General features: G+C 42.7%; 4 protein-coding genes across 4 annotated transcripts; all 4 read right to left on the bottom strand.

Moving 5' to 3' along the window:
* Window positions 1-1,328: 1,328 nt before the first annotated feature.
* Window positions 1,329-2,274, bottom strand: LOC306963281 (C-X-C motif chemokine 2-like). The gene is made up of 4 exons (XM_079556803.1): window positions 2,126-2,274; window positions 1,921-2,041; window positions 1,726-1,806; window positions 1,329-1,627 (listed from the first exon to the last, which is right to left on the bottom strand). Exons 1-4 carry the CDS (start codon window positions 2,193-2,195, stop codon window positions 1,615-1,617), a joined length of 285 nt encoding a protein of 94 aa, XP_079412929.1. The 5' UTR covers window positions 2,196-2,274; the 3' UTR covers window positions 1,329-1,614.
* Window positions 2,275-4,858: 2,584 nt separating this feature from the next.
* Window positions 4,859-5,762, bottom strand: LOC306963486 (alveolar macrophage chemotactic factor-like; the record flags this gene model as incomplete). The annotated part of the gene is made up of 3 exons (XM_079557057.1): window positions 5,449-5,762; window positions 5,244-5,364; window positions 4,859-4,943 (listed from the first exon to the last, which is right to left on the bottom strand). Exons 1-3 carry the CDS (start codon window positions 5,516-5,518, stop codon window positions 4,859-4,861), a joined length of 276 nt encoding a protein of 91 aa, XP_079413183.1. The 5' UTR covers window positions 5,519-5,762.
* Window positions 5,763-13,737: 7,975 nt separating this feature from the next.
* LOC306963624 (uncharacterized protein) lies at window positions 13,738-15,965 on the bottom strand. The gene is made up of 2 exons (XM_079557203.1): window positions 15,806-15,965; window positions 13,738-14,915 (listed from the first exon to the last, which is right to left on the bottom strand). The coding sequence occupies exon 2, from the start codon at window positions 14,911-14,913 to the stop codon at window positions 14,320-14,322; it is 594 nt and encodes a 197-aa protein (XP_079413329.1). The 5' UTR covers window positions 14,914-14,915; window positions 15,806-15,965; the 3' UTR covers window positions 13,738-14,319.
* Window positions 15,966-24,874: 8,909 nt separating this feature from the next.
* On the bottom strand, window positions 24,875-143,196 carry LOC306963051 (A disintegrin and metalloproteinase with thrombospondin motifs 2-like). Its single transcript, XM_079556490.1, has 23 exons — window positions 142,842-143,196; window positions 141,236-141,657; window positions 90,098-90,269; window positions 50,733-50,938; window positions 42,019-42,102; window positions 39,321-39,477; window positions 38,437-38,542; window positions 38,027-38,170; window positions 37,511-37,643; window positions 36,913-36,942; window positions 35,982-36,095; window positions 34,870-35,015; window positions 34,349-34,524; window positions 32,918-33,051; window positions 32,413-32,536; window positions 31,971-32,051; window positions 31,739-31,902; window positions 31,153-31,309; window positions 30,936-31,071; window positions 30,655-30,862; window positions 30,428-30,557; window positions 30,254-30,337; window positions 24,875-27,182 (listed from the first exon to the last, which is right to left on the bottom strand). The coding sequence occupies exons 1-23, from the start codon at window positions 142,927-142,929 to the stop codon at window positions 25,156-25,158; spliced, it is 5,223 nt and encodes a 1,740-aa protein (XP_079412616.1). The 5' UTR covers window positions 142,930-143,196; the 3' UTR covers window positions 24,875-25,155.
* Window positions 143,197-144,179: the final 983 nt, after the last annotated feature.

Raw genomic sequence — 144,179 nt, 5'->3', positions numbered from 1 at the left:
GTCTTAGTCTTTTGATGACAATGTAATCGATATTTTAATTATAGTATCATTATAATCATATTTAATCAAGGTCTTCTGCTTCATGGAGCTTCTTCCACATGAACAAAGCACAGACCTGCTCCTTTGGCAGAGGATTTAAATGATATGAGGCTCTCAGACTGTCAGTGGAAGTTTGGATGATTTTAGTCTCTTCTTTTCATTTTCATTTAGTCTTATTTTTGTCGACAAAAATAATATCTAAACATTTTAGTCATAGTCTTAGTCTAATGAAAACGTTTAGTCTAATTTTAGTCCTTGTTTCCTGTCGCGGCCCCTGTGACACCTCCACTGTGCTGCATGTGTGGAGGTCTCTCGGTGTCTCTTCAGTGTTTCTGAAGAAGAAATTTGCAGGTAAATGTCTTTAGCTCATAAGCTGGCGTTTTTTTTACTTTTAAAAAGCTGCTTTCTTTAGGACATTTAATGGCCTCTTAGCAGTTAAAAAAAAAATCCCAAACCCCACCAAAAACATGGCAAAGATGTAAAAAAGCATCCAGCAAAACAATGTGGATCACAGCAACCACTAATGCAGAAAAAGGCAAATAAGGCAGCTGTACCAAGAGAGAGGGAGGTTGCTGCTTGTTTACATGTCGCCATGATGTCAATAAATAAGAAAATTGGAGTTTATTGATCTCACAATGGAGAAATTCACTCGCTACAGTTCTCACGAACACTCATAAAATCACTGTAATATATGACGTACTGTATCAAAGAAATAAAGAAAACCTGTTTTCAGTCTGACTGTGGCTTTGGCCCGAAGAGGAAATCCCTTTACCTGCCATCACTTTGAGGAAAATGTATTTTAAAGCAAATCACACAGTTTTCAGTTATTGAGTCATTTAATTAAAGCTGAGGATTTTAGTGAAAAACACTATTTCCCCACCGAACAGATCGCAGACAAACTCCAAGGCCTGTGTTTGTGCACAGCCGTATTATAATAAAAACACAACAATATGTCTCTCCTCAAAGTGAGTCTTCCTCAGGGTGTACACAGAGTCACAGATGTCTCACTTTGCTATTAGGTTATTAGTGTATATTTTCAACACTGTGACAGTAGTGTGAGGACTGCAGTGTAGGAGTCTGAAGCATTAGTATTGTCTACTGTGCAGGGGCCGTGGTTAACACCTCGATCTCATGCACAGCACGGAAAGAGCCTAATGTTATATGTTTCCAGAGCTGGTAATGGTACAGTGTGGGATATTGATGAAAAGGGTTTTAGATACTTGATTGTTTCCTCAAGAGAATGTTCTTTCATATTCATACTAATGTCAAAACAGACAAAATACTGTATACATTTAGAGAATTTTATTACAAAATTATATGTATAAAATAACAAAACTGTACAACAGTGGACCCATGAACGGAAATAACAGCAAATAAAACAAAACAAACATTAAAAACATTAAATTAAGACTACACAAAGGACCTAAAAAATGTTGGACATATTTTTGGCAGCATCAGCGTCTCTTTCTTCATTTACACTTTACATTCCTTGTAACTCCAGGTGAAGACACATGAGCTGGAGGTAGCCGATTGGCATCACAGCATCTCAACTGTTGGATTTGAGGATTTATGTTTTTACTTTCTGGCTCTGGTTGGAAAGAAAAAACAGAAGAAAGTTCCATTTATAGCGTACAGTATATCACTTTGGTCCATTTATAGCATAAGGTAAAGTGATGTGGGACTTACTGGATGATTCTAGCCAGAAATTTCTTGGCAACTGGCAGGTTTGGGTTCAGGCAATAGCGGCCACCGAATTTGTTGGTGATTCTGTAATGGGTAAAGATATTTGTTAAGAAAATGCCCATGTTCAAAAACTGTTTAGTTGCTTCATTGTGGCCAGCTTATGTTAATAATCATACTAAAGCAACTACAGCAACTTACACAATCTCAACTTGGCTGCAGAAATCAGTTTGAGGGTAGATCTGAATGTCTGAAATGTTTCTCTTTGCATCCACCACAGATCTAAAGGAGGCACACAAGCACTGCTCTCCAGACTGGGTACCTAGAACATAAACAATACATGATAAGACACCTCGTATTGAAAAATGAAAATCTAATTGATTGAAATGTTTCTTTAAAAGCTCACGTTGTGCATTGCAGATGAAAGCCAAAGCGGTGAGGACCAGCAGGACTTGGATGATGTTGCGGTGGATCATGTTGACAGAGGCGACTGGTCGGGTCAGGAGGAGCTGGAGAGGCTGAGGTCTGAGGCAGGTGGGTCTGTGAGGATCTGAAGTCTGGACTCTGTCTTTTATACAAGCTTAGAGGCATTGCATCATGGCTCAGAGAGGGGAAATTTATTTTAACTGGAAAGTGAAACTGTTAGAAGCCGCAAAGTGAAAGCCCCACACTCACCCCTCACCTTCTATTGTTTGGTCAAACAAGTGATACATTGAATAGTGGTTGTTTAAATGATTGAAGTGTAGATCAGATAAGTGAGTAAGTAAGCAAGTTAGTAAGTAAGTAAGTAACTAAGTAAGTAACTAAGTAAGTGCTTTATTTGTCATTGTACAACCTTACAACGAAATTGTGTTCAGGTGTTTGCCCTGAGCCGCTACAACTGAGCCACGTCAGATCAGGTCAACCGGACCAGCATGTTTTTGGAGATAGGGGTAACCGTAGCTTCCGGAAAAAAACCTGGCTGGCTGCCTTCAGTCTCCTCTGATCCTCTGAAACGGTGCAACGTCTCCTTCAGTGTTGATTTTGACAACATATTTGAATTAACTTTTAGTCTTAGGCTTTTTAGTCAAATGTAATTTAATTTTAGTCGAGATTTAGTGAAAAATGTTTTCTTACATTTTACTCTAGTTTTAGTCGGCTAAAATTGCATGTAAATTTAGTTGACCAAATGTAGGACAAATTGTGTCGACTTATCGTTAATGATATTTATTTTAATCATATTTAATCAAGGTCTTCTGCTTCATGGAGCTTCTCCCACATGAACAAAGCACAGACCTGTTCCTTTGGCAGAGGATTTAAATGATATGAGGCTCTCAGACTGTCAGTGGAAGTTTGGATGATTTTAGTCTCTTCTTTTCATTTTCATTTAGTCGACAAAAATATCTGAAGATTTTAGTCATAGTTTTAGTCTCATGAAAAACTTTCAATGGGTCGGCAAAAATATCACTTTGACTAAATTTGTGGCTAAATATTTTAGTTGATGAAATAAACACTGCTGGGTTTGTCCCTGTTTCAGAGCGTGGTGTCCTGCACTGGTCAACTCCACCTCCTCCTTCCTCTTCCTCCTGTGCAGCTCCCTCCGCTCCACAACAGTCTTTCATCGTCTTCTGGGAAGAGCTTACTTACCATTAGTCAGAACAATAGTAGGGCCAGATGGCATGTGTGGCTTAGCTGCGAGTCTTGTCTGGATACCTCCTCGTTTGTCTCTTCCTTGTTTCCTGGCGGGCCTCCTGTCGCGCCTCCTGTGACACCTCCACTGTGCTGCAGGTGTGGAGGTCTCTTCGTGTCTCTTCAGTGTTTCTGAAGAAGAAATTTGTAGGTAAAGGTCTTTAGCTCATAAGCTAGCTGTTTGTTTACTTTTAAAAAGCTTCCATCTTCAGGACATATTTTGGCCTCATAGTAAAAATATCCGACAAATCCCACAAAAACATGGCAAAGACGTACAAAAGCATCCAGCAAAACAATGTGGAACACAGAAACCACAAATGCTGTTGCAGAAAAAGGCAAAAAAGGCAGCTGTACCAAGAGAGAGGGAGGTTGCTGCTTGTTTACACATCGCCATGACGTCAATAAATAAGAAAATTGGAGTTTATTGATCTCACAATGGAGAAATTCACTCGCTACAGTTCTCACGAACACTCATAAAATCACTGTATTATATGACGTACTGTATCAAAGAAATAAAGAAAACCTGTTTTCAGTCTGACTGTGGCTTTGGCCCGAAAAGGAAATCTCTTTACCTGCCATCACTTTGAGGAAAATGTATTTGAAAGTAAATTACACAGTTTTCCTGTATTGAGTCATTTAATTAAAGCTGAGGATTTTAGTGAAAAACACATTTTCCCCAGTGGACATATCGCAGACAAACTCCAAGGCACTCTTGACGGTTAGGTTAAAAGGCCTGTAATTGTACACAGCCATATTCTAAAAAACAAAGTGAGCCTTCCTCAGGGTGCACACAGAGGTTGTTAGTGTATATTTTCAACACTGTGACAGTACTGTTAGGACTGTAGTGTAGGAGTCTGAAGCATGATCTCATGCACAGCACGGAAAGAGCCTAATGTTATATGTTTCCAGAGCTGGTAATTGTACAGTGTGGGATATTGATAAAAAGGGTTTTAGATACTTGATTGTTTCCTCAAGAGAATGTTCTTTCATATTCATACTAATATCAACCAAGTGTTGACTTAATAATGAATGAAACAGACAAAATACTGTATACATTTAGAGAATTTTATTACAAAATTATATGTAGAAATAACAAAATTGTACAACAGTCGACCCATGAACGGAAATAATCGTAAACAAAAACAAAATACAAAAAACAAAAACAAAACATTGAAACATGAATTAAATTAAGACAACACAAAGGACCTGCAGTGTGTTAGATGCAACTATCTTTGCCTCAGCATCTCTTTCTTCATTTACACTTTACACTCCTTGTAACTCCAGGTGAAGGCACATGAGCTGCAGGTAGCCGATTTGCATCACAGCATCTGAACAGTTGGTTTTGAGGATTTAAATGTTGCCTAGTTTCTGGCTCTGGATGGAGAAAGTAAAAAATAGAAAAATGTTCAATTTATAGCATACTGTATATCACTTTGGTTCATTTACAGCATACAGTAAAGTGATGTGGGACTTACTGGATGAATTTAGCCAGAAGTTTCTTGGCAACTGGCAGGTTTGGGTTCAGGCAGTAGCGGCCACCGTTCTTGTTTCTGATTCTGTAGGGGATAAAGATATTTAGGTAAGTGAATGATTATGCCCTAATAATATCAGGTGGAGAACAGGGCAGAAGTTAGCTTTATGGGAGAGATACAGTTATTGAAATAAAGCAGAAAATATCCAAATGTTTCATTATTTTGGGAAGTATTGGGCCAACAAACCTAATCTTATGGCACCACGCAAATGTTTTTGAATATTTTCATCAATTCCGAAGATCATTGTGAGAAAATGCCATGTCCATTGCTCCATTGTGGCAATATTATGTTAATAATCATGCTACAGCAATTACAGCAACTTACACAATCTCAACTTGGTTGCAGAAATCAGTTTGAGGGTAGATCTGAATGTCTAAGATGTTTTCCTTTTTATCCACAATGGATGTGAAAGAGGCACAGTAACACTGCTGTCCGGACTGGTTACCTGAAACATAAACAATACATGATAAGACACCTTGTATTGGAAAATGAAAATCTATTTGATTGAAATCTTTCTTAAAAAGCTCACGTTGTGCATTGCAGATGAAAGCCAAAGCGGTGACGACCAGCAGGACTTGGATGATGTTGCGGTGGATCATGTTGACAGAGGCAACAGCGACAGGAGGAGCTGGAGAGGCTGGAGGAGCTGGAGAGGCTGAGGTGTGAGGCAGGTGGGTCTGTGGAGATCTGGATTCTGGATTCTGTCTTTTATACTATTTTAGAGGCACTGCATCATGGCTTAGAGAAGGGAAACTTCTCTGAAACTGGAAAGTGAAACTGTAAGACGCTGCAAAGTGAAAGCTGCACACTCACCCCTCTCCTTCTATTGTTTGGTCAAATAAGTGATACATTGAATAGTGGTTGTTTAAATATTTGAAGTATATATAACATAAGATAAGATTGGACTTTATTGATCTCACAATGGAGAAATTCACTTGTCATAGCTCTCAAGAACACTCAGCAAAATCCCTATATTACACAGGGGCGACAGTGGTACAGTAGTAGAGTGGGTTGTCTTGTAATCACTGTATGAATGAGAATGTGAATGTGATGTTCAGCACTTTGCGTGCCTAAAGCAGGTAGAAAGGCACTATATAAATGTGACCATTTGATATGACGTATCAGAGAAATAAAGAAAACCTGTTCTTAGTCTGACTATCATTGCCTTGTTTTGTTATGGGTTGTCTGTTCCCTGCCGGGGACTGCAGATGTAAATCAGCCTCAGGCTGACTCTGGTACAATGCATCAAATGGCAACATTTGATGCATTGTACTTTTAAATAAATAAACACTTTTAAATAAATAAACCAAAAAACAACTAAACTATGGCTTTGGCCCGAATAGGAACGACCTGCCATCACTATGAGGAAAAGTTCTTTGAAAGCAAATTACACAGTTTTCAATTATTGAGTCATTTGATTAAAGCTGAGAATTTTTGTGAAAGCACTTCCCCGCAGTGATCAGATCGCCGACAAACTCCAAGGCAAACTCTTGACGGTTAGATCAAAGGCCTGTATTTGTGCACAGCCGTATTATGATAAAAACACACCAGTATGTTTCTCCTCAAAGTGTTCCTTCCTCAGGGTGTACACAGAGGCACTGATGTCTCACTTTGCTATTAGGTTATTAGTGTATATTTTCAACACTGTGACAGTAGTGTGAGGACTGTAGTGTAGGAGTCTGAAGCATTAGTATTGTCTACTGTGCAGGGGCCGTGGTTAACACCTCGATCTCATGCACAGCACGGAAAAGCCTATTGTCTGTTTCCAGAGCTGGTAATGGTACAGTGTGGGATATTAATAAAAAGGGTTTTAGATACTTTGTTGTTTCCCCAGGAAGGTGTTCTTTCATATTCATACTAATATCAACCAACGTAGGCTAATTAAGTTATTTTTTTCTGATTGTTTCTCAGACAAATTTCACAAAAAATACCAATAAGCAGAAGCAGCAATATTCACATCCGTTTCCTTATTTGTTTAATTTAGAATAAGAAGGTTCCACTTCCCTTAACAAGTAAACCAGGTTCAATTTCAGTGATCAGTATCCAACATATTGTGTATTTATTGCAGCTTCTTAGAGACCTCATCGACCTGCCACATACTGTGACTCTGAGATTGGGTCTTCAGTACAAAATAACGGGTAAGAAATGAAATATAAAAAACTAGGGTCCGTTTTTTCCCCCCCCAATAAAATATGAAAAAAAACTGGGTCAGTTTTTTAGAGGAACTACAAACTATTCAAAGGTCATGAGTATTGAACTCTAAATAATATGGAATCCTACATTTAACGTTTGGTATTGTGACACCTCAATATTGTGAACCCAAAAACCTGTGAACTTTAAAGAGCAGAGGAAACTTTGAGACACGGGTGGCTTTTGCACATTGTGACAGTTTTCATACACTTGTGGTGATGTGGTCAGAAACAGGATGAAAAGAAGTGCTTGATTTTTGAATAGTATTTTAACACCCTGCTATAGCACAGTGGTTTGTTGACTTGCAGAGCTTTCTCCACTACGCTCCGTTTTGACATTGGCAGAGTGCACTTAGCTTGAATATTTTATACTTCCTTCTCTTTGAATCTTAATGGAGTTCTAAATGTACCCATATAAGAACTATATAGGATGTACGTAGGTTGTGGTCCCAGGGTGGTGTGGGTGAAGGGTCGCAGATTGCAGTGGAAAGTTACATTAGGCTATTTATCTGTGTGGGGGCTAATACAGGCTTTAGAGGGGAATGTCCCTCCGCTTCTGAGTATTTCTCTTAAACCAAAGGAAACAGTGAAAAGTGCATGGACTGATGTCACACTTCCTTTTGTGTCGTTTCAGTCACACTTCTTGTTTCTTGGGGGCTTTCAGTGGAAATTGAAGTTGTCCGATTGCACAATGAGTGATTTGGAAATGGTATTATGTTTTACTGTTATTGTAAATTTATGGAGAAAGAGTAGATGCTGCAAACTAAAGCCGATGCACTTTTTTAATATCGCTGTGTGTAGCATCTTCAATTATGTTTGTGGCACACAAAAATAAACAATACACGAGAGCTTCTCAAACTTTTCACACCAAGTCCCCAGGCCAAAATCAGTCAAATCAGGATGAGTCAAAAAAAGTCTCACTAATACAAGCCTAAACACGGGACAAGCCAAGTCTATGTAAGAAAAATGGCCTTACTTACTGTAAATGCATTACTCCAGCATAAATGAAAATATCTCTAAATGAATAAAGTCAAAAAGTATAGCTGACGCTGAGTACGGACTTAGTACCACCACAGTTTGAGAGTCACTGATCTACACTGTGCTACTTTCATAATTAATAAATAATCTCATTTTCATAGACGGGAACAGGAGGACTATTACTGTCCCAATAGTAACATTGGTTACATTTAAATATATTTTGATACAATGATACGGCTAATAGTTATACATGCGTATCCAATGACATCACACATAGTTCTGGCCGCCATTTTGAATACCGAAGTAGAATTATGCAGTACTAACATGTAACAATAACTCTACTCAGGATGAAAATGAAAGACAACTGATTGACAGTGGCATTTTATTTACTCGTAATCATTGCTCAAGATAACGGTTAAAACACAGAGACGCACCTTTATGTGATATAAACGACAAATGTGGCACAGACGTAGCAGCTCTGAGTGTCGAGCTACAGCAGGATTTATTAAAGATCTGTTTCACTCCTCAGACTAAATTAACACATCAAAGAGGAAACAGAACCTTTCTCTGTGATTTTTACAGTTTGTCAACAGTCTCAGTTTGAGTCAGAGTTTAAGCTGCTCAAGATGTTAGCATGCTACTGGTTAGCAACTGTTCATAGGATAAACACGTGTGGCTCACATCTATGAACACTGAGGAAATACTAATACTACAGTAAAAGCTCAGCTCTGACCTCTGTCACATGTTGTATCCAAGGCTAGATGTTTGGAGTGGGGTTCAGGGCTTTATCTTGGAGAGGTCAGAGCTGAGCTGTTGAAGCTAAATGCTAACTGGTAGCATGCTAGCATCATGAGCAGCTTATACACTGACTCACTGGTTTCTTCACATAAACGTGTGTCTCTGGGGCCGTGTTTTTACTGTTTTCTTCTTGAGCAATGATTACAAGTAAATAAAAATGCCACTGTCAATCAGTTGTCTTTCATTTATACCCTGAGTAGAGATATTGTTACATGTTAGTACTGCATAATTCTCCTTCGGTATGCAAAATGGCTGCCATAACAACAAAAGTCACATATTGTTTATATTGTTTATTAATGGAAAGCCCCTTGAGTTGTAGCATCTCATTTTCGAGGGAGTCCACAAAACAGTCAGACAGAACACAGAAATGGCACTAACAGCAGTGTGCACCGTTTACAAGCAACAAAACAAACAAAACAATCATAGGAGAAACAACAACAAAACAGTTACTCAACACAATTCCAACTAACATGACACAGAGAAGACAAGACAAACAGAAATGCTCCATCAACCACCCTCCTCCCTCCAATCCAGATAATAACATTATAGCAGGTAGTCCTTACTAACAAGGACCATTTGCTAGGGCTTGCGTACGGTATAAATATTATAAAATAAAATGAAGATAACAATTACAAGAAGATTAAGATAAAATAACAGCAACAAAAAACAATAATAATAAAAAAAATAAAATAACAAAAATAAAAAATAAAAAGAAGCTATTTAAAACAGAGACAAGGAGTCTTAAGATAGATAAATAAAGATGCTCTAAGCCTAGTGAAAGATGTTATGGATCTTATCGAGACGGGTAGCCTATTCCACGCTCTATTCCAATCTCTTTGTAGATTAAGGGCACAACAAATGAAATGCACTGAGTTCTTCTCAAAGAGTATGAAAATGTTGCAGGAGTTAGCAGTTGTTTTAAATACAGGGGGGAATCAAAATAAATGCATTTAATTATAAGTAAAATCCAATGATATTGACGTCTATTGCATGGTTTCAACCAATTAAGTTTTCCAAATAATTCACAATGATGTGTTCGATATGGACATTTAAGTATAAATCTGCAAAGAGAGTTGAACGGCGTGTTTAATGACTGAAACGCAGTTAGATGCCCTGTTCCCCCGGTGCAGTATCACGAGCATGCACACTGGCTGTTAGTTTTTAGTTCTCGTATGGTTTGATAAGATATCTTAATTTGATAAATTTATAAAGGGGAATTTGTCTTAGGCTACAGTGCCGTTGGTCGTCTGCACACACAGCACACAGGTCACATCCACAGTTCTCCATAAGACAGGACAGAGATGCATTAAAACAGTGTACAACATTCTACTTCAAAATGACATACAGGTGAGAAGTGCCACAAACGGTGGCAGTACGGCGTGACTTTATATTCTCCACTGTGGTTGTAGTATATGTGCTATAGAAATAAACTTGACCCTGACCTTTACAGAGAGCACTCAGAACCAGACAGCAATGCCAAGTCTTAGACGGCTCTCAAAGAGGGCACTGTAGAACATCGTCATTATCCTAGTACTGACTCCAAACAACCACAGGCCTTTAAGAGTGTAGCCTTTGACTATTTTTCCACACAAAAAGTCTACGGGTTACTCCATTTGAAGTTACTGATGACAAAACAGCTGTGGACAAAAACACCGTACTTTTTAGACAGACGTTCGCTAAGTGATTATCCCAATAAAACTTCATGTTCGGTGCATTGATTTCTAGATGCTGGACTCTCTCAACAGGCTAAAACAAGAAACCGGAAACATGATTGCGCTTCAACAAAAACGCGGAAGCATGCTGACTCATGAAAAGGGCTTATTGTTCATTTTACTTGAAAATCAGAGGTCTTACAGTAATATCTCAAACATCAGACTTATTTTCACTTTCATATACAATCATCTTCTTGGCCTTCCCTTTGCTTCATCATTTCCTGACCAATTCCCTTTATCATCCAATGCACATTTAGACTTTTTTCTTTCCAGTTTCACTTCTGTCTTCCTTTGGCCCTTTTCTGTAAATACTAAATGTAACGAAACACAGTCCATGGTTTACTTTTTACAATAACATGTCAAAAATCGTGTGTTACACAGTGGCAACTTCTTTTTAGGATATTTATTTTTCAGGGGTAATACAACAAACAAAAACATGACTAAATTGTATCTTAATGCTTTGCCAAATTTTATCCTACACATTGAAAAAAGAGTGCATTCTTAGGAAACACAAGCGTCGGCTGAAGATGTAATCCACAACCAAGCTTTGTGCTTTTCTCTACACAGGTCACAAACAGTTTGTTTAACCGGGAATCTTGATACTTTCTGTAGTATATTCAACTATGACCAACCGCTTTATCAAACCCCTATATTAATTTGAAAGTGACATGTTGGCTATAATGTCATGGTCGGAACTATCCCGTATTTAACACGTGATTAACCTCTTAACCCCCACCTTAACCGACCACATTTTCCCCAGTTTGGTTTTATCCAGATCTAAAAGCTTCTTGAAAAAAGCGTCAGACCCAGTGACAAGAAGGAGAGGGAAAATGACAAAATGATGAATGAAAAATTTGACAAAAAAGCAATGAAAAGGTGAAAAAAGAGCAACAAAAATGTGATGTAAATGCAACAAAAGAGCGTCAAAAAGTGGCAAAAAGTGATGATGAAAAAGTAAATAAAAGTGACGTCAACAATGCGAGGAAAAATAACAATTTAGATCAATGTAGATGTAGCTTTCAAATGAGGTGCTACTCTGGCCTATAGGCTGCAACCTTTTTTTGAAGCTGAAGTGGAGAAAATGCGCTTGGTTAAGGCCGGGGTAAAGAGGTTAAACCAATATAGTCAGACCTGATGTCGTAGATATGGTTGACCTATACACAAAAATACTGTATACAGTATTTCTTGTTGTGCCTGTGATGACAGATGTCAAAATCTGTGACGAAGAACTCTCAATCACAACATCCCTTTAAAACACAAATCCCCTTTAGAGGATCTTTGATGTTATAAAAGAGGCGATGAGGTGGTTGGTTATGTAAATTTCTGGGATAGAATGAGGTGATAATGAAACCTTGTTGTAAAGCGGGCTCCATCTTGTGGCCACATATGAAACTGCAATCTAGTGTGTCAACACTTGGCCATTTTTGACACATGACACTTATTTATTTATCCATCTTCTTGTTTTCAGATTAAATGCTGTAATGTTTTCGGATGAGAGTAGAAGCTATTTCCCCCCGTAGGTCCTATATTTGTTTGTTATGTTGGATTTCCTTGTGAATTATCAATAAGTTAAAAGACAAAACAGATCCTTAGTGAATAAGTCTTGTCACCAAGAACATCTGCACATCAGCAGTTTACACAGTAATTTGTTCAGGCCCAAATTAATTGAGATTATTGTATTGTCACCCGAAAACCAGCAGATTATGACAAGACTATGACTACTTTTAACTCCGGCCTTAACCGAGTGCATTTGCTCCACTTCAGCTTTACCCAAATCTAAAAGGCTAACGCCTCATTTGAAAGCTAAGACCTGCAAAACTAATACAAACAAATCTTTTTCCCTGCGTTTTTGCCGTGTTGTCTTCACTTCTTTTTTGCGTTTACGTCACACATTTTTGTCACTTTTGTGTCACATTTTTGCCACTTTTTATTCCTTTTTTGTCTCTTTTATGTTGCTCTTTTGTAGCTTTTTTGCTGTGTTCCTGTCACCATTTTTTGTCACTTTTTCCCCATATTATTTACGCTCTTCTACCACTTTTCTTTTGCTTTTCTGTTGTGTTTTGTGTCACGTTTTTGTCACTTTTTAATCCCTTTTTTTGTCGCTCTTTTGTTGCATTTTCATTCTTGTTTTCATTCAATTTTTGTTTCTATTATGACCCTTTTTTCCAGAGGCTTTTAGGTTTGAGTAAAGCCAAACTGGAGAAAACCTGCTCAGTTCAGGTAGGGGTAAAGAGATTAAAACCTTTGTTCAGAAGTGGAAAAAGCAGAAGTGGGTGATTTTATGACAGATTATGAGGCTTTGGCACTGACAGACGGGTTTCTCCTGGTTTGTTTTGAAGCGAGTCATCGCCGTTTGCCTCCGCACATTTGCCGAGTAGGATCCCACGAGTTACCATAGAAACCGCATCACATATGGGGCCAGCACAGCGGAGCTGAGCTTCGATGGGCGAAATCTAGCATGAAGACAGACCAGTAAAGTATCAAACGCGTTTATTCATTAATTCACAAAACACTTGAAGATATAAAAGAGCTTCGTCACATCAAGTGTATAGGCGTCAACACGGACACAGAGATCGCAATATTTGTACATAATCATCTGCATTTTAACACATGTACAAGGAGTGTGCTTTACATTGAGACACACAGGGTCGCTCTGGAGTCTGAGAATGTGTTTTTGGAACATTTATATTAACTGGATGGTTTCAACATCAAGATCTGAGAAGTATGTCTATCAGGCAGCCTCTCGTTTCACAATCTGTTCAGTGTTTATGTTAAAGCCACTCTGAGGAACATTTAAATGTAGAAATGAAATGCAAGTGTTTCTTTTGGGGGTTTTAATTGAACCAAAAAAGAAACATGTGTCTTTGTCTGGATGGGCTCACCTCACCTGAGATCTTATTGTGGTGCGTTCCAGGCAACCGGTAACTGGTAAATTTCCCAGCTCCCACTTGGAAAAATGCCTTGGAATGCTGCTCGAATTGGTAATTACAACTTGGAAACTTGGAAACCTCAAGACTGCTGAGATGAAGACCGTAATGGCGGGCCTCAGTGGAGGTGCGCCGGATCAGTGATATGAAAGTTACTTTTGGTCGCAGCTTTCGACATAACATTAAGTTAACGTTAATGTTTTTAATGAGATTGGTGGTTTGGAGAAACTTTCATTCAACGTTAGCATCTTATGAGCTAACTGTTGTCGCATTAGCCGTTTTTTTTACATGCGAGTTTATTCACCTGGAACGCTCTGAGGTCGTAAGTCCTAATTTTCAAGTGGGAAAGATACCAGTTACCTGTTGCCTGGAACGCAGCATTACTCTTTACTTTTCAGGGAGCGCGACATCACCAGCTCGTCTCCATGGAGATGTTTAACTTTACATACATTAGGCTATTTTCATTGTGAGGAGCGCGTTTGGGGAGAAGGTTTGTTTTTGTCTTGAGTTTCACAGCAGTTCAGTTCTTCTTGTGACATGGCAACATACAGTAGAGCCTGGAATGTTCCGCAATGTGGCTTTAACGCTACAAAAATGTACCGACGAGTCAACAACACAATGAAAAGCCAGCGAAACCTTTGTAAATTCGATAGCGTGTAGGCTGTTATAGGTACTGAATGCGACAGATTTTTGTTTTGCGATAATTGACAATGCTGATATTCAGTTTCTTTTCTCAATGTTATTAAAACCCTGTGCTGCTCTGCCATATTTTGGAGTCTCTTGTTTTGACAATGCTCTATATTTCAGCGATGGCGGGCAGCATACAGGCTCGTGCGCGCGCCTCCCTCCACGCCGACCTACAATCCGAGATCCACTGGGAAATGAGCGACGGCTTCATGCTTCCTGGACCCTGCCTCTCCTCCTCCCCCATCACCACCGCAATGTCCGTCTGTGGTGCGCACCCATTCGGAGGCACGCCGCTGTGCAACTCGGGACAGCTGCTTTTGCGCTGCGGGGTCAGGTCTGGATTGGAAGCGTTGGGGATGCTGTGCGCCCTCTTCCTCTCGTTGGATCTGGCGTACTTTGTCCCATATTTGAGACTGCCGCCGGGGTGCCCGTAAAGATGCTCCAAGGGGTCAGAGTGTCCGTAGCAACCGAGCTTGCCGTCCTGTGCGTGGTTGCCGTGAGATGCGCTGTCCCGGGTTGGGAATGTGGGGTGGGCCAAGTGGCAGATGGACAGGAAGTAGTCGTCGGAGGAGCTGACGGGACGGTGGAGGCTGCTGTAGAGGGTGTTGGCGTCGTTCATCTCTCTCACTGTCTCCTCTGAGCCCTCTCTGATGGTGGGCAGGAGGGGGGTCCGCTTCGAGGGCAGTCGGGGCCGCGGCCGCATGTCTAAAAGGGGTAGATGAACGGTTAAGTAGGGATTTGCTGGGCAGAACATTCCTTAGTTACTCTCTCATATTGAAGAATCAGGGTTTAGTCCTGGTTGAGACCCTGGTTTAGCCCAAGTTTAAGCCTTGGTGTAATTGATGGCATTTTTTGTGATGCCCTTACATGTCAACCCCTCCATTAATCTTGACATTTAATTAGATTACAGTATGTGTTTGCTTATTAATTTACTTATTAATCCATTTTCTATCCACACTTGGAAAGAGCACATACAGTGTGACGTTTTGTGGCTGGATCTGTTTACATTGTGATTCCAGGTCTTTTTCATTAGCGACACTGGTAATATACAGTAGGTTCGCAGTTATGCAATCTCATGTGTTTTCGAATTTTACGTAACAGTTCTTCGGGCATGCGAGACATGCTAGATTAGGATTTCAGACATTTATTAAAATCATCTTGCCTCGACTGCATTCATCACACCTTGTTACTGTGTGCAGCTTGATATTAGTTCAACTCATACACACCATCCTTATTTACTTTGGACTGGCAAGTGTAAACAAGCCCCAAAATACAACCTTCCCCGATCTGTTTTTGGCCAAGACGCAGCAGAAATAGAAAGGCACGAGTGCTCAGCCCAGACGTGTAAAAGCCACAGAATGTCCCCAGCCTATGTTTTGCTCCGTGCCGCGTATTGTTCTAGCCCTGAGCGTATATTTTGGTATGGCGTCCTTGGTGCCAAAAATAGTGCATACCCAAAACCCCAAAATACCAGCCTCACCCAGTTTCAGTGTACGCACATATTGCTATATTTAGCTCCCACCTTGAGTGTACAAAAAAACGGCTCAGCATCACTACACAAGTCTATTCAATCATTACCAGTCATCAAGGCTCACCTGCTGGCAGACGCGTATTGTCCAGGGAGGTCTGTGTTGTTTTGTGATCAGTCCAGAGGTGGAGATGCTTTCCTGTTGTCTGCGTTGCGTCTCTGGCCAGAGGCAGCGAGCGAAGGCAGATTTATCTTCTACACTCATCCCTCCCTCCCTCTCTCCGTAGCTTACTTTTTGCTCTGCCCTCCTTCCCTGCTTCTAAAAATAGCTGCACCATCCATTTCCTCAGCTCTGGCGCTTCACTGATGGAGACCACGTCGGGGAAAAGGACAGAGATGTGCAGCATAAAGGCGTGCATGTGTGCTATTGAGAAGGAGTTGAATAAAAGTGATTTTGTACGTATTGATTGTCATAAATGTCAATCCCTAATGAGCTCGGACAGTAGTGGGCTTTGTTTGTGGGGCAGCAAAGACGTTGGACCTTAATTGTGTAAAGCAATAATGTGCATGTGACAGCGGTGCACGTGCAGAGCGGAGCAGGTGGATCCCAGGCGCACAGAGAGCTTTAACCTCGGGCTCCTCGTGTGACTCACATGAGCAACAGTGAGCCTTTGTGCAGAGGGACTTCCATTTGCCTTCCAGTTTGCAATCAATACTAATCTACCCATGAGTCGAATTATTCTTTTTTATGTGTTTTAGATTTTAATCAATTAAATACTGCACACCTTTCAGGGACCAAGTGGAACCTCCTGGCATAATAACCCATGGCAGTTTTTGGCCATATTGCAAGTTTTATTTTGCTAAACACTGCTGCATTGTTAGGTATCGTTAGCTCTGCTTGTAATTAGATAACAAATCTTTAAGGGTTCATATTCTTCTGAACTGGCATTTTGAGCTTTCACTTTATGATATTGCTGTTCCCCTCATCCAAAACATACCTGAAGCTGTTTTGTTTCATTCATGAATGTTAATCCTGCATATCTCTGTCTAAATCACACAAACACTCCCACGTGCTGATATCAGGAGGTGGTGCTCGACTGTGTTTCTTTGTGTGTGTCACTCCCGGCTTAGGTCATTTACCGTCAAAATCCGATCCATGCATGTTCAGATGTCCACTCGCTCACTCTCTATGACTGTGCTGCATTACTACAGCAAACAAATCAACTTAAAAAAAAAACTGTGCAAACAGACCAGAACATAGTAAACACGACTGATTGATGATTTATTGAATTACTCTTATATTTGAGTGGTGGTTAAAGCAGGTGCAATATTTTACATTCTTTACTCTAAAAATAAACTCTGTGAAAGCTTTATTAGCCTTAAATGGATAACAAACCAAGGCTACAGTCACTTGTAGTTGTATATTAACATAAGCCTTCAGGGAAGCACTTGACTGGACTTTGGACTGCAGGTTTTGGTACAATACGGTGATGTCACTCCCCGAACAGGCAGGGCCCAGTTTGTTGTGTTCATTAGAAATAGCCAATAGAAGAATGTACAAACATTGAACCTGATCAGCAGTGTGAGCACAAACACACCAGTATGTTCTAATCTTAAGTGGTTTCATGCTTGAGTTGAGCTGGTGGATTACCTTTAATTCACAAAAAGTATGTCATCAGTCAATCAATCAATCAAACTTTATTTATGCACTTTTCATACATTCACCATGCAGCGCAAAGTGCTTCACAACAAAACGATTTGAAACAAAACAACACTGGAAGAAAGCTATAGCTATAGAATCACAATAATCAATACGGTTGGTGGTAAACGCATGTATCAAAATCTCTGCACTGGGTAGAGAGAGAAATGGTCTGACTCTGGCAATGTTTTTTAGGTGATAAAAATCTGTTTTTGTGACCGACTTGATGTGTGGCTCAAAACTAAGCTCATTATCAAACAAAGCACAAACACTTTGTACTTTTTCAGAAGAATTTAGCGAATAACTTTGGAGCCAAGCCGTGAGCCTCTCTCTCTGAGCTTCAGAACCAATAGTTAAATTAATTAACTGCCATCCAGGACTTAATTTCTGAAATGCAGTTAAAAAGAATGTCGAGTGGACTTATGTCATCAGGAGACACGGCAATACACAGCTGGGTATCATCAGCATAACTGTGAAAGTTAACACCGCTCCTGATGAAAAGGGTGGGACCTAAAATAGACCCTTGGGGAACACCACAATCCATTTTATATCTCATAGATGAGTGTTCCCCTATACTATTTTTTTTAAACCAGTTAAAAACAGATCCAGAGAGACCAACTGTATGTTGCAATCTATCTAAAAGAATACAGTGGTCTATATGTGTTTTGTGTACGGAATGAATACTCAAGATTCATTGAAATAACTCTGCAGTTATCGGCCTTCAATCAAAAACAATTAATTTACTGAAGACACCAATTCACCTTTACAACTACTATTGATTTACAAGCATCCATGAAATTATGTCACTCTCTTAGCCAATTGAGGTCACTGTGAAGCTTCTTGCGCAGACATAATTATTCACGCTCAAATGAGCTGAGCTGTGCTGTGTTTTAAACTCCAGACAGGTTTATGTTTATGTTCCATATCACAAAGGGCTTCTTGTTGTTGTTTCATGGTCCATGTGCGCCGTGTGGCTCGTGTGCAGAGAGATACATCTATTCCCGGATGAGACAGCAGCGCAGCGACCACTTTGCGTTCAGCCTATAAAAAGATCTGCGCTTCTTATGGCTCACTAATGTTGGAGTCACGAGGAACTAAATTTACTTCAGCCGCATAGACAGCACAGTATGGACAACCACATACCACATAATAATGATGCTATTCATCAGTTTGAAAAGAAATGTGCTTTTTGACTTCCTTTAGTGTCACAGAGACTTACCCCTTTCTGGCTGCTACTTATTTACCCATGTTTTTTAGAGGAACATATATTTTACAGAGTAGCTAAAATATGTGCTTAAGTATGAGTATAATGACTTTGATTCGATGTCAACTGTAACATAACATTTACTCATCCTTTTCACTGTTAATAATCCTAATCTTTATTTCTATGGCATTTTTTTCTGACAAACAATTGCTTCACAGTGCAAATAAGAATAAAGAAAATACAAGCCCACAAAAAAGAGCAGCACATCAATAAACAATACAAGGCAATAAGATAAAGTCAAATTCAATCAATTAAAATAAAATTAAGCTGCAGTAAAAAATTGACCCTTATACCATCCATCCATCCATTTTCTTCCGCTTTATCCGGGGCCGGGTCGCGGGGGCAGCAGTCTCAGCAGAGATGCCCAAACTTCCCGATCCTCACACACCTCCTCCAGCTGTTCTGGGGGGACCCCGAGGCGACACCAGGCCAGCTCGGAGACATAGTCCCACCACCGTGTCCTGGGTCTTCCACGAGGCCTTGTCCCACTAGGACATGCCTGGAACACCTCCCGCGGGAGGCGACCAGGAGGCATCCGAAACAGATGCCCGAGCCACCTCAGCTGGCTCCTTTCGACGTGAAGGAGCAGCGACTCTACTCCGAGCTCCTCCCGGGTAACTGAGCTCCTCACCCGATCTCGGAGGGTGCGCCCAGCCACCCTGCGAAGGAAACTCATTTCGGCCGCTTGTATTCGCGATCTTGTCCTTTCGGTCATTACCCAAATCTCATGACCATAGGTGAGGGTGGGAACGTAGATCGATCGGTAAATCGAGAGCTTTGCCCTCCGACTCAGCTCCCTCTTCACCACGACAGACCGATACAGCGACCGCATCACTGCTGACGCCGCACCGATCCGTCTATCGATCTCACGCTCCATCCGCCCCTCACTCGTGAACAAGACCCCGAGATACTTGAACTCCTCCACTTGAGGCAAGGACTCCCCACCGACCCGAAGAGGGGAAACCACCCTTATAATGATGATAAAATGGTTAATGGGACAGACGTTTCAAAACAACCAATTAACTCCAAACACATTACAGTTTATTCCTCCATGAGTTGTTGGCTGTGGACTTGTCGATTAAAAGACAAATAAAAAATGTTGTTCTTAGTCTAAAACCACACTGTGTAATATTTCACTTAGTTAAGGAAATCAGAAGCATTCTATTTATTACTGGTGTTTTTATTGGTGGGAATTACCTAAAAAAAAAAAACATGCATCTTTACTCTGGGCTCAGACCTCTCCAGATTCCTGAGTCCAAAAAGAACCTGTGACAATAAGTTATAAGTAACTGACTCTGTACATAACTTCAAATCATAGCAACGCCGCCCAAGAAGTGACTTCCTGTTTCGATCCAGCGCACCAAAATAAAAGCACCATCTTATTCATTAGTTCAGCCTTTTAATTGGTTCAACTTTCTTTCTGCCTAACTATTAACAGACAAAACACTTAAATTTAGTGTATTTAGTTATATTCCTGTTATGTTGCAAGTACCTGCTGAACTAATCAATGAGATGAGCTGTGTCCTTTTGTCCTTTCATTTTGGCGTGCTGGATCGAAACAGGAAGTCACTTTTTGGGCGGCGCTGTTATTATTTGATTTGATGCACAGAGACAATTACTTATAACATGTTAAAACCTTTACTCAGGATGTAAACACTTCACTGGAGGAGACTTCTGTGTTTAAAACCGTGTTTTCGCCTTAAAGCTAAAGGCTAATGTTAATAACCAATGGTAAAATAGCACCACCGCTATCTGAACACATTTTCTTCAGTTTATGAAATATTTTTTAATTTTCAATTTACATTAAAATGGGGACAGGAAGAAGTCTTTACCCTGCACCGGCCATCAGGAAGTTAGCCAAAAACAGAGCTCAGGTGCATGGCTCCGAGTGAGACGCTAATCAGATCACTGCGGGGTCATGACGTCGGCTCATTGGCTCCTCAAACAACACAAATTGCAGTTACAGTTTAACCATCATGAGTGACAAAACACACATGCTTTTGAACTGATTAGACCAGAAAAGTGCAAATTAATCAAGTTTACGCTAAAATGTCAAAAGACTGGACTGGGAACTGGAGAAAATACTCTATAACACAGGTTATCAGCAGATGGCTGCTTTAGTGTTTAGTTCCACTTTAACTCTGCTGGGAACGGGACATCGCCGGTTCGTGTGTCCATGGAGATGTTGCTAGGTTCCCATCAGGCCCTTTTTCCAATGCTTTATTTTGATTATTCACTTTGTCTGGCTGATCATTAAGAGCAAATTTGTTTATTGGTGTTGCTGTGACATAGTATTAATCAATATGTGCCTCAGGCCACACTTTTTGTAGAAAGACATTTCATGGTTCTGATTATTCATCATTGATATTTGTTGTTGATATTGTAGTCGTTTACTTATTCCTTATACCATTGTATTTAAAATAGTTTGCAGTCAGAATGACTAATCATTTGCCAGGATTTGATAAATACAAAAATCTACATCATGAGCCTGGAAAGCAACACACACACAGTTTTATTTTGCATTTATTTGGCAAAGTAGACTGATGAGGAGAAACATGATCATCTCTATTGATTTTATGGTCAGGCTTCCCGCAGTGAGAGGGTTCTTGGAAATGCCTGGATGGAAAGTGCCCTGTTTCAGAAACACTGCATTGCACATTGATTTCCAAGAACACTTTGTTTCATGTTGAGGGAAACAGCCCAAGCAGAAACTGAATAATGTAGCCTTCTAGACCATTTTCAATGTCAGCACCACATGAGCTACATTACCTTTTTGATCTCATTTTTCTTGCATCAGAATCATCAGTAACTTAGGTGGAGCTGAACCGGAGATGGGAGCAGTACTCAGAATCTGAGATATTTATTTATTGAACATGGGACATTGATCCTGTCTGAATCAATGGTCCACAGCCCCAAACCTTTCAGGGCATAACCCCCAGATAACCATGAGAACAACCGGGGACTCTCACCCCTGACAGGCCATATTACCTTTGCTCTGCCCGTACCAGAGCACAGAAGCTAAGCAGGGTATGACCTGGTTGGCACTTGGATGGGAGACCGTTTGGGAACCCCTGGAAGCCTGGGTGAATGCAGTGTTGAGTGAGTGGTTGGTGGTGGTCGGAGGGGCCGATGGTGCCGATTGGCAGCCTTGTTTCCGTCAATCTAACCCCAGGGTATCTGTGGCTACAACAGTAGCTTACCACTACAGAGTACGGAGTGAATGAATAATGCAATGTGAGTGTCCAGAATAGCGTCATACAAAACCACATTATTATTATTATTATTATTATTATTATTATTATTATTATTATTATTATTATTATTATTATTATTATTATTATTATTAAAAAACATATAGTGGCTGTGTGTGGTTACTTACCGCACCAAGAGTGTTGTGGCTAACTTTAAATTTAGTTACTACAGTTTTATGGTTAAAAAAATAAAAATAAAAACCTGTATTGGCCTAAAAGGCGGTACAGCACACAGTATGGGAAGAGTTCTTTAATGGAGCAGGCCATCGTTTTTCCATACTGTGACATGTTCTTACCTGAGCTTAGACGAGTTGATGTGTATCTGTCTGGTCTTTGTGTCCATGGAAGAGCGTGGTCCCTTCTAACTTCACCCTGTTTGGAGCTATAGGAATATACTGGGAGAGGCCAATATCACGCACAAAGGTCAGACAGGTACATATCAACTTTCTTTAAGGGCCATTAAATAAGATAAGATAAGATGATACTTTATTGATCTCACAGATGGAGAAATTGCATTCGATGAGAGAGCATCCGGCAGCAGCACCCATTCAGTGCGCACCACTCTTTTTCCACTCTTTTTTTCTTTGGTGAAAGATCGTTGTGTCGCGGCCGCCATCTTCACTGTTTTGGTCACAGGAGGAGCACTGGTTGATGGGAAATCCGTAGACGATGACGACGGCGGTGGAGCTCTTGCGCTTGGCCACGATGTTCTTGGCCACACAGGTGTAGTTGGCCGTGTTGGACAGACGCGCCTGCTTGATGATCAGGTTGTGTCCACGGTGATGTAGAAGTTCCTGTCCTCGGCCGGGTCCATGATCTCGTTGTCCTTCAGCCACTCCACCCGCATGACCTTGGAGGATGGAGAAACTATAGCTGCCCTCTGTCTCCTCTGATCATCTGAAACGGTGCACCGCCTCCTGGGCTTGTCCCCGTCTCAGAGCGTGGTGTCCTGCACTGGTCAGCTCCACCTCGTCCTTCCTCTTCCTCCTGCACAGCTCCCTCCACAGTCTATCACCATCTCCTCGTTGGTCCCTTTTGTTGTTTCCTGTAGCTCCTCTTGTGACGCCTCCTCCGTGCTGCAGGTGTGGGGGCTCTTGGTGCCTCTTCACTGTTCAGTGTCTCAGAAGAAGATGTTTGTAGAAATATAATAATAATAATAATAATAATAATAATAATAATAATAATATAGTATGTTATTTTCTCTTTGCGTAGAAGGGTCTTTAATGACCAAAGCTAGTTTAGCCATAAAAATATGGTCACTTGTTCTTAATCAAATCCGCACAGCTTTAGTTTCACAGGCGTTATCTGTAGTGCAGTGATTCTCAACTGGTGGGTCGGGACCCAAAAGTGGGTCACGGAACATTTTCAGTGGGTCGCGACTCGCAAGCCTATTCCAGGAAACATGTTTTTCAGTATTTTCCATCTTAAACTGCATGGAGACACTACCGGAGACTAATGTTATTGGGTTATTAGTCTTAAAGGCATATCTGCAGCATGTTCAATAGAAAAACAATATTTTATAATATAACAAATTACATTTTTATTTGTGTCGCTTGTCGTCCTATAGGGTAATGGTGGGTCCCAAAGCCGTACCACTTGAAAACAGAAACAAAAATCCCAAATGTTTTTAAAATTAAGTTTTTGCAAATGAACTCTTCATTTGTAAACATGAGCGGCACTGTGGCGCAGCGTTTAGCGCTCGTGCCTCACAGCCAGAAAGGTCTCGGTTTGATCCTCACCTGGCGGGGCCTTTCTGTGCGGAGTTTGTATGTTCTCCCTGTGTCTGCGGTTTCCCCCGGGCACTCCGGTTTCCCCACCACTAAAAATATGTACAATAGGTTCCCCCCTGGGGCCAGGACTCCCCCTGGAAAAGAGATTCCTAATCTCAGTGGGACTTTCCTGGTTAAATAAAGGTCAAATGAAAATCAAATAAACAAATATTTTGTGTTATGCCTCCTTTCCACGGAATAATTATCCACTTTTAAGGCCCTCAGTTCCAAGAGTCACATCATTCAACCCTCATTGTTCATAAACACAGTATCACAGTGTCATTGGACTCTGTTCCAGACAGAATTGTGGCTGTAATCTAATATTGTGGTGCAGTGACGCAGCTAAAATATTGAAAAACAGAGCAAAAGTTAATGTCCACATCAGGAGCATAATGTACTGTTAGATTGGAGTCATATGAAATCACGTAAACAAATTGGGCAAACTTCTTTTTACATTAAGTATTAAAGTTGAATGTTCTTTTTGGTGTAACTTTGTTTACAAACAGAATATCCTGCAACTCTGCAAGATTTGAATAAGCAAAGTCTGGAGTTCTTACAAATTGTATTGTGTGGTGATGTCGCCCCCTGTCTGTTATACACTGTACTGCACACACTCAATATAAACTATTCAACATAAGATGATGAAACAGTAACTACACCACATTTGCAAAATACCACAGTTGCTTGAACTTTAATAAATACTCAACATTAAATTCTTTTTATGTACAGATATACAAAAGATCAGATTTTGCTGCATAAAAGTATAAAAAAATACAACTTATTATGGATTCCTCCTTTTTGTAATTATACACAATGATAAGCCTGTTTAAGCGCAGCAAAATATATAAAAAAAACACGATGCTTGACTGGCCAAAACAAAATATTTAACATCTTTTTTCCAGGCTCGTTGAAAGTGAGCTGTGATTTCCTGAGACGTTCAAACAGTGAGACGGACACATCACAACTGTAACAAATTATCTCTTCTGCAGAACCAAGTTTAAAGCTCTACTTTGTTCAGGGTTTACAGGGAGTTGTGTGCACTTCATTCAGCTGTGTGAGAATAAAGCCGTAGAGTTATCCATAACTGCTCAAGGGGACATTGTACATCTTCACTGATCCTGGATCAGACTGAGCTCCGCAAGACTTAGCTTTAAAGTGCTAGAAAATCTACACTGTATACTTTTCATTGCCTCTTTTATTTTTATTTTTTTTACTTTATATGAGTTGCACATTTATAACATGCTGTTTTTATGGATTATAAGCTTATTTAAACTGACATTTTGTGACTTAATATTTTTGAAACATATGGTTTTGGTCATGTTACTCAGCCCCTTCTTTACCCTTTTTGCAAAGCCAGATGCATTGAATTGCTGCAGCAGCATAAAGAAGCTTTAGTGGAAGGTCCCACAGCCCCACAGTCCAACAGAGCTGTAGCTCACATCTGTTGACATATATGATCTTGTTAACAGTCCATCTATTGAAAAATAGCACCATCTATCGTTTTGCATGTCCTCGTTTCATGCGCAGCAGAAAGTTCCTCTTTTCCTCCAGCAGCTCCTGGATGCGTTTGTTTTTGGTCCGCTCCCGCAGGTTCACTCTGTGTTTGGAGATGAGGTTGTCTTGGGAAATGTCATTGTCCCCCATGATGGCCCGATTGTCAGACAAGTCTATCATGTTATTTTCGCTTTCAGTATAGGCTGAAGTCATGACTATTGTGTCTGTATCTACCTCTGGAAAACTGGTCAATGGGGCTGCGGTGGAAGAGGAGGTCGTCATGAGAACATCTAGTGGGATGTTTTCGGACAAATCCTGCCACGGCGGAGATACAAACTCACTCATCTCCTCACGAGTGACTGTTGGTATTACCATCGTCAGCTCATCATCTAATACTGCTGTGTCAGTAGCCACACCCCCATTGATGTAATCTCCGCTCATAATTGTCCCACTGGTCACTGCCATGTCACCACTGCTGACCAGGGTCCCATCAATGTAGGGCAAAGTACCACTTGGCATCGTCGTATCCTCAAAATACGAATTTGGGCTTGAAGTAGTATATGCAGTATCATCATAGTACCACAACAGTGTGTCTTGTGTTGTCATCATGACATTGCTTATGTTATACGTTACATTGACAGTAAATTCAGGGAAGCTACTTGTTGTTGGATGTATGCTTGTGGTAGTAAAATACTCATTTGGACTTGTATATGGGATTGAAGTAATAATAGTAGAAGTAGTAGCCGTGTAATAGGATGGGGTTGTCTTAGAAAGCTTCTTTGGAAGATGGGTTTTTAAAACTGCAAATTTGTTGACTTTTGGCTTTGGGTTGGATTTTGTCCCTGGGTATTTTGTTTTTACCACTGTAAACTTACTCTTCTGTGAGTTTGAGGGTTTTTTTGGTCCCGGGCTTGTCTTTGGATCCTTTGAAACTTTAACTTTCAGTGCCTGCTTCTTTTTGTCACTTGATGGAACTTGTTTAGACTTTTTAGGAGTCTTTGTTGTTGCAATCATCTTTAGACTGCTGGATGTGGTGGGAGTGGTCGTGGCCGTGCTTGATAAAATGGTCTTTTTCACGGTGCTTGGAGACTTTTTGGGCGATGTTGGGGTGTTTTTCTTCGGGCTTGATTTCCAAGATGTTTTCTTCGGTGGAGACGTTTTGGAAGTTGGCTTTTCGGGCTTTTTCTTGGCAATTTTAGGTTTCAGTGCTACCTCTTTTTTTGGTAACTTTTTGGCTGGTGGCGTCTTCTTTTTCACAGTTTTAGATGGAACGATTTTCTTCTTTGGTGGCAGTGGCTTTTTTGGCTTGGGTTTTACTTTCGCCTTTGTAACCTTTACTATTGTCAACAGTGGAGTGGTCATTTGTGGTCGCGTGGTTGTACTAACCATTGACAAAGTTGTCTGGCCTTCTGCATGTGTGTCTAATTCAGTGGTAGGTGGAGACTGGGGATGAGTTGTACATTCGGGTGCAGATGTAGTGAATACTATCGGTGTTGAAAAAGTTGTAGGTATAATCGTGGCTGTTGGCAGTTGCTGAGTGGACTGAGTGACAATAGTAGAGGATGAGGCGGTGGTTGTAATGGCTGATGTAGTGAATCTAGATGTTGATAAGGTGGTCCAAAGGGAGGGCTTTGGAGATGTCACTCCAGGAGTTGAAAGCTTAGGAGATGCAGGTCTTGAAGTGGAGTATTTAGCAGTTGAGGACTGAGGAAACAAGGTTGTAGGAGTTGAGAGCTTAGGAGATGCAGGTCTTGAAGTGGAGTATTTAGCAGTTGAGGACTGAGGAAACAAGGTTGTAGGAGTTGAGAATATCGGAGACGAGGTCCTAGTAGAGGAAGACGAAAATGGGGATCTTGCAGTCGTAGATGTTGGCGTGGACCTGGTTGTGGTGGTAGTAATGCTGAACTTTGTGTTGCTCTCATTGCTACATGTCTTGCAGCAAAGGCGCCAGAAGTCCGGCAGGGCGCAGTGTCGTTTCAGGGCCTCCATATGACAGAACACAGACCGGTCTCCATGACAACGCTGGCCTGTGAGGAAGAGAGAAAGAGAGAGTGAGCGAGTGATGAGGCTGGGCGTAACCCGCGGATACAGTCTCCATGTGAGAAAAAAGCAACGTGTGTCACCTTGAAATGTTATATCAAGTGCTGTGAATGCAGAACGTTGCATGCTGTTAAGGTGGGATCAGAAATTTAGAGGTAAAAAGCCAAACTGTTAGTAGAGGATGCAAAAATAAATAAGTAGGAAAGATTGGTTCAGATTTGGGCTGCACAATATGAGGAAAAACTGACTTGAATATTGCAATAACAATAATAAATGAGATATTTCAACTTAGCTTAAACAAATCTCAATTGGATTTGATGAAAATCGCATCAAAACAAGAAAAGACGAACAAAAGAAAGACCAAACGAGGCAAACGTTTAAACAACCAAAGTTGAAATCTCAGTCATTGGACTTCAGTGATTTATTGTGCGTCACCTAATGTTACAATAACAATACTATATTGTGCAGCCCAAGTTCAGTACATTGAAATAGGAGAAAATAACGTGCCAGTCTTGTGTTGCATTTGTTGCTCAATTTTGGATTTGAAAATGCAGTATATTAACCAGCATTCTATGATTTGACATTAGCAATTTCCCTTTTGCAAAGATGTTGACTTAGATTGAGCACATAATTATATAAACAGCCAGGACCAACCCGTAGGGGCAAAAATACACTTTTTAAAACATTTTATTGATACAACTTTGCTGTTGAGAATGACAGTAACTCAAACAATGAGATGTATGCCCCTTGCTCAATATATAGATATATTCTTTTCTTAAGAAAAATAATTCAACTGTATCGAAAGTTACAAGTTCACAGTCACTTTGGTAAAACACTTCATTACTTGGAAATCAATCAGTCAATCAGTTTATCGATAAAAAAAAGAAAGAGTACAGAAATTATATTTGCTGTGGAAATCAAATACAGAATCTCCATGATGATGTAAAAACTGGAATGGCACATTAAGTGTCATATGAAACATTTACAAAACATTAATAAAATTTCCCTGATAAATCAAAGTGCATATAGACGCAGTGCACATAGTCCATCTGAATGTTTCTTCAACGTTAGCCGAACGTTAGCCAGCCCCACACAGCAGGCCAGTGAAGCCACAAAACAGTTACCCATAGTATATAATATTATACAAGAAGATAACAGTCATGAACATTATTAAATACAGTCAACACCAATGTTATATACAGTATCGCACTGCTAGGTCTGGCTTGGTCTCAGACAGTCCAACTCCAGCAGAGGGAAACCTTGGATAGCTCGCTACATAGTCACAACAGAAATATGTGATCACGATACAATGACAAGTCTGAAGTGTTTTTTTCAGTGTTTCTACCCTTGGCCCTTGTAAAACCCTTCTCAGCAGTCGGACCATGGCCCAACATCACCTTGGTAGGTTCGATGGTTGGCGGGTGTGAGTTTTGTAAAGTTGAAGCTGCCTCTAATCCGAGCAAAACTTTGTATGAGTAAAGCCATCTCTTTCACAGATAAAATGCCATTACATTCAATCCAAGATAAGGCATTGTTCATGTGGTTAATGTTCATCAAAGTAAAACAACACAGCTGGACGCTCTCAAAGAAAGGTTTATGAGGTATTTCTGTGTCTGATCGCGAATGGGTAAGATGAAGAAAAACGCACACGTCGCACACAGTCAGAGACACCCATTCCACTTGGCTTGCACCCGTGTAGAGAAACACAAATCTCACCCACTGCACACGCACTGAGGTGATGGAGGCAAATGTGCATGACAAGAACGTGATACAAACTCAAGATAAATAACAAAAATCATATTAACCCAGTAATAAAAACAAGAAGCGACAGTAAACCACTGATCCATCTGAGAGAATGGAGAGGCAACTAACTGACCAAGTCCTGCATAATATTTTCTTTCCCCCTTTACCCCGGAAACACTTTAAACCTTTATTAAATATTCATCTGTAGTCATGTAAAATCAATAAAAAAATACACATAACAGTCAAGGATCTAAGCGATCAATAGCAGTCCAAAGGTTTTTAGGCAAATAAGCTACAGCTTATTCATGGTAAAACATTATTATATTATTGTTACTCATATAGATTTATAGGTATATATTTATATATTTATATATATATATTTATATAAATACAAATATATTTATAGATGTATTTGTTTAAAGTCTGCAAGCACAAATAAGCTGCATTTATTGAACTTTAGTATAACAGTCAAAGAGAGAATGGCTGATGATGAGGTGAAATGGGTCAGACTACCCTGTGTTTTTATCTTTTCAAGTCCTCACCTCACACTTCTCCCCAAACTCCGGTTTACTGATGTCACTTCCCTCTGGTTTACTGATGTCACTTCCTGTCCCTGTGTGCCCATCAACTGAGAATGGAATGTAGCATGAGCCATTCTCGACCCAATGGAACCAGGATGTCAGATGAGCACTTTAGCAGAGGTGTCCTCATTGTGACAAGATCACATTCACAATAAAGCTTTCATATTTTTAAAACTTTTTATATAGATATTTATATACCTTTATCTGGTTATTTTCACATCTGTTTTCTCCCCACAATTACAGTGCGCTACAAAAAGAAAGAAGCACACTGCATCTCAGGAGTGGTAACCCAGAACAATACGCAGTTAACTTGCGCAAAATATGGCCACCAAATGCAGAGGAGGCCCCACAGACTGAACAGCTCTGTGACACACACAGTGTCGAGAAAACCTGTTTGCCCTTCCACTGAAATATTTGTTAGACGTCAAATATTTAGTTGATCTTTTGAGTGTTCGACTGGCCAGCGGTTACAACACAATGCTCCACAGAGGAGAGAGAAAGATAGAGAGAGACAGAGCACATACAGGAGACCTCCCCCAGTTAGAGCCGTCTCACACAGAGAGAGAGACTACATCTCCTCCACCAAAAGAGAAGCCAGGGGCCACAGGCACCAGCGCAGAAGGGTCAGGGGGCCAGTCGGGGGCCCGGGAGAGACAGGAGGACAGAGAGCACACAGATGCAGCTCAGGCTGCTGCCGCGGAGGCCAGGCTGGCTACTATAGAGGGAGGTTTTACGTGAGGAAATCTTTGGGTAAGGGTTGGGCCTGGACAGAAACTGGATCAGCATGTTGCCGTTCTTGTTGAGGTCAGAGGTGCCCTCTGCAGAATGGCAGAATGAAAGAAAACAATATTAATGGTACTTTGAAATGAGTTGTTTTTGAAGCTTGATTATGATAAGAAAACACTCACTAGGACATGGGTCCATGCGACATATTCTGATGGTGTCTGGTTTGCTGTCCAGACAGAGGCCGATGGTGTTGTCCCGAGTGTGGCAAAGAGCCTGCCTCTGCTGTGTCCCATTTCCACATGTCACCGAGCACTAAAATCACAGAAAGAACGCTTCATTATCGGTAGTTTGACAGCTTTGTAGTTTCAGCTATGTTGAATAGCTTGCATTTTTATTGCTTTGTTCTGACCTGGGTCCAGGGCCCGACTCTCCACTGGGTGGGGCAGGGCTGCCTGTTGCAGGGCTGACGGGACTCGGGCCGGTTGTCATTACAGTACTTGTTATGGATGGAGCGTGTGGTGTTGTCTTCTGTAGGCTGCATGCAGCTTACAGAGCGCACCTGCAAACCAGTCTTCCCACATGGCTTACTGCAGTTCTGCCACTCTCCTGTCACCCAGCTACACAGTACCAGGAAAACTCAGTATTTATAAGAGACAAACATAAAGCGAATGCAATCTTTATAGAGCCTACATTGGTGGAGGGCAAGGCTTGGGGTTGCAATCTCGGATATCTCCAATAGGTTTCCTATTGGACTTGTTGCAGAAGCTCTTGTGGACCATTTTACTGTCAACTTTCCGTCTGCAACCGTAACGTAGATACTGTTTCCCTGAAACAGAGGACAGTGCGTAATAAAGAGCACACTTATACTAGTGTGTTTTACTCATGCGTGTTTAGTATGTTCCTATACCTCCACCACAGGGCTTGGAGCAGTGCGACCATTTCTTTGGGGCCCATTCATAAGCACTGTCCTCCACCAGCATGTTGTTCTGAATGGCACTGTTGCTGTCCAAGTTCATCATGTACTTGTAAGACAGGTTCACATCCTCGTCCCCCTGCAGCCTCACCTGAAATAAAAGGGTGACAATTTCGAGTGCTGGGACAATATTCTTTTGTCACAATACAATACATATTATGATACATGCAGGCTAATATGATTGCAGTCCCAAAAAAATAAATATTACCACTAGAAAACAAGTGAAAACGCTGAAGCAGATTAAAAGTATGGCTATAGTTGTTGTACAGCCTTACTTTTCTTTCACTTTTTATCAGTCAACATTTAAGCTGGTATTAACAAACAATATACAAGTCTCAGCCCTTAAAAACATTAACATTTTAAGCATTTTGTTTGGATCAGTCTCAAAACACAACATGACTTCACAGTAACCTTTGCACTATGACAGGGTATTAAACAATACGATATGCAAAGGTGTGCCAAAACCTATGACAAAACAATATATTGTAACACAAACAGTATGAAGCATGTTTCTGAGTACCATGATGAGGACTCCGTGTCGGAGGGGACCAGTTGATTGGAGGGTCTCTTTGCCATTGTCATTTTCATACTCCCACTCAACTCCCTTCTCAATTATTGAGCGTGTTTCAGGGTTATCATTCTCCCCATTTAAAAAGAACAGTCCTGACGCCACATTTTTCACAGCTGTTGAAAATAAAGTTGAATTAGTATGAGACAGGATCATATCAGATTTCATCTAACAGCCTACACACCTAAAGTGTGGGGAGCTGCCTTGAGCTCCTGAATCAACAAGTGCCTTGCTCCTCGTGGGACCTCAAGGACTTTAAGGAAACCTAAAATGAAAAACAGATTGGTTTCATGACATCATTAAAGCTCGACTTGCAGTTTCCTGACTAACTGCCACAGCTTTTCCAGGAAAACCGTCTTACTCACGATTACAAAATAATAATGCTTCAGTACTGAAATCCCATTGGCATTAGCTTTCTTCACGGCAAACAGTGATTTTGGTATTAAAAATGTCTGTATTTTCCAACCTCAACCTTGATGTAATCTTTTGGCAATGCACAGCATGTATTAAAAAGCTGTTGGGAAGTTTGGACACTTCCTAAACTCCTCCAAAGAGGGCGACATTGAGCTAAAGATGGCGGTTGACTCAGCTGTAGAAAGGCATAACATGTTATTGAAAGGACCTACCCTGTTTCTTGGTTGTGCGGGTGATGGTGTCTTTGAATGTTTTGCAGCTGGAGTTGTCTCCTCCACACACTCCACACTTGTCGTCCTGCTTCGAGGAGCCCACCACACCATCACAGCCCACTCTCTGTTGATCACACACATGAGCTCATGAGTGACAACTACATGACTTTTAACAGTAGTTATACCACTGCATTCACTAATATTCTGAAGTAACAATACAGAAGAGTTGTGAATAACCTTTTATTACATCCAACAACAAAGGCCAAATATAATAAAGTGTGTGTAGATAAACAAAAAGAAATCTATGTAATTCATCACTTGTGCTTGCTTGTTTCTTATAAATACCAAACGTTACTTTTTCACCATATACAATACAACAATTATGACTCCTCATTGAGTACTTTAAGTATTTGAGGACTTTTTGGGGCTTCTCCACCTTCCTGCATCGACACTGATGAAACGGCAGTGGAAGAATGAAAGGTTTTAGCGCAGAGGCCTCACTGACCTCACACTCCCCTCTCACACACACACTGTGCGGATCCTTGTAGGAGCAGCGTGTCCCATCCAGCGCCATTCTCTGCATGAAGACCACGTCCTGGGTCTCCTTCGATTGGCAATGTAAGTGGCAGCGTTTGTTAGCTAAAACACACAGAGTTAAACTGTTATTGACTCATGGTGGCACACATTTGCCTGGTGATGTCACTTTATAGCCAGTGATTATGCGGAGAATGGGTTTTCCATGACTCAAAACTCTCAGTGACTTTACACCAGAGGATTAGGCTCCAGGGTCTCATAAAGACCATAAATTGTGTGAAGCCACAACGAGGAGTCACAGTTAATATCATTGTGTATTGTTATCTGTCTCCAATGTATGTGTTACGTTTTTCATTAGCTGAATGTTTCCCCCCAAACTTTCCCCCTTTCACACTGTGCCGGTGTCTGCCGTTTTGGTCAAGGAAACACCCATTGTAACATATTTTTAAATAAATGGGTAATAATCTTTTTCCCATAATGATCATTATCTTCATCACTGGTGTTATATCGTCATACATCAATTGAGGAGGGGGGACTTCAACCAGATTGTTTATGAAGTGGAATTTTTTAATGTTCATTTTGTTAATTAGTTCAAAATAAAGACTTAATTCAGTCAATCAATCAACATCCATTCCACGTTAAATACGTACAGACTGGCAGTTCTAAGCTCTCGTCTAATATGTTAAACACACAGGCAAAGTTGTAATGTGGCAGAACCACTAACGAGGCCTTCACTGAGCCGCAGACCGAGAAGACTGTTTCTGTGTTGACACAGTGAAGCCTAAATAGAGACAAAATGGTGTCACCCCTCTCTAAACAAATTGTACAATTTCATACTCGGAGAGGAGCTGTCTGGTGCGCACACACATTGCCCCCTGCACCACACACACTGCAGCAGCAGAAAGAAACATTTAAGACAAAGCAGATCTGGAGAAATACAGCGTGTTGATATGATAAGAGCAAACAATTTAGCACGCTCTTTGTGAAGTGCGTTAGCGTGACATGCAATTAGATAAGGGGACGGTAGCACTTTTCTCTTGGGCTGCCCTTTATATGGATAATAATTTCATTCGCTATGAGAAAATGACACTTGATTCTCTCACAGAGCACAGGTCAAACAAACATTCAGTAATATCAGAGAGCTGAGAAGGGAAACGCCACGTTCAAAGACTTTTCATTATGCGTTTTATACAAGGGCGTTGTCCAGCCTCAAAGCAGGACAACCAGATGCCAGTGACTACAGCAGAGCGCAGGCTATATATAAGTAGCTCTATAAAACCCCAACCGCTTCCAAAAATGATGTTTACTTTTGCGCTGTAAATTGAAGAAACTTCCGAAGGAGCTCTTTACTTTGTCAGTTCCAGTTTTTGCACAAACTTGAGGCGTGTAGGTGTTTGCTTACGGTCCGGGTGTTCATAAGGCAGCCAGTGGTGTATGTTGCTATGGAGATCAAAGCGCGGGTCCCAGGCGTGGCACTGTTCTTCTCGTGGGTCGCTGTAGATGTCCTTGCACTCGTCGCTGTTGCACATCTGGAACTGGTACGTGGCGCCCACACAGGTGCGCCCTCCGTTGGCTGGTCTGGGATTTGCATAAAACACAGGATTACAACGTAGTGCAAGTGTTGATTCACTCTCGGGGTTACTGTTTTATACGTTTTTTTTTTGCAAACTAGATTTCATAAACAGAGAAAGTGCAAGAGTTTTCTTCTGCCTTGAAGATACAGCAGGCTATTGAAGATACAAATAAGGATTATCTGGATGAATACAGCATCAAGCATTCATTCATTGTCACTAATATGAAACTATTACTAATATTTACCACCTGCGTTATTCCAACAAACCAAGTTATGAAGTTAATGGGTAACAAAACAAAAAACACACAGCCTGTAATATAATCAAAATATGCTGGATGTTTTGGAAGTACCTGGGATTGTCACAGTCGCGTGTGCGGAACTGTACTCCTCCTCCACAGGTCCGGGAGCATTGGCCAAACTCGCTCCACGAACCCCAGTTTCCGTCCTGCTTGATGATGTCAGGGGTCAACCAGATGCAGTGGCCTTTAAAACAGTGCTGGCAAACAGAAGAGGGTTTCACTTTAAGTATCACTTAGAATATTTGTTTTTGTCTTCAGAGGACTGTAGGCCAAAAAAACAAAAAACAAGGTGCTAGATAGTCAGCTTCACAGAACACTAAAGATGTCATAGCAACATTTTTGTTGACATTGAGTATAAAAAGAAATAGGCCTGGGTACCATTAAACAATACCAGTATGGTATCAGGAAAAATAGTTTAGGTTCTACCGGTAGTGAAAAAATGAAAGTATTGAAAGCAGATCCAAGTTGATGCTGTTCGTCCAGGGACAGCATTAAAGGAAGTGCCTTGGTATGTTTAGCTCAAATAAATGTTTTTACCCACAATTTTTGCCCAATTTATATGTATTTTTTCCCATGTTTTTCTTGTTTTCCCATTTTTTACCCCCTGTTTTTATTGCTAATATTTTCCACAATTTTTTCTTTTCTTTTTTTTAACCAATTTATACCCTATTCCCCCTCCCCCCCATTTTTCCCACAAAATGTTTCCTTATTTTTTACCCAATATTGTAAATTTGCAGATTTTCAACACATTATTGTTCTGTTTTCTGGTTAGATGACAAATATTTTATCGTTAACGTATCGGTATCGAAAACCAAGCATCAGAAAAGGTCAGGATAGGGTTATGGTTAGATATCCTCTAGTAACTCTTTCTAAAAGGAAAAGGCAGTACTGGTATCAGCTACAAGTTCTATTCAATTTTATAAATAAGTTCTTACCAAACAATAATAAATAACATTTCTCTATTTAGATTACAATTTTAAGTTTGTGCTTTGGAGACATTTCTTGGTCCTGGCGTCACTCGACATCAACACTGAATAATAAAAATTGAGCCATTACCTAGATTTACAGTATCCAAAGTCAAGCAATTTTTTCCTGAAGACTAGCAGTAGGACAGAAAGTATTGCCCCTGTAGGGCAATACTTTCTGCTGTGGCCAGTGAGTACCTTGCCATTTCCACACATGGTGCCATCGATGGGAGGTCCTTTCTTGGTCTTGCAGAAGAAGGGATTGTCTGGGTGGCTGCACCACAGCTGCTTACACGAGTCAAAAGTGCGATACTGCAGGGCACAAAAGGAGCACTGCTTAAACCAATATCTAGGCACGTAAAGACCAGTCTGACCTCCAGAATAATCATCAATCAGACAGCCTGAATGACTCAACACTGAAAATAAAAATAGATGAAAATAGGGATTCCACCACAACAATAAGCACAACCGTGTTATACTGACAGAAACACCACCCCTTCACTGAGTCACTGTACACTATGCTTTACAAGAGACACAGACCATTCATGCAAACTCAGCCAGGGATCACTTCCACCACTGCACACTGTTCAGATTAACCAGGTCGGGGCAGGTTACAGGGTAGAGGCCGGTAAGTTCACAAAGCCGAAAGGTGAGGTCTGTCTGACCTCCTCAATGCCCCTTGGCACTGGTGAAGGATCAGATTATCTTGTTTGTCTGGTAAAACTCCTTGACGAGGAGCGCACCACACTGACACACAGTCTAGTGTCCTCCTTTTCAAAGATTCTGCACTACCCGTGGTGACCCCTGGTGACCTCTGGAGGTCAAAGGCCACATTGTAATCAATGACTGGACTGTGGTAGGTACAGGTACAGTTGACATCACACTGGAGGATCCCACTTAGGGACAATGGGTTCTGGGACAAGCCTAGGCATTTCCAGTCATTTGGATCCAAAGGCTGACAATATAACCAGATGTATTTGTCATTTAAACTATCTTGCTATTAACCATTTGGGAATCCTGCAGTCTGATGTCCACGATATGAAAAATGGCCAAACGGATTAGGATACTGCACCAAAATAACTTGCACACAAACATAGAAACATATCTTGGGGAGGTGTGGTTACCTTACCTGTGTTCCTGATTGGCCCGCCTTTTGTAGCTGAAGGAAATGGTTTGACAAGAGAATGAAGGATAACTAGCAATGTGCGCAAAGCCCGGAAAAAAAAAAAAAAAGCTCTTTGTCTATTAAACTACAACCCCCGCTACAGTAGAGTGCCACAGTGGCTTCACAATAAGACAGGAGAGGAGAAACAACACACTGCAGCTAACATACAAGGTGGCATTGAGTGAGGATTTACTAAACATAGACACAATCATGTGAAGGCACTGTGGTTAAACTTAAATGTAGCCTAATTCAGCGTGTGTATCATTAGTAAGCCATAACTATCAAAGCCAAATTACCTGCTTTTAAGCAAGATGTCAATCCCACCAGTGGCCGTGAGAGAGAAGCAGAGGACATCACAGAAATGTGAATAGCTGTGTAGAGCTCATCACTTCTGTTAGTAATATATTTTGCTGCTTATTGACACTTATAACTTTGCTCTAAATATAGTGAACTGTTGTGGTGTCTGAGCTAGTAGTGGTGAGTAGTGACTGGAGCAAGAGATAATGAATTCTAGCTGTTATTGCGAGTAAATATTGTTGTTATACTTAAGGAGATCTCTTACCGCGGTGCACATTGTGTATCCCACACCAAAGTCGAAGCGACACTGTTCGTTCATGGAGTAGTGCAAACCAGGAAGTTGCGGCAAAGACGGCCAGTTGTGGTCAAAGGGGTCGTCACGTAGACAGTCATAGGAACTGAGAAAATAAGAAAATAACTGATAATAAGTGCAAAAATGTGCAATTAGTTAGTAGTTTACAATATCTTCCGTGATTCCTTGATCATATCGTTAATGAAGCACCATCATCCATGACCTGGTTATATCTACAGCATGGCATTTTGTTTGTACAAGTTGAACTGTCCTTCAATGTGCCTCTCAGAATTTTTTCCAGGTGGTGTATTTCAATATAGTAGATCAATACAGCTTTCCTATAGTATATTGGTCAAATGATACAGGATGTCATTATGAACAGACCAAATAACAACAAAAAATACAGTCAGGCTGAATATGCAATGTATCTAACAAGGGTAAGTATGTTGTGTTGCTGAATGTTTGTATGTGCTTGTGCTTGTGACTCACTGCAGGTATCGCCCCAGCTCCTGCATACTACAGCGGGACCAGTGGAAGCGGTGGAAGGCGGCTTGCACCAGCGGCGCCATGATGCTGCCCATGTGCACCTCGTCCCCACAGCGGTTCCCTTGGCCATCATGCTCCATCCCGAGTCTGAACACGAGAACGAGAGAGAGAGAGAGAGAGAGAGAGAGAGAGAGAGAGAGAGAGAGTCAGATCAGGCCAGACAGATTGGGAACGTGTGGGCGGAGAAACAGAGGAAGCAACAAAGAAAGAGGTGGGCAGTGGTAATATTTTCATCAGGCCCTTTTTGAGGTGACCAACTGAGCAAACAGAAATGAATCAATACTGTGCAACGCTTGATTGTGTTGTGCTTATTGTGATGTATTGTATGGTGTGTTGGTGACAGTGACACTTACACATGTCCCGTCTCATGTGCCACCACAAAGGCAGAGGAGAAGCCGTCTTCGTGGTTCAAAGTGCAGCTCCTCACGGGATGACACATACCAGTCACTGGGGCGTAACCTGAGGCCGAAAAAAGGGTGTGTTTGTGAGGGGTTTGACAATTTCATAATAAATAAACTTGGTTAATAATGTAAAATAAGAATCTAATGTGCTATTAATACTTTTTAGCTAGAGCAAAGTTATAGAAATGCTTTTTTTCAGTTCAAACCTCCAGTCAGATATTCAGGTATCCAGGTATTATATAGAATACAAATTTCATTTTCATTATGAAACCCCTGGAAATTCTCAGTATTAGAATAATATAAAATATATGTAATTATTGGAAATTCATTCTCAGAAGCGTCACTCAAGTGGACTGATATTGATCATGTTCAATTTGCCACGGAGCAGACAGTAGCTCTGGCCTCACAGATTATTTGTTAAAAAAACTGTTGTTACAAATGTGTGACAGCCGGTGTGTTTATGGCTGACCTTCTACCCTGTGCATGCCAATCTCCATCTCCCTCTGTGATTGTCTGTCCTGTGCAGGTCTTAATTGTGGCCGTGGTGGCCGGTCTTGCTCCGTCTATTGATCTGGAGCTGCTGAAGGCTGAGCCCAAGGGCAGCTGAAGGGCTTCTGTAGAGGCTGGCCACTGCCTTTAGAGGCCGGTCCCCTGGGCCTGCCTGTTAGTGTGCACTCTGCTGCACAGAGAAACCACTAAACCGCAGCCCTGTGCACTCTCGGGCGGGACGAGCACTGTGTCTGTGCCACTTTATGCTTTTTATCTATGCTTACTGTATGTGTTGCACACAGTGTTTTTAAGTATTCAGTACATGTAGTACTTAATGGAGATATTACCTTGCATGCCGGTGGGACCAAACTCCTGCCGTGTAAGAAATATTGCATGATCGTGGTACTCGGCATCGCCTGTATCCTGCTTCTGCTGCAGAAAGGCCCATCGACACACATTCTCTAGACTTTGAGACGGGTTTCCCAGTTCAATCAAACTCATCGACTGGAAAAGACACACATAAACACAAATAATGAAACTGAGTCAGTCTGTGTACACACCAAACACTGGTACTCTCCATCAGCGCTTCTTCACTTGAGTTCCAACACTCTACTGTGCCCTGTAGGGGGCAGTGCCACAGTGTGCGACTTCAGCAGCACAGCCACAAACTGCTGAGGTGCAGATCATGCACAAGAACTGATATAAATGCACAAAAAATGCATTATAGCTATTCTAATGTTGCTGATCTAAATAATGCTTATGAAATACCAACAGTGTACTCCTTTGCAATGAGCTCCCCTCTACACCATAACTCTTTAACTCTGAAACATGCCCAATTAGAGAATATTTACTTTTGACTCAATGTTTAATACATCCCAATGCCAGACAGACCTTCCATTCACCTTGATCGTACTTGATCATACACAAAACATTTCTCTCACTGCTCTTAAACAAATTTCCCCACATCTTTGCTATTGCTCTTTTTTTCTTGCTGTTTTTGCACATGCACAGCAAACAGCTAAGAGTAAGTGTAGTTTGCTGCAGCGGAGACGTATGGCTTGCCGCTGCACACATGATGGAGTGTGAATATGAGGCAAAAGCCCCTCAGACATGCTCCGCTCTTTACATGCGTGTGCATCAGGTGCTTTCTGTATTTTTTATGATCTCTAAAAAAGCTTGCTTGAACATGTTTTTTATGTTTTAAGAGTACATGTGCTTGTGTGTGGCTGCATTCAGGGTCACATAGCCAATCGGCAGGCTGTCTGGGTGCAGCTCTGTTGCCACGGTAATTGGGGATGATGGACAGCAGCGAGCTTTGGCTGGAGCAGCATCGGGGCTGGTGCAGAATGACCAATGTAGGAGGGAGTGTGTATCAATGCTCAGGCGGGACGGAGGACATAGAGGGAGAGAGATAAGGATAAAGCTGCATAAGAGGCTCTGTTCATGTGCTACAGTGTGACGAAAAGAAGAGCAGCAGGACAGTAACACTGCATGCATTAAAGACACCATGAATATGTTTGTATGGGCTCTCAGTCGTGCAGGAGATTTCCATTGTAGAGTTGATTAAGCCAACTACAAGTGCATTTACGTCTGCTATTCAACTTAAACTGTGAAACTAATGAGATATGTACATTTTATTTGCTATCATTTGGCTCACAGCTTGGAAAAACCACAAATTAAAAATCTCAGGAAATTAGAACATGTTAAAAATGGACTGTAAGCCATTATCATCAAAATTATAACAAACACAGGCTTGACATATGTCACTTTGCATGTAATGAGTCTATATCATGCATTAGTATCACATTTTAAGTTGAATAACAGAAGTAAAGTCACTTTTTCATAATATTCTAATTATATGTCGAGCACCTGTATAGCAATGGAACCCACTATCACCCTTGGATGACAAATAAGAATTCAATTTGTTGCATACAATGTAAAAATACTGACATTTCTTGCAAATGGTTTTTGATGAAAAATTATAATAACATGTAAAGCTAAAATCATGGTCAGTCGGACTTGTTAGTATTTTCCTATTTTTATCAACGTATCAATATTGAAAGATATAGTCCCTGTGAATTTGGGAAAGGGTTGTCAGCCACTGAAAATGGTTCTCCGAAAAACAGGTTGCTAACCTTAGCAGTCCATTACTCTAAAACAACTTAAACTACCCTTTTCTGCATTATTCATGGATAATTGTACCTATAATCTCGATACACTACATTATTCACGAACCATAATGCCACAACGACTCACTAAAAACACGCTTGTATGACTATATTACCACAGTTTGTCCCAAATGCCCCAGAACTGTTTGTAGGCCAGGTCACAAACTTTAAAGAAGAAACAAACTGCTTTATAGGCCCAGGAACATTTGCTTCATTATTATTATTAGAAACTCCTACCGTAGATCAGTATTAAAAAGTTTGCCCTAAACTGTATGTTCTTCTCAATAAAAATGTAATGATAAAAAAAAAAAAAAAATTGCCCTTGCATGCTGTAGATGGTTATGGCATCGCTTGAATACAACCCTCGAGTAACCCACCACCTTTCATTAATCTGAACATTTGGGGTTTTCCCATTGCTATCTCACACCCTTCCACATTATACAGATTGAGTTACAGTGAAGGAGGAGAAAAGGATGCTACCCCAGTGCACTTATGAATGAGGGAGGGCTATCATTGATTGTTTATCTTCGCCTGGACTTCCCATGATTCACTGCTGCAGCCGGCTGGGAAGAGGAGCCCGGCTGATTGCATAACGGACAGGAGTTTTCTGTGTGCGTTGCTTTGGTGCTGAACTGCGAAGGCGTGCGACTTGAAAACATTCCCTCGGGACGCTGCATGCTTTTAGTTCCTCTTTTGCTCAGTCCACTGGAATAACAGGCCCGGGGCATCAGTGCGTGTTGATGAGCGCACGCTTGTGTTTTTGCCGTGTTTGTTTATGTGTGCGATTCGTGCCTGTGCTTACTGTAGAGAGCGAATGGGAGAGTTAAAGTTAGTGCAGCTGAGACTGGGACATCCACTTTCCAAGAACTGCTCTTACCTTTCCGTAACCCAACATGATGATCCGAACCAGGACCACATTGATTTTGGCTCCCAGTGACTGGTCATGGTAGATCTCGTTCACCTGGAAACACACAGGCGAGAAATGGGCATTAGGGACGATTCATAAAGTTTAGCCGCATGTTCAGTCGAGGTCACTCTCAAGTTCAGGTTTGAAGAGTAGTCAGTGTCGCCAGCAGCTCAAGTCTGAGCAACCCAAACATTTAAGTTGAGTTATTTCAAAGGAAACCGACATTTTTACTTGTTTGCAAACAATTTTGTCAGCATCTATCTCTGTCTACAACAAAGACTTTTTTCTTGACTAAATGACAATAAATAAATAAATGCTATTAGCAAAAGTACACATACGTTTCCAATGACATCACGCACAGTTCCGGCAGCCATTTTGAATACCGAAGTAGAATTTTGCAGTACTACAACATGTAACAATATCACTACTCAAGATGAAAATGAAAGACAACTGATTGACAGTGGCATTTTTATGTAATTGTAATCATTGCTCAAGAAGATAACAGTTAAAACATGGCCCCGGAGACACACGTTTATGTGATTTAACCAGCAAATGTGGCACAGACGTAGCAGCTACAGCTACAGCAGATTTACTTAAGATCTGCTTCACTCCTCAGACTAAATGAACACATCAAAGAGGAAACAGAAAACATTTCTCTATGATTTTTGCAGTTTGTCATTCAACAAAGTCTCAGTCTGAGTCAGTGTTTAATTTTCTCAAGATGTTAGCATGCTACCGGTTAGAGCTAGAACAGCTCAGCTCTGACCTTTGTCACATGTTGTATCCAAGATGTTTGGAGTGTAGTTCAGGGCTTTCTTTTGGAGAGGTCGGAGCTAAGCTGTTGAAGCTAAATGCTAACCGGTAGCATGCTAGCATCGGTTTCTCCACATAAACGTGGGTCTCTGGGGCCGTGTTTTTACTGTTATCTTCTTGAGCAATGATTACGATTACATAAAAATGCCACTGTCAATCAATTGTCATTTTCATCCCGAGTAGAGATATTGTTACATGTTGTAGTACTGCATAATTCTACTTCGTGTTCAAAATGGCCGCCATAACAACAAAAGTCACATGACTGAAAGGAATGTAGTACATGTACAGGTTTAATTTTAGTAGAGGTATTAATGATGTACATTTCCTTCAGTAGTTTCTATGCTTTCACATACACCAGTGCAACAAGTTATAGATTGTCCTAGTTGCTATAGCAGTTAAAAATAAGCTATAACTTTTGGTTAAGTGTGTTATGTGTTAACACAGTGAGGCCGCACACTGTTGCACTATTTTTAGTGTAAAAGCATTGGAGACAACTCTCAGTGGACATCGGGACAACTGTCATCGGTGCCTGGCCTAAAATAAAGAGAGCACTGAACTCAGCTTCCCATGAGCACAGATGGGTCGGCTGGGAGACTAACACTAAGGAGAGAAATGGCTTAATGCAAGGGAACAGGGTAATTTGTGACTCCGGAGATGCAGAGACAATGCCGCGACGGAGGGAGCAGGTCTAAATTGGCTGCTGTCCTCCGTGTGCTGTGTGTGGAGTTTAATGAGGCAAAGGGATGTAAAAACAGACAATCATAATGAGAGAGCTGATGGACACGCCGCTCAGACACAGAGCAGTAACAACACAAGTGTAGACACAACCACGCCACAGAGGAAGGAGGGCAGGGGAACATCGCCAAAGGACATCGGATGGAACAAAAATACTCAAAAAAATGTGTATAAATTGTATGAGAAGAACATAATGTTTCTCCTCAGTCATACATTTTGAGGTTCCTATTGTTTTTATTTACATGTAGCACTGACAGCATCACGTTTGTGACGTAGAGCCAGTTTCAAGAAGTTGGAAATTCCACCAACATTTAGGAAAAACTCAGTCTATTAAGCCCAAAAGCCAAATTCCTTCAACTGAGACTTAGAGAAATATCTGTTTTGATTAAATAAACAGACAGAATACTGAGGAGTCCAAGACATTACAGATCTTTGAGTGACACTGTACAAAAGCAAAGTAAACAGCAGTAAAATCACATTTGAAAGGTTTCGATGGAAACACTTGTCATGGTTGGAAATAAAATCCTGTGGGTTTTGGTGTGGATGAACTAATAGCTGCTACTGAAAGGAGCTGGAACTGTGAGCCGTATGATCCGTATTTCTTCCCACTCAAACATATATCAACCATCAAGCATTATGGCCACAGAGAGGGAAAATTAATTACACTGATTATCTCCAAGTTTTTTTTTTTTTAGGCTGGCAAAATACAACATTTGGTCAATGCGTTAGAGTTGGGGAAAATGGACATGCGCAGGGTTTTAAGTGAGTTGGTAAAAGGGCCAAATTACGATGAGCATCATCCAAAACTGCAGCTCTTAAGAACTGTTCCCAATTTAAAATGGTCAGAATCAAAAGTGAGCTACAAAATGCAGAAGTCTGCCACCATTGGTCATTATTGAGTCGTCCCATTTGTAAAGAGAGGCAGTAAATGTTAAACGTTTATATTTACCATGAGCACTGGACCATTCAAGCCTAGACTCAAGCATATTTATGGAATAAGTACACAGGCCAAACCGCTATGTTTCCTTCCCAGAAAGCGGAATTCTCGTGGTATTTGTGAGTTTACAAACACACGAGAATCCATAGAACCAAAAAAACAACCCGAATTAACCGTGCAGCGATCACAAAAAAACACGAGGTATGCTGCTCATAACAAAAACACAAATAACTTTTCTCAAAACTAAACATTGAGTGGATTTGCGGCGTTCTTGATCCAATCAGCATCAAATGCTGCTCCAAACGTTTGACCTCTACCTGAACAGTTCAAGCCGGCGCGGACCCAGATTGATGTCAGTGCAAATGTTATTGGCACTGTAGTATCATTATCCGTTATTCGGAAAAAAAGTAAGTGAATGCTATGAATGATTCTTATGGAAAGGCGACAGAACACATGGTGCACAATAGGAAGATGGTCAATTTCTTTGAGTATACTTTTCTGAACGCCTTGATAAAAATGCATTGGTTTAGGCCTCAGCAAAGACACATCTTGGACTCAGAAACTTTATGTGGAGAAAAGTACTTGACCTTTCAGTGACCCAGTGGTTGCGGTTAGCATGGCGCCATTACTTTCCTTCCTCGCAGCCTCCAGGTCGCTCAGGCTCATTCGTTTTTTAGGTTTATGGTCGTTTTTTGTGCCGATGGACCCATCTTTATGGATAAATATACTTTCCATCCAGAAAACCTACCAGAAACTAAAAAAAAAACATGAAATAAAATTGACCCTGGCGGCCACTGTGATGTAAACCAAGGACACCACGCTAATCACCCATACAGCCACTGGGTCACTGACAGGTCAAATTCACAGGAATATCAACGTTATTCTCATAAATAGTTACGTAATCCACCTTTAAACAAAGATGGAGTCAGGCCGCTTATTAGGTTTTTATATCATGCTTGGCCTTGCAGGCACGCCTGTCTCACTCTGGATTGTCTCACCCTCTCTTTGTCTTGGCAGGAGTAAGCGCTGCATGTGCAGACAGTGTCACAGTGACGGTGTCTTCCCCTCTGTTGTAGGTGTGAGTGTTTGTTTGTGAGACCTCTCTTCTCTTGTAGGTGTTGAGCGTTCGCGGAACACACCACTTGCACTTGGGTCAGTCACTTGACACTTGGCCAGATGCAGCCCGTTTCCACGACAACCGATGGACAAATTAGGGCTGGCTGACTTCAGGTGATACCCCGGAAATCACAGGTTCTCTCTAATGAGACTCAAGAATAAATTATTTTTTTCACCTTTGTGTGAAAACCTTGTTCACATATCGGCACCTAGATTACACTGTATGTTTGTGCTGTCTTCGAAAGCCTCACATGTTTACAATTAACCAATCTTTATTTGTATAGCACTTTACTACAGCACCTGCGGAACCAAAGTGCTTTCCATAAGTGCAGTATACTGAAAATTATTTCAAAACAATAAGAAAAATAGAAAAATTTGAATTACAATAAAGCACATATAAAATATAAACACAGGTGAGTGCTAAATCTAGCTTTAAACCTGGCTCATGACTCAACAGGCAGAGCGTTCCAGTACAAGTTTATAACACAGCCACACTATTTGTCCCAGCATGCTGGTGTGTTCCCGTAGCTATACCTACCCAGAGGTCAGAGGGTCCAAATCATTACTCTCAGATAAATAATGCAGCCAGGCCATGTCGCTTAACCCTGAATGGATGAGGACAGAATGAACAATGGATACGTGTATGCACTGGCATTAATGTAACTGGAACAGACTGGGCACAGAGACTGGAACTGCTTAAGAAATACCACAAAGTAGGGTTGGTGATCATTTCAAACACCTCTTGTTCACTATTTCATTTATGTTGATTAGAAAACGATACAGTGATCTTAAACTGCTTATTTAAAAGTTCACTTTGTTTTACTCTGTACTTATACTTGACTGTTTTACTCCCCTCATCAGTGTGTCATTTGCATATTTTAGTCGAACATTGAAGCATTAGAAGCGTAAACGTATTGTTTTGAGGCTGCAAAGCTCCGATAAATGTTTGGTCTCTCACTGCTCTGTGGAGGAGTCATGTGTTGTTGGGAGCTTGGAAGAGATGTTTCTGGTTAGATTAGGCCATGGGAGTAGCCATCCAGCCATCCAGCCATCCATCCATTTTCTTCTGCTTTATTCAGGGCCGGGACGCGGAGGCAGCAGTCTCAGCAGAGATGCCCAGATTTCCCGATCCATGCACACCTCCTCCAGCTGTTCTGGGGGGACTCCCAGGCAACACCAGACCAGCTCAGAGACATAGTTCCACCAGCGTGTCCTGGGCCTTCCACGAGGCCTCCTCCCAATAGGACATGCCTGGAACACCTCGATCGGTAAATCGAGAGATTTGCCCCCGACTCAGCTCCCTCTTCACCACAACAGTCTGATAAAGCGACCGCATCACTGCTGACTCTGCACCGATCCGTCTCACGCTCCATCTGTCCCTCACTCGTGGACAAGACGTCGAGATACTTGAACTCCTCCACTTGAGGCAAGAACTCTGCACCGCCCTGGAGAGGTGAAGCACCTTTTTTCGGTGGAGAACCAAGGCCCAAGGACACAACAAGAGTATGCACTAACTGGAGATTGTGATTGAACTGTTTTTATCCGTGGGCTCACACACCACCGTTTTTGTATTTTTTTTGTTTAATGTGATTTAATGGATAATATTGTGCCAAAATGGTTTAGTAAAATATTGCAATAATCGTGTTATTTCATTATCCAAGGCTGTTATCAAAGATCACAGTTAAAACAAAAAGTTAGTTGAGGGTAGTGCATATTACTTGCTCGTAGTTAACCCTGTAGTGCATACTACTCCAATGAATTGTAAATGGCACAGGAAGAATGATGCCTAACATGATTCGTTCTCTTGCACACTAATGAAGCAATCATAACCCAATTTATTAATGTTTATGAACAATAAATTAAAGCAATCACATGTGGGCCTAAGGTTGAGATGATTTGTATTATCAAAATAGAAGTCATTAGATATTCAATTACAACAGCAACAAACTCTATTCACTGTCAAGTTAATCAAAGTCTCACCAACGTCTCACCTTTAGAGAATACATATATTTATTCACAGCCAAATTATTTTTTATTTATTCTTGTTAACCAACGTTTGCTGATTAAAGAAATGAAAGATGTCTCTAGAAACATTTTTGAAATAAGTTAACAAGCTATAAAAGCACGCACACAATGGCAAAAGTATTTTTAGAGCTTTTGATGCACCCAACAAATGGACAGTCTTGAATAACATAGAAAATCTTCACCTCACAAGCCTGACCAGCCAAGACAAAGAAATCCGTCTGCAATCCCCAGTTGTATGGGCAACAAATGTACATTTTACAAACAAAGTGAAGTGAAAATTTTAACACATTTGACAGGGGCTACAATAATGTCCTTATGTCTTTAAAACTGCAGCTCTTGTCTTACGTCTCAGGTGTAAAAAAAGTGTGCTAATAATTGTTTTAAAAGTAAGTGATTCACCAACCTTAATAACCTACATAAAAGTTAAATAAAGGGTAGTATTTCATGGTGCAGCAGGGTTGATATTAGGGAGATAGTCATAATGATCTGCCTAATGACATAATTTATTCCACATTGTACCAGTCGATCACTAAAATGAAATAGGTTTTTCTGCTGGAGCACACCTCCCTGGTCTCCGATGACTTATATCTTGAGAGAATGTAATTAACAGTGTGTTGCGCCTCTAAAGGTCTCTGTTAATGGGACAGACACAGGTGAACAGACGCATCTCGCCCGCACTCGGAATCCATCACCGAGCGACGACCTCTGCGTGGCATTTGGACACAGAACATTGTCCAGCAGAGCACCAGGAAATATGTCTCCACTTTGAAACGCTGGACTTTGCATTCTATAGGGCATGGCATGTACCTGTAATTTATAATGCAATACAAACCGGGCAATAAAGCCACTAATAACAGTCAAACGAAGTGTCAGGGGGCAAATCTAAGTGGTTTCAGGACTAAAAAGATATAGGTGTGTGTGTGTGTGTGTGTGTGTGTGTGTGTGTGTGTGTGTGTGTGTGTGTGTGTGTGTGTGTGTGTGTGTGTGTGTGTGTGTGTGCGTGTGTGTGTGTCTGTGTGTGTGTGTGTGCGTGTGTGTGTTCGGGGGGGGGGGCAATGTATAATTGTCAACAATAATAAACCACAATTAATGATTTGGAATTCTTAGTAAATGCATCATCTTCTGAAAGAGCTTGTTAACTTACAGTGTTTAGTTTACAGACTGTCAGAATATCTCACCATAATGAGGCCTTATCTTGATACTGCCAATGTTTTGAGAAACCCTGGTCTCCCTGCAGCGAGTGCAACATACCTGACCCTCAGTTTATCTCCTGGAGTTTATCTAAGACACAAACCAAGACACAACAGCTGCTTCGAAACAAATCCATGATAAATACTTCACAGATTCATATCTTGCAGTTTGAGGACACCTCATAATTCTTTAAGGTATCAGCAGAGTTTTTTGTTGTTCACACCAAATGATCCACAATGAGTAGAACCCAGTGCATTTAATCTGAAGTTAGACAGCAGTGCTGCAGGCAACATAATGTGCACTTACAGAAAGAGAAGCAACAACTATGCACTGTCTTAAACAGTGTTCATAAATGAAATGCACTGAGGCTAATTATCTCACCAAACCCACAACCCACAGGTTACTAGTTAGCAGAAAAAGTCCATTTAGAGACTAAATCGACATTTTAACAGACTACCTCTTTGCATATCATTTACATTGTACTTGGAAAGTCTGCGACATTGACTAGTCAAGTCATGCAGGAGCAACAATGTAAAGTGCTCCGAGAGAGCGTCAGGAAACGAATGAAAGCGGGATCTTCGTGCACCCCAGTCCTGAAGTGAGCAAAGCAAACTTTCAAGAACAAAGTCACCCAGATGCCAAGTGTGGGAGGCAGAGGCACATTTATTTTTTTATTTCTGTTTATCTGACTGTCAGTAATTTATTCTGAATGCTGGATTTTAAAATACTCCTTCCTCTTACAGATTAGACGTGGGGCTGCAATGTGAGGCATAAACTCCCATCTCTCCTGGGTTGTCAAACCAGTATATCCCAAAAAGTAAAAATGTGTCGTTGTTGTTGTTGTTGTTGTTGTTCTGCGGAGCTGAGGCAGAGAGGTGGGGCAGAGGGGCACCTGCTCAACAGCTGGAGATTATTTTGCGAGTTCTTACACAAGCAGTGCATGCAACACAAATGTAATACAACATTGTTAATTTTCCACACATGTGAGTGTGCATTTTTGTAATGGAAGCACTTAGGGCACAAGAGGAAGACATGTCTCTCACTTTAACTTGAATGACATCAACAGCACACCCTCAAACACACACACACACACACACACAATGAAATCTCATCATATTCAGATAGCGCAGGAGGATTACCGGCGGCTGATTGCTGGATGAGAACATGTCAGGGGAGAATTGGATGCTTATTCCTGTTGCGGTGTGTGTGCTAGACTCTTTCTGTGACCTCTCGTTGACTTACCTCCGACAGAACTCACATCACAGATTTTCTCACTGAAAGCAAAACCTTTGACTAAAGGCACAAAAACCTGTGTTACATGCACTGTCCAGTGCCATCTTCTGGTGGGCCTCTTTACAAGACGTGAATGCATGATGCATTCTTAGACAATAGGTTTGTTGAGGTAATACTCCTGAACAAGAGTGCCTTCAGTGATTCACTTTTCTGTGTCAGACTTGCAAATGAAAATCAACTTTAAAAAAAGAAAACAACCACGATACAACACTGTTCTCTCATCAACCCTCAGATTCCACATGTTCCGCCTGTTTGCTCAGCTCCACTCAGTCTGCATAGCAACATATTTGCAAAGGCGTAGCGGGGCGAACACGGAAAATGTGGAATCCGACCGTAATCCTTCACAGAAAGCACTCTCATTTGTATACTTCCTGGACTTTGTTGTGTAACAGATCGAACATGAAATTGTGCCCCACAAATAGATGAAATGAGCCTTTATGCACTAAAGCTGGTCTTATCATGGTGCTATCCATTTGATAGCATGCCGTTAGCTAAAAATGCTTGAATTTTGTTCTTTCTCTGAATAATTGCCCCTGCTAAATAAAACATCCCCACAGCAGATAATGTGACTTACGATGTTCATGAGCGTGAGGAGGTATTTCTGGACGTGTTCTTTTCCATGAAACTGCACCACAGAGTCGTCGACTCCCAGTAGCACCTCGATGTTGTAGGACCGGTCCATGGTGTGTCTGCGGGAGCGTCCGGCGCGAGTGTGGTTAATGCTCTGCTCCACCCCCTGGTACAGGGTCTCCAAATCCATCAGACCCCCCAGGTCTGCACCTGCAGTAACAGCACAAGCCACATTTAAGCCACACTGCGGAAAACTCCGGGTTATATTGTTATATTGTGCTAGGTCACAAGAGCAAGCAAACTCGTGAATCTCATAATATGAACAAACATGCCAGCGGTGCCACACATGATCCTAATGCTCAGCAAAACAATACTTTTGATCAAAATAAAGCATTTGAAAGAGGGCCTCGTGTATTTATGTATGTCATGTTTGGATACCTGTACTGAAAGCAAAGCATGTCTCCATGGAGATGAGCTTGTGATGTCCTGCTCCCAGCTAACATACACGTCAGATCTGAGGAAAGGTTTTCTCACTCACAGTAAAGAGGTTTTTCTTCACCAATAAAAACATTTGCATATTATTATTTTTTTCCTTTCAGTTTTATTTATTGGGTGAAATGTTATACGGTGTGGCTTTAAATACAGGCAGATCTATGCAATGACCTGTAAGTGGTTGTAATGTGTCCACATATCCTCATCTAATCGACCAAATATTTCTCTCTGTATAAAGGCGGCAGATGGTGCAAACTAAACACATGGACAGAGCCGCTCCTGCACACGGGGGCAGCTTGCTCTGCTCCTCCTTTGGCTCGATACGTTCAGGAGAAATGCTAATGACATGAGAAACTTTACTACAGATTAAATGTGCCGTTAAATAGAGCCTAAAAATGTATCAGGAGTTAACATTGATCCTTCTTTTCACTTACAATATCGATACTTGGGGTTTGAATATCTACAGATACCCGACATCTGATCCAGCATCATTGCATCAAGGGCAGTAGTGCCTTGAACAGCAAATGGCTCACATCAAAAATGTTAAGATTAACAGTTTTTACCCCGTGTAATCAAAGCACTGAACTCGGATGTAAATGAATGATGAATTTGTGTTTTATTATTATGATTATTTATTGACTTGAGACCACTGTGGAGCTGCTTTTTTCCCCTCCATTTCGTTGTGTATTGTACAATGACAATAAAGAGATTCTGATTCTGGGACATTTAAGGGATACATGGTTAAAGTCTTGTGAAAATTTGAGAACAATAATTACATAATGGCAAATTAATCTATGCCATCCCTGTGACATGCTGCACAGCTGTTGAGACAGCAACTGGAAATGTAAAGAGCTTTCAAGTATCTGATCCGATCCTGATTTCCTTTTCAACTCTGCAGTCACTGTCCATGAGTCCATAGATGACAAATGGAGCTGTCTTTGTAGCCAAGGCCAGTCCCGTCCTCCCCTCCTCGTACCGCCGTCTCCGTCTTATCCTCCTGGTATGGACACGCAGCATGACTGTGCTACTACAGAAGCCTGAGAAGGACAATTCACTCGGCCGTGAACATGCAGCCTCTGTGGACTCAACAAAGCCTTATCTAATCCAACTCAGTCAAGGCCTCCCACGGACGGGGATGACACAGCGTGGCAACATGGTGTGACGTGTTTACAAGCGGCATAGAGGGCTGAGCTTTTGACTGGGCTATAAATCTCTGAATGGGAGTTAGTTATACAGCGAGCGGGACCAACAATGTGTAAGACTTCTGCTGCACAGACCTACATCTCCATCTAAATTCCCGCTATATTCTACTCTGTTATAAAGCCTATGCACTGTATCTTGTTTGAATATCAATGTCTATTTATTTTTATGTCAGTTGCATATACTATTTTCTGGAAATAAATGAGTGACTTATTTGTTATACCTGGAAGGCATCGAAAAGGAAGAAAAAAAACCCTCCTTATTTCACAAATCCTTCCTTATTACAAGCTTCCAACACATGCAACTCTAGAGCTGCTAGTTCTGTGTCATTTAGCGGTCAGGGGCAATTTGTGCAAGACTCAAGCCCATTTAAGGACAAGCTTGATTGACCCATGTGCGTTACTTTAACAGAGAGGAACAGTCGAAGAGAATTGAGTTCTGATCGCGACAGTGGCCCAAAAAGAAAACAGCAGGTATTTATTACCTGTATTTATGTCAGAGGGAAAGGTGGCTTGTGCATTAAAGTTTAGTGTCAGTTTAGTGATTGTTCTCAAAGCTTTTCGACAGCGTCCATCTGGCTGAATACTTTGTGCTCCGGATTACAAAGCTCAATGCTGCATATGGCCCCTGAACCTCACAGTGCCCCCCTCTAGACTAATGGCTGGCCTCAGCGACTTATCATTTGCTGAATGCCTCTTCTTGCTTTTCACCCCTTTTCCCTCTGAACATGTGAGTTTGACTTCCAGGAGTATAATCTGTCCTCTTGATAAAATTCAGTGTGTGGGATGGGGCAGAGCTGTTGTTGCAGAAGCCCTGAAGTTAATTTAACATGTGCTACGCAGTCACAGCTCAAGTGCTGACACATATAGTTAGCAGAAGTGAAGATACAAGGGAGAGTCGGGGAAACGGAGGAAAGAGCTGCCACCTTGTCTCCCAATCAGCAAGGGGCATCCCACAATCCCACTCCCTCTTATGCAATGTTTCCCTGGCAACGTACTCACGGGTAACACAACGACCGCGCGGCTAATATTGGCTCCTGAGTCGCTAGGAAAATATATCTGGAAGTCTGAAAATGATCCCATCTCTGCCCACATTTGAGTGAGTGACAGAGTACCCACACACGGAGTGAAAGAAGGCACTGGGCATTACTGTATGTACAACCTGCAGGGAATCAAGGAAGACCTGTTGTGTGTGCGTGAGGAGGGAACTGTTTTGCATCGCACTGGTGTTGATGCTCCCCCAGTTAATAAGGATTTTCTTTATCCAGCTTTTCGAGGTTTATTGGGGCTTGGGAACTGGTTGCCTGTAAGAAATGTGTAAAAGCGCCTGAAGAAGCAGTGAGGAGGTGTGAGCTAAGGTTGAGGTGTGACCTGTGAGAAACTCCAGGATCTGCTCATAGACTTTATATTCCTTTCTGATATGCTTCCATTGAAGGATAGAGCCCAAAATCCCATCACTGGCCACAAGGAGTCAGCATATAAACATCATTTAACTACATCATTAAGAATAGAATAAGATGTACCAGATCCTTTTGTTTTCCTGCTGCTCTCCTCCCATCCTTCTCAAGACCTCATTTACATGTACACTGTGTGTATGGCTGTGGAAAAGATCCGCGCTCCATCACTGCAAACACTCCCAGTTTCTCATTCAGGTGAGGAGAGAGCACGGCCTTATTAGGACAAAGGCTCTTTGTCTTTCAACCTTTGCAAAATGTCAAGAATGTCTGCTGGCCTGCTCAATACCAGGGGCGGGGGCCAAAGAGGAGGAAGTGTGGCACAACAAGAGAAAGGGGCCAGAAACATGAAACCATTATCTATAGTGTTACAGGGTTAGACCTGTGGTTCACAACCTGCCGTTCGGGATCTGCTAGAGCAGGCATGGGCAAACTAAGGCCCGGGGGCCAGATGCCGGCCGCCCAGCCCTTCAATCCGGCCCTCAAAACATGACAGAGCCCGATATCCATCCATCCATCCATCCATTTTCTTCCGCTTTATCCGGGGCCGGGTCGCGGGGGCAGCAGTCTCAGCAGAGATGCCCAAACTTCCCGATCCACACACACCTCCTCCAGCTGTTCTGGGGGGACCCCGAGGCGACACCAGGCCAGCTCGGAGACATAGTCCCACCACCGTGTCCTGGGCCTTCCACGAGGCCTTGTCCCACTAGGACATGCCTGGAACACCTCCCGCGGGAGGCGACCAGGAGGCATCCGAAACAGATGCCCGAGCCACCTCAGCTGGCTCCTTTCGACGTGAAGGAGCAGCGACTCTACTCTGAGCTCCTCCCGGGTAACTGAGCTCCTCACCCGATCTCGGAGGGTGCGCCCAGCCACCCTGCGAAGGAAACTCATTTCGGCCGCTTGTATTCGCGATCTTGTCCTTTCGGTCATTACCCAAATCTCATGACCATAGGTGAGGGTGGGAACGTAGATCGATCGGTAAATCGAGAGCTTTGCCCCCCGACTCAGCTCCCTCTTCACCACGACAGACCGATACAGCGACCGCATCACTGCTGACGCCGCACCGATCCGTCTATCGATCTCACGCTCCATCCGTCCCTCACTCGTGAACAAGATCCCGAGATACTTGAACTCCTCCACTTGAGGCAAGGACTCCCCACCGACCCGCAGAGGGGAAGCCACCTTTTTCCGGTGGAGAACCATGGCCTCGGATTTGGAGGTGCTGATCCTCATCCCGGCCGCTACACACTCGGCTGCAAACCGCCCCAGTGCGTGCTGAAGGTCCTGGTTCGTTGAAGCCATCAGAACAACATCGTCCGCAAACAGCAGAGTTGAGACTCTGAGGCTCCCAAACCGGACACCCTCCGGCCCCTGGCTGCGCCTAGAAATTCTGTCCATAAAAGTAATGAACAGAACCGGTGACAAAGGGCAGCCCTGGCGGAGACCAACACGCACCGGGAACAGGTCTGACTTACTGCCGGCAATGCGAACCAAGCTCCTGCTGCGGTCATACAGGGAACGGACAGCCCTTAGCAGAGGGCCCCGGACCCCATACTCCCGGAGCACCCCCCACAGGGCACCACGAGGGACGCGGTCGAACGCTTTCTCCAGATCCACAAAACACATGTGGACTGGTTGGGCGAACTCCCACGAACCCTCGAGTACCCGATGAAGGGTATAGAGTTGGTCCAGTGTGCCACGACCAGGACGAAAACCGCATTGTTCCTCCTGGATCCGAGGTTCAACCATCGGCCGGATCCTCCTCTCCAGCACCCCGGAATAGACCTTACCGGGGAGGCTAAGGAGGGTGATTCCTCTGTAATTGGAACACACCCTCCGATCCCCCTTTTTAAAGAGAGGGACCACCACCCCGGTCTGCCAATCCAGAGGCACTGTCCCCGACCGCCACGCGATGTTGCAGAGACGTGTCAGCCAAGACAGTCCTACAACATCCAGAGACTTAAGGTACTCAGGGCGAATCTCATCCACCCCCGGAGCCTTGCCACCAAGGAGCTTTCTCACCACCTTGGTGACTTCAGCCCCGGTGATGGGCGAGCCCACCTCCGAGTCCTCAGCCTCTGCTTCCTCATTGGAAGACGTGACGACGGGATTGAGGAGGTCCTCGAAGTACTCCTTCCACCGCCCGACGACATCCCCAGTCGAGGTCAGCAGCCCCCCACCCGCACTGTACACAGTGTTGGTGAAGCACTGCTTCCCCCTCCTGAGGCGCCGGATGGTTTGCCAGAATCTCTTCGAGGCCGACCGATAGTCTTCCTCCATGGCCTCCCCGAACTCCTCCCAGACCCGAGTTTTTGCCTCCGCAACCGCACGAGCCGCAGCACGCTTGGCCTGCCGGTACCTCTCAGCTGCCTCAGGAGTCCCACAAGCCAACAAGGCCAGGTAGGACTCCTTCTTCAGCTTGACGGCATCCCTTACTTCCGGGCGCCACCACCGGGTTCGGGGATTGCCGCCGCGACAGGCACCAGAGACCTTACGGCCACAACTACGAGCAGCCGCATCGACAATGGAGGAGGAGAACAGAGTCCACTCTGACTCCATGTCCCCCGCCTCCCCCGGAATCTGGGTGAAGCTCTTCCGGAGGTGGGAGTTGAAGACCCCACTGACAGAGGGATCCACCAGACGTTCCCAGCAGACCCTCACAACACGCTTGGGCCTGCCAGGTCTGACCGGCTTCCTCCCCTGCCAGCGGATCCAGCTCACCACCAGGTGGTGATCGGTTGACAGCTCAGCCCCTCTCTTCACCCGAGTGTCCGAGACACGCGGCCGGAGGTCAGACGACACAACTACAAAGTCGATCATCGACCTCCTGCCTAGGGTGTCCTGGTGCCACGTGCACTTATGGACACCCTTGTGCTCGAACATGGTGTTCGTTATGGACAAACTGTGACTAGCACAGAAGTCCAACAACAGAACACCACTCGGGTTCAGATCGGGGAGGCCGTTCTTCCCAATCACCCCCTCCCAGGTCTCACTGTCGTTACCCACATGGGCGTTGAAGTCCCCCAGCAGAACAATGGAGTCCCCAGTCGGAGCACTATCTAGTACCCCTCCCAGGGACTCCAAGAAGGCCGGGTACTCTGCACCGATGTTGGGCCCGTAGGCCGAAACAACGGTGAGAGACCTGTCCCCGACCCGAAGGCGTAGGGACGCGACCCTCTCGTCCACCGGGGTGAACTCCAACACGTGGCGGCTGAGCTGGGGGGATATGAGCAAACCCACCCCAGCCCGCCGCCTCTCCCCGCGGGCAACTCCAGAAAAATGGAGAGTCCAGCCTCTCTCCAGGAGTTGGGATCCGGAACCCAAGCTGTGCGTGGAGGTGAGCCCGACTATATCTAGTCGGTATCTCTCCACCTCCCGCACAAGCTCAGGCTCCTTCCCCCCCAGCGAGGTGACGTTCCATGTCCCGAACGCCAGAAGCTGTGCATGTGGACCAGGTCGTCGAGGCACCCGGCCTCGACTGCCACCCAGTCCTCTCCGCACCCGACCCCTACGGATCCCTCTGCGGGTGGTGGGTCCACAGGAGGGCGGGCCCACGTCGTCCCTTCGGGCTGGGCCCGGCCGGGCCCCGTGGGCAGAGACCCGGCCACCAGACGCTCGCGTTCGGGCCCCAACCCCAGGTCTGGCTCCAGGGTGGGGCCCCGGCTGCGCCATGCCGGGCGACGTCACGGTCCTTGTATAGTGTACGTCCATGGGGGTCTTTTGAACTGCTCTTCGTCTGACCCGTCACCTCGGACCTGTTTGCCATGGGAGACCCTACCAGGGGCATAAAGCCCCAGACAACATAGCTCCTCGGATCATTCGGGCGCTCAAACAACCCCACCACGTTAAGGTAGCAGTTCATGGGGTTACCGATACTCAAAACATGACAGAGCCCGATATGCAGTGCATAATAAGGGGGGAAAACAACAATGCTTTCATTGACATGAGGGAAGATAGTGCAATAACTGCTGCTATTTTGTTGCTCTTTTAATGTGTTTAGGCGATTACAGTCTATTTGACAATTATAATTGTTTGAAAGAACCAAATTCACAACTGGCCTGGCTCTCGTGGAAAGTTCAAAAACCCAAAGTGGTCCTTCATCAAAAACTTTGCCTATATCTGCGCTAGAAGGTCGACAGATAATTCCAGGTGTTCATAGAGCTTGGCTGGCGGGTTCAGGTCATCAATATATGTGGAATATGTGGAAGGAAAATGTAAAAATTCAGCTTACGCACTGACAAAATGATGCGAGAAAAAAGGACAACAAAAAAACGATCTCAAATGTTGATTAGTGATTGCTTGTTCTTGCGTGATTACCCACAAGGGTCAAGGGTTTATTTGGGCTTATCTTGTTTATCTTGTGACCTGCCTTTCTTTAAAACAATCATTTCCGTTAAGAATGAACATTACATTTGAATGAAAATCAGCAGCTCGCGGTGGCCCCTCCTGTGGTTTCGGTCTACACGTAGTTTGTTTGGCTGTGTGCTGTCACAGAGTGCTGGCAGGTGATGGGGGTAGGGCCGCACTCATTACAGCTCACCTCAGTTCAAGGCCCTGTGTCTGCGGAGAGGAGCATGTCCACTCATTTACCTAGAGCCACGTCGCGCGCACATCGCTCAGGGCACTGGCATTTTGTCTCCACAGTGACAGCTTTATGCTTCGTCAGGGTGATAAGTGGCTCCAGATGATGTGCTGTTAATGCCGCATGCAGCAGACAGGTAGCAACATGTCAAGCTACAGCCCACACAGTGTCCCTGAATACTGAACACTTATTATTTTTAACTGCTATAAACGACTGTGGCAAAACACTTACAGTTAGACTCGTTATTCGCAATCATTTTGGTATTAATTATTTATCTTGGCTGTAATCTAATTTTACATCAAGAGCTCCCACGGGATGACACAAATTATTCATATGTTGAACTTTGCCCAAGTATTAATATCATTGCTATATTGCTGATTTAATTACAATCTGCACTTCCATAAAAGTTGGTGCAGGGCACACATTAGCTTTGTTTTTAGTGTGGTTTAAGGTTTATCATCCAAACATCAAAGGCTCATGCCCTTCAGCGAGCAGTGGTTTGTACATTAATGTCAGATGCCCTGCCAATGAGAAAACTCTTGTCAACTCAGAGTTGAGCCTGACAGAAAGAACACACACCGGCTTAAGGGGAATGATGTTATAGTTCTTCTCCTCTAAATATGATGAAAAATGCACCTCTGGGTATTAACATATTCAGAAATGGGGCTGCAACATTTTAAATCTGTTTTTATTTGTTATTTACATATTGCTTGAACTTATCAGAAATGGACAGTTGCTAAGCTCCTCTTTCAATTTTATGTTGAATGTTCCCAGTTATATAAGATGCATGGTTTCTAAAGTCATACTGCGTAACAAAAAATACACAAAAATAAGGGCATTGAAAACTATTGGTGGTTTTATTGGTGAATATTATTGAAGAATATCTTTCTAACATGCAACCTTTGCTGAGAATGGGACGTCACAAGCTCGTCTCCATGGATGTTTGCTGGTAGCCAAATATTTAGGTTTAATTCAAATATATAACACCTCTACCAAATACATTATTTTGATCAAAAAGAATAGTAAAAAATAGCCTAATTTGGGCATATGTACAGAAATGTGCATTAATAGACACTGTCCCTAATAAATAAGTGTAGCAGGGTGCACTTTGCACCACAAGGCGGCACCAGCGCGCAAACGTATATAATGACTTCCTCTTCCGCCAGCGTGCATGTTCATACCCTGGTACCCCATCCCCAGGTAGTAGATGCAAAATGATTTCTGTCCTGAACAATTGTTAGCAAAGATCCTAGTGCAGTTTCCTCGATAGTACTGTTGTTGTGAGCTCCCGCTGAGCAGCGTATGGCGCTCTACTGAGAGCCATGGCGTGCGTCCATGTTGTCAGTGGGGGAGGTCGGTGTTGAGGGCATCACATTGGTCTATAGTTTCATCAAATCGTTGTGTTGATCGTGAAACAACCAGAAACTAAGTTATTGTGATTAATGAAATAAATTATTCTGTTAACTATTACTTGTGCCTTTGCCTCAATCAACACAAAGCACCCGTGGACTTCATCCATGCAGGTCTAAGTCATCCTCATGCCCCGCCCACTCTTAAAGGTTAAAGGACTGGCTTTGACCATCTTACATAAGATTGTCAAACCACCCCCATACAGGAAGTGCCCAACGTGTCCGCGCCGCCCGTGCAGAGTAAACACCCTTTTTCAGAGGTGCGAGCAGAAAGAGGCAGAACAAAGTCATTTTTTGCGCTGAAGTTGTGAAGAACGTCTTTTTCATACCTAAAGATAATGACTCTGCGAATATGCGTGTTTGGCTGCGAAAGGTACAGGACTTTATTCAACCCTCTTAAAGAAGAGTTCAATCGCCAGAAATGGTTGGAATTTCTCTCTGGGATTTCGCAACTAACCAGCCAGAAAATGTTTGTCTGTGACCGTCACTTCACCGATGGCTGCAAAAGTAACGCTTGTTTCAGGAACGGAGGAATACAAACATATTAAGATCCATTTTACATTGTGACCCAACTTTGTTTCAGAAATGGTTTTGCGTCTGAAGCCTTCCATCCCTGTTCATAATATGGTTTTAAACTCGTGAAAGTTAAGCAGGAGCACAGATTTTAATATTGCATGATGGTGGCTTTATAAACAGCGGGGCCACCTCTCCTCAGAGCCGCTCGGTGCTGGTAGGTTTCTGGTGGTGTTCAACCTTTAGTGCTGCACTCTTACGTAACTGTCTGTCTATCTGTCAGGCGCCCTGCTGGGGACGCTCCACCACACTATTCATTTGCCTAACTCTATAACGCCTTGATGCATGCACGGCCACTGTCTCATAACCAACGAAAACCACAAATGCAGCAAAATTAAGAGGCAATATTCCTCCCACAACCAACAGGTGAAGACACAATTATTAGCGCATAGAGAAACACTGGGAACACGTCTCAAAACAGTAATCCAATCATAGCATCTGCAGAGGCAATATTGTTGGCAAAGATCAATCTTGCCTTCAAACTCGCGTTGGCCGTGCGATGTGTGATGTGCGCTGGGATCTGAAGTGTCCAATAAGACAGCAAAGCCCAGCTGATAGAATGGCTTATGGCGGGTCTCTGCAGTCTCCAGCTGACCCGCCTCAGACATTTAGAAAGGTCTCTTATGAAATCAAAAAGTAGGAACTACTCCAACTATGAAAACAACAGCCACACACAGGTATATGCACACAAGAGGCGTCTGATAAAGAAGCAAGTCATAGGGAGTTTGTGTACTTTTTAGTACATTGACAAAAGAATCGAGCTGGGAGGGGTCACCAGCCAGGGCTAGTCCCTTGTCAGAAGAGGGTAGTGTCATCATCTGACTTTTAAAGAGAACGGCTAATCAATATAAGTATTGCTTAAAAGCATATAAGTATATTTGCAGTGGTTTCTCAGACACAAAAAAGCCATAGTACACAAACCTACAGACTTGGATTGGCTCTACCTGCACTAAAACCACTAAACAGGCAGTTGTGCCCTTTAGCAAGACACATCACCTTGCTGAGATGAATGTAGTGTGTGAGTTACTGATTGGTGGTGGCGTAGTTCTTGTTGTTGTAGTAGTAGTAATAGTAGCAGTATAGAGGCAATGTCCAAAAAAAACAATGGGCCTCATTCATGAACATCTTCTCAACCCCTTAACTTGTATTTTTTGCCACATTTTAGCCACGTATTAATCACTTTTTTTTGTGTGGCTTTTTTTAATCACATTTTTGTCACATTTTTGTTCGTTTTGATCACATTTTCACTGCTTTTTTGTAGCGTTTTGGAAACATTTTGTTTTTGTTAGTGTAATGCAACTGTGATCAAGCCACAAAAATGTGACCAAAACATGTCAAAAAAGCAACAGAAATGTGATGAAAACACAGCCAAAAAGGACGCAAACGTGATGGTCATAACAAAGAAGAAGCTTAGTTTTGAAGGTCTTAGCTTTCAAATGTGGTGTTAAACTGTACTGCTCAAGTGGAGAAAATGCACTCGGTTAATAACGCCTGACAAATGTGCGACATGTCGTGAATGAGGCCCAATGTCATTTGTTTCTTTATAGGCCCTATCTGACCAGAGGAGATGTTGCTGTGACTGCCGCGACTGACATGACTGCTGGTCATGGAGATGTCTCCGAGATGTCCCTTGGAGATAAGGCGAGTCTCCAGGTAGTCTTGGTGAAAATGAACAGGTTAGATTTCAGCTGAGACTTTTCAAGTCTCTGCGTTGTCTCATGCACAGTATGTAGCAACGTCACTAACACTATTTGCTGTGATGTTTCTGTGATGTCTCTGCAATGTCTCCGAGACTGCATACAGTCAGAAAAAGTGTTATTAGACAAGACAGTAGGGTGAAAGAGGGTGAACAGCAGGAAGAGACATTCAGCAAAATAAATAGCTCAAGATTACATGTTTGTGTCTTAAAGCTAACACTAAATTTAAATAGTGCTAAGATTTTTAATGAGCCTTCTCAAAAAATCATCGTTTACAATAAACACTTTAAAGAGACTAGATGCAAGTTGGTCATTTTATGCTCACTACTGCCACCTCAGGTCTTATGTGTAACTGCAGCTTCTATATTAAGCTCGTGCATGACGGCACTTCGGACAAGGAATTAACACCTTTTTGAGTGACAGTGCAGGATTTTAGAGGCAGTTGTGGTGAACAGGTCTGGGCTCATTCACACATTAGGACATGGCTGGAACAAGTAGGGGGATGAAAATACTTAGTTTTAACATTTTTAAACTCTGTATAGTCCCTTTAAGTTTAGTATTTTTTGTGGTGTTGTTACTAGCCGTTAGCTCTGAGATAACATAAAATAGTCCTACTTCAGTAAATAACAAATAATAAAACATGGACGTTTCCTGCAGTGAAGTATTTACATCCAACGTAATGTTTTTAACACAGAGTGACTTCCCCTCAGTATCTCACTGTCCGTGATGTTTTCTTTAACTATTCAGTGATTTGTGCAAGACATGGCTAATCTTTATTGAGAAAATACTGAGAGAGGAAGGACCGTGACCTCCAGAGATGGCGCATCGCACTTGGAGTCACGTGTCACTTGCATACATACAGCCTATTATCAGAGCTGGGACTCAAACCCATGACACAATGTAACTTTTTGTCTTGAACTCTTCCCAGACACTGACTCTAATTGCTTGCATCAAGACTATGTGAATTTCTTCCTCAGACCTTTGTTGAGCTTTTACTGATAATGTAACCAGTCTGAGACTGTTACGTTTGGAGTCATCACGTTATCCAGCTCTGGGCCCTGTCTCTGTGCTGCACGGCAGTAAATCCATCTTAATACAAACAGTTGCTGCAGCAGGAGGGAGATGAAGAAAGAAGACGCTGACAGCAGAGGGGCAAGGTCCGGCTTCCACGGGACATAAATCTGAGCAGAGACGAGCCGTGAAGCAGTGAAGGGTTTGTGGCCCTCTCGTCACCCCCCATTCCTCCCATCCCACCCCACCCTGTCAGGACTGTCCCTTCTTAACCTCCTCCCGCACAAGCCCTGTCAACACAAGCAAGGTCTAAATACTTAAGAGCTTTAACCTTTTGGAAGGGTTGGATATAAGAAGTAGAGATAGTGATATAGGAACATAAACTACCAGTTACAGACGGTGTTTCTTGCTGTGGCCAGAGGCAAAGTCGAGACCTGCCCTGACTGACTGTGACCACCTGAGACTTAAAGAACCAGACAATTTCTAAGGACAAAAAGGGTTTCTTGGGTGAGATGGGAAGAAATGGAGCTCTTCTGTATTCAACTGAGCAAATATCCAAACTACAGCCACATGGGGTCAGTGATTACCAAATAATACACAAACTCATCCAGATGTTTTCTTGGATATGTTCTTAGTTTTGTGTCCGAATGAACGTAACAAATATTAATGAGTATTCAGTCATTTCGTTTAACTCACAACTTTTGGGCATCGGATAAAAGAAAAGCTGGAAACGATGGGTACACTGCAAAGTAACAAAGCATTCATTTATTTCCCAAAAAATGTATTCATGTTATTCCTAAGATCCAGAGCATGCTAACCACTCTGCCGTCCCTCCTGTCCTAACATGCAACATGTAGACGTATAATGCAGCAGGTCAAAGTCACATGTATGAGGTCCTTAATGTACAACAAATAATAAAACATGCCACAGTCTCCTTGTGCCCACCGGTCTGAACGATTATCTTCATTACATTCTTGTCTCCGTCTATCTGCTGTTGCACATCATGAGCCAGATCTCTGAAATCTTTTCAAATCCTGAGAAGGAAGGAATTGAAAAAGTGTAAAAGTGTAAGACAATATGTATGCAAATGTCTGCACGCTGCCTGCCGGTGAGCGCGGCTGCCTCAGATCAGTGGGAGGAGGATTTATCGTTCAATACAGGCTCATAATAAACAATCGTGATAAACATAAAATGGCAGTAATCCCGCCACACACTGTACCCCAGCCATCTAAGCATCTCATTGCTTATGGTTACGATACGGCAAAGGATACACACAACCGGACAATGAGGAGGAAGACGTAAAGGAGACAACGGCCAAAATGGAATCACGTTGTTCTCTCATATAAAAAGATACATCCTTCATAAATCAAACCCCAGTCCTCCACATTTAAACCATGACTGGGCCAGTTCTGAGCCATTTTCCTCTCAAACTGTTTATCAGGGCACCATTGATTGGCTAGCATGCCGTTGTCTAACATGGTGGCTTTTTCCGTGTTTTTACCATAGTTAACTTCTTTCTTCCAACCAAGTTCTGCCATGACCATGCCCCTAAACCCGGACCTTAACCTTCGCCATATTCATGTTCCCAACAGTAACCTTATACATAATGTATACACTAAAATATTAAAAGCTGCACAAGGAGCGTTGCACTTTGAGAAATTGCAGGGACGTGGCTTAAGACACAAGTGTGTTGGAAAAAGAACAGAAGGTGTGATTAAAGAATTATTAACAGTGAGTAATCAGCGATGGCTGGGGTGAGACTGTGGGTGGGGCTCAGTCTCAGGAGTGTACCCAGCTCCGGAGCAGAAGAGTCAATGCTGAAGTTAAAACATATCGGGAGGGAGGGTGAGATCGACAGCTTACTCAGATGCTCTATTCATATCAGCTTGGTTGGTATAAATACGGCATCTGAGGAGTTCGAGGCATGGTTTGGTGAAGACAGGAATAGTTGGCTGGCAAGAAAGGGTTGGTTAACCCTTGGGTGAAAGGTCCTGCTCAGGAAAATTATCAATAAACTTCACAACATTATTAACATTTCACCAGTTCAGTCCAGTTCAGGACATAGGACACTTTAAACAGGTATTATAATGTACTGATTAAAACAAAACTAGGACACTGCTGTTTAAATATGAAATGTGTCAACAAAATAAGCTCTGATGTGGACGATCTTCAATAACAGTACTCTTTCTCCCTCTACCTGAAAAAGCAGCTATGAATTTATCAAGAAAGGGCAAAATATAGACTCTTTTACATTACCTCTGTGGACTGCTTTTTCACCTGCGGCAAGTCATAAAAACACCCTGCATTGAGCACACCATAAATTATTATAAATGATTTTGATATTTTGCATATATTATTTTACTATCAATAGAGAAATTAATTAGAGGGTAAGAGGCTGATATTTCCGGAAAAATGACATTTGTGGCCATACCGCCCTTGCGATGCCCAATCCCGTCAGACCTTGGAAGCTAAGCAGGGAAGGGCCTGGCAGGACTTGGATGGGAGACCGTTTGGGAACACCAGGAAGCCTAGCGAATGTAGTGAGTGAGTGAGTGAGTGAGTTGGTGGTGGTCGGAGGGGCCGATGGTGCAGACTGGTTGCCTCGCTTCCATCAGTCTACCCCAGGGCAGCTGTGGCTACAATAGTAGCTTACCACCACCGAGTATGGAGTGAACGAATAGTGCAATGTAAAGCGTCTTTGAGTGTCCAGAAAAGCGTTATATAAAACCAATGCATTATTATTATAAAAATAATGCTCACTTGATTACGTTGTTATGAGGCATTGATTGTTTACAAGTTGGGCCAAAGCGCAGCACGTGTAATGTGGAAAGAAAGAAAAAATAAGACCATCAGGATGAATCAATGCGAGTCTGCTTGAGCCCCATTCATAAGATACGTGTTTTGAACTAAGCTGTACCCGAGGCGCAGCGAAGGCAAATGATACGAAAGGCTTCATATTCCTGCCGCTGCACAGAGGCTCTGACACCAGTTGTAAATATCAACTTCAGCCACTTCTTTACCGTGACAAATACAGCCGCTCACATGACAGCTGCGTGTACCTCCACCAGGTGGGCCGGAACTGAGCCGTGCCCGGGCATGGATTATTTGCACTAACTCTACACAAACAAACCGCATGAAACAGGCTTTCCGAGCTTGGGAATGTTTTTTTACTAGTGTTACTACGACTGATGACTTCTGCCACTAATTAATAGGATGTTGTTGTTGCCACCACAACTACAACTTATACTGTTTATGCACCACAACTAATCCTACAGTACTGCCACTCTTTCTGCTCAGCTACTAGTAAAAAAAATCTAATGTCCAAGTACTTTCCCTGAAAATCCTCACAACTAAAGCATGTTTCAGAAAAGCAGCAGAAAACCAAAACAAAGGAAGTACAAGAATGTTTGAAGATTGGAATATTGGCACGTTTTTACAGCAAGAAATTATGGAGCCTAGTCAACCTACTAACGCACAGACGGACTCCTTTTCAGTTACTCAGTGATGGAGCCAGACGCGAGAGAATAATAAGGCGCTAGAGTGTATCGCTGTTACTGAATTGGCGGCGTTTCATAACAAAGTCTTTTAGAGCAGTTATCAATTAGAAACAATTAAAAGAGTCATTCATCATCGTACAGTGTAGCTCCGAGCAGACAGCGCCGTGACATGAGGCTGATCACATGTAATCAAAACCACAGGCAGACACAGCTGCAGGCATTAAGTGCTATACCTGCAATTATGGGATGTTTATTTGGACTTTTCTGATACATTTGAGACAAAGATGAGCATGACCGGCAGATTAGGCAAAGCACTTCGACAGTATTTCTGCTGGTGATCTGTTATCCAGTGTACTTTACTGCCTCCTGTTGGGAAATTTCAGACTAAAAGATCTGATTTCAAGCCTGGAGGATTGACCTATTGTACATGTTTTGGGTTGGTTTAAGGGTGGAAACTGGAGCGCCAACATGCACAAAGGCCTGCATGGTCCAGGAATTAAACTGCGACCTTCTTACAGTGAGGCAAAAGTGCAACCACTGTGATAGAAAGTGAAGTCAAATGTTAGTCCTGTTGTCATAGCCTTGACTGAATGTTTGCTTGCGTATCAGTATGACGCTCTGAGAGGGTATTTATCCCTTTTCTGTGGAAGCATGGACAGACTTGAATGGTAGGACCAGCGCAATGTCTCGAGTTCATGTCTCTGGGTCCCGTACCGATGGTAAATAAACGTCTCCTGTATAAGACATCCAGACTGCTGCCTATTTTTCATCTGTCCTCTCAAACACCATTGTTAATTCTCTAACACTGAGAATCTACATTGTTTTACCTACGTACTTTTGGAAGAGAGAAGTCTCTAGTGCAGCACCTTGTTTCCCTGTTGCCAGGAGAACCATCACAATAAACCTAAAGCACGCACAATACGCTAATCCTTCAGTATCTAGTTCAATATCTGAAGATGGGCTTCTGACAGGTTTCTCCAGCAGTGTTGTGGGATGGGTTAAAAGCTCCCATTGGGGCAAAAAAAGGATGTCACTTATATACAGTGCATTGCATGTGTCTAGCATTTGGGTGGAGTATTGTTAAACGATGCTACTATGGTATATAAAAAAAAAACGATGGTGTCAAAAACAGGTACTGATTTTTTAAATTTTCTTTAGATATCAAGTTTTGATGCCTGCTGATCCAGGGACAGCAGTAAAAAATAAAGGACACAAATATAAAATAAATAGTATTTTATGGAATAAATGAAAATGATTGTTTTGTTCTATGGTTCTAGATGACACATTTTAGTATAAGTATCGAAAAAAGTTTCATTCAGGTATCAGTATATTGAACCAAGTATCGTTAAAGTACTGGTAATGAAAATAAAAAATAACGGTACCCAGCCCTATCTAGCATGGAGGATGTCCTTCATTTTAGGATATCCTCCAGACTAGAGTAAGATAAGTCAATTGAGTGATATACTCTAATTAATGGCATAATTTCCTGCACTCACCAGAAAACCCCACAGCGCTGATTCCTATAATAACATTCAGGATATCTCTATATTGTAAAAGTACAGATAAGATACAGTGGTGCAGGCCCAATAGGAAGCTCAAACTTCCGCAGCTTCAGTCCTCCAGAGGGGAGCGTGATGGCACAGGGCGAGCCTACACTGGCCCCATCTCCCAGGCATATGGCTAATAACTGCATCCTCTTTCACAGAAAGGTAACCCTACACTCCAGGAGGGAGCACAGAGGAGCAACCAGAGCGGCCTCCCCTGTCTCTCAGTCCTAATGAAGCTCTGCACTAATCAAATCACAGTACACATGGGCAGATGGCCAATGAGGAGACTAGCACTGGGACGTTTGACACCCAATGTTATCCCCGCGAAAAACTTTTAACGTGGTGAAATCTCAAACTCTTTATCATTACCTTACATTAATCGGCCTTTCTTCTATATAATTTGTATTAAATCTACAATGAGATTTGGTTCCAATTTATACTCTCTTCTTCTCGCTTCTTGTTGAAACAAACTACACTGCCTTCAGCTCATCGTTGTGTTTTACTGCTGGAACGTGAGCGCGAGTATCAGAGAAGCTAATGGTCTAAAGAACTCACACTACAAACATAGACAGCTCCGTCCAGAATGAGGTAACTACATACACTTCCATCCTCTTTGTAGAATCACACAGACTATTGGAGCAAACTTTCTATTTTGGTGTGCCTGTTTTGAAGGCAGTAATATGTGTAAATTTCTGCTGATCTCATTGTAATGGAGCCGGTCTTAGAGCTGTCTGCTAGAAAGGCCATATACCCATCTATATGGAGACACACACAGTGGCGCTCGTGGCAGTGGCCCCGGTGACACTACTAAAATATTGATGAGCCGATTCTCTCTCATTAATAATAGCTGCTGCGTTGATTACTCTGTGAATACCAGTGCGGTGCAGAAATAGGCCTGTACTCGGAGCCAGAAAACTGTCTTTGTTGCTAATTACAGAAGAATCAGTGTTATATTGTGGGCCAGGGTTTTGATGATGTTCAAAATGGTATAATTTGATATGGGAAGTCATCAATCTTGGACAGTGATCTAAAATGATGAGCCAAGCTTTTAACCTACAGATTAAATCGTGTCTGTCTTGTGTCTATGTGATAAAGTGAGAGTATATGTCATGGTGCATAGATTACCAGGTGTCGTAAGCAATGAAGGTCAATGAAGGCCAATGTTTCAGATACTGTATCCTGCAGATGCAGCCAATAAGTGACAATAATTCACAAGATCTATACACAACTTAATCTTTAAGAACCACTTGGAAGCACAGGGAGGGAAGGAGTTCAGCTTCCTTATAGTTTGGTGGATAAAACTGTTCTTCAGTCAACTGGACCTGGCCCGTGGATTCCGCAGTCTCCTCCCTGAGGGCACTACCTTGAACAGATTGTGTTATGGGTCCCTGGTGATTCTGAAGGCTTTGCGGGTGAGACGAGTGGAGTACATGTCCTTAATGGAGGGGAGAGGGGCTGCACTGATCTTCTCAGCTGCTCTTACTATGCGCTGGAGGCTCTTTCTTCGCCCTACTTGCCTCCAGTCAGGGCCGGAGTGGGACTCATTTTAGGCCCGGGAATAATGGCTCAGACCGGCCCGCAATTCGAGCAAAGCGCACCTGCTCTGACAAATGCGGCTGCAAAAAGGTTGCACTTTATAAACTATTGTTCAAAGCTCTGCTTTAACCATGTAAAAAAGCATTTATTTATTCATTTTCAAAGATGTGGCTACATTCTTATCCTCTTCTCAAGACTAAACAAAGACTTAGTCCAGGGTTATTCAATTACATTTTATCCTGGGCCAGATTTTTCATAATAATAATAAACCAGGACTACTCAGAACTAAACAATGACAAAATCCATGCAAAAACAGGCAATATCAGGTCCAAAGCAGGATTAAACCACATCTGAATCAGGCCTGATACAGAAAAACACACTTTCATGTGAGGAGCTTCTCAGACATGAGACTCTGCTGAGTCTTCACAGCTGACCAACACCTGTGGAGCATGTTCTTATGTCCAAAACCTGTGAGATGGCGCGCTCATGTCATTTATTCAGCTTCTTCTCATAACTCCTACCATCGCAAAGAGCATCTCTGCTACACTTGTATCTTTGCCACAAACGCGGATCGAATAAAGTCAACGGAGAAAGGAAGCTTCAAAACGCATCTGTCAAATGAATGATTCGGATATTATTTGGCTCAGTGCAGAGTACAAATAACGAGGTTTAACACGCGTGTTGTCCGGTTGACAACACTCGTGCTGCCAGTGCACTTTTCCCCAAACTCACGTGCCATCATCACATCACCCGCTTTAAACTGCTGTTCCCTACCTTGGAGTAGCTGGTCAGGCCCTTTGTATCAATGAAGACAGGGAAACACGCTGGCGGTCCTGTTTCTGCATGTGATAATCCGAGCAAAACACAATGCACGTGGTCCTTGTTTCGGTTTGGTGAACTCTGTCAGTCCGTGCAATAATAAGCCTCCTGTTTTTCCGTTTACCCCGTTTGACAGAGCCATGTTTACATTTGAGCCGATGCGGCAGGTGATGGTCGCAGACACTGCTGCGCACTGCGGTGTTGCGCCGTGAAAGTAGCGCCAATAATGCCCAAAATATTGGCCTATATGTTTTTATGGAAAATGAGAGTGGGCCATATTTGATTGTTTGGCCACTGAACAGGCCCGGTCACCCGGCTCAGCCCAGTGAGAGCTGAATGAGAGAGTGAGGTTGGTGTGAGTGTGGGTGACTGGTTCCTTGCTGTAAAGCACTTTAGGCCTGATTAAGGTAGAAAAGCGCTATATAAGTTGAGTCCATTTACCATTCTGTGTGGAGTTTGCATGTTCTCCCTGTGTCTGCGTAGGTTTCCTCCGGGTACTCCGGAGTATCACTAAAAACATGTACAATCGGCCAGAGTGAAAAAGAGTGTGAGTGATTGGTTGGCGGTGGTCGGAGGGGCAGATTGGCAGCTACCTACAATAGCATCTTACCACCACTGAGTATGGATTGAATAATAATGACTACAGTGTGGCGCTTTGAGAAACTTGGTAACACAGGCTTGTAAAGTGATGGTAAAGTGTAAGCCATTATTATTATATTGCATCCTCCAAAAAATGTCAGACCGCACAGACCGTTCTTCAGATCTAAGCAAAAGATTAGATCAAAAGACTGATAATTATTTTTTAGTTATTCCGAAATCAATTCCAATTATATTTGGACTAATCTTGCTGTAGACTTACTACCATCATCACTACACCGACTTTTAATATATCCACATCCGCGCATTTTAGTCTTTTATTTAGTCAGTGCACTCTCAAGTGGTTCTCAAAATGTTCACATCAAATAAGAGAATGTTAAGCTTTTTTGAGTCCGAAGTCCGAACAAATTTAAATAATGACTATAATAGGACAATGAACCTGTACTGTGGTTCGAGATACACGGCTCTGGCCAAATTTCTGGGGACAAAACAATCCACTCATTAAAAAGACTCAACAAAACGCAATAGTTTCGTGTGGCTGTGCACGAGGTGTAAAATCCACATCTGTCTCAAACCATTTCGGCTTTCTACTCACAAAACAGCGCTAAGCATGAGTAGACATCATATGTATCGGGGTGTAATGGAGAAGCCTGCTAAGAATAGCTGTGAAAGAGGAGAGAGCAGGAGGCTGGGGCTTGAAACAGGAGCTGGATACAGTGGTGTGTGTCCTTTGGTAATGATGACTCAGTGATTTACTACGGCGAGGAAACCAATCCCAAATGGCCTCTCAAGTCAAATCTGCATATTTCCACAACTTATAGTAGAAAGGTATACCACAGTTTCGTGATAGAGGTGTAGGCTGTGTCCATGTGTGCGTGTGCGCGCCTGTGATCTCGCAATGGTGTACCCGGCGCCCATTTACCTGATGAATTGCATTGAAGTGTGTTGAGACAGGCAGAGTGAAGAAGTGAGCAGCGGGGGAGGTAATCAGCACTTTTTTAGATTGTAATGCAGTTTACAGGGCACAACACAGAAGTCCTGTTTCATACCAAGCACACAGCCATTCCCGGGCACGGCTTTACCGCCCCACAGGTCGACCTCCGCCTCATCTCCCGGCAACTGCTACCTGTGCGTGGTCGGGTCAAAATGTATGCAAATGAACCCGATGAGTGTGTGTTAAAGCTGCAATGTGTTTACCTTAATAAATCCTTTTCGCAGTCGCACTGGGGGTAATACAAGTGTTAATGGGGTGATTTGGGGGGTCTTTCATCTCCCCCGGTGTCTCTGGTCAGAAAAACCCGCTTGCAACTCCCCTGCCTCCGGGTAGAAGCCACCAATACACACAAATGGAATCAGGAAGAAGAAGCTAACAGACTAACGGGCAAAGCTAACAGTGGGCTAGCGCCACTTTAGCACAATATCCCTCTTTCCCTTTGTCTTTTCTGTCAGCGTAGTATTTACTCTCACGGACATTTAATGAGTAAAAAAAAAACCTCAACATGCAGTGACTCTTATGGCCTGTAGGGGCATGAGTTACTTTGTTCTGCTTTAAAGGAATAGGCCACCGTTTTTACATACTAAGATATGTTCTTAGCTCACTTTAGTCGAGTTAATATATCCCCGTCTGGTCTTTGTCCGTGCGCTCTGTCACGCAAACGGAGCACATACGCAGCCTCTCCCACAGGTCATATAGCTCCGAAAAAGCTCACGATAGAAGCTACCAAGCTCTTCCACGTGTACCCTATTTAAATAAAGTTACGTGAAGTGTTTTCATGCGAAGTATATTTACCCAGAAATGTAGCATGTCGATTTTATAAACAAATAAAAAGGGGGACTATATTGTGAGGCGTAATGATACGAGGAGCACAGCGTCCGCGCAGTAACTCCTAAAGACTTCCCCCGCTCACTTCCGTCAATAACCTTTAGGAGTTACTGCGCGGACGTTTTACTCCTCGTATCATTACGCCTCACAATATAGTCCCCCTTTTTATTTGCTTATAAAATCGACATGCTACATTTCTGGGTAAATATACTTCGCATGAAAACACTTCACGTAACTTTATTTAAATAGGGAACACGTGGAAGAGCTTTGTAGCTTCTATCGTGAGCTTTTTTGGAGCTATAGGACATGTGGGAGAGGCTGCGTATGTGCTCCGTTTGCCTGGCAGAGCGCACGGACAAAGACCAGACGGGGATATATTAACCCGTCTAAAGTGAGGTAAGAACATATCTTAGTATGTAAAAACGGTGGCCTATTCCTTTAATGTTAGATCGGTATTCCTGGGACACAAGCGGTGCCCTAAAAAAAAATCTGCTGTCAGATCATCAAAGTTTTTAATGTAACCAGCAAATATCACAAGTATAAGAGAGATATATTTCATATATATTTCATATTTCCGGATAGGGCTTAATAAAAAACAATAGTGTCTTCCTTTATTGACGCCTGTATCTCTGCTCTTGTCACACAAATCTTACACTCGTACCCAAAAAGGCTAATAATTAAGATAAGATTGTGGAAGTCATTGTTGATACAGTGCATCCAGAAATGCGATTGGAAGAGGACAGATCAATTTTGATGTTTTACAAACCTGTCAATTTAAAAAAAAAAAATTCTTGACAATAAAGTTCACCTCCTGTGGGTCTGGGCCGTCAAGCTATTTTCTCCAATCAGATACTAGTTTTCGTGACATATAGGGCAAAGGTTTTGATATGCAATGCAATGTAAGACAATGACAGGCAAATTGAAAAACATGGTTGAAATACAAAGCTAGCTCAGTCATTTAAATGTACTGCACATGTCTAGGATAAAAAATGTCCGACTGTTCAATCAGGCCAAACGCGATGATTTATAGAAAATGGGGACAAGATGGACACCGCAATCCAACACAGCAACTTTCAAACAAAATGTCCATTCTCTGTGCAACCATAAAAATGCAGGTGAGCTTTAGAAAGACACGAACATGGAGGTCCACGCACACACCTGGCAGCCCTCAGGCTAGCCCCAGGACAGAGGGGGCCAACAGCCAGAGGAAGGAAGGAGGAGAGGAGACAAGGAGAGAGGCGAGCAGAATATGCAAGTCTTACACAAAATGCTTTTACCATGTTGTGCACGTGCCTGGTACTATTTGCTGCAAGAATAGTGCGGGCTTGATCATCACAGACTCAGAATACATGTGAAACAAAAGTGGAAGCAAAGTGGCTGCAAAAGGCAGTATATAAACATACACAAGGGGAATGCTTGAAATATCAGTTTGTAGTATGGTGCGTGGAACTCTGGAAATCTGAGCACTTTCCGAAACTTTGTACCACTTTTAATTAAAACATGGCAAATTAACATACGCCATTTGGTCCGGTCCCTGCAGCGCTGAGAGAAACAGTTACAGCTTGAGTCTGAGCTCCTAAAGCCGACTCCCAGACACAGAGGAACCTGAAACTCTGCACATTTATCATCAGTCTGCATGAGATATTGTTCCGTAAACAACCGACGAGAATTTTGTGCCTTTTGATGATTTATATTGAGTCTACTTTACTGTGTTGTCCCATTGGCAAATGTGTTACCTCTCCTTCAAAGCCACTGTGGTTTCTTGTAAGGAATGGGTACCTTTAGTAGATCTCTTGAGCTAAGTTCATGGTTCAGAGTATACTAAATGTACTCTGGTAAACTAGGGTGCATTTTGCAATGGTTTGGGTAACACAACTCATCATCCATAGTTTTATCAGTACTTTCACAATTACTGCAATTTATACAACTCTTGTTATTGTGAGAAAGTCAAACACAAAGTCGAACGCCTCTATCTTCAAGCAGAAAAAAAAATCAAAGCATATACGGTGTGTCCTAAGCAAATAAGGCTCTCTGCAAGTTTTGTTATGTAAAAACCTGCAGCTCACAGGGTTAGGGTTAGTTTTCTGGAACAAATTGTTTCTCAGAGCCCGAATTTCCCCAGCCTTCTCTTTGTTGAAATCAGTTGTTGGTGTAGGACGTGCGATCGGTGACGGATGAAGATGTAATGCTATATCCCAGCGCTGACATGCTAAGCGACTTTATTTGGCAACCCTGAAGGTGCAAATTGTTGCCGGGAACAGTGTAAACACAGGTAGGATTATAATGTGACAGCTCTGGCAGCCGACTGTGCGCGGATATGAGTGATGGGCTGTTACTGCGGCCTCTCTCACCCAGTCATCTGTCATAGAGCACGCTGTGGTCTCCAACATGGCCGACTCTCCTCCTGACATAACACGAAAACACACACATATAACGGAGTACGTTGACGAGGCGACACACACCAATGTCCCCGCAGCGCGCCCTGATTAACAACGAGGCTTTTTCAGCGGCCAATCCCGCGCCGCGGCACAAATCTCAGCCTGGAGGAGACGCCGAAGGCCGCTGGTCAGTATTTATCTGCAATCTAGAGCCTAACTATCCAGACAGTGGCAGGAACACGCCTCCTCCGGGACACACCTCGCCCCCGTCTGCCGCACTGTGAGCTCGTGGTGGGCTCATTTGTGACAGAAAATATCAGGTCAGGAAATGAGGATATTACAACGTTAGGAGATACCTCACTTCACCTCAGAGGAAGAAAAAAAAGAAAAGAAAAAAGAATAAACTAAAGTGCCCAGCGTCATAGCAACCCTGGAAATTGGTTAGTTTATTTGGCGCAAAGACGCATGTTGGAAAAAGGTGTGAAATCAAATGTTACTGAAAAACACCACCACTTTTTGATTCACAAGTGATTTTCCCCTTGTCCCATGGTGTTGACAGGGAATACTTTAAACTAAGCGTCAGTCATTTTTTATTTGGAAAGGCTCAGTAATAAGTAAACTAGGTCCCAACAACAGCATTTTAACAGACAATGCCACACATTTCTAAGCACTGACCCACCTCGGTTTTAATTTATATGCTCTTTTGAATGGTATTATGTCACGTAAACACATCCTATTAGGCTATTGAGGTAATTTCACTTTTCTTAATTTCCTAATCATTTGAGGTGGCCATGTAATAGTGTTTCAATTCTCCTCTGTGCAATTCAGTATCTGAGGGATAATTGTTGTCTTACCACTTCACTTTATTAGCACACCTCAGCGACGCACTAAACACTATAATCTCAGCCTCCATCAGCTTTGGAGTAAAAATAAACTCACGCAGAGGTTGTGGCAGCGTGGCGGCTTTCACTAAAGAACTACCTTTTGTTCACACCAATTTGAAAAACGGCGTCTAGCCGAGGACTAGATTTTGTTTTTGTAAAGGCCGCGGTGACAGCTTTGTTGGTGAAACATTTAACAGAGCTCCCAGCAGTTATTTTAAGAAGTCCTGAATTTTACACTCACTCGCGTTTAATAGCTTTAAAATTGTTTCTCTGGTGAAATCACACATAATCCTGCCCCGAACCCCGGCCTTGTTACTTCTCAGCTCTGCTTTATTATATTGTAGCCATTCTTCCAAACACCTGAGTGTCGCTAAATAAAGCAATCTTTGAAATCTCTGTACTCTGACTGGTTCATCTCCAAAGAAAGCAAACGCCATATGTAAGACACAGAGGATTGTGACACATTATAATGCACTGTGAACATCTTATATGCATATTTACTACATCGATGACACCGACAGACAACGATGAAAGAACAGTCTTTACAAGAGACAGCGAGAGGATCCTTGGATATGCCACACATCGAGTTGCCTTGACTGCTAGTGTTACTATTGGCAACCACTTACAGACTATTATGAGATTGATACAGTAAATAGTCTAGTAGTCCTGACCATAGAAATCATAGATATACCTTTAGTTATCTGAGCCAGTTCCTACAAATGGTCACTTCTGTGAGCCGACGGCTTCCCGGACTTATTTTAATTGTACATTCTATCCCCAGACTAATGAATGGGTCAAATGCAGAGGACAAATATACTCCAGTCCAATGAAATTAGCATACTGTCGCTAGCCACAGCATATTGTGCGGCGATCAAAAATACAGTTGCGGAATTTAAAACTAACTCTCCAGGTTCTGCGCTTCAAAATGAGGTGCAGCGTCTCCATATTGGCTGAGGCTTAGTCGGTGAAACTTGTAACCGATTTCCATTGCGATGTTTCTCAGTCCGCTTGAGGCCTGAGCAGTTGTGGCAGGCTCATGTTAAAGCTCTGACTGAGCCCTTTTCCGGTGCGGAGATATCGGTGTTTATCGTCATTGGATCGGCCGATATCGGAAAAATCCTCAAATATCAGCCCAAATATGTTTGTCATGGTGCTCTGACAAAAGCATGTGGAGAGAAAGTAGGTATACCATAGTAATAAGTGAGTATATTGTGATGCCCTGACAAAGCTCTCTGTATGAACATGAGTGATGGTCAGAGGTGGTAAGTAAAAAAGACAAAGCAACTTTTACTTTTATTGGTGAAATATTAGACCAGTAGTATCTGTACTGGTGATGGTACAGGTCGCAGGGGGGAATCGTGATCCGCTCGGGAGAAGTGCCCTAACCTTTCGCTGACCTCAGCACGTATTCTGAGGACGTAGAGGAACATCTCTCTCAGGTGCCGGCCAAACAAGTGTCGCCTCACAAAGTCGATGACAACACAGAGGCCAGGCAGTGATGGTGACTGTCCCAGAAAGATTGTGACTGCAGTTTCATGGGACGTCTGGCACATTGACAGTGAGAGGAAAAGTACAATTTAAATGATTCCTGTGTAGGCTCTCTAACTGTCTGTGATCCAACCGAGTGAAACTAACACCTCTTAAGCCTGATCTGCCTTTAGGACTATTATGGGATTAGAGAGGCTGTTGTTGCACTGAAATTAAAGCACTGTCATTGAAGGCAATTCACCTGGTAATGTTTCAAGATAAAACCACACCATATTTCTTTCTTTGCCATTCTATTTTAAATGTTTCATCAATTTAAATTGGACATACAGTATCATGTATAATTGAGGCTTGAAAACCTTCTTCTGAGTACCTGAGTGTTTATGTAATGATGTAAAGAAAAGAGGATTGAAAGACCTGGCTGGTAAAGATTGAGCCTTTAATGTTTAAAAAGTTCAGGTTTAGAAATGACTGAATTACATTTTTTGCCTTGTTGTTGTCCTGATTTCATGTTTTGTTGATTGAAAACCTTATCGCTATTGTAATATTCAAGAGGGCCTTTTCCCTCATATTGTGAAGCCGTATTACTGATCATTATCTACAAACAAAGATACTTTCTCCAGCTCAATGTGCGTCTTTACTGTAACTACCGTCAGCCTGGGTGTTTCTCACTGTCTGTCCTGCGCGCTTGTGGCCTGTATTATGGCCACTGTTGATTGAGGGAGCACTGAGCTGTTTTTATTCAATTAAAGTTCCCCGGGGGGGCGCAGCGGCAAATGAACTGAGCCTAACAAACTCCCACCGCCACACATCACTCTGCTAATCAGGCAGCAGCACTCTCAGCTCTGACAGTCTCATTCCCCCCGCACGGACGCGGGCTGAGCATTACGAGCACGATTGTATGACATCTGTCGCATAACTTTCACTAAACAAGAGGCAGCGAAGCTTTAAGTGTCAGTGTAGTCACAGCATTACAGCGGGAGATGGAGAAACGAGTGTTTAAGCAATGGGGCTGATTTAGCATGAACGGAGTATAATTGTTTTTGTCGTAGAATAGTGTAGAGATGAAATACTTCCCTTCACATTGAATCATAGCACGAGTGGGTGATGCGGTCATCATCAAAGAATCAGTGTGACCAAATTGAAATGTTAATAATCTAATAATGAGACAGAGCTAAGCAGTGTAGTAGCTACTGACCATAGAGCAATTATTTGAAATGCGGGAGCTCTAGGCAGGACTAAAGGGACATTTATGAATCTTTGGGGTAGCTAGCTAGAAGATTAGCCTATTGTACAGATTTTAGAGGCTCGTAAGAACCCCCTAAATAGAGGGAGAGCAACACCCCAGAGAGAAAGCCGCACATTGACTCCAGCCTGGACCATGGAATCTGTGAGGTGATGGAGCTAAACACCTTCTCATTGTGCTTATTATTTTGTCCTTCGAAAATATGTCACGTATATACATGTATGGACCCCATTTTGCTGATATAAGCAAACAAAAATGTTTGGTATTACAATAGATTGTGCAGCCTTAGGTAATAGTTCAAGTTCAGTTGAGCGAGACACTTGAATTGCATGTTCATCTGCCCACACACTGCGGTCTAGACCTCCGGCCCTTTGAATAAATCCACAAAGTACACATCAATGATATCTATAATAATGTGGCTTTTATTGCACCCTTGTAGCGGAGAGAGGGTAAAAAGCACTCTTAACCAGGATCCCTAATGACTGTGCTCTCGAGGGACGTGGGTATTATTTAGTAAAGTAGATAACTACACACTACACACAGTGAACAGCGATAAAAGGCCATTCACATGAGAGGCTCCATTACCCACTGAATCTGCTGCTATTACTCCTCCTCTCTGCTCCACGCGCTGCACACTGAACCTACACTACCAACGTTATGGTGCCATCCATGGGCTCCGTGCACTCAAACAGGTGTGTCGACCATTTTTCCGCCTGATTAGTGAAAATCTAAAGATAATGCGCTGAGAATTAGGAGAGAAGATAAACTCAACGCCCACGTGGTCCTGGGAGCAGCTGTAATCACTAAAAACAAATAAAAACATCTGTGTTTTTATAGCACCGCCAAGAGAAAACTAGAGTCTCCATAGAGGACTTTATTCAGCGATGGCAGCGGTTCAGCACCAGTACTGAGAACAGCAGCATGTGCAGCGAGACAATGCTGGTACAACAAGCAGGAGAAGAACTAGTTGTTCACCTTTCCGTTGAACCAGGCAGGGCGTTGTTGCCAATGTTCGCAGGTAGCACAAGTCCGTGACTAGTCTATGATGCAGGGGGCCGCCATTAGCAGACATTACTGCAATACCTCCTTCTAGTGCAGGGGTCCTCAAACTACGGCCCGCGGGCCGACTACGGCCCGCCACGTCCCTTTGACCGGCCCCCCACCCCTTCTGCTCCCCACCATGTAAACCGGCCGATGAGGCCATTCCCAAAATTGGTCAATTTTTTTTTTTTTAATAATTTGTTTTTATTGCTTTTGGCAAATAACATGCTTGTATTTTTGTTTGTTTGCTTGTTGTTGTTTAATTAAAAATATATTTCGTTATAAAATTAGTTAAGCTGGGTATACACATAGGCACGATGCGTTACGAATGGCATTTTTTCGTAATTTTTCCGCCGGCTTTTCCTCCTCCTGCGGTCGTTCCTCCTGATGTTTGGGAGCCAGTCCCTGCCACCCCTATTGCCCCCCCGCTGGAGAACCCCACTGTTGTATATTTGTCCCGATTTTCCCCGTGTTTGTGGGGAAAAAGGGACAGTAAGAAGTGCGCCTTTCCCGCGGTCCCTGAATGCATCTCCCACGCTGCCTCCACTGACCAAAACAACAGCGCGTGGTTCCAGCAGCTACACCACAGATAAGTTAAGGCTTATTTACAAACTTAGACACGTAAAACAAGCGGCGGTGGGCGCGGGGCAGGTGAAGACACGCATCTGTGTTTGTGGATTATAAAGTTTTTCCAACTGGAGCTGAGACTGACCAGACGAGTGAGAATCATGGATAAAGAGGTTTAAGAGCTGCAAATTCTACGACGGATCCCCAGAAGATCGAGTGCACAGTGAGTGTAGTGTTTTTATGCTTATTCTGTGGAGCAAAGTCAGCCCAAACGAAGAAACGAATATTAACCAGAAATAAACGCAGAACAACTAACTCCAACTAAACACAACACAAACTAGCAACGCTAAGTGAACGAAATTTAACCGGAAAATGAACTAATGATACACCAGAACAAGCGTATGAACGAAAAAACTAACAAAAGTCACAAAAGGCTAGCCTCCAACTACACCTAACCACACGGACTGCGCTGTTGCTGGGCTTGTAATCAGACGCGCGCATGTGTTCACTTCAGGCGGAGCCACTGCTGCGCGATTCTGTCGGGAAATAAAAACCTCTGCACTGTTGCTGCTAAGCATTAAGATATGAATGAAAATAGTTTCCTGATTCTGTTTGTGCTTGACAGTGGAATAGTTTGCCTACATTTCTCTGAAACTTGAGGCAAGTCTCACCTCTTTCCTCTCTCCCGGATTTTATTTCAATAGCCTACGTGTGGGTTTGAGTGTAGTACCTGTCTGTCCAGCGATCATGTCATGATAAAATCCCCTTAAAACATATTTGTTTTCCAGTGGGTCCTTTATTTTGCCCGCACCGTGTTTTCATAAGTTTATTGAAGCATAATAATTCCTCTGATCCGAATGCCTGGGCTCGGGGAAGGCATTTCAAACCATAGGCTGCTTGACATAAAGATTTCATCTTTTCCGTTTCACTTGTCTCTCTTTGATGTACTAGCCTAGGGGTTGTTATGTTGGTCCAAATTCAGATGATCAATACATTTTTCGTGAATGTGCGTTTTCCCTCCTCCCTCCGCAGACCGCGCTCACGCCGCTCTGAACAGCTGACGCGCGTTGATTCCCACCGCTCTTCCGCTCTTCCTTCTCGGTCCTGATCCAACGCCCATTGCTGCACTTTGTATGAAAAGCGCTTTATTAGTAAAGATGAAAGAAAGAAATAATACTGTTGTTCCATTTTTGTTGCAATTCGGGACACTACAGATCATCCACGAACACACAACATTGATTCAAAAGAGTTACTTCAGGATATGTTTGATTGTAGTTTTTGTGACATGATAGTGAGGTATTGTAGCTGCCAACAGAAACGGGCCAGGCTAGGGGGTGCACCAAAGGGAACTCTGGTCACATTATGCAATGATGTTTTATTTAAAAATAAAAATAAATGGAATACCTGTGGTATTTTAACTTAAAACAAAGTGTGAAGACTTGATTACTATTTTTGCAAACACTACAGCTAAACAAATATGTGCCTGGAATCAAGTGTTGATCTTGTGGATATAGTAGTAGTGATGATTGTGCCAGGCGAGTAATCTCTACTTCACAGTGAGGCCTTTTGGTTTGGGTCACACAATTCTATGTTATAGTCGACCCGGCCCGGCCCCCCATCACTGTCAAGAACGATAATGTGGCCCCCAGAGAAAAAAGTTTGAGGACCCCTGTTCTAGTGGCTGCAGAACAAGCTAGTTTCGCACTAGAAAGCATTGCTCGTTACACACGTTTAAAACAACTGTGAAGCCTGGTTTCTAATTATGTTAAACTTTCCACAGCTAGATTTTCCCTCTGTTATAACTCTGGGTTAGGCACAATTTGATTGACAGGCAGTTAGCATTAGAGCTACAGTGAAGATCCCGCCCTTAGGAGTAGGGTAGGCGGAGTCTGTAAATCCAGCATGGATTCCCTGTCAAACATAGTTATTCATGTAAACCTTGAGGAGTGAGCAAACGCTGTCTATTATTTTTACAGTTTATGGATGTTGCTCTAGGCCTGAGTTTGTAGATGGAACCTGGCTGTCAGTGCAGTACAGTGCACCTGTATACTTTACTTTGGTACCTGCTGTGGAGGTAACTGTCCCTTGGTTGACTTCTGTAGACATATGCCAATGCCCATTACAAAGAGCTCTAGTGAGTTTTTTTTTAGCAGGTGTGGCGGATTCGGGATCTTTAAGCCAAGTCCCGCAATACCCGGTCACAGTGTTAGTGAGTATTAGTTAGTCCTGAGAATGGCTACATGTGCAGAGCTGCAGAGAGACAGTGGTGGGAGGAAGCACATCACTGGGCATGTCTTCGTGCCTGAGCGGCCGTCCCAAAGGAGCCGCTTTACATAACACACAACAGCGGCCCCCTCCAGGGACCTTCACCTGCCGCGGGTGAGGACTCCGCATGTCAGCCCTGCCACACGAACAAGGAGCATATGGATAAAACGACTACATCTCATTAATAAAAGAGCGCAATGAGTACAGGAACATTCTTCAAGAGGAACTAAGCACTAAACCAACTTTTTTCTGCTGATACACTGTACAGTATAATGTTTTTGTTTCCAGTACCATATTGACCATAATTAGCACCTGTATGTTAACTGTGTGTGTATACTGTTGGCCAACATCAGCCTATTACAAATCCATGGATATCAAATCAATCTAACCTCCCTGACTGTATCTATATTCTAAGATGATGCCAGTGTGTCATGTTTACAAAAAAAATAGTAGCTGAGTAGATCACAAAGCTTGGCACATTCTCTGACACAGAGATAGACCCCTTTACATGTCAGCGGGCAGCGCACCAGGCTAGAAAAACATTGATCCTTCCAAAATACTATGATCTGTGTGATTATAGCTGCAGTGCTTACGTTTCACCTCCAGCTCTGGCACATGTACAGTGAGAGGGTCAGTGAAGCAGAGGTGGCCACAGCCTCAAGACCCACCCAGCTATTATCCCCGCAGAGCCAGAATAAACCACTACACTCTTTTACACTCCAGGGCTGTCAGTCATCACAGGAACAGGTGAAAAATAAAGCCCTGCGAATACAAGAGGAAGTGGACTCACAGTGTCCACTTTCCACTTGTGGCTGACAAGTCCAGAGCGAGGGAGAAGGGGGAGACAGAAAGGGAAGGAGAATGAGAGGTGGGGGAAGGGGGGCAGAGGGTAGGATACGGAGTAGGAAGCAGCTGCAGCTCAAAGACTTCCTGTACAAGCGTTGTAATATCCTCCGGAGGGACACCTGGGCCTGCTGCCATTCTCACAGCACTGACTGGGATCTGTGTGTGTGGAGATGGAAGTAAAAAAAAAAAAAAGGCTAATGCGCCAGATATAACATCCATATCATTCTATAGCACCGAACATTATTACATCCATAAAACACACGCTCTTTATATGAGGCCTGGGTGGTCTTGTTGCTCCACTGACCTGAGATTAGTTATTGGGAGCCTCTTGACCAAACAATAAAACAACGCAGAACAGCAGACACAACGCAGTGTATTTATAGCATCCATTAAAGACAAAATGAGAGCTTGAAGCCTAAATGTATCAATCCCAAACTACATTTATTTTTACATTCAGAACTACCAGTGGGAAGGGTATGTTTGACTCTGAAAACGGCAAAGTCAATGTATATTTTAAATACAGACTGACACATTTTCACTGCACCGTACAGCTCCATTTTTAACGCTGTACACATACGTTTAAGTCCGATGCAGCTGTGAGGCACTTCCTGCTTTTTACCGCATGTTTATGTTGGCCTATTATGGTCTGACGTTTAAGACGGTTTTGACCAGGAATTTGCTGCTGGGCCTTTCTTTATTATAAGAATCGGAGTCGCTCGCAGCCCTGGGCAAGATGTTTACATAAGCAATATAAGCTCAAGGAATTCCCCATTTAAACTAACCAATTTAGAGCCAAAAAGCAGCCTAAGGACACACACATTCAGAGCGATGAAAAGTCGATTTAGGCCCTGTTTCTCGATAGCCATCATATTTATAGCCTTTACACACATTCTTATTCACTTTGGCCTGCATAGAAATTAGATCAAAGTTGTTCAGCCCAGATTTCTTAGCATACAAAACACGGACAACTTTAAAAACACAGAGAAACACCACCTCATGACATCAGCTCGTGGGACAGGCTGAATATGCAAGATTAGGAAAACATGCATGTAGAAACACAACAAGTCCCGGGTATGGTATGTTTTCAAAAAGAGGGAAAAAAGGGAGTTCAAAGAGGAAAGATTTCCAGGACACGGGCCCTTTATCATTCTCTATATTGTATTCTAGTTCTACGATATGTTGAGTTTCCCCGTGGCGTCCTTTGTATCCTGTTAGGACCCGTGTGACATCATCGGCATGTACGCTAGATAGGAGGCATTGCAGGGACAAGGACGCACACTTTAGTGGATGTGGGAGGCAGATGTTAACAGACAGTGACTAGCACCAGTGGCCTCTGTCTGACCCCTTGTTCTCGCTCCGAGCTCTAGACGACGACTCTACGTCACAGGGAAAAACATAAGCCCGAGTCCAGCTCGCACAGAAGTGAATGGTAGAGAGGAGGAGCTGTGTACTGTCTCTATAATTACACATGGGCTTAAATTACTAATTTAGCTATATCCCAAAATGTCAGATCCAATTCAGGCGTGATTACATAAAGAAAGCAACTTACATAAACACAATACGAATACACGCTGGCTTTCATATATAAGTAGTATAGTTTTCTCCAAAAGAACAAGGTCTTCTAATGTCTAAAACCTGCTGTGTAGTAGAGGCTGACCGATATGGGTTTTTCTAAGGCCGATGCCGATATTTTGGGATGTTAATTCATATAAACGATATTTTTGGCAGAATTTTCCAAATGTCTGGTCTATAATCCTGTAAAAACTTGGCCGCTCCAGCACTGGCTGATTTTATTTGATTACTTTAGGTGATCCACTCAAAGTCTCTGTCCCAGCTTTGATTTGTTGTCGTTAGCATTAGCATATTGGTGATCAAAAATACAATAGTGGAGGTTAAAACTAACTAACCATATTGACGGTGAGGTTTAATGAAACGTGTGTTTAACAAACTTGAGTCTAACCAACTTTCATTGCGATGTTTCTCACCTCCCCTGAGGCCTAGGGAGTTGTGGGAGTCATTTTAAAGCCCTGACATTGCTCTTTCCAATGAAAAATGTGAAGTCTTTATCATTTACGGTCCCGGAAACATAGGCTTTTTCTGGGCTAGATCGGCTTGTAGTCGATTTTGTAAAATTTCCAAATATTGGCCTGATATATCGGTCGGCCTCTGCTGTGTAGTTTAGACATCTGCAAACGCAGTTCATATTGCAGGCCTCTTTCAAATGTTAAATGACAAAATCAATAAATAAATTGCAAATAATGGACAAATTCTAATTAGATTTCTCCAGAATTGTTCAGCCCAGTTATAAAAGGAGGCTCTTGACCATGACCTGTTCTATTCTCAGTCTTATCCACATTTCTTTCTATCTAAAAAAAATATTGGACTGCTCAGAGCTAAAACAGGACTAGAATGCAGGGCTTGCTCTTTAAATGTATTTCTTGGTAAATAGCATCAGAATGATGACCTCCACGAAAACAAGATGGGGCATATCAAGATATTACTTAATAAATAAACGTCAATAATAGTGCCACATGGATCCAGGATATACGTTTCTGCAGCACGGAGAGATGAGGACACCAGCTGCCTTCAGGGTACCACAAGGTTTTAATGTGGACTGTGAGGATCGCTATACTATTGTCAGATATAAGGGCTTCAATGCTCAACAGACAGCATTAATACCCCGGTGCTTTGTTTGGGGTTCAGCGCTTTCAAAGAGTTTAAAGTTTCACAGAGAGCGAGGCCAAAAACAACGCAGCACAACTCACAAAATGCAACGTATTTGTGCCAGTCCAGGTATACGAGACGGGCGCAGAGAAAACACCCAGTGGCCATCCATCTGTCCAGGCACGTCGCCACCCCGGGACACGGCAGACAGACAGTCCTTTCCCCACTGACAGAGACCCCGCCCACAAACAAACAAACAAACAAGGCAGCCAGAGGAAGAGCGGCGCAAATGAAATTATCGCAAGAGAAAGACAGCGTTCAAACATGAGCGTAGCAGCGCTTGTCCGTCCAAATGAAAAGCAATCCAGGCTTTTTTCTATTGCCGCGGCGATTAATTGACAACATTAATAATAAAGCTTGCTCTCTCCACTTAGGATATTGATTCACACCTCTCCAGCTTATGATGCACGGAACCGATCAATCTCCGTCCTCCCTTGGCTCTCTTCCTCCCTCCTTTTCTTGAGCTCCTCTATTACCTTTCTAAATATAACTTCTCTCCCCTCCTGTTTTTAGCCAGGAAATGAGCCTAACATTTAATAAACGGACTGAGTCGAATTTGCACAGCTTCCCCGAATGATTGATTGATTTTTGAATTTATTTTTTGTCTGTCCGTTATTGGTCCATAAAGCTGACCGAACACCTTCAGGACTGCGCCGTTTTATAAAACGATATCTATTGTGTTTTTATGGATTTGAGCGCGTCGATTACGATTCGATTTGCAATTGACTTTGTGGAATCAAGATTCAGCTCACAGGGCACATGCAAATATCCAGGAGCATTCAGACTCTGGAATATGAACTGCTGAACGGCTGATGGAGGGAAAATACCTGAATGTCAAACTGAGCATGTTTCACCTCTTAACCCCCACCTGAACTGAGCACATTTTCTCCAGTTGGGCTTTACCCAAATCTAAAAGATCCTTGAAAACGAAAACGAGGATGAAAAACGCAACAAAGAAGCAACAGAAGAGCAAGAAAAGAGGAACAAAAAAGTGCCTGAAAAGCAACATAAACACGACTAAAAAGTGATGAAAACGTGCCGAAAACACGGCAAAAGAGCAACAAAAGAGCAACAAAAACATGCCTAAAATGTGACCAAAAAAGCAAAAAAAAAAGAGCCACAAAAAAGCAACAAAAAAGTGACAAAAATGCAACAAAGAAGCAACAAAAGAGCAATAAAAAAGTGCAGGGAAAAGCAACAACAACACAGTAAAAAAAGTGACAAAAACGTGACGAAAACATGACCAAAAAAATGATGAAAACAAGACATAAACGTGACCAAAAAAAGTAACTATCGGTTTTGTAGGTCTTAGCTTTCAAATGAGGTGTTACTCTGGCCTAGAGGTTGCTTTTAGATTTGGGTAAATCCGAACTGGTTAAGGTGGGGGTTAAGAGGTTGTTTAGAATGTGGTTTTAACAATTGCGAGTTGAAATTGCACTTCACATCTGACTGCAGCACAGTCAGGGGTGTCAGTGTGTTTGCTGCACCCTTGTAGCGACGGTATTACTGATGCAATGCTTGAAGGTAAGCCTGTGTTTACATTATGTAGTAGTCGAGAATAGCTGAGGAGGAAAGGAACAAAGAAACATCAAATGTAGCTGTAAGCATGCCTACTTGTCTGTCTCTTGTCTGTCGGTCTGTCGGCTAGCTTAGCTTGAAAAATCCCTTGCTCCAAAGCCAGACGACCACAGAAACCAAGCCCACGCTGTCCACAAGCGCGCGCGCACACAAACGCGCACGCACGGGCCTGCTCTATCCTACGCTATTGATCCGCACCCCACTCTTCATTAGAAAGACAGATTCAAAGGAACAAACAGGGCGTGCTGATGGTGCCTTGTCTGCCTGTCTGCGAGATGCCGCGTGCAAGCGTGTTCACAAGTGCACGGGTGTGATCAAGGAACATATGATGGCGACGCATAGCCCAGAGTTTTTGGCGCTTTTTAATTATTTATTTGTCTTGCCGATCGGCGCCTTGGTCTGTGTCAGGAACAGTGGGAGCAGAACTGTGCTACTCGGATGCGGTCTGTCCTTTCTGGGTGTTCCTATGGAAACTCTCTGTCTCTGTATATTATTAGGCATTCTCCAGTGAACGGCTCAGAATAGGAGGATGCACATCTCATCTGCTGCTATGGACTCAAACTCAAGCTTTACACCATTACCCTGTCTTCAGCGATTACTGGAGGAGTGGATGTTTGCACTTTAAGAGGCCAAGAAACCACTTATAGGACAGTCAGCGAGTACATGCTACTTACAAGTTTAATTCATTGTTTAAATGGTGCAAAATGTATGCACAGATAATAAAGAGTATGCCTTTAATTCACTTACAGTTCTGTGAAAACGTTTATTTAGATCCGGGGTCACAAGTTAACTGCAAATCAGTCATTCCTGGGCCTTTTTAGGTAAAATAAAAAGTGTTAAGGAGGATCAGATCAGAGAGAGAGAGAGGGAGAAATGCCGGCGTCTGTGTCCGACCCTGGACAGGTTTCTCATTTGGACCTGGACCCATTTCCACTTGTTTGTGATGAATCAATTGTTGCTAAAAGGTGTTTAAAAAGGTGGGTGCTTAGTTGCGCTACTACTTCCTTACGGTCCACTACCTTTACGCTTTGTGTTTTACACCCATACAATTTGTACAGTGTTTGAAAAAGAAAAAATAAATAAATATGTTGCTGGATCTAATAAACTCTCATCATGTAATATTCAGTTATTTAACCAACTGTATTTTTTCCAATGTCCAAGAAATGTGAAGGTTTGGAAATCCAAAGTTTGTGCCTGACTGCAATATCACAAGTGCACTGTGTGTTCCGCTGGAGCACACAGACCACAACAATCATCTTTTATATTCTTTCATATTTCTTGTTTTGTATGCGTTCACGCTAATCTATTTCTCTAAAGAGGGCTGCCTTCAGGTCACACTGTATCCAAACAGAATAATAAAAAAAGTATCACATGTCTTGTGTAATAATAAGCATAAAGGTTTGAATGAAAGTCTTCAAAAACCACACATACATAGTGGAAGTCCACCTTGTGTCAGTCCCAGGATTAGATAAATTGAGACGGTTGCACGACATTTATCGAATCGATGCAACCTTGAAACCCACTTAGATGCTGAGGTGACCCGTGAAGGAAAGGCCATAAAAGTAACAAAAAAGTAAGAAAACATTTTGTTCATTACAACTACACAAAATGACTGCTAATTGTTAAAGAAGGCGAGGTACATAACACGTGAAGGTGCGAGTTCTCTCATGCGACACTCGAGGAGGCTCTTGTATGCCACAGGGTCTCAGTGTCAACACCTGACAGTAGTGCACAGTGATGCGCTTAAGAGGTGCATATGTAATTGCCGAAAAACCAAACACGGTGAAAAAGAAAAAAACCTGTGCTGAGCAGTTCAGACCAAACAGGCGTTAACTTAGTGAATGCTCTCTCCAAAACTCTGGAGATTATTTAACGCCTCATTGTTGCCAGTTGTGCTATCTAATGGTAAAGGTCTATTACAATAACAGTGCTTTAAAAAGTAACATACTGTAAATTCAGAAGTGGTGCATTTACATAAACTATATAATTGCTCCTTCTAATTTCCAGTTTACCAGAATAGTCTTGGCACATGTCACAAAAATGTATTCCTAATGCACAACGTCATCCCAGCTGATTGAACAATAGAGCTGAGGCTTCAGGTTACGCCGGACACTGACCTCTGGAGTGGAAGTCTGCAGCTCCATGGCTCAGTGGAGTCTTCTTCACCGCAGACGACCGGTACACGATGTGGGTCCTCCCCTGTCCCCCCATCTCCTCCTGCATCACCTCCACCCCCCTCTCCAGCGGCTCGATGTAGAACTCCTCCTGCTCCGTGCGAATCATCCCAGCCTGAAACAAGCATAAGGACAAGTTAGTGATACTTTAGTAGTAGGCCGTTAGTTAGTTAAGGAGACACCAAAGCACCCCGAGGGAACCCACCCAGGTGACGCCACATAGAAAGGTCCTGGAGGAGTAGACGCCATAATTTATATCAAGATTTTTCCCCCCACTGCTGTTGCTGTGTGTTTGGACCTTTGGGAGGACAGAGGAGGGCAGCAGTGAAGCTCCTGGGGCCGAGTGACATGGGCTCCACATTTAGGGACTGTCCCAAAGATTGCGATAACAACCATTAACACTCATACAGACCAATTATCAGAAATAGTTGCCAGATCCTATGGCATAAAACAGGATGCAGTAAACCCAAAGTTGCAAACTGGTTTAATCTCTTTCACTTCCCACATCCTAGAAGTGGTTCCCAATTCCCAAAACCCTAATCAGTGCCAGTGCAGACCTCCATGAGCAAAAGCACATTGAATTCTGGGAGGTAACCCCGGTTCAGCTGTAGCACCCTTTTCCTCACATACACTTCCTATAAGCTCTTTGACACATAAGCTGCACGATGAAAGACATTTCTTATCATTCACTATTGTATCTATTATTATACATTACTTGACAGTGATATAAAAGGAAGCAACGGCAACAACGCACAGGGAGGTTTCACAGATAAGAAGAGCATTATATTATACATATCAGATAGTAAGATGTGGGAATGCAGTCTACATGACGGAGTACAATAAAAAGCCACAACTTGACTTGAATTTTGTTGAAAGACTCAGATATCTCACTCAGGGGAACAATGACCGCCTTCTAAAAGCGCACTCTATCACGCTATAATGTCTGTATGAGTAATAAATATGCTCTTTAAGCTACAAGGCAGAAAAATGTGTTTTATAGGCTGATAAAAGCGACAGACATGGCCAGATAGCGGGCTCCTATGAGACAGAGAAGACGCAGTGAGAAGAAAAATGCAACAGACTCAGAAATCACATAAAGCAAACACGCAAAGAGACGACAACTCAAACAACTTAATTAATAGATGATTTTACACGGTTTATGTTCAGTGATAAACGAATCCTTCAATTTAGTTTAAAGGTGATTTGATTTTAAAATGTCTAGAGCAGCATATTACAATGATTGATGCAATGTGCTATAGCAAAAGGGGAAAGAACAGCTTGAATTGAAAATTGCAATTTGTATTGTGAGGAAGTGTTCTGGTAGCATCTGTCAAACCAGATGAATTAAAAATCAGACAGTTCCTTAAGGCACCTATTTGTGAAGAAAGACATTAAGATCTGTGAAACAGGAGTCATTAAAGGATGATTGTTAATACAATACAACCACAGATATTGATTATCAATAAATTCAATAAACTATTTAGATAATCGACTGGACCAAAAATAAAAAAATATGCAGCTAATTGTGACTCTCTCAAGCGTTAATGCTGCTTTAAGTGTTTAAAGCAGTACTAAGTAACTTGTTTACCTTAATAAATCCTTTCCATAGTCCCTCTGGGAGTAACATTTTCATCTCACCCTGGTGCCTCTGGACAGAAAACTACAATTGCAACTTCGCTGCCTACGGGTCGGAGGCCCCAATTCACACTAATAGAATCATGAAGAAGAAGCTAACATGCTAACGGGCAAAGCTAACTGCGGGCTAGCATCACTTAAAAAGTATTTACAGCCAAGTTTGAGTGAAATTTGTTTATCTCCATTGTCTCCATATCTCCCTTTATCTTTTCTGTCAGCGTAGTATTTACTCTCACGGACAATTAATAAGTTAAAAACAGCAACATACTACGAACCTGCAGTGGCACGTATGGCCTCTAGGGGCATGAGCTACTTAGTACTGCTTTAAAACGCTCACATGTAACAGACTCTTGGTCAGAGATATTGCACAATTAGATATTGCTTAAAACTCTTGCAGCCCGGGTCTCAAATTAAGAATTCTTAATGCAATGTTGTCTAAACTTATTCCAGGATTCAGGCACGCTCTCTTGAAACTTTTTGCATTAGTCATAATATAAGTGAAAATAAAATAAACAAACATGACTGTGGATTTGGCTCAACAACATTCAAAATGCGGGAAAGAAATAAAGCGTCTTGGCCAAGCTCTGGGTTCTTAGTGGTAAGTGCTTCTAGTTTTAAGTGCAATGAGCCTTTATGTATAAAATAATTAAGTGAATCTTAGTGACTTCCTTTTGACTTTGCCCTTTAAAAGTACTACACTGCTTGAATACCTCATGGGGACAGATTTAGTAGTAAAACCATTTATGGTAAATCAAAAGTTTCCCTTCAGTGATGCACTCTCCTCTCTTTCTGTCAGTCTGTGGCTCTCGTCCAGGGCGGATATGGACAAGCCACTGACCTGCGCCCAATCTATCCCCTCCCTACACTCTCTCTCTCCCCCCGCTCTCTTTCTCTTCATCCCTTCATTTCCCCGAGTCGTGGCGCGGCATTCCGATCGGAGCTGATGGATCTGATGGTGCATGCGTTCCCGCTCCGGAATACCAAGCAGTGAGGAAAAGGAGGAGAGCCGTGTCAAAGAAAAAAAATGACATGTGGGAATTAGGAGTCAGAGCTATATCGATCAAAACGAGAGAGAGAGGTGCGAGGAGAGCCACAACTAGACTTCTTTGAACAAAAAAAAATGAAGTGAATAAAGCATCAAAGTGTCTGGTGAGGAGCAGTGTCTTCATCTACGAGTCCGGGGGATTACAGCCGGCCTTGTCCAAACACTATGTCCAGATCAAAAGAGTGAAATTCAGATTCGCTATCTGTAGACTATACCGCATGTCAAATAAGAAGTCAAATGTAGTAAATGTATAAAGGCAGAGGCTATGTCCGGCGAAACAGATCTGCAAATCCACTCAGTATCAGCCATACATGCAGCGCTGATTAGTTATTCTGAAAGCAGTGGACAGGGCTTCATCGGAATGCACGGCTGGTCTGATCGGAGAGGTCAAAAACTAACATTAAGAGAGCAAAAGAAGTGTGTGATGCGTTAAAACAGAAATCACCTTTTCATTTAAAACATTGACAGACAGTGAAAATGGCATTTGGAGATGTAAGCCCATTGTCATGAATTAACACTTTTGTTTCTGACTCTCATCCTTTAGTTGAAAATAGGAGGTAAATGTGCATATAAATAATGTCCTACTCCGGTGCCTGCACTGATGAAAACTCTACAATGACTTCATGATGCTCTCTGCCAAAAATGTTGTTGGAACAGGCAAAATACTTCATTTGAAATTATGTTTTGAATATGCCAGTAACACCAATAGCTTTGCAATAACAAATGGTGCAAACAACACCCAAAAAACACCCAGAAAGTCCATATTCATAATGGAATGGTTAAAGCCACACTGTGGAAGATTCCCGGTCATATGTGGCTACGTCGTAAGAGAAACTAAACTGCCTCAAAGCCCCAAACTTAAGCAAAGATTATTAGTTGTGTTAGTTTAGTTTATTGACGTAAAAACAAGTTAAAATATACAAAACGTTAAAACAACATCAACAACACCAAGTTCACACTCTCTGATAATAGATACATTACAGCATTGTTTCAATAAGCGTCTGCAATATCATAAGATCCAGTGTCATAAGATCTTGTATTGATCATGGGAGAGTGTGACCACCGTGCAAAGCCTTCTCCAGCACATCCCAAAGATTCTCAACGGGGTTAGGATCTTGACTCTGCGGTGGCCAATCCATGTGTGAAAATTATGTCTCACGCTCCCTGAGCCACTCTTTGACAATGTGAGCCTGAGTCCTGGCATTGTCATGTTGGAATATGCCTGTGCCATCGGGGAAGAGGAAATCCACTGATGGAGAAACCTGGTCATTCAGGATGTTCAGGTCGTCAGCTGATCTCAGTTTTGGGCTCATAGTGTTGCTGAACCTCGACCTGACCAACTGCAGCAGCGTCAGATCATAACAGTCAGTTAAATCTCGGTGGCGACTTTACTTTTTGGTCTGGCAGTGTAATATCCAATGTACTACAAGTAATCAGCTAGACATCAGTATCAATATATCCAATTCTTGCCTATCTTCATCACGGACATTTTAAAGTTGGCAATGTTTTTATCTTATTTTTCTGCAAAAAAAAACACTCGTAATGAAATGGATACTTTGACTTTATTATTTTCATCGTGTTCAATGTTATGCAGTAACGGTTTAAATAAGAATATTAAACAGTGTGTCTCAAAAGTTATTTTACCGATTTGCAGCACAATATGCAATCATTACATGTACTTCCCCCTGCCTTCCTGAATGCCACACAGTGCGTTGTGCAGAGGCAGCGATGGTGGCCCTGGCAGCTTCTCAGTACTCTCTGTCCTGGGACCGCTGTAGTTTTGCCTCGCTACATTCGTTCTCTTATTACGCTAAATTCATTGGGCTCCTTAGGGTGCTGCCGAGTGAAAACGTTTTATTAAGTTTGACGTGTAAGAATGAAGCTTATTAGCCCTCCTTCCCTTATGAGACGCAGCTGCTTTCTGCATTTTTTATCATGCCGGCTGATTGCTACAGATTTGTACATCACAGAGCAGAGCAACTACAGCGGCGCAGACGTGGTTTAGGGACTTAACAGGGATCTGTTCTCATCTGGATACACTGAGGTGATAGCTATTGTTAACTACACGGCGGGGTGGATAGGAATACCACCTGTTCAATTGCTTCTTAATAGCAGAGTACATGGCTGGCCTGGTGCACTAGGAACTAATGGTTATATCCTTTATGAGCAGGTGCATATTTACCCATAATGCCATAGTATGTTCTTCAGTCTATTGAATGGGTTTGTAAAGAATGCAAACAAAAGTACAAATCAAAGAAAGAGGACGTATATATTATATATATTGTTTATGAACATTCTTTTGGGTACTAAACTGTTGATATTTTACATTTCAAAATTACGTCTATGTAAAACTATGATTAAATAATTGATTAAAATTATGTCAGTGGAAAAGACAGTAAAGAGTGAAGGACAGGGGTGGTAAGGATTCTGACGGTGCAGCGATGAGCAAAAAACTGCTGGTGATGGACTATGGACTTTTGAAAACAAGTGGACAGTTTTGTGTTCCATCTATTTCGCAATAAATTCATTCAGCAGCAGCAGCAGAAGAAATAGGATTACTCAAAACTGCATGAATGAAGTGAGAAACTACTCCAGATTTGTTTTGCTGAGGGAAGGACCTGTTTAAAAACTCAGAAAAGTGTCTTCGACATGGCTGGAGTGAAACAGTTTACGACTGCAGGTAAGAAGCAGAAGCAAAGAGAGAGCCGGGACGGATGAGTTCAGCCTCCATGAAGACTCTGCAGTCTCCTCCCTGAAGACTCTGCAGTCTCCTCCCTGAAGACTCTGCAGTCTCCTCCATGAAGACTCTGCAGTCTCCTCCATGAAGACTCTGCAGTCTCCCCCATGAAGACTCCACAGTCTCCGCCATGAAGACTCTGCAGTCTCCTCCCTGAAGACTCTGCAGTCTCCTCCATGAAGACTGCAGTTTCCTCCCTGAAGACTCTGCAGTCTCCTCCATGAAGACTCCGTAGTCTCCCCCATGAAGACTCCACAGTCTCCGCCATGAAGACTCTTCAGTCTCCTCCATGAAGACTCTGCAGTCTCCTCCATGAAGACTCCGTAGTCTCCCCCATGAAGACTCCGCAGTCTCCGCCATGAAGACTCTGCAGTCTCCTCCCTGAAGACTCTGCAGTCTCCTCCATGAAGACTCCGTAGTCTCCCCCATGAAGACTCCACAGTCTCCGCCATGAAGACTCTTCAGTCTCCTCCATGAAGACTCTGCAGTCTCCTCCATGAAGACTCCGTAGTCTCCCCCATGAAGACTCTTCAGTCTCCTCCATGAAGACTCTGCAGTCTCCTCCATGAAGACTCTGCAGTCTCCTCCATGAAGACTCCGTAGTTTCCCCCATGAAGACTCCACAGTCTCCGCCATGAAGACTCTTCAGTCTCCTCCATGAAGACTCTTCAGTCTCCTCCCTGAAGACTCTGCAGTCTCCTCCATGAAGACTCTGCAGTGTCCCCCATGAAGACTCTTCAGTCTCCTCCATGAAGACTCTGCAGTCTCCTCCATGAAGACTCCACAGTCTCCGCCATGAAGACTCTGCAGTCTCCTCCATGAAGACTCTGCAGTCTCCACCATGAAGACTGAAGAGACTGTGTGAGATGGGTGCATAGGATCAGCCAGTGAGAGCAAATGTCCTGAATGGAGGGGAAAGGGGCACCGATGATCTTCTCAACTGTTCTCACGATGCGCTGGAGGATCTTAGGGCAGGATGCAATGCCAGACAAGACCTCAAGTGTAGGCTGTGCAAAAATGCCCCTGAGACGATCTGTCAGGGAAAGCATACATGGAGCTCCGTAACCAAGTGGCTGGTATAGCAGTGGTTCTCAACCAGTCGCGACGGCTAACATAAGAACCGCTGTTGTTTGCAACCCTTAATGTTCCCATTCAAACTACAAAGAAATGTTGCCTCCCGTATGATCAACCCCTGAATTATTCTTCTGTGCCGAGTATGGGCTGGAAACCCCATGGTCAAAGTGGTAAACACATCCAAAGCTGAGAGAATGACCGAGCCAAGCTCCTGGGACTTCCAGATACAGAACGAACGGTGATGCCGAGCCATCCGGACATTGTGGTGATGGACAAAGAACAGAAGTAAGCCTTCGTGGTTGGCGTAGCAAAACCAAGCGATTGCAACATCTGGAAAAAAGAAACTAGAGGAATCAGGGGTTCAGAGCAGAGCTGGTGACTGGAGGACTGGACTGGAGACTTACAAGCCCAGCAAGAAGTTTAAACTTAAAATAGACAATTATCTTTCAGACTAAAGAACTACCTTAACCTGATGTAACTTTAGACAAACAGTGAAACCCGTGATGAAAGGCACATCTGGCTCAACTCTGGACAAACACACAGTGGCAGCACGGCAGATCATATGGATCAGCAGTGCATTATTACCCTCACGAACATTCAAGTCATGACACTGACCACAACCCTCTCCCTGAGGCCCGTTCCCACATCAGCTGGCTCTAAATCTGGACCATACGTGCTGCGCCAGTGTCCGGTTACCGCGGGATGCTCCTGCGTTTGAAAAAGACACAATGCACTCTATTCTGAAGAGCTGAGAGGGGTAACTTGAGTCCGGGGTAAGTGTCCTTTAGAGATGGGGGTTTGTGGGAGCGAAGGGAGGAGGCAGAGCGGGAGCAGAACAGCGGATGTTGTGGTGAGGATCAAAGTCAAAGCGGGTCTCGGTGCGTGTGGGGCGTTTGATGTGGTGGCACTACTCCTGTATTTGATCTGGGCCGTGATCCCGGGCTACTGCCGGCTAACTGCACACTCCACAGGCACAAATATAGCTTTGATAGTGACTCACTCCAACTGTGTTTCCCTTGCATTCATTCACCCTTTGAGTCACAACCGAATCCGTTGCGTACAATAGTAAGACAGATTTGGGGACACATTTTATTGAGAGAGGAAAGATTAGGACGTCACTCCAAATATTAATAGCATTTTACTTAATTGCATAAGTGTTAAATTGTACCTTTATGCTCCCCCACAAAGCTTTGTGCACAGCCAAGTTTTGGTGTAAGGATTACAGGGAAAGGAAATTAATCTTTAATTCTGAAAGGAAAGCTATTTAAAACAGGCAAAGATGTTTATAACCCCTGGAAAACCCCTCTGCTGTAGTCAAAGGAGGCAATGGATTTACAAGAATCATGTTCATTTAGAAAATTAATCCGATTTCATTCACTGAATTCAATTATTTGCTCAGGGAGAGAGAAGTGATCAGTAATTATGTTAATGTAGGACAGGCAGCAGAGATAGGAGTAAATGCAATCATTGACATTAAACAAATTATTTACAGGCCTGGTATATGAGAATCACGGGTATAAACTGGGTGAGCAAAATGTTATTTGTGTTATGTGGGTGTAATCTGATTTAGGAAATGAAAGGGTCCAAATGCAGGATTTACACTGAGCAATGGAGTAGTCAAAACAAGCATCTTAAATGTTAACAAACAGCACACTGACATACAACAGTGTCTGCAAAAGTCTCTCCTGTGAAGAAGAAAGTAATGAGTTGACAGTTTCCAGTAGCAATTTTGCAGCTAAAAGTCAGATTGACAGAAAATACCCACCAGCAAGTGTGAATAACAAAGGCAAAGCATTTCAATTATAATTCAGGCAGTTTACCAAAATCACCCAATGAAGCTTCTCTAATGTGACTAATGTTCAGTAAAAGGTAGGGGAAAAAAAACTAAAACATGCCCCTGTGCTGTCTTTTGTCCACATTGTACAACCACCAGATGCCATAATGAGCGACCACAATAGGTCAGGTCTCTGGACAAAAAACAGTTTCTTAACGTGTTGAGCATCTTGTCATTGTTTTGTGTGCATTATGTCTCCAGATCTGTGTTTCAGAGAAAACATAAACAACATATATTGGAATAATACTATATTCAATCTTTTCTGCACTTTTGAAGCTGATGGTGTCACACTGTGTACTTCTGTGTATGTGTCCGCTGCAGCCAGATGCCCGCGTGATTTAAGCTGCAGATGAGTTAGCAATTCAGGGCCAGTATCACCACGGCACTCAGCTCATTACTCTGAGTGGTCTCTTAAAAAAAACGGTCACTCCCAATAAAAAATACAGTACGTACACTCGCTCCTGCACGCACGTCAGCTGTGTCCTTGTCTCTCCGCTTTATACTGCTTTACATCATCGGCAAATTGGGAACCATGTCAGTGCATCTTTCCACTTGAGTCCAGAGGAGAGGAGAAGGAATAAACATGAAAGCCCCCCGTGAGCTCCATAAACCGCTGTTATCTCTATGAACACTTCTCTTCATTCTCCTGAGTGCAAACAGATCAATCTCATCCCTGTTCACACTTTTTGTTGTTGATTTTACTCCACTGCTGTCAAATTCTGCTTTCAAATTACTCCGCCGTGCTTTAATATTTCCCTTTAAAACTCAAGCACTTTTTTTCCTTCCTTTCCTTCCTCCTTGCCCAGAATATGGCGGTTACATGCATAGGTTTAATGGCTTTGTGGTTCAGGGACAGGCCCGACATTGGAGCACTTTTAGGGTTATGTGATTTCTGTTTGTTTTTGTTATTTCCTGCACCAAACTTTGCACAGGTGACTTTTTTGTGTTTTTTTTTTTTTTGGTCAAATAGGATTTCCAGATATTTCTCTATTTTTCTCTATTTTTGCGGATTTTAAATGCTTGTCTCATTTATACTTTCCCAGTGGCTCACACATGCATAACTACACAACAAACAACCTCTCGGTCTTAGCTTTATTATGACACCAAGATTATCCATCCATGTAGACCATACACAGGCTGCATTTTATTAAAAAAAAAAAAAAATAGGGTGCAAACAGTCACTAATAATACAGCATTGGTTTTCTGCAGAGCTTTTCTGGATACTCAAATACATTGCTGTAATCATTCACTCCACACTATTGCAGTCACAGCTGCCCTGGGGTAGACTAATGGCATCGAGGCTCCCAGTCGGCCTCATCGGCCCCTCTGTTTACGATCCACTTCAGCTTACACACTATATTTACACATCATCAACAGTGTTAACTCAGCTCTTCAAAATGATGGCACATAATCCGTTTGATTTTAATGACACCACAGTCTTCACAAGAGCAAAACGTGGTTTTCAAACCTGAAGCTTTTATAAAATTGTGCATTATCTATATGACCAACATATTCTAGCATCAATACAGTAGGCTTTATGACCTTTGTAAAACATGATTTTCTTTATGTGAAAACTATGTTGAACTGTGGCTGCACTACCTGTCACAAGAGCAAGAGTAGATTCAGGTGTTGGAAAAAGAGAAGTGTTGAAAAGACAGCATGACACACTGGTTAAACAGACTTTAGAGCCATTTATAACATAAGCAAACCTGGTTTAGGCTTGACCACGTCGTACGTGGAAACTCTGGTTCAGGGCAAAACAGACAGAGACCGAATAACACAGAGACTGTACAGCTGGTATTTACTCACCACAAGATAGAGCACAGACACAGTTAGTCTCTGTCCCATTGCGTTTGTTTTTTACTGGGGCACAAGCTCCCCCCTGGTGCTGTATGTCCAAATAGGGATTATACACTACATCAGCAGCAGGATGAATGAGCACAAAAACTTCAACAAAAGCATAGGAGAAAAAATGGCAAAAGTCACGTACAGGTCCAGCACAACTCCCCACTGTCGGTTGGTAGTTGTTGACAGAAATGGCACGGAGCAGGCGTTGGTGGACAGTGACAAAAGAAACCTATAAAACATAAATCTGATGTATTACTGGGTGAAGAGAAAGTTTGGAGTCTGAGCCCACAGACTGAGGTTAATGTTGTGTTACATTTTTCTGACAGTGCCAAAGCTCCATTGTGAAGAGTTCTGCAAACAGGCCTCAGGGCAGTGCACCCAGGGCAATCTCTGTGGAGCTGCATGCCTTTAAGGCAATGTGTTTGTCTAAGCCTCATAAAGCCCAATTTCACCGAATGTAAATGAAGGAATATTCACAGGCGCACTGATATAAGAGACGCATTATAAAGGATTATGAGTGTAATGAGACGCCTTACATCTGCACTGCTTTGTCTCACTTCTCCAGAAAAACTTATTTTTCATTTTCTGCAAAACTTGTATGAATAGACAGACTCAGTGGATATAGTTGTGTACATAGTGAAACCTTACAGCCATTTGTTGGCATGTTGCATCTAATTTACCAATCCAAATATCCTGTATTACAGTATTAAGGCCCCAAATCGGATATGAAAATGAGAGAATGTTTGTGTGAGTTAAAAATAAAATGCATACTGCGGGTCCACTGCATGTGCTACTTGTTTTGTACACGAGCAAAATCACCTAAATCACCTCCTAAGTGCTATGATTTGTCACTAACTTGAGTGTCCAAAAGATATCATAAACTAACTAAAAAATCAGTCAGACATTGAGATGGAAATCTGGTTCAAACTTCTTTTCTTTAAGAATTGAAGTGTTTCGTCCTTGTCAAATAAACTAAAAAACGAAACTAAAACATTTTACAAAAAGTAGAGTCTGGCTCTTTTGTTTAAACCAATCAGCACCAAAACTCAGTCAAAAAACATTTGTTTATGTATTTATTTTTCTAGATCTGAGTTGAGTATAGGGATACTTCCCCAGTCCTTTTCCTGCATATAGAGCATTTGACTTCAAGGGCCTTTTTAAGTAAAATTATGTAATGAGTGTCTAAATGAACCACATCAAAGGGTTATACTATGGTCAGTAGAGATTAATCTATTGCCTGCATAAGTGGCTCTCTGTCCTAGTCCCACACGGCCTACACTGAAGTCCAGCCAAACAGCCATCAGTCCCTGTTTGGGCCGGGGCATCGATCAGCCGCTCTGTGTGTTCTGCAGATTGATAAATGACCCCGATTAGTGGCAACTGACCGCTCTATTACTGCAATCTAAGTGCAGCGGAACAGCTGTTATCAGCAGCGGCTCTGTCTGAAGCAGTGTGCGATTAAAACAACAGCACCCAAATGAATTACACACAACGAGCCTGGCTCTGGGAACAAGGCCGGCCATAATTAAAACCTGTGAGCGCGTGGCATTTTCAGGCTCATCCAACACAAAGAACATGGGCGCCAACAGGGAAACAGCGAGACACGGACAGCTATGACTGCTTCATCAAAGTGCTTGTCTAATATCAATGTTCAGTGTAAAAAACAAAACAAAAATCACCTTTACATCAAAACCAGTGCTAAACCAGGGCCAAGCCAGATCAAATCCAGATCTAAACCTGGACCAGCGCTGCAATAAGATCAAAACCATGCAGGAGACAGGGCTAAACGGGGACAAACTATTTGACAACAAAACACTGTTTCCAACACAGCATTTGAAAAACCACAGGCCTAAGCTTTCGGTACTTTAGAGCTTTCAAAAGTAAAGACCTTTTTGCCTATGCTAAATCAGATTTTCCCTCAGCCCGTGTCTCTGGCTCGACGTTGGCTCTCTCTACTCTTTGCTGGCGGCCCCGCTGACCCCCCAGTCCCCGGACCCCTCCCTGCTGCGGCTGACAATCACATAACACGTCCACAGCCCGTCCTCATCTTTATCTCTACTCGATCTCCCTATCTCCACATCTATTGGGTACACCTGTAACCTAGCAACAGAGCTGAGCCGGGACCCTCCCCTCACCTGCTCCCCGTGCCGCTGACTGCTCCGCGTGACGGCCAATGAGAACGCATCCACTGAAGAGGCGTTGGCCAATCACGGGCCGGATCTGACAGGGTGTTGGCCTGTGCTCCCCCACCCTCTTGACCCCCCCACAGGCTCTAGCACAGGCCCCAAGAGAGCCTCCAGATCAGAGGGTGGTCCGTAGATTATTTAACCAGGCTTTTAATAGCAAGGATGGGGGGAAATGCACACGTCTGAGCACTGCTTTGAGGTTGTTATTACACAATAGGGATCTTCATCTTCGAATCTGAGGAGTCAATTCAGTATGCTAATCACTAAGAGTATGTTTACTGAGAATGGAAGACAAAACCAACAGTAAACCAATAGAAAATCAGGTTTAAATGAGGACTGAATTAAAATACCACAGCAGCAATAAGGATAAATCAACATATATCCACAGAAAACTTTGGACTATCTCTGTATTTTTGTGGAGCTGTTGACAACTGAATCCTCTTTCCAGGACGCAGAGGTGTCATTAAAGTGCCCAGCTCCGTGCGCACCTTGCTCTAATATTATGAAAACAAATGTGTCCTGTGATAATAGTGTTGCTACACAGTTTGTTGAGATCCATATCCACTCTGTCTCAAATTTTTTACACCTGTACTTTCTATTCTCGCATCTCTCTTGCTCTTGTCACACGCACGTGCAGCGGCTGATGAAAAAGCCCCGGCTGCGCACACGCACTCCACAATGACTTTGAATCGGACGAGCTCCTCCCCCTGGCTCCAGTGAGGCTGAAGCTGTGGCACTTGTGTGAGATGTGTGGACGACACTGTCACACGCACTATAATGAGGCTGTGTGTGTATGTGTTTTCAAATGCTTTGCTCAAACTTTCACTCTTTGACATGGATTCAAAAATAAATAAAGCATTTTAGCGTCTGTCAGTCTATGGAGCTGAACAGACCTGCCCAAAACAAAACCTGTAAAATACTTCCCATAGACTTTTTGAAAATATGTTTTAAGAGTTTAAAGTATAATTATATTAAATTACTTCTTTTAAAGGGACTATACAGAGCAGAGTTTAAAAATGTTAAAATTATGTATTTTCCTCCCCTACATGTTCCAGCCATGTCCTAAGGTGTAGAATGAGCCCAGACCTGTTCACCACAACTGCCTCTAAAATCCTGCACTGTCACTCAAAAAGTTGTTACTTCGGGTCCGAATTACCGTCATGCACAAGCTTAATATAGAAGGTGCAGTTACACGTATGACCTGAGGTGGCAGTAGTGAGCATACAATGGCCAACTTGCATCTAGTCCCTTAAAGGCTCTTTTAAGAGAGATCAATGACAATTTAACTTTTAGACCTAGATACAGATTAAACATTTTTTTAATGCAGAACTAAGTAACTCATGCCCCCAGAGGCCATAAGCGCCACTGCAGGTATTTTTACTCATTAATTGTCCACAAGAGTAAATACTACGCTGACAGAAAAGACAAAAGGAGAGAGGGATATTGTACATTGTGTCCCAACCCAATGACACAATGGAGATCATTGTTGTCACTCAAACTTGGCTGTAAATACTGCTAAAGTGGCGCTAGCCCGCAGTTAGCTTCGACTGTTAACTTGTTAGCTTCTTCTTCGCGATTGCATTAGTGTGTATTGCGCCTCCAGGTCGGAGCAGGGAAAGTTGCAAGTGTGGTTTTCTGGCCAGAGACACCAGGGGGAGATGAAAGACCCCCAATCCTCCCATTAACACCCAGAGGGACTACGAAAATGATCTATTAAGTTAGTATGTTATTATGTCATTCCCTAATTAAAAACATGCCTGAAGTGTTGCCTTGGCACATTCACGTATTTTTGAGTAATCTGTAAAAACTCTGATGGCAGCCATTTTAGGGATAGGTTTGCCTGAGTCCTCCTAGGAACGCCCCCACCTCCTGAGACGCCTCCGAGCTTTCGTCAACAGCCGAGTAACCGACCACTGCTCCTCAGCAGAACCCCCTCCCCACTGATGCCACAGACAGTGTGTGGAGGGGGCGTGTCGGAAAGGGTCAGAGGTTCTTAAAGAAACAGAGGCCTATTTCAAGAGATTCGCTACAGCCATTTTGAGAGAGCAATTTTATACAAGGCAGTTATTCTAATTTACTGCATTTACAGACCAACAGAAGGTTTCGTCATCATTGTAGTGTGCTATAGACTGGTGCTATGTGATTGAAAAAAGCATAATACCCCCTCTTAAACAAGTTATTTAGTTCTGCTTTAAATATCCTTTTTAACAAAAACAAAAAAACAACTCCATACAGTCAAAACCATGACAGAAATGCAGGGGAGGGTTGAGAAATCAAGTTCATATTTCAAGACTGACATTGCACGTTGAATCACATTTAAATCATAACTTTGACTAACGTGATGATTTCTATAAAGCAATGATAAAGTAAAAGGCAACATCCAGTGCAGCCCCCTCCGTGTGGCAGAGTGCTTTTAAGGTGAGCAGACAGACTGAAGGCCAAACCCCGCGCCTCTGCCTGACGTCACGTGCGCTCACACGCCTCGAATGGGAAACACATCTGAGTTCACAGATGTTTGACTTGGAGGAAGCGCGCTGCCTTTCATTAGCTGTTGTCCCGTGAGAAAATCCAGAAACTTTCACTTTCTATTAAACGCGTTCGGTACGGCCCTTTATGTTTTTAACAGGAACATGCACAAACCAATCAGTGTCAGCGACGCGGCTCTGGATAAATCATGTCATGAAGGGGAGACGGGTCAGCAGGACTTTGTTATTACTGCAGAGGGAATATTTAGAACTGGCAAAGCACAGAGCAGTGGTATGAAATGTCCTAATACGGCTGGCGAATTAGAAAAAAATAAAAAAAAATAAAGGCATCACATTTTATCCAGAGGCTTCTCTCTCCCAAATCAAAGGTCTTTTTGGTGGATTGCACTTCATTGTGTCTTTGTGGACACAATAGAAAGCTTGATGCTAAACCTGAGGTAGCAAAACTACATTTTTGAATACAAGGGCTTAATGAAAAGTTATGGGGATAATTGTTGTTTTATGGCAGAGAGTAAAGCGGCTAAGCCACACAAGCTGCTTTGCAAGCTTTACATGTGGCAGATGTTCAAGTTTGTATGAGCTTACTTAAAGGCCCTACACCTAATTTGCTACACTCGTACTGAAATTAACTATTTCCTGTCCTGCTACAGTGTATTGAATATGCAGTGGTCTGTGAAAAAGAATTTCCATGTAACTATAAACTATATTTTGATCGATTGTGAGCTTGCAGTTTGGATTTTGTTTGCATTACTTTGACAGTGACTCCGAAAGTTGTGAAACATGCTTATATAGTCATCCCTATGAAGAATTGGAACGTTAGAAATGCATTAGGGATGTGGGGAATGAGTTTGCACTGCTAACATTTTAAACTTTCGCTCCCTCTTTGTTATATCATACAGGGCCTTTAAAGTACTGTATATACAAGATGAATTAGTTTAGTTTTGAGAAGAGGGGAGAAAGGCCAAGTAACATTTAAAGCTTGCGCGCACGCACACACACACACACACACGCGCGCACGCGCACACACACACGCACACACACACAAACACACGCGCACACACACGCACACACATGGAAGTTGTATTATCTTATGGAACTTCTGAAAAATGAAGATGAAGTGCAATTACAAAAGTTGGCTAAAGCTGGAGTGCCCATGCCCATTTCCAGAATACTTGCCAATCCCACAGAAGCCCACACTTCATCTCATGGCGGCAAAACAAAACAAAGAAAAGTTGTTTTACTTCCACTGCTGTGTATGCACTACTCTAAACTGCAAACACGATAGCTTATTATTAGCAATCGTTCTTAGTTTGTGAATCCTCTTCACTCAAAATGACAATAAAGCTGATCTAATTTTTATTCTAATCCAACGGCCATAACTTAAAAAGAGCAGCAGTAGTAATATGTTGTGCAAACTAAAATAAAGTAAAAATGGAAAACAAGGGACTACAATCATCAGAACGTTTGGTGCTTTGTCCACATGAACATATAAACCCTTCTCTAGGTTATATTCTGATAAAGTGATTCCAGGGATTACACATTTCCATTGATTTCCCATTGAGTCGGGTTGAGCGCACTGCCAGTAGAGGGCGACACTGAGGAGTCTAAAGTCTTTTTGGGAAGTCAGTGGGCAGAGAGGTCCGCGAGGTCTGTCTGGTGGTGGGCAGAACACAGCCATCACGGCAGCGTCGGGGGGGAAGAGGCAGCATGTGTGTGGGAGAGAGGAGAGAAAAAACACTAAACAGAAGGTGAAGCCGACAACTGAGTAGGGGGCCCCGGGACCGCGATGTGCTCCCAAACCAAGGCGCCAAGTGCTATACGAGCGCTTGCATAACCGCAGGTGTCAACAGGTGCGTGTGCGTGCTTATGCGGAGCGGGCGCACTGGCATCTGAGTGGGTATGTGGATGTCTATATCTGTGTCTGTATGAACGAGTCCCCGAGGATACTGGGCTTCCTCATTACCAACTGTTTCCTGTAGTCCGGCGATAATGAGCAGGAGCACCGTCGCCGTGGTGATCAAGGTCGCGCCCAGGCCAACGCAACAACCGCTGTATTATGTACGTTCACTGCGGCGGCAAAACACCAACGGCGACACCCCGAAAAAACAAAGGGAGGAAAAAACTGGGGGGGTGGGGGGGAGAGGGGTGGAGCAGGAGGATGGGAACGGTTTCATAAGAGGCACATGTGGGTGTGATGTTAAGTCTCGGAGATAGATGCAGCAGAGAGTAGAGAGAGCAGCACAGAGACACAGGTAGCACCAGGTATAGGGGGGAAAGACGGCGTTATGATGAGGCCTTTTTTTATACACATCCACCAACTTTAACATAACAAAAAAAAAACATAGAAATGTAGAAAACTGTTGAGCTAATATAGAAATCATATGCAGATCTATTAGGTGATCAAGTTATTTCACACCTTGAAAATACCGAAAATATTGCTGCCTCTTTCGATATGCAGATTGTGAACATCCATCATCGTTTTTTATTGAGTTGTGCAGCACTAACAGCATGTAGGACTGAAATCAGCTATGGATATATGTATTATTGAAGACTTTGCTGTACATGCCGTTGTCATCTATGAGACAGCTGCTTAAAAGTGCAACCAAAGGTACATATGATAAGTCGAAGTGAAAAGATCTACATTGAACAATAAAAAGATGATCTTGGCAAGCCTGGCTGATGCGGGGGCAGAAGGTGGAGGTGTGCAGGAGGGGCCGGTCCGGATGGGAGGACGGAGACGGGGAGGAGCAATTAGATGAAAAGAGCAAGACTTAGCCGCAAACTCTCATTCCTCACGGTGGGCCTGGCACGGCTACAGCGAGCTAATGTCATAGCAACAGGGAGAAGGGGAGTCGAATGGGTGCGGCAGAGGAGCGAAAGAGCAGGTACAAAAGAGGAGCGAGAGGGAACGGAGGAAGAGGAAGAAGGATAAAAGAGCGCAGAGTCAAGGACAGACATGACGCCAGGAGCGAAATAATGATTTAGGGGGCGGGATTGCACGATTTTGGAGAAAGATCTGTTTGCGATTCATCTGGCAAGTATTTTGACTGTGATGAAATACACGTGTAAGCCGTTATAATTACTATATGGATGCATAAGGTGTAAGTACAGCAGCAGAAAGCAGAAGGCAGGAGTGAGGATCCCGAGACTGAATGAGATGTTTAGCCTGTCTTTTAACATATCAATGCACACAAGTTTGGGAGCACAGTTTTGGGCAGATGCACTAATTTATTTCAGCTATATGACCCTAGTACAGCAAAAATATGATGAAACTACAACTTACAACAAAGATGAATAACAGTTGATGGCGCATCATCATGTGACGTTTGATAAGCAATAAAACAAAAACCAGGGTTGATTCAAGTGCAGTCTGTGCAGCCCTCAGGGATGCGGCCGGACCACGTGGAGGAGACAGTGGCAGAGAAGCCACTCCATCCCTCGGTTCTGCACCCTGCACCTCCAAACTCCACCTGTGTTTACCATTGTGTCTATATCTAATTATCCCTCCTGAATATTTAATCAGGCTATCAATAATTTAGCTTTAATTAGGTAAGACACACCAGACAGACTTAGGCCTTACTCTAAAATAGATGGAGTCAACACCAAACTGAAACACAGGCAAAGACAGAGATTTCAGATTGATGAGTGAAACTTGTGCACCAGTAAAAACAGCACTCCTTTATTGCAGCTAGACTTTGCAATTATATCTGAAATACTTTTAAGGTGATGATAACATGATTTATTACACTGTTCTGAGCCAAAGTGTCAGAAAGCCATTCCTTTACAAGTGGTTTGAGATTTATTCACACAGGGGCAGGCAACACCCCGGGGAAGAACGGAGCTGACAGCTTTTCAAAGTTATTCCTGTTGCCCCAAACTGCGTTTGCTTGTCTCTGTCATCTTCACACGGAGAGGATCTTTGTCAGGTAGATTTGAGTGTTTGGGAGATTCCAAATGTATTGATATACTTCCCAAAGATTCTCTAGCTCTCTCTCTGTTGTAGAGCTGTAATTCTGAGCCCTCTAAAGGATTCCTACTTGCGCCGGAGTCACGTAGTGGACTGTTAGCTGTGTGCAGTGTGTGTTGCAGCCCAAATAGAGTGAACACCAATAGGACCTGGCCTGGATCGATGGGCTCAGACTGTGCCCGCGCTGACAGCCGGCCCTGTTGTTCTGCTGATTGATCCATCCTCTGTTATGAGGCTGTGTGTGCCGCTGCATAAAACACCAGCACACACTCACGCCCACTATCGAATCGGGGCTATTTGAGCTATTTGTCAGCCTTTGTGTTCTTAATGCTCATATCCATTTAGAAATAAATACACTGGGGCAATGTTTACACTTGCTTAAGAAACCTATATTTTACAGATCAATATCGCAAAACAGTGGCTTCAAAAAGTCTCCAGACGTACGTAATTAATTATTAACTATTTTAATACCGTTATACCAAAATAATTTATATTTTGAACAATAAAAAAGTGGTGGTGTTGGTCAGAAAAGCCGATGGGGAAGATCGGCTGATTTGTCTTTCTCCTCCAGCCAGGGCAACTATTACCACCCCTAAGCATGGCGAAAAACAATGTGAAGCTTCTTTGAGTGTTCTAAAAACTCTAATTCACAACTTTAAATTAACATTTAGCTCACAGTACTTGTTAATTCATATGAAATAGAAAGAAAATTCTTTTGATTTTTGGGATGCCTCGTCTTAGTATGTTTTACTTTGGCAATGGCTCAGATTAGCCTCAGAGGTGCACCATAGCAGCTTAAAATATTCTTACTGAAAGTTGACCAGCGAGGACAAAAATAAAGTTGGTGGAACAAAGGAGTGAGGACACGGCAGAGCAGAAGATGCAGCAGGTTAGCACTAATGGTCAATGACATGTTAGCGCAGGGGCTAGGCTTAGCGAAGGCACCTTCTCTGCTGAAATATTTAGCAGACACGCAGAAGGAGAGACTCATTGGGCTGAGATCAGGAAGAGTCACTCCTGCATCTCCTCTGCACACAGCTACAGTCAGCAGTTCAGGTGGACAGCACCACAAGAGCATATGGTGTCTGGTACAGTATTTTTGGGCTCAGCGAGAAACACCTTTGTTTTGTTTGTTACCTGAACAAGAGCTTATGAATTACCATCGAATTCAAAATGTTTCGTTTGGCTTTAGTGCACACAAGTATTGGTCTAGAAGTCTGTCTCTGTCTCTGTCTCTCAAATCAGAAAAGAAATGTGGGACGGAGGCCATGACAGAGATGCTCTGACAGACTGAAAATGGATGATCAGCAATCAAGAAAACGATTAATTTTGCATAATTTTCTTTTGGTTAGTGCCTATTTGTTCGATATATTTTCCGTTCACAGTTACAGGAGAGCAGTTAATGTGTTGATTTGTTAAACAGCTTATCAGTCTTGATGCAGGGAGAGAAAATCTTATCTGAATGGTTTGTTTCATCAAAATCTAGGCCAATTTCATAATGTTACTGTTCCATACATGCCACACCAGCTCAAAGAGAAGCATTTCACGTTTGGTCATGATGTTCACAACAACAGACCCCAATCAACTTCATTTCCTACATGCAAGACTGCACTGCCATACTCTGTTTCAGAGGCGGCATGCTACCGTCTGTGGCTTGTGTGGGTGTGTGAAAGTGAATGTGCAAAAACTCCACAATCTTTTTTCAGAGGTTTGTCATCTTAAAAGACAAGGGTCAAACCAAAAGACACCTGACACAGGGTAACTTGGCTCGTCCAGTCATGACAACTGAAAACAAATAGGAGGAAGATTGTGCACCTCATCTTCACAATGACAGCTTTGGTTTCTTTCTAAAACAGGACATCTCACAATAGAGTCATAATTCATTCATAATCTGTGGTTTTTCATGAGGTGAGGTTTGAAGCATCTCCTTAACCCATGGGTCACAGACAATGCCTTCAAGTAAAAAATAAAATACTACTAAAATACTACTAAAATACTATATATACTCGATAAAACTCTTTTTACTGAGCAGTTGGTGAACAGTATGTAATGTTACACCATCAGATTTGTCTTTTATTTCATTGACTTAAGCACTTCTGGCAGCGAATCTGTAGCTCGGATAAAAGGATTCTAACACATTCCATAATAATAAACCAATCGAGATTCTGAAATGTTAAATACTTAACTTTAATAATTCACATAAAGGCAGTTTGGCAATGCATTAGATTTACCAGATTTACCAGCAGTGAAGAGTTGTTCCACGGCTACTTTCTCGACACTTTAGATTATTCTTTAGCTATTATGGACAATTTGGATTTATATGGTAATGGTAAATAATGTTGACACTACAGAAAGGGCATCACATTGATTGAATGATCAGATTGCACTGATACATGTGTCCTATTTCTATTGTAAAATGGCAATTACTAAAGGAGTTGTTTTCATCATTACTATTTAAGACAATGCCCAGTTTTTCTTAAATTGACATTGTAAATGAATTCCTATGTTGGTACAAATATAGCTACCACAGCAGCTGTCCCTCCAGGAGACCTCAGGAATAATCCTTAAACACATCGCTGGCTGATGGCTCTGCTAATGACACGTTATGTTTTCAGGCAAAAGCTGCATGAGCTGGAGGTCCATTATCTGTCTCCCCACTGGCCTCCCTCTCCCGCGCTGCCTCCCTCTGCCTGTTCTTTCTCTCACTTTTCTTTTTAATTACCTGATGTCTCCTGTTCTGCAGCAGACGCCAATAGAAATGCAGCAGAGCGTCTGTGTACATCTGATCTCTGATCTTTCCCCAGTCTGTCTGTGTGGACACATCCCTGAGAGAGCGAAGTGTGTGAATCATCCGCCCAGACACAACTCTGTCTGCAATAACATGCCAGAGCCATTCACTCCAACCCACAGCCACTACATCGATGTACAGTGTGGGGACTGGGGAGATGGACAGGTAATGGGCTCATCAAGTGAACAACGTGACATGGAAACTTATGAAAGTATCTTTTCTCGGGTATTTTCTTGTCTGAATTTATTCCTTGACACATGTGAAATCGGAACGTCTGATAGAGCTGAACAATAAAGATGTCTTGTGGCATAAAAGTTTTGCTGAAGTAATTTGGTTTAACGTTATATCAGTCAAGGCTTTCTGAAGTTTGCTGAGGCTGAGGTCACCTTAACCCAGGACAGTCTGGTTCCCTCTGCACAGCTAGTAACCGGTGCCTTGGATACAAGTAGAAATCCAATATGCTTATATTGAATTCATGTAATCAAGTTACAGATACACAAAGAAACTAATTCTAGTGCTAAAATCGTTTTCGTTTCATTCCACTGTTCTTTTGTCAGGGGTTGCACAGTGAACCAGTCACATGATGTCCTGTCACAGCAGCCACATTACTTTGACTGGGGGTCAAGTACCAAGAGACACGACAACAGTGCAACAACATACTGTGCTCATCCTTGTAGCTTAAGGCTGCATAATCTGGAACCGTGTCCTTTCACCCTGAGTTGCAACGGCTGTGATTGACAGACCGATTAACCAATCACATAAATGCATGGTCCGTGAAAACATACATGGTGGCTCAGGCAGAAAGAAAGAACAAATTAAAAATGTAATCAGGGAGCGGACATTGGCCATATCAATAGGCAAGGCATAGGTGGATTATAAAGTTATAAAGTTGACTCTGAATGTTATTTGGTAAGAAGTGTCTTCCGCATACCTAATACTCATAAACAAAGTGAATATATTGCCACCAGACTAGAGGGGAATAGTGTTTGCTATGAGTCGGGTCCCAAACACTCCTACTTTGAACAGAGGGTGGGAACGTCTGACTTGCCAGGCTAGTGACCTTGATTCCCAGCTGCTGCTGCTGCTGCTGCTTTTGCATTTGCTATTACTACTACCACTGCTACAAAACAGCTACTACCACTACTAGAGCTACTACCAAGTTTACTAACAACCACATTTTCAGATAATCCCATAAGAACACCTTACGTCGCATCCATCCTCTTGCTCCTCTTTTCCTGCGAGTCCCATATTTGTGATGTGTAGTTGTTTTTCCCAGTGCCAAGTTTTGGGTTTTCCCATCTGCAGCGTGGATCCAGAACGAGGAGCTTGTTACACTTCAAACACACAACAGTCTGCTATGGCCCGGCGCTACAGCAGAGAGGACTGATACTCAGACAGGGAGATACCTGCCAGAGTCCACGATTGGCACTCTCTCAAAGACCCCTCTTTTCTAGTTACTGTTGGCATGAACACAGCAACACTTGAATAAATCTTTAATCCGGTGCTTTGAGGGATTAAAACTGAGGTTTCCTTTATCAAACACGCTGGATGATTTACAATAGCGGATCACTTACATTTGCGTTTGTTGAAAAAAGCGATATATAATGATAGCGGTTCGAGGGCAATTTGCGGTAATAGCGCTTCGGTGGTTGAAAAGGCTCTTGAATTCACACATTTAAAGGTTCATCTGATAACGCCAGAGCACCAGCGGTTTATCTTTCAGCCTGAAACTCTTCACATTTCAAAGACTTCATCCTTTAGTGTTTTTATGGGGAGCTGCACTGGACAAAATCGATTCTCCAGGTGCTTCCACTGCACACAGATATAGTATCGAGATAGAGGAGTAGGGATACTCTTCCCCGGAGGGAGAAAACCTGTGGAGAAAAGCTGTTTCAGTACAGTAAATTGTATAAAATTTGGAAAAACATGTAAACTAGGCCAGGAAATGTGTTTGCAACATCCTTATTTGTAGCCTCGGATGCAAATCAAATAAGAAAATAAACAAATAAATGTCCTTCAAGAACGCAACCCTTCAACCAAAACCGATCAGATATCCCGCCAATGAACATATGGAGTTATTACTGAAGCAAGACGCCTGCCCACACCATGTTCCTTGTCACTTTGATAGATATGAGTGCGTAACAGACAGAGATTGAGACCCTTCATGTTGTAGGTGGGCGCAAACAGAAACATCACATTCGTACTCTTGTACCTCACCCTCTGCGGCCCGAGCCATCGAGCGCAGATACAAACATGAGAGTTCGCCGGAGGTCAACTCGTCTTTATGCCAGAAAACCTTGTTGAAGGCCACCCACTGAATAGCAGCCATAACAGCCCGCGCCGCTACAGGACGAGCGCAGGAGAGGAGGGCCAAGTTATCTCTATGAACCCGCGCGCCGCCGCCACATTCATCAGCAAAAATCTATCCACGCCATGGAACCGCTTCGAGAGGTGTCAAGGAAAAGACATATTGGAAATGCCACTGATGGAGACGTACAAATTGGAAAGATAAACTAATAAAGTAAAAGTACAATGTCCATGGGGCGTGTGGATTCAGGGGCGCAAAAAGCATGCATTATGCAGAAAAAGGAGTACAGCATAAAGATAAAGTATTCACAAAACATCAGGTGGTATTTAACTGGTTGTCATGGCGCCACAGAGGCCAGGGACAGGGATATGGTAGTTTAGTGAATTCACACCAACTCATGGTCTGCATCAGCAAATTTGAAGAAGAGGCAGTTTATGATTAGAGGAATAATAAAGGACTGTAAATAAAAGATATGAGAAGATCAATTAATGAATTTATTTAACAAATTTAAGCAACATAAAGCTAAAGTGATTCCACGCAAGGGCATATTCATTGAGTTTCTTGGTCAAAACGCTTTGGCGATGTCCCTACTAAGCCAATAAAGGACTTTTATTTCTTAGAAAGAGTGCAAGGAGGATGTTATCTTAGCTGTTAACCAAGCTCACATCCAGCATAGACACGTCTCACCCACTGCACGGGACTGAGCAGCTGAGCAGCTCCTTCAGTGGCAGACTGAGGCCCCCTCAATGCAAGACAGAGCCCTACCACAGGTCCTTTGTCCCCACCGCTGTCAGACTGTACCACCCTGTAAAGTAATTCATATGCAATCGTCACACAATCACCTGCACGATGACTTTACACTACCAACTTTGACATTTGTGATACTCATTTTATATTCTGTTCTAATGTGATTATTTATACTTTCCCCCTTTTTTATTTTTACATAAGATAGTCATATTTACTTTACTTGTTTGCGCATTACCTTGTTCTTCTTTGATTGCACAATTTTTCCTGACTTTATGCACCTGAGTGTTCCTAACACATTCAGTGCTGTGCTGTTTTTGGGATTTAGCTGTAGAGTGCCAACAATCCAGACAATTTTTTATGATATTAGCACCACAGCGTATTCTATGTTAAAGCTATGCATGCGATGGCTCGTTTGAAAGGTGATACTCTAAGCTCTGAGTAGATGAAAACCATTTAATTCTACATACCTAGGTTCCTGAGAAATCTTAAGCGAAACAGAGGCTAGTTTTGATCAAAGTCATTTCTTTTTCTAGAAATGGAGATATTGCGTGTTTTATGAAACACAACTGTGTCCCTCATTTCACTCTCTTCACTGAGCTGTGATTGAAAACAGGGGCTTCAGAAAAGAAGACTACTGAGAATGTCTGGGCGTGAGTTTCATGTTGTTTTAAAAGAACATAGAGCTGAAATATTGTGACAAAAATACGTTGCGTAGATGCGGTGGTGAAATGATGCGGTGGTGACCCGCGGTTAACGGCGCTCACGTCTGACACAAGGTTTATTTTTAGATCATACAAAACTGTCGGCTTATTGACAACATTGGTCCACGATTATGAGGCCGACTGATAAAAAATATTTCATTTTTTATTTTTTTATTGTTTATACCAAAATTAGAGGGTCAAAGATGGTCTTGAGAAAACACGATTAGCTTTAATGTCTTTTCCAGATTTTCTTATGTAAATATTAAGCAGCACAAATTGAGACTTCATGTAAGGCGTTTTCTCCTTTGAGCAAACAATGACACAATGCCTGTAATAGAAAGCATGTACGCTCTAGTAAACAGAACACAATCAAGGACGTAAACATTTTAACTAAAGACCTCTCGGGAATAAAACGAATGTTGCATTACACAACTTGAGCTGTCATTGGAAGGAACATGGAAACTAAGTATATGTACCTTCAGTCCTTCATTTGGTATGAACTACTGTACTACTCAAAATACTAAAATATAAAAACTACAAAACACACAATTGCTTCGACTCCATATTAAAGAGGAGTCAAAGCATCATACAAAATCGACTTCTTTAGCTTTTAATGGGGTCATAATTGTTCCCTAATCAAAAACATAACCTGGTAGTATTGTTTGCTTTATTCACTGGGAATACCCATGCTTCTGTGTGCGCTCAAATCATTTCCAACTGCAGAGCAGCCTGGGGACCATGGCCGAAATTTTTGCATGGATTTTCGGAACCGCCATTTCGGAAATCACAGAATGAGGAGGGACGGCAAGATGATGATGAGCTATTTGACATACGGAAGCTTGTAGTTTGTGTACGGATAAAAAAATTGTTTAAAAAAAGTTTATATAATAATAATAATAATGCATCGGTTTTATATAGCGCTTTTCTGGACACTCAAAGACGCTTTACATTGCACTATTCATTCACTCCATACTTGGTAGTGGTAAGCTACTATTGTAGCCACAGCTGCCCTGGGGTAGACTGACGGAAGCGAGGCAACCAGTCTGCGCCATCGGCCCCTCCGACCACTCACTCCATTCGCTAGGCTTCCTGGTGTTCCCAAACGGTCTCCCATCCAAGTACCGACCAGGCCCTTCCCTGCTTAGCTTCCAAGGTCTGACGGGATTGGGCAGAGCAAAAGCGGTATGGCCACGATTTACAAATCCAACATGACAGCAGCGACTCCATATTTTGATCAAGCTTTAGACTGTGTTCTAAATAGTTTAACTTGAAACTTTACAGCGGGTACGTCATACGTCATCTGATACGATGATACGATTGGCTATGGCTATGTGCAGACGCATGATAGACATTCGTAGCGCCCAATAAACGGCTGTGGACGATCGTAAACCACACCTCTCCTACGAGAAAATGAATTGGTGGTCCCCAGACGAAATATAGCTTGTAATATTTTGTTTGGGGAACAGCTCTGAGCAATTCTGTCAACAAATGAAGCAAACCCAATAGTTTTCATTTTTAAAGTCTGCAATCCATTACTTAAGTTTAAAAATGCTAAAATGAAGTATTTTCCTCCCTCTACATGTTCCAGCCATGTCCTAATGTGTAGAATGAGCCCAGACCTGTTCACCACAACTGCCTCTAAAATCCTGCACTGTCACTCAAAAAGGTGTTAATTCGGGTCCGAAGTGCCGTCATGCACGAGCTTAATATAGAAGGTGCAGCTACACATATGACCTGAGGTGGCAGTAGTGAGTATAAAATGGCGAACTTGCATCCAGCCCCTTTAACATCACTAAAGCAGCATTTATCCTTGCACCATCCATTTGTTAGTATATGTTAAATACGGTAGCACAAATTTTGTCGTTTTCATTGGGATTCCCCCCTGTTGCCAGTGGAGGGCGCTCCACACAAGAAATGAGCTTCTAAGAGAGCAGCCTTTAGGCTACTCATCAAGTGTCTTTTTGGTACATCGACACATGTCCACTTGAGTCCTTATTCTCCAAACTAAATGCGCATTATACAGTATGCTCTTGTTTATCTGTGCTGACCCAACATCATTTATCTGGACTGACACAAGTGTTTAACGTCATATTGTTTAGACAAATATCAACCCCAAGAATGTAGAGCCTGCCTGCACTTTTGCACAAACCCATTAGCATTAGCATAGATTAGATGCCATTGCTAACGAGCTATTCTCCTCTGTGCGTCTCAGGTGGGTTTGCTCATGGCACATTTGTACACAGAGCCACACTTCTCCTACGTGCCGCTTCACCGACAAACAAGCACATGCAGACTTTACAAAAACATGCTGTCAAAGCTGTGATGAATTGTCGAGAAAATGAAAAAGTACGAACAGCGCAAGCGGTGATTAAACGCTTAAGTTAAGGGTCAAATATTTTGTCGTGAATGATTGGGGAGTTCTCATTATGTATCATCATAACTTACAATGAACTGTGATTTTGAGGACACAGTGTTCAGCAATGTAGTGAAAAGAATGAATATCTTGCTAAAAATGTAACATAAATAACCATTATTAATGCTGTGATCTTTACCATCTGCCTTTGTTGGCTTATGAAGCAGTGGAATCAGAAGAGTACATTCACAAACTAGGATTTTATTTTCATTTGTTTGGTGCATTGGGCAACATATATGATAGAATAAAATAATACAAAAATAAGCAAGATATAGTCAAATTAGCTAACTCTGAATATACAAAATATACACAAATGTAACTGTGAATAGCCTCATAGTGCAGGTACAAAATTCTATTCTTTCCAATATGACTTTGAACAGGCCTTTTAGGGGCCCCTCTCTGCACTAGGCTCTGGATAGATCTTTTTTTCTGTGGCCTATTACTGACATATAAAACATCTGACTGTTAATGTATTGTATTGTTTGTATTGTAAATCGACTGTGTGTGAGCTTTAAACGTGATTGCTTTGTGTGTACTTCATATCATATCTATTGCTGATCTTTTGCGTTGCAGCCTCGTGGCCATGCAGGTTGTGGGTGTGAAATATATTTACAGATAATTCTAACAAATGAACACCTGGAAACCCCGAAATGAAAAAAATAATCAAAAAAATCCCCCTCCGGCAGTAGACTGTGACTCCATGTTCTTTTCATCACACTGTCTTGAGCATCACTTGCGTGTTGTTCTCGTAAGTTCACACACACACGCACACACACACACACACACACACACACACACACACACACACACACACACACACACACACACACAAAAGCGCTGGCTGCAGCATATTGCTAATGTCTTGATGAAGGCATCCCAGGCCAGGGGAGTTTCGGATAGACAGTGTGCGTGCTCGACAGACGACTGAACAGCACTGGCCCCAACCTCAACCCTCTCAGGGAAGCTCCGAGTGCTTCTCCTCCATCGGCCCGCGCTCTCGCCTCAAATAACACGGCCAGGATTATGCACATTACAGGGCAGGCGTGTGCGGGATTAGGACTAGTCTAAATAATGTCAGCACCTCACATTGGTATTCAGTCACTCACAACGCCAGTTCAAAAAAGGTGAGACACTTTGGAAAACGACAAAGCCACGAGAAAAAGTCAGTTGTTTTACAAATAATTTAAAACAGTTTGTCATATACATAAAACAAAAATACAAAATAAATTTGGATTTTTCTATTGCAATGTAGTACACATTACAGACATGTCCAGGAGCGTTAACATTTGAGAAAAGTCTGAAATACGCACAGCTAAACCAATAGATAGACGGCATCTCGTCATAGAAGGGGGCGTGGCTTCGCCGAGGGGGAAAATAGAATCTTAAGAGAAACACAATTTCAAAGTCTAAATCGGGTCCATATGGATATTTCTCACAGCAGATTGTTCAGTAGAAGTGAAAAAACGGCAGTTGTAGCTCACGCTAACTAGCCGTTAGCATTAGCACGCTGCTAACATGAAGCATTCTGTTAGCATTCTCCGTTATTTATGTATTTATGTGTTGCTGAACCACTTTGCTCCTCCCCATGTCATTGTATCTTTATTCAGTAGAAAACCATATTAAAAAATCTGAATTTGTTAAAGTAGTTTTTGAATAATTAGAGAAAGTTCAGATGTTTCTCCAAATTGTTTCCCCCATTAACTGTTTTCAAACATGACCACATGGATGATTCCAGAGATGCCGTCTGTGTCTATCACATCCATTTCAGAACATGCTTGCAGATGCCTGAACTCCAGGGTAAATGTAGGTATAGATAAATGTAGAAAAATAAAACAGTGGAGACATTATACAAAAATATCTGCAACTTTTGTGATTTGCCAAAATTTAAAGTGCAACAACCATTTCTTGTGGTAGCAACACATCTCAAAAAGGAACAGCCAAATGCCAGGACAGGACGGGGACGTTTTTCGTCAAAAGGGTCGCACATTTTCCATGTATTGCTATGTCAGCAGGGGAGCAGGGCAGAATCAAAGACTAAAGCGGTAATGTTGTGAGAATTAGGCTCAAATTGACCTAAATAATCAATCTAATTCATTATGTTCAAAGGAGTGCATCATTTACATTACCATTGCTCCAAATGCTAATTCCTCTAGCCTATAGATTAGCTTATTATCCACAGCTATTAGCTAATATAGGACTAGAAGGCGCTTTGGGGTGGAGCTGTACTGCTACTACGTTACTGTGGGTGCAAGATAAACAATAGTGTTGATGAAGCACAATTATCTGGCCATAAATCACACAGTGAGGGACCTGTCCTGGTTTCCTGGCCTTGTGCACACCTACAGAGGGAGGCAGAGTTTACCCCTGGGCTTTAGGCAGAGGCTCATGCGTGGGACATATATGCAGCAGGGGCAGGTGGAAGCGAAGACGTGGTTCATCTGTAAACAAATACAGTCAAACAAGACAAATGCACTTCTTTAATTCGATTTTTACTGGATTATCACAGTCAGTCATGGGCTGTTGCAAAAACTAATGCTAAACCAACTAAACACACTGGTCAAATTTGCTCAACTCAAGACAAACACTCGAAACTGAACTTCTTTTAGATTGTAATTAATTGGTCGTACACATCGCAATAGGACATTTCTTAACCTATTAACCCCCACCTTAACCGCGTACATTCACTTTTACCCAAATCTAGAAGCTTCTTGATTGGTCAGAATAAGCGTTTTTGTTGCTTTTTCATCACTATTTTGTTGCTTGTTTTGTTGACTCTCTTACATATTATTTTTTTGCTTCGTTTTCATCCTCATTTACGTTTCGTTTTTGTTGCTATTTTGACGTTTTTTTTTTAAGAAGCTTCTAGACGAGCTGGAGAAAATGTGCTCGGTTCAGGCGGGGTTTAAGAGGTTAACAGTCCCAGCACAAAAACAAATTGCCCAGAGAAACTTTTCATTAATTTGACGACCATTATTAAGTATTATGGTTCTTGATAACTAAAGCAACAGGTATTGAACAGTACCTACCTACAAATACTACAAATATAGTATCCCCTCCCTCCGTTACTGTGGGTGTGTGCGTGTCTGTTCCGTCATCAAACACACACTTCCAACACGTGCTGTGCTTTCACATCACGCCCTGCGCTGCCCACCGGCTCGGCTGCAGCAAATCTCCACCAACATCACCAAGGTTACCAGCGGTCGTCATGGGATACCATTAGGGGGGGGGGTGGGCGCGGAAAAAAGGGTGTGGCCACCGTCTCGTTAGTCGAACAGAGTATCTTTACATCAAAAACTGCAACGTGGGATTGACATAAATGTAAGACTGAGAAGCATTTGAATACTAATATAATATATGTCTTATAATGTTTTTATTGTTTCATTTAACAACTGGCCATCGTATGACTTTATTTTCCTGGTATCACTGGTAAAACTGGGGTTACTGCATAAAAGTTATACAGTCCAAGCCACATAAAGTAAAAAGTTAAGATAGTCAGTCATGGTACACATAAAAACACATCAACCTGCATGTAGCATAAAGTTGTAAGTTATATAGTATAATAATAAAAGGAAACATATTTCCTTTTACTACTATTCTACTCATTTATTAGATCCTGAGCAACTATGAGTCATGATAAAATAGTTAGCAGTAGCTGGACCTTATAGAAATGAGCAACAAGTCAGTGTCAAAATGAATAAATGTAGTAAATTATGAAGTTACTCATCAAAAATAAAAAGCTTTGATAACCATGTCATGAGAGAGAGAAAAAAACGCTACGGTGTCCTTTAGGGAAATGCACAAAGAGGAATGTTTGACTTTGATTAAAAAACTCTAATATGTATAAAAATCAGATCCAAATATGTCATGTGCACCCGGGTAATTGAAAGTTAAAACATCCTTAATCTCATCACTTAGTTACTTCACGTAGTCAGATATGAGAAAATCCTTTTATTGTGATGATGTGTAATGTGTCTATGTATTACGGAACCCGATCGTCACACATTACTTTATTACTGCATTACATTAGACCTCATTTGATAAGCCGTATGTTTACCGTATGCCTCTCTGCGCTCGTGCCTTGGCGAAGCCAGCGCCATGTGCGTCCCTTACGTGCGCGTTCTAAACGGAGTTGGTTAGCCGGTCCGAGAGGATCTGATCCGCCTCTTTAAGGACCTGAGATTAAAAATTGGTGTTTCCATGACGAAGAAGGGCCTCCGCCAGCCGCCGCGCAGCCCCAGCACTCACTCACAAATTGAGAGAGAATATTCCCCGGCATGCTCCGAGCCTCACTCAGCGTCTGGAGAGGTGTGCGAGAGACAGAGAGGAAGAAAAAAAAAAAGGCCTCTGCAGGTAAAGACAACAAATATTTTCGCTCCATCCGGCACAATTCACAGCAGATAAACAATGGAAATGACTGGGGCTGGGCTGGAGTTTGAACAAGTCGATATCTGGGTGTGGTGGGGAAAACGAGACAAAGGACTCATAAATTACAATATATTCATTGTTCTTCTGGAGTCCCAACCCCCACCTGCCCATCCTGCCCATAGCTGTCTTATTAAAGCATTTACACATTTCTGTGGCCCTCCATGCTGTGTACAAAAATGGGGCCCTCGATGAAAAGAGTTTGGACGCCTCAGATCTAATGGACCATGGTATTGATATGACAATGACAGCTATATCTACTGCTGTACAATTAAGGTTTTGATTATTTTGTTGAAAATGATCCAGCAAGACCTTCATAAACATTATTCAACTACACATCTTTGAAATCTCTCACAGACTGGCGGCCTTGTAAAAAAAAAATAAGGCTTGTATATTTCAATGGATTTCGATTCAGTTTGTCCCATCAAATGATTGAGCGCCTTTATCAGACGATTAACAATCCACTGACTTGTTCAGAATTAGCATGTGTGCGAAATAACGCCGATGCCTCCTGCGTTTCAAGGCCTTCACCTGTTTCAGAGCAGACCGCGGAGGAATGAGGAATAAAGCCGAGGGACGTAGCCCTGGGCGGTACTCGTGTGAGCGCGAACACATACATGACGATATGGTGCACTGCATTCATTTATGAGTGCCAATTAATACACTGACACATCCACGCTGCATCTCCGCCGCAACATCTGATGCACTGGGATTTTCTTTTTTGTAAATTCAACACATCTTTCGAGACACAGAGCCCTGCATTATTCACTCCTGCACCAGTGTAAATCACAGATGGGATCACCACACATGTATGACGATTACACCCGGCCTCCCGAGAGAAAAAGAGAGAAAGAGAGAGAGAGAGAGAGAGAGTCCCCATGCACCGGCAGCAGTAAGATAAAAGACGAGGCGAGCTATCAGGCTTGACAATCACAGGGGAATCCCGGCACTTTTAAACAAATAAATATGTGTCTGTGCCGGCGTAAACACTGTCGGCGGAGTAGTAGACACACAGATAAGCCCACACACATGCGCACTCGCCGTTTTTTTTTTTTGCCGCGCGTATATATACAGCGCAGGCAGCAATTCACACCTGTCTGAGCCACACAGCACAGATTTCATCCACAGGGAAACACCGCGCTCCTCTATTGGCCCCAATTACCAAGGCCTCCAAACCCAGTCAACACAATCACGCCGTCTGCCAGCAAATCAGGCCCCGTTTTGTCTGGGTGCACTTCGGCAAAAGCCACTCAAACCATCATTTACAAAGGAAATGACTTAAGCTCTTGCGGAAGAGGGCTTTCTGCACAGAGCCCCCCCCCCCTGCATTATTCCATCCCATGCAATACTTCACCTCAGATCAAGCAGACGCCTCAACAGTGACAGCCCACACGCCTTTTCCGTCTGCCCGAGAGAGAAAGCTTCAATTTGCGTGCAACCACTACCTGTTTGTGTATTTCTTATGCCACTTCTATTGGCATTATACATCACAGGGCAATGGTCTTGTCAAAAGGCCTGCCTCCCTCGCTGCCATCTCTCATAGTTTCCTCCCCTAACCAAATTACCCACAAGCCCCTGCTCTCCGCCCCCCTCCTCCTGAAGACATGGAGAAATGAGCTTCATCAAGGGAAAGACAGCCTCATGTGCAGGACAGATGTGTAAATAAACAAGAATCTTCCGTGGAGAAATATGCGTAAACATACTAGAGGTCAATTTTAAGTGCAGGTAAATATGAGCGTATATGCTTTAACTAAATGATTCAAGGCCTTAAAGAGAATAGCGTGTTGGATGCCCCTCTGCATTACGGCTGCAACAGTGACTCGCAATTGAATCAAACACACACTTATCTGGTCTCTGTGAGGTCTTATTATGATTAAAAGTTGTCAGAATCTGTAATAAAATAAAACAACATTTCTGTGTGATTCTTGTATTAGCAGTCTTCTCTCACATTCTAATGCCCCTGAGCAAGTTACAAATGCACACAGTGAACTGAATCTGGATTTGGAACATAAATTGAATTGAATTTTTTTTACTCAATAATTGTCCGTGAGAGTAAATACTACACTGACAGAAAAGACAAAGGGAGAGAGGGATGTTGTACATTGTGCCACAATGTGTGTGGCGTTAACCTACAGCTAGCTTTGCCTGTTAGCCTGTTAGTTTCTTCTTTGTGATTCCATTAGTGTGTATTGCGCCTCCAACCTGGTGCAGGGAAAGTTGCAAGGGTGGTTTTCTGGACAGAGACACCAAGGCAAGGCAAGGCAACTTTATTTATACCGCGCATTTCGTACACAAGGCAACTCAATGCGCCTCTCCAGGGGGAGATGAAAGTCCCCCCAATCATCCCATTAACACTTACATGAACCCCAGAAGGACCATGAAAAGGATTTATTAAGGTAAACAAGTTACTTAGTACTGCTTCAAAGATAAAGATTTAAGAAGAAGAAGAAGAAGAAGAAGAAGATCTTTATTTATATAGCGCCTTTCACAGACATATAGTCACAAAGCGCTTTACATGAGACAGTTGTACATTCACTCCATACTCGGTGGTGGAAAGCTACGTTTGTAGCTTCAGTTTCCCCTGAGGGAGACTTTCAGAGGCGCTTTCGCGACTACACACGTCTGCGCCAACGGACCCTCTGACCACCACCATTCACTCACACACATCATTCATCCTGGCCTATTGTACATGTTTTTTAGTGGTAGGGGAAACCGGAGTGCCCGGAGGAAACCTACGCAGACACGGGGAGAACATGCAAACTCCACACAGAAAGGCCCTGTGCAGGTGGGAATTGAACCCGGACCTTCTAGCTGTGAAGCGAGAGCACTAACCGCTGCACTACCATGCCACTAATGTCACCTGTTTCCTTATAATAGTTCATTTGTGTTAAAAGTGGGTAATGTGCCTTTTGCATGCATTTGGTAATAATCTCAAGCACATCTTTATCACTATCTTCCACTATGTGATTATATAGATATTAGTTTAGCTGCATGATCCAGAATTCAAACTACTGCGCGATGTGTTGTCAGGGTCCAATTCAGTGATCCTCCCTTCAGCCCTGGATCAGCTGGGTGTGTGGTCTTTCCCATGCCGAGATCCGTAACATGATAAACTGCGCACGCTGACCGTTATTTGCAGGTAGAGGTAGGGAACAACAGCTTGTGGCTCAGTCAGGGCAATGACCTCCACCGTGTGCCCCAGGAAAAGACACGGGGAGGACAAAAGAGAAATAGATGGATGCAACAGACAAGGGCAAAGCTCTGCAACTAAAGTGGGCCTTTATCCAGATTTGGTCACTTTTAAGACGTAAAATACTTACTAATTATAATACTGTTTTTTATTTTACTATTATTTTATTAATATTAAGCTCCCTTGCCATTTTGAAACTAAATTAAAAACACATTTTATCGCTTGGTTTTTAACTGTTTGATTTGTCCACATGTCATGGTTTTAATTGTCCTTTTCTTTTTATTGTTATAGCTGTGACTTTTTGATGTTTTGTTTTACCATTGGAAAGCACTTTGAATTGCCTACCGGTATGAAAGGAGCTCTACACCTTGATTATATCATAGTATATATCAGGTAAAACGGGAAAGGAAAAGCTGTAATTTACTCCGTGATTGTTGGCCATTACGCATGGGTTAAAGAAACACACAATGTTTTTAAAGTTCAAATTCAATGTGAAAATGTGAATAGAACCTTTTTCTCTAAAAATACTTATTATTGCACTTGGGTTGATTTAGTTGTAAATGTGGAAGTGGCAGTTGTAACACTACTACAAGACTATTACAGTCGGTGTGTGACTAATACAGAATCCCACGAAACATTTGGAAGAAACAACAATTTTAGAAGCTTCTGTGTTGAGTCATACGACACTATGAAACACTAACATTTGTATCCCAGAAATAGGATAATGGTCCAGTTAACAGATGGAAGGATCGTAACAGGATTGAACTTATTGCTTATACATTTGTTGGACCTTAATCTTCGTAAATGGACCATAAAACCAATATTACGGCTGCTTCCCTATTATGGAGAGACCTTCAGTTATAGAGAATGAGCGACGGTAATGGCCCTATCCGATATGACCCTGAGGCCCAGCACTCCGCCTCTGGAAAAACAGCGTTCTTTGCTCAAAACATTCGGCTGAGCAATGTCTGATAAATGTGCCAGTGTGCAAAAGCTGGAGATTCTGGTTTGATAAACTCTAACTCAGAAATTTCATGTGAGCGCTCCAAATATCAGTATCATTATAAAAGCACAAATCATTTGAATAAATACATTGCATAATTTGTAAATACCTTGTAAAAACGCCTAAGAGATCATATTTTCACAATGGCAGAGGCTTGACTTTTGAGTTATCGGCTGCTGCATGAAGAGATTTAATTAATTGTAATACATTTTATTTCTGCACCAGGACAGCATATACAGTATATACACTAATAAACGTAGGGATGGTTTATGAATACTGTTCACTCCAGAAGCATTAATTACACAAAAAAGATTTCAATTTACTCCAACCAGAATCGGCTGTGGACGTGATGATCAACAATCCCTGTGACGGTAAATGAGATTGATCAAAGTTGATTCAGATTTAAAATTGATTCAATGCCCAGAAACCTGCCGTGTTCATGACGTACACATTTATAAGACATCACACAATCCTCATAACACACATGTTTGAGTGACGTAAACAGCAGAAACGCCAACAAAAGCGCGAGTTTGTTTTGTCTTTTCGTCCCCTCCGGTTCATTCGTTTTGGCCAACACAGAAGCGATTAGTTTCTCCTTTCAATGATCTGCCAACTAACGCCTTGGCCGCAAATATCCTGCAGTCAAAATAACAGGAAAGGTTAAGATGACACGGGGAGATAGCCACACATGCACACAAACAGAGCCTCGGACACGCAAACAGGGAGGGGAGCGGACGCGAGGCGCATTGTGACAAGCGGCGAGACACACCTGGAGATGTCGTGTGCTCAGGGAAGGCTCGGGACGGACGAGTAGAAGGGGGAGGGAGGGATGGAGGGGGGGGGGGGGGGGGGGGGGGCTGCTTCACGCTGTCATGCACCGGCAAAAAGGACAGAGAGGAGCGCCCTGTCACAGCGCATCAAAGTCACGGGCAGCCACACCCGCCTCGTGCCCCTAGACCAGCAGACAACCGGCAACTAGAGCAGAAAGGAAAGGAGCATCCCGCTGGCCTCCACACTACACGGCTCTGCGAGAAATAACAGAGCACTGAAGAAAGCGCGGCAAGACGATTGGTGGTTTTGAGTTCATGACTGTGTGACATATAAACTGACAGGGTTTGCAGAGTTTGGATCACAAACTACTCCGGAGTAGTTAGGGGTGAGCTTGTGATATTGACAAACACAAGTAGCGGTGATTATTAATGACAATAATTAAGAGATATTAAAACAATACACCACAAGCAACAAACCACCAAAGTCAAGAAATATCACTTCGCTGTACTGTGTCATTTTTCTAAAGCACTATACTGTATGGGCAGGATATCGGCCCGCCAAAGAGCCACACAGTTGTATCGTAATGTACAATACAGACCATCTGGCCAGTCGAGCTCCAAACTCCAAATTATACAGGTACTGCTGTCTAAACTTTTTCAGTTTTAAGGTTTTAATTTGAGTTTTACAAAAACGATTCAAGACAAATCCGAACTTGATTTGCCATCACAGCTGTCCTGCATCTTGCTTTCTGTTTTGTTTTGCTTTTTCACTTTGTTCAGCTGAAGAAAGAGACAAAGTGAGGTGTGCATTTAACAGACACTGGGCAAGAATGCTTGTCAAACTCAAACAAAGATCCTGATTATATACTGTGTATGTTTATCTGTTGCTTTTTACTTCAACAAAAGTGTCCCATGACTTACTTTGATCTGGAGACTCGTGCGCATGTGTGTATCCGTGCGTTTGTGTGCGTGTCTGTGCATGTGTGCGTGCATGTGTGTGTGTGTGTGTGTGTGAGTGTGTGTGCGTGCGTGCGTGTGTGTGTGTGTGTGTCAAAAGGCTGAGAGAGGATTAGAAAGGAAGTGTGGCAAAAGAGCACAACCTGACAATGAGTGGCGTATCCATGGCATGTCTGTGTCTGAGTGTCAATGTGTGCAGCAGGAGAGAGGCGAGGGATTAGCCCGTGAGAGAAAAATCATCCTCCTTTGTGCTCAGAGTGAAGCTGTCAGTCATGGCTGCTTTAAGCGAGCAGTCCATGTGTGCCAGAGGACCGAAGAGGATCCACTGTGCACCGTTTAAGATCTGGACACAGATAAGATAATGGTGTGATCTAACAGATAAGGAGGTGAGGTGTGAGAAGTGACTTTACACCATAGACATGAACAACAATATGTTTGTAATTGTGATACTGAAAGCTATTTAATATGTACAAAACACTGCAGAAATGTGAAGAAACTACAGCCTAACAGAGTTTGAATGATAATGGAAATCTTACAGCAATTCAAAAGATGAACTGGCCTAAATGCAAACAGATGCAATGAAAGGAGACATGCGTTCCCAAGATCAGGATGCATAAAACTGCTGATATGTTAGATTTGTGCACATCTATCTGACACTCACATACCACTCAATGGGGTGTGTGGGACACCTGGCACCTTCGATCAAAGATCGCACAAAAATATTGTTGGAACCACTGAACAGTTTTCAATCACACCACAAGAGTGGACTCTGTGGTCACAATAATTATTACATTGATTTATCATTCAATAAATGACAGATAAACACAACATTTTTGGGCTCATACTGTATATATCGTCAGTACATTAATATTTGAACAAATGCACAGAAGTACATTGTGTTTCATTGAGTTTGTAACTCATGTGTTAATCAAGATATGTTGTGTTTTTTAGAGCAAGAGAATACTGAAATTTGCCATCAACTAGTCCTCAATAATATTGTTTATCGCGATACTTTCCTGCCTCAATATATTGAACTTCAACTCTTAAGGGCCTATCTTACCGGAGACGTCGCCGTGACGTCGCGGCAGTGACCTCTCCGCGACTCAGATTGCTTGCTCGCTCACCAAATGACGTCTTGAAGATGTTTCCACAACATCTGGGAGACATCTCCAGACAACGTGACAGCTAAGTCGCAGTGATGTCTCTGAGACGTATTCTCAGTTGCGGAGATGTCTCTATGACTTCTCTGCGACGTCGCCACAACTGTGAGAGACTGTGCAGAGTCCATGAAAATTAATTCAGCTGCATAGACTTGAAAAGGTGAAATCGACCCTCTCCGTTTTCACCAAGACAACCATGAGACTTGTCATATCTCCAGGGGACGTTGCAGAGACATCTCCGTGACCAGCGGAGTGGTCGGTAACATAAGCTCTTTACTCTGTGTAGAATACACTCAGTCAAGCGTTCAGTGGTCGTAATGTTATGGCTGATCAGTGCATAACTATCCTGACAAAGCAGGGCTCCATGCACTCGACTTGTAAACAACTCCCGATGAAGATGGGTTACACTTATTGATTCTGTAATTCTTAGTAGTGAGGCCAAAGGTCACGGCTGCTTCATAATTGTACCTTGCAGCAGCAGAGGACTCCTGCTCAAGGACGATAACAGCTGAAAAGATGAAGATGCTGCTTCTGTCCCTGATTTAGAGCTCACAAACTGTACTGCACCTTCCACCGCTCCTCAATCTTACAAAGTGCTGTTTGCGGACAAGGTCATCTGAAAGTCTCCATTACATCTTGGCGAACAGGATTATATAATTGCAGTCAGTATCCAAAGCTTCTCTTGTACACTCTGGCAGATGATCAGTCACAGTGATCAAAGCACTAGATGTGTTTCTTTGTTTCTGCTGCTTCACTCCAGCCCACACACAGCCAGTTATTAGAATACAATATATTATTATATAAGATATTACATATGCTGGTACACTAACAATTCCCACCGCACTTGTGCACTGGCAAAAGCCCCAAATATAAAACACTGTAACAGGAATAGTGATTATTTTCTGCTTTTCTCTTCGACAAAACAAAAACAGGCAGTCTTAGTAAGATGAGGAAGTGTGAATTTCTGTTGTGAGGTGTGATTCTTGCCGCTTAAGCTCTCCTGCTGCCCGCACCCAGAGAAACTGCAGAAAGAGAGAAGCGCACATAGACAGACAAGCTCCCATTAAAAAATGTGTAAACACTACAAACGGCAGTGAAGAACAAATAGGACCGATTACATCACCAGGTCGAAATGTCTGTTTTCAAAGCATAGCGACCTCCAAAATCTATTATTAGGGAAACATCACAGATGCTTGAGGCCATAAAAAGTTCTTCCAACTTTGAAACAAATTGCATTATTTGGTGTTAAAAGTTATCCAGTGTACGTGTTATGCCAGTATCAAGCCTGGATAAAAGCAGAGGGTTCAGTCATGGAAAACCTAAACATTAAATTCACCGCTCACCAGATGGTTAAGGGCAGTAAGGTCATATCTATTTAAATATATATTTGTGCTAATACCACACTGGTAAAGCAAAAGGTGTCTGTGTATGGCAGGTATAGCAGTCAGGACGGGTCGGTATGGGATAGGGGGTATATGGCAGGGGTAAATGTCCTGTCCCACAGAGGCCAGTTAGTAGGAGAAGTGCTGATGCAGCTCACATCGATCTCCTCAGCTCTGGGTCCAGGAGGAACGCTCAGCTGGAGAGTGAGTGACAGCAGAGCACACAGGCCAAGAATAAAATCTATTTGTCTAATTGGTATTTTACATTTGTTCAATTTACTCTGTAGAACAAGGATATTCTATATATATTGCTTTATGACTGGAATTTAATGAGACAAGTACTTCATTCCTCTGGCACTTCTTTTACGCCTATTGACTAAAAAAAAGCAGCACAACGGCCAAAGAACTGCCCTTTGTGCTTGTTAACACGTCGATTTCACGTAAAGCTAAATCGACACACAACTCCACTGCATTTCTCTGTAAACTTGAAATCATTCTTGTTGTGTCATTGGTGAGAAACTAATAGCCAAATCAGCAGCAGTCTACCATGTCTATCAACAGTCTCGTGTGTCACTATTTTTAGTGAGCCGTGAGCCTTTCCAAAAATGACTGCAGATGGATTTGTTTTGATAGTTTTTTTTTTAAGTCAGCATGAGCACAGAGGAAAGTTTGTGACGAAATGCTGTATTTTGATAAGACATATTATAACTGCAAAATGTTTCTACAGGTTGTGTTCACGTGACATCACAACCTTCTAAAGAGCCTATAGTTTAAAGTTGAGGTGGAGGGCAGCTGAAAATGATATGGTGGTAACTATGGTAACTTTAAAAATGCAGATTTCTAGTCTTAGTTTATTGCCTATTTCTCTGTCATTCCTGGGCCAATTCACACAAAACAAAAACTGTCACAAAGTCCAAAGTGATCTCTTCTATATGAACTATGGTGTAATTATTCCCTCATAAAGGCGTCTAAAAGTGGTGAGAACATGCAAAAACATGTGCATGATGTTGGCCAGGAGAAAGGACTTTCAGCCACAAGAATAAAATGTCAGGTTTGTGAACGCAGTCACTTTCAAACAATGATCAGGGAAAACATTTCAACATTTTCTTTCAAAAACAGTTCCTATGGCACTTGCCCTCCAACTGAAATACAATTCTATAACATGAACGCGACCTATTATAAGTTGATATTGATCTTTGTAGTTGGGTCCGGGCAAATGTTTGTAACCAAATGTCGATCCGCTGCACCGTATTCTCACCCCTCCCACACCAGCTACACTGACAGTTGGTGAAGTGCCTTGCCTGAGGACACACTAACAGTATGCACCGGCAGGCTTCACCGTTGCTCACTGTTATTGCAGGAATATAGACACACAGCAGATGACACAGCCCTACGTGCTTCAGATTGGATAAAAGTGAGAAATGAGCCGCCATTACGTCAGTGAGGTGTTCCCCTGTCATTATCGGGGTTCCACTGAGCAATTTTCTTGGGTGAATCCTGTTATTTCCGCCACTCAAAACAATCAGCTGCGCAGCGGTGCTTTGTGAATGACAGAGGGGAGCGGAGAGCGGCGCGGGGGCTGGTTAAGTGCACTGAGTGAGCGGCAGTAATCACAGCTCTGGTAAAAGCACTTCTTTTCTCCGCCGCGCTCCTCCGAATGGGCCCCGCTCGCTGTCTGCCCCACTCTCCCGCGCTCTCTCTCTGATAATAGCCCTAGATTCGGTAATTGTGTGTTTGAGTTGAGCTACACTGCGGGGTGGAACCTGCAATCAGATACTATTCGCCCTCCGTATCTCCATTCATGCCTCAGCAGTCTGATCTCTGCACCTGGCCCTCCCTCCGGCCCCGCGGTTCCCAACACCACTCATCCTCACATCCTTTTATTCACCCCCCCCTCCCTCCCCTCTCTGCACACACAAAGCCTCTTCTACGTGGAGAGAGGCCAGGGTCAATAACAGCTGTGCGTTGTTCTGTAATTGATGTCATCGTATCAATTCGAGCTGATTACGGAGGAGAGCTGCTTATCGTCTGACCCGCGATGAAATAACACGCCGCGGGTCTAGAGAGCGCCACGCCTGACCGGGCCTCGCTGCAGCCGCTCCGGATGGATGGATGGATGGATGGATGGGTGTGCGGCTGCCTTCTCTGTTCACTGCTAATGCGGAGTAATGACAGAGTGGAGAGGCAGGGCCGAAGTGTCCAGCGCTGCCGGGTTTACACGGTTTGTAGTTATTACTGTTCGATCTCTGCATCATTAACCTCCGCGATGACACGCTCACGTCCAACACATGTGCATATATGACTGAACGACAACGAGCACTGCCACTTCATTTGTGGAGAGCATAGGGTCTACAAGGTTTTAGCGCATGAGGAAACAAGAAGTGAGTCGAGGAGATCATGTAAAAAAAATTGTAAATAATAAAGAATATTTCATCATAACAGTCAGGTCAGGGAACTGTTCAGTTAAATGTAGTGTAGTGTAAAAATACTGATTCCACTGGCACATTTATTTACTTAGCTCGTCTAATCAAGGACAAATATACTCATTTCAAAACATTTTTAAGAATTTCTAGATTACGTTTTGCAGTGTACGAATACAGAGGTTCCCAGTGGAGATGGAGATCCTATAGGGGGTTTGCAGGACATTAGGGCGGGATGAATACAATCAATTAAAACTCTATGTTGAAACCGTTGTTGATTGAAAATAGTACATTTTATAGAATTGAGGCCCAATAGCAAAATAACAATGGGCCTATATTCCTTGTTTTGCACCTGAAATAAGCACTCATTGCACTGAGTTACGACTAAATGTACTACTAAAACCGGCTAACATGATATTGTAGTAGTCTCGCCAACCAGACTCCGCTTCTTTACAGAAGAGGGTCTGGCAACACTCCATTGCGCGCTTTCAAAGGAAGTGACGCAGCGATATGGAGCCTACCGACCAATCAGAGCAGCTCCCTGAATGGGCGTCACGTTGTTGCGCCTTTGTTTTGTAGTTTTTCAACACAAGCAACCACTTCACGTAATGCTCCGGTATGCTTGTATTCTGAAGTTTTTCTGACATAAACGACAGAAGTCATTTCCTGAACTCCGTGTGGCAGGAGCGCCATTGTTAATGTCCGAATGATACAACTTTCTTGTCGCTGTTTCTGTCGTCACATCCGCTATGTTCTCATTGGCTGCTATGCGCTTCGGTTGTCCCACATTAGTCCCGCCTCCAGCAGTAGCTTTTCTACGACAGGGTCGCCAGACTAGTCTCCTGTTTATTAATGAATAAACATCGGAGATTAGTCTGGATGACAGGCTAATATTGTAGTGGAACTATAGGCGTTCTTGGTGCTCTTTAACTTCCAGCCCCACTTTTGCGTCTTTCCAAAGATTCGATTTCCTGGGACGCTTTTGGAGGGACTGACTATACCCTGGGGGTACTTTCTTGTCAGACCAGGAACTCTGTGCTGATGTGGTTACGTAACAAGAGGCGAATGTAATATGTGAAGTACTGCATTTGCCAATTACATTTAAACATTGATCAAAAACCTGCTTTAATCTCCGATGTGTGGGGCTCCTCCTTTGTTGTGCAGTGTGAACATGAGCCGAGGGGTTCCCCTGACTGAGGAGGGACTGGGGCGTTTCAGAGGCTGTCCCCATTAACTGTTCAGTGCAAAAACACCTATGTGGGACTTTGTGTATCGTAGAATGTTTACTAAAAAGTGGAACAGCTTTTACGAGGATTCCACCGTTTAAATCATCCTGCCAACTACTGCTACTGTGCTAGTTACACGCCGGGATCAATGGACACGTCAGAAAGGAATTCCAGGAGGGCCAATTTGAAATCAAATCTGACTACTTTTTTTTTTTCTGGCATTGCAATTCAATTTGCCATTCATGTTTAAAATCAAGATTCAGTTCAAAGTTGACATGAAAAAGACATCTAGGAACATCTGAGCGAGGATTGAAATATGAACTGCAAAACTAACAGAATCACATCTTATATGTTTGTTAACAACAAGCTTAGCCGGTTTAAACATAAGAAGACTCCATGAAGACGCTGTTTATGACTCATATTGTACTGTAATTTCTAAATAATTTGGAGTCTTTGCAAAAGCCATAAGACATTCCTTGCATCCAGTAAGCAGGTGATTAGTGGAGTAGACGCACTATTGTGAGACCTTCAGGTCAGTTTTATTAAGCAGGGTTACCTTCAAGCCACAGAAAACTGTCACAGCTTTAGCATCTCTGCTCACTGTAGGTGCTAAAATAAGACTGCTGCCTCCCCACTGTGCACTAATAACACACATGAACACACTGATGCTCAGAGACACACAACTACAGCATACAACAACGCGCTGCACCTGCCACTGTCACTGCCTTATTATTCCAGCAGTAAAAACACCTGCACGTGTAAAATATTGTCACTGTCTTACATTTTAGCATTGACAGCGGGTAACACCCTCGACACCACTTTCTGATCAGCGCTGGGAGCAGCAGCTAAAAACAGACAAAGGCTCTCGCAAAAGAACCACTGTCTCTGCCGAGTCTGTGGGTGTTGGGAGCCAAAAGCTGTCTGCCACATTCTTCCTCTTTCTCTGTCATTTTCTTGACTCTTTTAATACCATCATTAGGTGAGCTCTCCTACTTCCTGCCGCCGCTGCTGGCCATGAAACATGAGACAGAGAATGAGATAAAGGCCAAGAGGTGCAGACAATAGCAGAAGTGGCTTTGTAGCGCATAGCGAGATGCGAATGGTGTGAAAACTTTTCTCATATTTGGATAGCCTGCGATCACTACATTCTTTCAGATGGAGGGCGGGGCCTATGGATGGGTGTTGGTCACATGACCTTTTTCCTGTCAGCACGGCACAAATTGTTAACACAGTATTTGTCGCAATATCCGTTTTGAAAATCACTGAGGTCTTCCCTCTGACTGAGATTTACACATTCTTTCCAAACACAGGGAGATGGGAATGTTTTAAAGCAGTACTAAGTAACTCTTGCCCCTAGAGGCCACAAGCGCCACTGCAGGTGTCGTAGCATGTTTTTTACTCATTAATTGTCCGTGAGAGTAAATACTAGGCTGATAGAAAAGACAAAGGGAGAGAGGGATATTGTACATCCAAATACACAATGGAGATTATTTTCTTACTGTTTAAACATACTGTTTAAGTGGTGCTAGCCCGCAGTTAGCTTTGCCCGCTTCTTCTTCGTGATCCTATTAGCGTGTATCGGGGCCTCCGATCCGTAGGCAGCGAAGTTGCAATTGTGGTTTTCTGGCCAGAGACACCAGGGGGAGATGAAAGACGCCCCAATCATCTCATTAACACAAAGGATTTATTAAGGTAAACAAGTTACTTATTAGAACTGCTTTAAATTTAACATTACAGTAGAAATCTGAAATTTTAGTAGATACAGGCAAACATTGTCCATAAAGTGAGCATTAAGAAAACAATCTACAAAAAAGTAGAGGTAAATACATGTAACATTGTATTCTCTAAATACGTTTGTGTGAATGATAAATGATACATTAGTTTATAATCATGGAATGTGCCAATAATCCCAGATAACTGAGCCTATTTGACGACAAAATCCTGTGCTCTATATTAAAAAATAGAGTTGTTAGAATGCAATCTAATCTCTTCCTGGGGCTGTGCAGGTGTGGCCACATGTGTCTCTTTACGTGGCCCAGGTGTGGCTGCAGCTGTTTTTGGCCCAAAACGCGAGATGACAGGAAACGGAGCCCCTGCGTGTTATAGTCCGCTCTCTTCTCATCTGTGTCCTGACTGAGACCCATGTGACCCTGTGTTCCCACGGTAACCTGAGGCCGCCCACCATTTGCCAAAACGAATTATTTTGGGAGCTGCGCTAAATTACCAAACTGGAAGCCTCCCAGTGAGCGCTGACTGTGTGTGTGTGTGTGTGTGTGTGTGTGTGTGTGTGTGTGTGTGTGTGTGTTTGTGTGTGTGTGTGTGTGTGTGTTTGTGTGTGTGTGTGTGTGTGTGTGTGTGTGTGTGTGTGTGTGTGCGGGTGTCTGTGTGTGTGTGTGTGTGTGTGTGTGTGCGTGCGTGCGTGCGTGTGTTCTTGTACTTACAACTTTGTGAGGACCAGTTTCAGTTTTTAACCAACAGAGTGAGGACATTTTTGTAAAGTGAGGACATTTTGGGTGGTCCTCACTTGTTTGAAGGACTGTTTGAGGGTCAGGATGTGGTTTTAGGGTTAGGGTTAGAATTGGGTTTTGGCTACGTTTAGGGTTAGGATTAATGTTAGGGTTCGGGGCCTTGACCTTAGGGTTAGGGTCTGGGTAATACATTATGCCTATGAGTGTCCTCACTAAGAAAGAAGTACAAGATTGCGTGTGTGTGTGTGTGTGTGTGTGACTGGGCTACAACACCAGCGCCTGCGTGGCAATTACTTTAATTATGATGATTAATCAACATTATTCCCCTTGTACTGATTATTTAAACATTATGCTTTCATCAATAAATCCACTTATTCAGAGCCAAAACATTCAAACTTAACTTGCATACCATTAAATTAAATTATCTCCCGGTTTTAAACAACGGCGTTTATAGCCCTCTATCAAACCTTCAGCTTTATTTCAAGGCCAATAATTTTGTTCATTCTGAGCAGCTGTGAAACATTTTATTTCATCTTTAACATTCTTTTATGAGGGCAGGCTGCAGAGTTTTTTGGGGGAAAAATAGGGCGGTAAATATAAGAAACACAAAAGAGATATTATTGAATATTAGGATGACAATATTATTGTGATATTTTACACACATTAGGTTTTTCATCAAATTCTGTCAAAACAGGATGAAAAATTAATAAAAATGAGGGCCAAAACTTTGTTAAAAATCCTTTCTTTTTCTTTTTACAGTTCTTCACTTGACTGTTCAGAGTACGTGCCCACTACGAGAGGAAATGCTGCTTACATGGCACATTCCTCCTTTCCCCAAAACAAACCCAAACGCACCTGACCTCACACCTACACCACCACAAACACAGCCCCGTCTCCACATCCCTCAGACAGCTTTATATATGTTTGACCTGGACACTTTCGACATTTACAGCATGTTCTTCCAGTAAAAGCGATGCAACACACACAAGAAATTTTTCATAAAGCCATTCTCAACACTAACTATGTAACGTGTCTTTGCAGGAAAAGCCTTTGCATCGTCTAAATGTAGAAGAAGAATGACCAGCATCAGTCCCAGGCCGAGTGGAGCCTTTCTAGGATATTTCTAGTTGCACCCAACAAATTGTGATCCAATTTTGATCCACTGTGCAGCCCTAATTTGTGTTGTTCTCCCGTTATTTTTTTGGAGTTTGTTGAAGAGTGTCCCCTTGCAGCCGAAGAGCACCAAACAATTAGAAGCAGCTGTGTTAAGATTTCATGTTGTACCAAGCACCAAGCACAAAGTTCTCCTCGCTGTGCTGGGCCTCGCTTCTCCCCAGCTGCCACAGAGCTAACCAGCTGATCCCAGCGTCTTTTACACAAATCCAATTCCCTGCAAAGGTCATTTATCCACACCAAGAGATTTCCCTACTCCCCTGTGCACTCTCCTCCCTCTCCTCCTTTCTATTTATTATGGCCATTTGTTCTTCCCAACATCTACTCCCTGTGCCCTTTTCACTACACTACACTGACTTTTTTTTTTTTTTTTTTACAACAGCATTTTAGACTTTTTTTCTTTACTTTAACCCTATAAAGTGTATTTTGCTGCCCTGTCGCTCAGAGCTAGACAGAGGTTGCTAGTTGTGGCGAGACGATGATACTGAAGTTATTCTGCACATTTACCGCAATCAAATCCAAATTGCAATTTCAGTGGTTGCAAATCTAAAGGCTGCGTTTGTCTTAAGCAGTGCATTGTGATTTGCAAACCACAGAGTACTCGGATTATGTATAAAACCTGCAAACCCCGTAGCTCACACATTTACGCAGTCTCTATGCATGTTCTGAAATGTATGTGGTAACAGTTAACAGTTATCATATTTCATATTCATAAGTTATTCTACTGGGCCTAGTCAATCTACATAGTGAACTGAATCTTCACTTTAAAACATGAATTGCAGATCTAATCATAATGTACTATATATATATTACTATATATACACTTTCTCTTAAAAGTTTGGGGTCACTTAAAATGTCCTTATTTTTGAAAGAAAAGCACTGCCTTTTTCAATGAGGACAACATTAAATGAATCATAAATACAGTCTAGACATTGATAATGTTGTGAATGCCTATTCTAGCTGGAAACGGGTGATTTTTAATGGAATACTTACACATGTGCAGAGGCGCATTTCTAGCTCCATCGCTCCAGTGCTCTAATGGTACAATGTGTTAGCTAATCGTAGGCCTGTCACGATAACAAAATTTGAAGTTCGATTATATTGAGGCAGGAAAGTATCGCGATAGACGATATTATTGAGGACCCCTCGGCACTGAAACTAAAGGGAAATCTCAGTATTCTCTTGTTCTAAAAGTCCTTATTAACATATCTTTAATAACACACGAGCAAACTCAATGAAGCACAATGTACGTCTGTGCAATTGTTCAAATATAAAAAAAAGACTGGATAAAGAATTAGGAAAAAATGTAAATAAATGTACTGACAATATATATTGAACCCAAAAATGTTACGTTTATCTGTCATTTATGGAATGATTAATAGGTATAATAATTATTGTGACAGGCTGAGCTAATTGTGTTCATGGGTAATTGATGATTACAAAACCCTTGTGCAATTATGCTAGCACTGCTGAAAACTGCTGAATAGAGAAGCTATAGAACTGGCCTGGGTGACCCCAATCTTTTGACCCATAGGGTATATGAACATTTTTTAAAAACACAAAAATATTTTCAGTAATTTATATCCCAATTTTATTTTATTTCTTAGCATGTTTTGAACTCAAAACTAGCTTTTCATTTAACATGTGTGCGTGTTGGTCTGTTCCATAATTGACTATCTCAGCGTGTGCATTGAAACCAAACTATATTTACCTTTATTCATCCAGGAAAGTCCCACTGGGATTCACAATCTTTTTCTCAGGGGATTCCTGGTCCCAGAGAGGACCCTATTATACATGTTTTAGTGGCCGGGAAACTGGAGCACCGAGGGGAAACCTATGCAGACACAGACTGAGCCCACACGGCCCGGAATCGAAAGCAGAATCTTCCTGTTGTGAGTGGAAAGCGCTAACCTCTGTACCAATGTGCTGCCTATTATTGACGACTACAAAGCGAATGTGACTTTGGTCAAACTTTTTCTGAAGTTTTGAAACAAATCATGGTGAAAAGTGCTTCATCCACAGGCAGGTGCAGGTTTCAGGTTTGCAGCAGCACAACCACTTGGTATTCAGTTCTTTGCTATTTAGAGAATTAAAATACAATGTATTTTTTCAACTAGCAATGTGTATGATTTATCAAGCTCTGGAAACACACTGGCAGAGTAGTTTACATTTCTGCAAACCACCACTGCTCACTTTCCCCACACTACAGTTAAGATTACCCCACATATTGGTTGGTCATTTAGTTTCGGTCAAACACTGTATTTGCGGTGTTTGGAATATTGACAATGAAAATAGAAGCAGCCCCATATTGCTATACGGCTCCGTCAGTTGAGATGACCAGTGTCTTCAGGCTGACTGAGCACAGCCCTGACGCCTCTGGCTGGTGTCAGCCTAAGTGGGCATGTCAGGCCTGTGCTGTGCTGGCTCCCTGCCTGCTCTCTCAGCTGCTCCCTCAGTCCCCAGCGTCCTCAATCCTAAACGGATCCAGTTGCTGCTACTCAGCTCCAGCGGTGGGCCAATCTGGCTGACTAATGAACACAGTCCCTAATAGAGGAACTCCTTCTCCAATGTCATAGACTGCATGTTAGTTTGAATGATATTTGCTGTCTGTCTTGTAACTTGTCCCTTTCACTTCATCTCTGTTTTAGCATGTTCTCCTCACAGCAGTTCTCGTCAAGATCCTTCACACAGTCTCACTTCTCTTTATTCTCGACAGCCATTCACCAACTGTTTGCAATTTCTCTTGCTTTCTCTCGATTCATTATGTCTGCTCTATTAACAGCATTTACAATTCAAGCTGCAACTGTCGTGCAATCATCCAACCATATTTTACTGTAGCACACAGTACAAACCACTTGAGTTCCCATTGTAAAGGCATTTACTGTCAGTGCAGTAACAAATTGACTACATAAATTCACTAGGTAGATGTTCCTTCGATGAGCTCTTTCACTTTTATTTCATATTTAAAGTTACTACAGACAGCAGACCAAGAAGAGGCCTTGGTGTGAAAGTCAAAATGCAGAATATGAATAGAATAGACCCCAATCAACAAACATGTGAGCCGCTCCTCTCTTTTATGACTACAGCCACGAACCGACTCGACTCAAAACTGATTAGAAGTGCATGTCAGCGGTCACTCACCAGTCCATCACAGTTGCTGATGGCCACAGTGGCGCCGGGTGTGTCGGTGACGTCCCCCACGTACAGGCACTCGTCTTGCAGTGCCTCTGTGTGCCGAATGCTGTCGCTGTCATCGTGCCACTCCATCTTGGCTCCGGGGGCCACCAGCCTGGTGTTGTGGCGCAGGCGCAGGTGGAACTCCCGGCCGAAGACGGTGACATTGTAGTAAAGCTTTTCTTGTTGTGCGGCGGACTCCTGGTCTTCCTCTTCGTTTGGTCCTTCCCACTCATAATTGCCTGCTCGTACCTCCCTCCTCCAGCGCCTACGGGGCTGCCCTCCTGCCAGGTGCTCAGCTGACACGGCATGAGACAGGAAGCGGCCTTCTGCATCCACACTCATGGGCCTCACCAGTCCATACTCCCCCAGGACGTGCTGCAGGGAGTCTGGGGACAGCACAGGCAGGACAGGGAGCAGGTTAAGGGGAGAATGAAATGGCACACAAGAGTACAACATAATGATGGCTACATATGAAGAAATTGCAGAAACCACATGTTACAGAAAGGAAAACCATCATTTATAAACAGTGAAGTTAAAGGATGGAGCAAAACATAAGGAGTGGATTGGAATGTCAGACATTGTGTGGAATTGTTTCATGCTTAACCCATGTTTCCACATTCCACACCATGAAACAAATACTTGAACTCTGGGCAAGAATAACCTTTACACACATATGCACATTCAGCCCCACCCAGGATCCCAGAGGCGACCCTGGTGCTGGCTTCTGCGGCGCACTGCGCGTTTGGAAACGGCAGCCTCAGCAGAGCGCGCTGCGCTCCTGACACCTTCTGTGCCCTTCCTCCGTCAACAGGAAAGCCAGCACAGGATCAAGGCGCTAATTGCGGCTTTCTCACGCTGTTTTCTCGCTGTGAGCTCGAGAGAAAATATTCCTTTAGAAGATTATGTCTATAGCTCACAATGGTAAAACTCCCAGGGCAACTTATCCAAATAAATTCCGCTGTAAATTTTACTCTCTTAAACACCTTTCATTTAAATTCTTTGACATAAACACCACGCAATTGCATGTTTAATATGGGGAATGTTCACGTGTCACTGTGTGACAACACAGACGCATCATTTGGAGGCGACCTGAGATGTGCACCTCGCGCCCACACACTGCAAAGCCACTTAACGGAGTCACAAGAGCCCAGAGGTGTCCAGGTGCCCTTGGACCGCGCGCATTATTCCGTCCCGATTAAAACTGAAGTTTGTTTAGTAATAAACAAGATCTTCGTTTTGTGTTACTCTGTGTCGCCGGAGTGATTGGATAATAGTGTGATCAATATGCTGACATCCGACTCAAGCGTCCAGTGACAGATCGATATCTGCGACAGATAATGTCAGCCTACTTCCCCGCAAAATCTGACAGGAAGAGGCGGCGCACCTCGTGTCTTTGACACTCAAAACACACTGAAACAGCCCAGAAAAGTCTCTTTAACAACATCAGAGTAGGAGGAGGACATAGAAGTTGTGCAGCACAAATGCCAGGCAGTGTTTTTCCATGCAATAGAGACTCGCAGATAGGGAGTGAGATAACGAGAAGAACGTAAACAGTGAGCACGTTTCTTACCAACGCTACTGGCGATGTAAAGGCCGCTGGTGCGCAGCAGAAAGGCCGGTAGAAGAATTAGGACTGTAAATCCAGGCGAGAGACCCATGGCAGCTCCGAACTGCGCAGGTGAGAGAGTGGGACTCCGGGCTCCAGTGTGGTGAAGTTCCCCGCCTGGCGCGACCAGCCACGCCACGACAGCAACAGCACAGCAGCCCGCAACTAGACTGCCAAGTGCACGGGGAGCGACGGAGCTCTCCTCCCCTCGCTCTCTCTCCGTCTCACTCTGTGGCTGAGAGTCTTCCTCTCCTCCTCCCGGTGCTCTCTCTCCTCCCTTAGACACTTTCACTCAACTCTAGCCCCTGAGCCCGCGCCTCTCTCGCCCCCATCCTCTGACAAGTGTATTTCGCACCAACTGCCGCTGCCTGGAGGTGAAACATTATGCAGGCATGAGTGACTGACAGGCACACTGAAAGCCTGTTAATTCGTAAAAAAAACGCAGTCAAATCAAACAGCAAGCCCTAATTTCCCGCGCCATGTGGTTTTTAGACTCATTTTACTTCAGCAACTTCGGATGCATCCCGTCCAGCAAAGTGTCCCGGAGTTGAATGAGTTGCAGCGCCCCGTGTGGAATATAGAGGAAAGTGCGCGCAGCTCTCGAAGGCCCAAGAGTCTAATTTGGAGATGAGAAACGGACGGTATTTCCAGCCCAAACCTGCAGTGCCCACGTTTAGCACATAATTTAACTCACTGACCACTAGAGCCACATTATCTGTGACACAAAAGATGTGAGCCTACAGATATACTGTAATAAATGATGGTCGAAGGCCACGCTTCAGTGTTTGAAATAAAAATGAGCAACACACCAAACACTGACATGAGATGTTACATTTATTTTAGAAATTGAACTCACTATTTTAAGCACATAAACACCAGGAAACGTAGGAGTCGGGAAAATAAGACATCACTATTCTGTTTATTATAAAAGTAAGTCTAACAATTTTGACCAAGCTGTCTTAATGTTTTATTTGTCTACATAGAGCTCACGCCGATATTACTTTTGTTTTTGAAGGGACATATTTGAGTGAATAATTTCTCACTATTTTTTCAGGTTATACATTTTCATTCATCGTAAACATTGGAGAAGTGTCCAGAGCTGAAGGTATAGACCAGTGTAAGGATTTCACGGCTAAGAAAAGATTAAGGTGAAACAAGTTGAAGTCTCCACAGTCATACAGTAACATGAGGCATGTGCAGGTAAACCCAGAAGGCCTCAAACACCACAACAGACACTTTTATCGTCTCGGAGCCCTTGTGAGAAATGGGCTATAGTGACAAAATGCAGGCATCACATGATAA

This window comes from Gobius niger (genome assembly GCF_951799975.1).
Source record: "Gobius niger genome assembly, chromosome: 5".
Lineage (NCBI taxonomy): Eukaryota > Metazoa > Chordata > Actinopteri > Gobiiformes > Gobiidae > Gobius > Gobius niger.
Note: the sequence above shows the minus strand (reverse complement) of the source record. Positions and strands in the feature narration are given on the sequence as shown.

Excerpts from the sequence above, each read along its gene's own strand:
- LOC306963281 (XM_079556803.1), bottom strand. The coding sequence starts at position 2,195 with ATGATCCACCGCAACATCATCCAAGTCCTGCTGGTCCTCACCGCTTTG. Across the intron at positions 2,042-2,125 it reads TTTCATCTGCAATGCACAAC|GTACCCAGTCTGGAGAGCAG; the intron begins GTGAGCTTTTAA and ends TTTATGTTCTAG. Across the intron at positions 1,807-1,920 it reads TGCAGCCAAGTTGAGATTGT|AATCACCAACAAATTCGGTG; the intron begins GTAAGTTGCTGT and ends TACCCATTACAG.
- LOC306963624 (XM_079557203.1), bottom strand. The coding sequence starts at position 14,913 with ATGCGGCCGCGGCCCCGACTGCCCTCGAAGCGGACCCCCCTCCTGCCC.
- LOC306963051 (XM_079556490.1), bottom strand. The coding sequence starts at position 142,929 with ATGGGTCTCTCGCCTGGATTTACAGTCCTAATTCTTCTACCGGCCTTT. Across the intron at positions 36,096-36,912 it reads CGGGCCAATCAGGAACACAG|TATCGCACTTTTGACTCGTG; the intron begins GTAAGGTAACCA and ends TGTGCCCTGCAG. Across the intron at positions 30,863-30,935 it reads AAGCCTTGCCCTCCACCAAT|CTGGGTGACAGGAGAGTGGC; the intron begins GTAGGCTCTATA and ends GGTACTGTGTAG.